The sequence below is a fragment of the Dendrobates tinctorius genome, unplaced genomic scaffold (genome assembly GCF_039654945.1).
Source record: "Dendrobates tinctorius isolate UK_male_01 unplaced genomic scaffold, ASM3965494v1 ptg000084l, whole genome shotgun sequence".
Lineage (NCBI taxonomy): Eukaryota > Metazoa > Chordata > Amphibia > Anura > Dendrobatidae > Dendrobates > Dendrobates tinctorius.
In genome coordinates, this window is record NW_027361752.1 from 49,250,918 (window position 1) to 49,395,096 (window position 144,179).

General features: G+C 46.4%; 1 long non-coding RNA gene across 5 annotated transcripts; it reads left to right on the forward strand.

The window, feature by feature from the left end:
- Positions 1-668: 668 nt before the first annotated feature.
- On the forward strand, positions 669-63,325 carry LOC141097530 (uncharacterized). Of its 5 annotated transcripts, none has more exons than XR_012233983.1 (4): positions 669-803; positions 61,016-61,106; positions 62,065-62,169; positions 62,491-63,325. It is a non-coding gene; the product is annotated as an uncharacterized lncRNA (long non-coding RNA). The 5 variants fall into 5 exon arrangements; XR_012233984.1 differs by lacking the exon at positions 669-803 and adding an exon at positions 1,311-1,437; XR_012233987.1 differs by lacking the exon at positions 669-803 and adding an exon at positions 3,310-3,414.
- The last annotated feature ends 80,854 nt before the right edge of the window (positions 63,326-144,179 follow it).

The window sequence follows — 144,179 nt, forward strand, 5'->3', positions numbered from 1 at the left end:
AGATACACGGCTTAGCAGTTATTATCACACAGGAGAGGATTAGATACACGGCTCAGCAGTCAGTATCACACAGGAGAGGATTAGACACATGGCTCAGCAGTCAGTATCACACAGGATAGGATTAGATACGCAGCTCAGCAGTCAGTATCACACAGGATAGGATTAGATGCACGGCTCAGCAGTCAGTATCACACAGGAGAGGATTAGATACGCAGCTCAGCAGTCAGTATCACACAGGATAGGATTAGATGCACGGCTCAGCAGTCAGTATCACACAGGAGAGGATTAGATACACGGCTCAGCAGTCAGTAACACAGAGGAGAGGATTAGATACAGGGCTCAGCAGTCAGTATCACACAGGAGAGGATTAGATACACGGCTTAGCAGTTAATATCACACAGGAGAGGATTAGATACACGGCTCAGCAGTCAGTATCACACAGGATAGGATTAGATACGCAGCTCAGCAGTCAGTATCACACAGGATAGGATTAGATGCACGGCTCAGCAGTCAGTATCACACAGGAGAGGATTAGATACGCAGCTCAGCAATCAGTATCACACAGGATAGGATTAGATGCACGGCTCAGCAGTCAGTATCACACAGGAGAGGATTAGATACACGGCTCAGCAGTCAGTATCACACAGGATAGGATTAGATGTCCAGCAGATGGCCAAGTGTTTTGCAAGAGCAGGGAGCAGCTCCTCCTATGTTTTGCAAGAGCAGGGGCAGCAGCTGGCCGTGTGTTTTGGAAAGAGCAGCTTGGTGTCCAGGAGCTCGTCCTGGTTCCTCTCCTGCAGCTGGTATGTGCAGATTGAAAATCCAAGCCCTGTTATGCTGGAACAGTACAGCATCCAGGGCTTGCAATAGAGTGTACATGGAGTTAAAAGGAAAGCACTGGGCTCTAAGGCTGTGTGCACACGCTGCAGATTTTGCTGCGGTTCTGGCCGCTGCGGACCCGCAGCAGTTTTTGCTGCGGTGTACAGTAGCATTATTCCCTATGGGAATCAAAAACCGCAATGCAGATGGTGTGGAATTTTCCGCGCGGATTATCTGCGGTTTTCAATCCACAGAAAGAATTGACATGTCAATTCTTTCTGCGGATTCCCCTGCGGTTTGCCATCTCCTCCATTGAGGAGATGAAAAACCGCAGAGCAATCCGCAGGTAAAACCGCAGGTCTTTTGACCTGCGGTTTCACCTGCAGATTTTACAAAATCCGCGCGGATGAATCCGCACCTAATCCGCAGCGTGTGCACACAGCCTAATAAGATGGCACCTGGCCACACCTACAGCTGTGAATTGAGCTGCCCAGAGGTGTGCCCAGTTCACAGCTGCTGCTGCAATGATACAGATAGGGGTCGGGAGCCGACTATTGTCTCTTATGCTTAGGGACTGCCTTAAATGAGCATGGAAAGTGTCGTTCAACAGCCAGAAAGGTAAGATGGCAGCCCCCAGTGGCTGAATTACTACAGAAAAAAAAAAAAAACCATACACACCACTGAGTGAAGCTTAGAGGACAATATTTTTTTATACTATTTTCTTTTTTATATTAAATTATGAAAAAACACGGCACCTTCCCTTTAAAGGCTCAGTAGGACACCGCTGCTTCCTGTTCCTTGGGAAAATTATTTGTGCATTTAAATTTGCATCTCAAAAATTTTAGGACAACATCATCACTCGGTTCTTGCAGGTCACCTAGGTAGCAAAGCAACTTTGGACCTTCTTTCTCGTAGTGTTTTTGTGGCCAAGGTTTTCATCAGGATGTTGTTGATTTTGTGTCTACCTGCAATATTTGTGCGTCTCTCCTACAGTTAGTTATTCCTGATACACCATGGACACTTCTGTCTATGGATTTTATTACTGACCTTCCTCCATCTGCTGGAATGACGGTGATCTTAGTGGTGGTGGACAGGTTTAGCAAGATAGCACACATTGCCTTATCAGATCTTCCGTATGCCAAAACCTTGGCTCACGTGTTTATCAGGGAGATTGTGAAGCTTCATGGGGTTCCCTCCGATGTGGTTTCAGATCGGGGGTCACAGTTTGTATCTGAATTTTGGAGGGCTTTTTGTCCCCTCCTGGAGGTGCATCTATCTTTTTCCTCGGATTTTCATCATCAATTGAGCGGTCAGACCGAACGGATGAATCAAAGCTTGGAGACCTACCTTAGGTGTTTCATTTCAGAGAACCAGGAAGTATCGTTTCTCCTTGCGGAGATTGACATGCTAAGCATGCCGAGATGAGGAGACTTAAAGCCGCAATGCTCCTCTGGGAAATATGCAAATTGTCTCTTCAGAGACGAAGTCAATGTCGACCCTTTAACGAGCCTTGTTACATGACTTAGGATAAAAGCTAGGATAGGGTCGACATTGACTTTTAGGATTGCTACTTCCAATAGCTGGCACTAGAGTTCTAGACCTCTTCCTCTCGGAAGAGACAATTTTCAGAGAACCAGGAAGAATGGTCATCTTATTTACCTTTGGGAGAATTTTCATTAAACAATCGTCGTCATTGGGAGGAACGTTTTTCGTTGTCGTTCTTTTCTGTATGGAAAGGGGTACAGAACAATCTGAAGGTTATAAGGGCAGATATAAACGTATGGCTGATGAAAAAAAAAAAAGGGTGCCAAGTCCAAACCTATGTGTTAATGACTGTGTGGTTGTCTACAAGAAATATTAAATTGAAAGTTCCTTCGTGGAAACTGGGTTCCAGGTTCATTGGTCCATATAAGGTGGTCGCCGTCATCAATCCTGTGGCTTTTCGCCTTGAGTTACCTCAAGCACTTAAAATCCATAATGTGTTTCATAGATCATTGCTCAAAAAATATGTTGCGTCATAGGAACCGTCACCCTTGCCGCCTCCTCCGGTCAGGGTGGATGGTAATTTGGAATTTCAAGTAGCATTTCATTTTGTTCGCTGTTCCCTTCAGTACCTGGTGCATTGTCAGGGTTATGGTTCAGAGGAGAGAATGTGGGTACCAGCATCAGAAGTAATTGCCATTAGCTTGGTTCATTCCTCCAAGCAGCTCATCAGGATAAACCTGGTCCAGATGGTCCGGAGGCGCCTCGTAGACGGGTGATGGGGTACTGTCACAAATGTGCAGCATCCTGCTGAGACATTAGGGGTATCTTGGATCAAAAATTTGCAGTGATTGGTGGATCGCAAATCATCTTTGGAGTCTGCTTGACGTTAAACTTGAGTTGTGCAGATTGATTTTCACTTGGTGTGGTAGGGGTTAAGAGTTCCAACTTGATCCTGTTGGGATTCCATATGGCTCTAATCTCAGCTGCTGCTGCTCCCTTCCATTATTTAAACTCTCTCCTCTGCCGGTTATAGGTTTCCTATGCTGACCTCCTTAGACAAGTTGTTGCTGTTTAAGCGGTGGAGTACCATTTGTTGTTTAATTTCTTCCGGTTTGTTTCCTTCCCTGTGCTTCCATATATTAGTAGTGAGACTAGAGTCTTATTGCCCTACTCACTAGTTAGGGCACGCTCAGGGCCAGCCAGGGCTTAGGCATGTGAAGGCAGATGGGGGGAAGGACACGTCTAAAGATGGTAGGGGTCGCATGTATCTTGTTTTACTATGAGCAGCCTGTGTGACCTAAACGTGCTACCATGACGTGCAGCTTCTCTGGACCTGTCACCCATTGAGCACATCGGGGACGTCATTGGACGGTGATTGCACAGGAGCTGCCAACAGTGGCTCTTGATGATTTTCATGCCTGAAAATGTTTAGAAGATATTGTTTCCATTTTAACATAATTTGCAGATTGTTATCATGTCTATTCCTCCTGTTATTTTCATCATTCCATGACTTTTCCTTCTAGGTGATGCAATTTCAATATTGAGGAGTGTAGATAGACAGAAAGATAATAGATGATATTATCTATTATATCTATCTATTGTCTATTATCTATCTACAGTATCTATCTACTGTATTATCTATTTATCTATTATATATCTATCTACTGTATTATCTTTTTATTATCTATCTACAGTATCTATTATCTTTCTATCTAATGTATTATCTATCTATTTATATATCTAATGTATTGTCTATCTATTATCTATTTGTCTATTATCTATCTATTATCTATCTATCTGGGTATCTGCACACGCTGCGGATTTGGGTGCAAATTTTGTAAAATGCGCAGGTAAATCTGCAGGTCAAAAGACCTGCAGTTTTACCTGCGGATTGCTCTGCGGTTTTGCCCTGCGGTTTTTCATCTCCACAATGGAGGAGATGGTAAACCGCATCGGAATCCGCAGAAAGAATTGACTTGTCAATTGACACTGAGGTTTTTAATATCCATAGGATATTATGGTACTGTACACCGCAGCAGAATCCGCAGCAGAATCCGCAGCGTGTGCACACACCCTCTATGTATTATCTATCTTACCTATTTATTTCTCTGTCTACACATATCTCAGTTCTATCTGTATAGCTGTTGCTGATTTTCTCTTTATCTATCTCACAGACAGATACAAATAACCTATGAGATCAGATGATAGATTAATGATATTGGACACTGTGGATAGCTGTTTTTTTTTTTATCTCATTCTTGTATACAGTGTTTTTCTCTCTCTCTTGCTGTCCATCTATCTACCATTGTTTCCCTGGGTGTCTCACCTCTACAGGACTTCAGCATTTACGGGGTTAACAACCTCACTACAGACATATTACAGTAACTCACAGTAAATGAGATTTGCCGCGCTCCGTCCCCCCTTTCAGCAGAACAATCAGCAAATTATTCTCCATTTAAACGATCGAGTCCGATAATTAGATTCTCGCATGTACAGATAATTCTCAGGACTCAATCTCTCATCAGACACAACGGCCCCGGAGGCAGAGACTGGAAACTTACAACCTGATCCCTGGTGAAGGGCAGCGCTATGGACGCCTCTGTGTTTGCAGTCCTGTGTAAATACAATGCCTGCAGTTACCAGTAGTGGCTGGATACAGGTAACATGGGGGTGAAGCCCGGAGGCTACACATATTGTATCTGCAGCTGCCCATTCCAATGTCTAAAAGGCCACGATGAAAATGGATGACATCGTTCCAATGGAGGACGCCCAAGAGATTAGAATCAGAAAGCAAAAACATCCATTTCCCCAGCATTGATGACCTTACTAAAGGCCCAGTCACACATAGCGACGCACCAGCGATCACGAGAAAGACATGACCTGGCAAAGATCGTTTGTGCGTCGCTACATGGTCGCTAGTAGCTGCCAAACAGGCAGATCTCCTAAACGACGCTTTAACGATCAGCGATCTGTATAACGACCTCGGCGGTCGTTGGGACCTTGTCACACAGCACGTAGTGTTAACAATTCAGACCTCGATAGGCGTGATTGAGCGTTACAAAAGACGACGCATTAGGCCAGTTTCACATTTGCGCTTTATAGCGCAGCGACGGCCTGCGCACAGCCGCCGCTAAGCCCCGCCCCCTACCGGCTCCCTGCCCGCCCCTTCCGGTCATCGCCGCCTACTAGCGCACATGGACGCTTGCGATCTGCGCACCCTATCTTTAGCATAGGGTGCGCAGATCGTGCACTGGCCTGCGCTAGCAGGATTTTGCCGTGCGCTGCACACTTTTGAAGGTGCGCCCGTGTGCACCGAACGCAGCATGTTACATTTCAGCGCGCACGGCGCACCTTCAACAGTGCGCAGCGCACGGCAAAATCCTGCTAGCGCACGGCCAGCGCTAAAGATAGGGTGCGCAGATCGCAAGTGTCCATGTGCGCTAGTAGGCGGCGATGACCGGAAGGGGCGGGCAGGGAGTCGGCAGGGGGCGGGGCTTAGCGGCGGCCGTGCGCTGGCCGTCGCTGCGCTATAAAGCGCAAAGGTGAAACCGGCCTTAGCGCTCCCATCCATTGTTCTCGAGCGCTGTGGTTATATCATACGACATTCCTGCAGCGTTCCAGTACGAGTCCATATTGCGTCCTACGAGCCTTCAACGCACTAAGGACTAGCACCGGAACGCTGAAGGAATGATGTATCCACAGAGCGCTCAGGAACAATGGATGGGAGCGCAGTTACGTTGTCTTTTATGCCGAGGTGCAGTAGTGGCCACCAATCGGAGCTGAGGGGCGTTGCAAAAGAAAACCTAAGTCCCGCCTGCGCCACAGAGATATGAGTCGCCGAGGTCGCTTGTCGTTTATAAAATGTGTCAAACTCAGCGATTCAGGCGGACCAGCGGGACGCCAACGATCAAAAAATGGCCCAGGACGCTCGAGCACGATCAGCGACATCGCTGCGGGGGCCTCATCGCCGCTGCATGTCACACATAGGGACATCGCTGTCACGTCATCAAATCGGTGACTCTTCAGCGATCTCGCTATGTGTGACGGGGCCTGAAGAGTGTCTCTTTCTCTGGAGGACCCGAAATTTCCCATTATCTTGATTGAGTAGAGTGTAATTCCTCATTTCTCCAGGGGTGGCACTGCAGGGGATTTGAACACTATCTACCATGTCCTAGTTGATCGTAGGAGGTCTCCAACATAGGACCATCACGATTTGGTTACGTAGCGGTTTTGCTGCTGTTAATTTTCACAACAATAGTGTAAGAAACGCAGAAAAAATTGCCGTAGCAAATCTGTACCAAATAATATGGATTTTTGTGTAGAATTGACTGCGCATTTACTGCTGCAAAAACCCCTGTACTTGTTCCCTGGCACTTCTGTTGTTTCCTCGCCTGTTCCTTCCACCAATTAAAAAGTTACACATTTTGTTTTATGCTTTCCGACTTTTTAAACCGTTTTGCTGACTTTTTTCAATAAGTCGGTCAGCTTAGACCAAAAAGGTAAATTACTTAAATTGTGACAAAATAAATAAAACTTTTGGAACAAAAGGTGGCGCAGAGCTAAGCCAAGGAACAGATAGTGTAAAGTTACACAAAAATGTCAGAAAATTCTCCAAATTTATCATCTAGCCTGAGCCAATGCGATGGAATCAGGAAATCTTCCCCTTTGTGTGTTATCTGTGGTTTTACATAGGACTGCAGGTAAACTATCCTCATTATTTGACCCCAATGCAAGGTATAGGCATGCAAAGGATTAAAGAGTAAATTCATTTCTGCTACATTGAGCAGTAACTGTAAGATCTTCAGCAGCACTGCACCAAAATGCTGCAGAACCAGCAGCCGAGGAGCAATCCCCTGTAGTGCGGGGTTTGCAATGTGTAACAGACCTCACAGAAAGGAACCTCCCGAGTCCTCCGACCTTACAGCATCGTCTCCTGTCCAGTGCTCTTACCGTCATGTCCGAGTCTTATGTGAACGGTAAGGCAGGTTACCGCAATTCGGCAGTGGCACGGCGAGGCACGAGGATACTACAGATCGGCAGTAGCACAGCGAGGAGCAAGGATACTGCAGATGGACAATGGCACAGCGAGGCACGAGGATACTGCAGATCGGCAGTGGCACGGCGAGGCGCGCGGATACTGCAGATCGGCAGTGGCACAGCAAGGAGCGAGGAAACTACAGATCGGCAGTGGCACAGCAAGGAGCGAGGAAACTACAGATCGACAGGGGCACGACAAAGCATGAGGATACTGCAGATCGGCAGTGGCACAGCGAGGCGCGAGGATACTGCAAATCGGCAGTGGTACGGTGAGGCACGAGGATACTGCAGATCGGCAGTGGCACGGCAAAGCATGAGGATACTGCAGATTGGCAGTGGCACGACAAGGCACAAGGATACTGCAGATCGGCAGTGGCACAGCAAGTCGTGAGGATACTCCAGCTCGGCAGTGGCACGACAAGGCGTGAGGATACTCCAGATCGGCAGTGGCACAGCAAGGCGCTGTTCCCCGTTGCAGGTGTTGAAGCCAGCTGTCATTCAGCGTGCGCCGTGATACCTGTTAATTTTTACAAAAAATAGAAAAACAAAATTGCGAGGGCTGATGTTATATTTCTGGGAAGGAGCCAATAGCCCTAAAGGTTTCCTGGCGATTATTATGAGCTCACAGCTGTTTGCTTTGCCTTCACTAGCTAGTTTACAGGGGGACCCCAGAAAAAAATTGACGTAGGGTCCCTCTATAAAATCTAACCAGCCAATTCTAGATAGACAGTTGCAGGCTGATATTAATTGCCTAGGAAGGGGCCCCTCCCAGACTAAAAACATCAGCTCTCAGCCACCTGAGCACTTAGCCTCGCTCTTCCCACTTGACCACCCCAAAAAAACAAAAAAAGACGTATGGTCCTCCTATATTTAATAACCAGGAAAGGCTAGGCTGACAATTGCGAGCTGGTATTAATAGCCTAGGAAGGGGACATTGATACTAGCTCCTCCCAGACTAAAAAGATCAGCTTAGCCACCCCAGAAATGGCCAAATCTGGTACTTAGCCTCACTCTTCCCACTTGCCCTGTTGCGGTGGTAAGTGAGGTGATATTGGGGGGTTGATGTCACCTTTGTATTGTCAGGTGACATCAACCCCAGAGGTTAGTAATGGAGAGATGCCCCAATTACTAACCCCAGAGTGATTGTTTAAAAAACCCCAGAATAGAGTCCTTTATTTGAAAGAATGACACAGACTCCTTTATTGAATCTAAATTAAACCAAACTCACGTCATTGCCCAATCCTCTGAAGCCATGGTCTCCTGTAACAGAAATAAAATAATAAGCAACAATATTCCTCACCTGTCCACTGAGGAGATAATAATCCATAATCTCCAACAATGATCCATATGGACAGCCGGCTACACAATGACTCAGAAGATAATCACTCCTGCAGCGTATAGCTTTGACCTGCAGTGAGAAAGGTCATCATCTGATGAGCTCAGGTGATTTCATTTACTGCACAACTGCTGCGTGAGAAAGTTCTCAAGCAGCAGTGGTGCTGTAAAAGAAATCACTGGAGCTCATCAGCTGATGATCTCATGTGACCTCTCTCACGGCAGCCCATTCCCGTACACTGCGTGAGCGATGACGCTCCTGTCAGAATATTGTCGACGGCCATTAGAGAAGTCACATCTCCAGATATGACTGTTCTACAAGTGAGATCGCCGTGGGATGCTAAAAAGACACACAAAGAAATGACTTGCTGCAGAAAAAAATGCACTGCAAATACTCTAAGGCTACGTGCACACGCTGCAGATTGGGGTGCGGATTTGGCAGCACGGATTTTGTAAAATCCGCAGGAAAATCTCCAGGTCAAAAGACCTGTGGATTGGCCTGCGGTTTTGCCCTGCGGTTTTTCAACTCCTCAATGGAGGAGATGGCAAATCTAAGCGGAATCCGCAGAAAAGAATTGACATGTCAATTCTTCCTGCGGTTTCAAAACCACAGGAAAACCGCGCGGAAAAATCCGCACCGTCTGCACTGCGGTTTTTTATTCCCATAGAGAATAATAGTACTGTACACCGCAGCAAAAACTGCTGCGGACCCGCAGCGGATTTGGCCGCAGCGTGTGCACACACCCTTAGGAAAATTACTGATCATGTGCACAGCACTTATGGATTCTCATTGAATATGCTGGCATAAGGATTCCCTAGCGTTTTTGGCCCATTTCAGCTTGGAAAAAACGCTGTGAAAACGTATCAAAAACGCACTGTGTGCACACAGACTTACACTACATCTATCATCACACATAGTGTTATACCGCACATAATACATTTAATACTGCACCTACATACATAGCGTAATACTGCACATAATACAAAATATAATACATCTCACATCACACATAGTGTAATACCGCACATAATACGACATAATACTACATCTACTATCACACATACTTTAATAATGCATATAATACGACATATAAAACAACATCTCATGTCACACATTCTGTAATACCGTACATAATACCACATATAATACTACATCTCACATCACACATAGCGTTACGCATATTATCACCCTGCTCGCTGCTCTCACTCCCACAGCCCTATAATCACAGTAATTGTGAAGAAAACCTGCCAGTCAGGCAAAGACAGAAATTCTTGTAATTTTCATTTTGCGGTGACACATGATGGGGGTTATACCTGCGGAATTATTATGAAGTCGCCATTTATTCTGTATATGTCACCCAGGGACTAAATTTGCTTCCTAATAAAATAAACCATCTCCAGAGGCTGCGAGAAGCAGACGGACCACGGACTGCCGGAGTGTAATCACAAATCGGATTAGCTGTATATAATTGTATGGGGAAGCTCTGGCGTTTGTCAGAGATGTTTCCCGTGGATATTTGTCAAGCATCCGATTTACTTATAGTAGATTTTACTTTATTAATTAGTAGGATCCTGTCTCAAAGGGGTTTTCTCATCATCTTAAATGGGTAAAATTACAAATGCTTGGAAAAAACAAAAATTTAAATTTACTTCTTATTAACCCCTTAACCCCCAAGGGTGGTTTGCACGTTCATGACCGGGCCAATTTTTACAATTCTGACCACTGTCCCTTTATGAGGTAATAACTCTGGAACGCTTCCATGGATCCTGGTGATTTTGACATTGTTTTCTCGTGACATATTGTACTTCATGGTAGTGGTAAAATTTCATTCATATAACTTGCTTTTATTTGTGAAAAAATGGAAATTTGGCAAAAATTTTGCAATTTTCCAACTTTGAAATTTTATGCCCTTAAATCACAGAGATACGGCACACAAAAAACTTAATAAGTAACATTTCCCACATGTTTACTTTACATCAGCACAATTTTGGTACCCAAATTTTTTTTTCTTAGGAAGTTATAAGGGTTAAAAATTGACCAGCGATTTCTCATTTTTGCAACACCATTTTATTTTTACGGACCACATCACATTTGAAGCCACTTTGAAGGGTCTATATGATAGAAAATACCCAAAAGTTTCACCATTCTAAAAACTGCACCCCTTCAGGTGCTCAAAACCACATTCAAGAAGTTTATTTACCCTTCAGGTGCTTCACAGGAATTTTTTGAATATTTAAAAAAAAAATGAACATTTTACTTTTTTTCACAAAAAAAATAATTCAGTTTCAATTTTTTTTATTTTACCAAGGGTAACAGGAGAAGTTGGACTGGAAAAGTTATTGTGCAATTTGTCCTGAGTTCGCTGATACCTGATATGCGGGAGGAACCACTGTTTCGGCGCATGGCAGAGCTCAGAAGGGAAGGAGCGCCGTTTGACTTTTTCAATGCAAAATTGGCTAGAATTCAGATCGGACGCCATGTCACGTTTGGAGAGCCCCTGATGTACCTAAACAGTGGAAACCCCCCACAAGTGACCCCATTTTGGAAACTAGACCCCCCAAGGAACTTATCTAGATATGTGGTGAGAACTTTGAACCAACAAGGGCTTCACAGAAGTGTATAACGTACAGCGGTACAATTAAAAAATCATATTTTTTCCACAAACGTGATCTTTTCACCCTCAATTCTTATTTTCCCAAGGGTAACAGGACCCTAAAAGTTATTGTGCAATTTGTCCTGAGTACGCTGATACCCCATATGTGGGGGTAAACCACTATTTGGGTGCATGGCAGAGCTTGGAAGGGAAGCAGCGCCATTTGACGTTTTTGGCTGGAATTGAGATCGGACACCATGTTGAGTTTGGAAAGCCCCTGATGTACCAAAACAGTGAAAACCCCGCACAAATTACACCATTTTGGAAACTAGACCCCCCCCCAAGGACCTTATCTAGATGTGTGGTGAGCACTTTGAATCCCCCAGTGCTTCACAGAAGTTTATAACGCCCGGGCGTGAAAATAAAAAAATCGTATTTTTTCCACAAACATGATCATTTAGTCACCAATTTTTTTATTTTCCCAAGGGTACCAGGAGAAATTGGACCCCAAAAGCTGTTGTACAATTTGTCCTGAGTACGCTAATACCTCATATGTGGGAGAAAACTACTGTATGGGCACACGTCGGGGCTCGGAAGGGAAGTAGTGACGTTTTGGAATGCAGACTTTGATGGAATGGACTGCGGGTGTCATGTTGCCTTTGGAGAGCCCCGAATGTACCTAAACAGTGGAAACCCCCAATAAGTGACACCATTTTGGAAACTAGACTCCCTAAGGAACTTATCTAGATGTGTGGTGAGTAGAGTTGAGCGAAACGGGTCGAAAAATTTCAAAAGTCACCGACTTTTGGTAAAGTCGGGTTTCATGAATCGAAACCCGACCCTAGGGTGAGGTCGGCCACGAGCTCGGCGACTTTAGCGCCAAAGTTTCGTTTCAAAAGTTTGTTTTCCGCCCTTTTTCAGCCAATCAGGATCCACGGACACTGTGGGCAACGTGATGACATAGGCAGGGGTCACCACCATCTTTGAGAAGGGCATGCAAGTGATTGGCTTGCTTTGGGGGGCGTCACAGGGGGTATATAAGGGCGTGCACGCCGACCGCCATGTTACTCATGCTGATCTCAGAATAGGGAGAGCTGCTGCTGCTGCTGATTCTGTAGGAAGAGTGTTAGGCAGGGAAGAAGACACCAAAAACTGCTTCTGCTGCTAGCGATTTTGCCTGTACAGCACACCAGTCACTGTGTGTGCAGTACAAGTGGAGGCTATATTTTGCTGGATCAGCTGTGTTGGTTGTTAGGCTGCCTTATAAGACTTCCTGATAGCTGCATTGCTGTTTTCCCACTGCTCTGCAAACTGCTTTTTTAAAAGCAATCCAAATTTTTTTTTTTGTCCTGGTGAGGTACTGAGCGTGCATTTTTTCACACCATACAGCGGTGTACGCTAATCACACAGTACTGTATAATGGCTGTTATCACGGCCACAGTGAAGCTATCTGTGTGTGACTCTGTAAGGATAAGTCGAGGACTTGTTTCGTTCTTACAGACCTCCACCTTCTAGTTTTGTCTGGTTTTCAAACAGTTAAGCATATTTGCTGTTTGATCACATTCAAAACTATAGAGAGACAGCGTGTGTCAGTCCGTATACTTAAAAAACACGGAGCTTGACAATTTTACGGACACTGGACAGCGGTGTACGTGCACGCTCCTCTCTCAGTACCGTGTAAAGGCTGTTATCACAGCCACAGTGAAGCTATCTGTGTGTGACTCTGTAAGGATAAGTCGAGGACTTGTTTCGTTCTTACAGACCTACACTCTAGGGAGATTCCTATTCTGCCCAATTCTATATACACCTTGTAGTTTGTCATACACTAGCCAATTTCTGCCTGTGACATAGCGGTGTGATATTCACTGGGCCTCACACAATCCAACAGTGTCCACAAGTGTGTTCAGAAATTCTGCATCTCCCCTGTCCTATAGTGACATTTTTCACACCTGCGACATTGAGCCTGTGACATAGCGGTGTGATATTCACTGGGCCTCACACAGTCCAACAGTGTCCACAAGTGTGTTCAGAAGTTCTACATCTCCCATGTCCTATAGTGACATTTTTCACACCTACGACATTGAGCCTGTGACATAGCGGTGTGTGTTATGGATGAGTCACCGAAGGAGGAAAAAACAAAAATAATAGCCAAGTCCAGAAAACCAGAGAAGTTGGAAGCTATCGGATTGCAGACCCCTGAACCTATCCACAACAACTAGCAGTAGCCGTGGAGGGTTCCTACGGTGCCCTAGACCCCTCGATCACAGCTGGAGAACTAAATTAGCCTAAAGACAGAAAGGGGAAATCTAAACTGCCCCAGAGCAGACCCCAAAGCAATAGGCAGCCCCCAACATATAATGACTGTGAAGCAAGATGAAAAAACACTAACACAGATAGAAAGATAGGTTGAGCAAATGATGGGGCCCAAGCTAACTAAATAGGACAGGATAGAAAAGCTGCTGTCTGCAATCTGCAAAAACCCTATCCAAAAATGAACCAACAGACTGATAGGAAAAACAGGCCCTGAAGTCGCTAGGCTTCAAAAAGACTATATCAGCACTCAGGTATATTCTGAAGACAGAGCCAGAGATCAAAAGATCAGAGACAAAAATGGAATTCAGCTCACCCCGGCCGGGGATGGCTGAACTCCAAAAAAAACAAGGCAAACAAAACCAGAACTAAAGTGTACAAAAGGCAGAGCAAAACTTAGCTTTGAGAAGCAGAAATCAGACTGGTCTCCAAGAATCCAGCAGGAAAATCACCGGCAAGGCAGCAGGGCGTCGGCTGCCTTATATCCAGTCATCAGTTCCTGTGACCCAGTCATCATCTACCTGCTCAGCTGTTTGGTAATCAGCCTCACTCCCTTCCTTCGCCAGAAGAGGGAGTTCATCAGACCTCACTGGTGAAGGGAAAAATGAACTCACAACAGTACCTCCCCCTTGAGGAGGGGTCACCGAACCCTCATCCATGCCACCAGGGCGATCAGGGTGAGCCCGATGAAAGGCACGCACCAATCTTTCGGCATGAATATCAGAGGCAGAGACCCAGGAATTATCCTCCTGACCATAACCCTTCCACTTATCCAAATACTGGAGTCTCCGTCTAGCCACACGGGAATCCAGTATCTTCTCTACCTCACACTCCATGTTACCTTCAACCAATACAGGGTCAGGAGGTGCCACCCCAGGAACTACTGGTTCAACAAATCTCTTCAACAAGGACTTATGGAACACATTATGAATCTTAAAGGTGACAGGAAGAGCCAACTGAAAAGAGACCGATTAATAATCTCCAAAATCTTATAAGGTCCAATAAATCTAGGCTTAAACTTAGGAGAAGCCACCTTCATAGCGATATTTTTTGATGACAACCAAACCATATCACCCACCTTAAACTGGGGACCAATGGTCCTATGCCGGTTGGAAAACCGCTGGGCCTTTTCCTGGGAGAGAGACAACTTATCCACCACTTGGTCCCAGATCTGGTGCATTCTCTCCATCACAGTGTCAACACCTAGGCAGGCAGAAGGCTCCACCTGCCCTGAAGAGAATCGAGGATGAAACCCAAAGTTACAAAAAAAGGTGACATCAAAGTGGCAGAACTAGCTCTATTATTTAAAGCAAATTCGGCCAAGGGCAAAAATGAAACCCAATCATCCTGATCAGCAGAAATAAAACATCTCAAATACGACTCCAAAGTCTGGTTTGTTCTCTCCGTCTGCCCGTTGGTCTGAGGGTGAAACGCAGAGGAGAAGGACAACTGAATTCCCAGCTTGGAACAGAAAGTCCTCCAAAATCTAGACACAAACTGAACTCCTCTGTCAGACACAATGTTCTCAGGAATCCCGTGCAAGCGAACTACCTGTTGCAAAAACACGAGCACCAACTCAGAGGAAGATGGCAACTTAGGGAGTGGTACAAGATGGACCATCTTAGAGAATCTATCACAAATCACCCAAATAACAGTCATTCTCTGAGAGACAGGCATATCGGAGATAAAATCCATTGAAATATGGGTCCATGGCCTCTTGGGCACCGGCAAAGGCATCAACAACCCACTAGAGCGAGAACAAGGTTTAGACCGGGAGCAAGTCCCACAGGACTGCACAAAATTCCTGACATCACGAGACAAGGCGGGCCACAATAAAGACCGACTCGCCAGATCTCTAGTACCAAAAATATCTGCATGACCAGCCAATGCAGAGCAATGAACTTCAGACATCACTCTCTTCCTCCACTGGTCAGGAACATACAACTTTCCACTGGGACAACACTCAGGTTTGTCCTCCTGGAACCCTCCCAGAGCACATCTCAAATCGGGCGAGATGGCAGAAAGAACTACTCCCCTCGCCTAAGATGGTAGCAGGCTTGGTCACAACAGGAGAGTCAGCAAAGAAACTCCTAGAGAGGGCGTCTGCCTTGACATTCTTAGTGCCAGGAAGAAAAGAGACCACAAAATCAAAACATGTGAAAAACAAGGCCCACCTAGCCCTTCTAGGATTCAAGCGTTTGGCCGACTCCAGGTAAATCAAATTCTTGTGGTCAGTAAGGACCACGACCTGGTGTTTAGCTCCCTCCAACCAATGTCACCACTCCTCAAATGCCCATTTCATGGCCAACAGTTCCCGATTCCCCACATCATATTTACGTTCGGATGGGGAGAACTTTCGGGAAAAGAAAGCACAGGGATTCATTTTAGATGTCACAGGATCTTTTTGGGACAAAACAGCTCCTGCACCAATCTCAGAGGCGTCCACCTCTACCTGAAACGGGAGTGAGACATCAGGTTGCCGCAGAACCGGAGCAGAAGTGAATCTTCGCTTCAGCTCCTGAAAGGAAGAAACAGCTTCTGGAGACCAATTCAGCACATCAGGGTGATTAGTCAAATCAGTCAATGGTTTGGCAATACCAGAAAAATTAGCTATAAATTTCCGATAAAAATTAGCAAAACCCAAAAACTTCTGGAGGGCCTTCAAAGAAGTGGGCTGAACTCAATCATAAATGGCCTGTACCTTGGCCGGGTCCATTTCAATAGTTGACGGAGACAAAATGAATCCCAAAAATGAAATCCTCTGTACACCAAAAAGGCATTTCGATCCCTTGACATACAGGGAATTCTCCCTCAAAATCCGGAACACAGTCCGAACATGTTCCACATGAGAGTCCCAATCCTTGGAAAAGATCAAAATATCATCCAGATAGATAATCAAAAATTTATCCACAAAGTCTCGGAAAATATCGTTCATGAAGGATTGGAAGACAGAAGGGGCATTAGTGAGCCCAAAAGGCATCACCAGGTACTCAAAATGTCCGTCCGGAGTATTAAACGCCGTCTTCCATTCATCCCCATGCTTAATGCGAATAAGATTATATGCCCCCCTGAGGTCAAGCTTGGTAAAACAGCAAGCACCTTTAACTCTGGAGAATAGATCAGAAATCAGGGGTAACGGATACTGATATTTAACAGTAATTTTGTTGAGGGCACGATAGTCAATACAAGACCTTAATGAACCATCTTTTTTAGCCACGAAAAAAAACCCAGCACCTAAGGGTGAAGAGGATGGTCTAATATGACCCTTCTCCAACGACTCCTTAATATAGGATCGCATAGCCTCGTGCTCGGGTACAGATAAATTGAAAAGCCGACCCTTGGGAAATTTACACCCTGGGCTCAGCTCAACTGCACAGTCATAACTCCTATGAGGAGGCAAAGACGCAGACTCATTCTCACTAAATACATCATAAAAGTCAGCCAAATAGTCAGGAACATCATGCGACTGGGGAGAGGTGGAGAAAATAGGAGCATCACTAAGGGCACACCGACAACCCCAACTCACCACAGACACAGATTTCCAATCCAAAACTGGATTATGGATTTGCAACCAGGGAAACCCCAGAACAATGGTATCATGCAAATTATGCAACACCAAAAATCTGCAATTTTCTTGATGGTCTGGGGTGACCCGCATTACCACCTGGGTCCGAAACTGAGGTTTATTTTTCGCCAAAGGAGTCGCATCAATACCCCTCAAAGGGATAGGCGTTCGCAAAGGCGTCATAGGAAAGCCACAACGTTTAGCAAAATCCAAGTCCATCAGGTTCAGAGCTGCTCCCGAATCCACAAAAGCCTTTGCGGAAAATGTGGACAGGGAGCAGATCAGAGTAATTGCCAGAAGAAACTTAGGTTGAACACCACCCACAGAAAACGTGTGAGCACAACGTTTCTCTCGTTTAGGGCAGACAGAAATAATATGCGAGGCATCTCCACAAAAAAAACACAGCTTATTACGCCTTCTGAACTCCTGACGTTGCGCCCTGGACAAAACTCTATCACATTGCATAGGTTCAGACATTTGTTCAACAGGTGGCAACACCTCTCATGCGGTCTTGCGTTCACGTAAATGCCGATCAACCTGAATGGCTAATGACATAGAATCGTCAAGACCAGAGGGAACAGGAAATCCCACCATAGTATCTTTTACGGTTTCTGACAAACCTTTCCGAAAGAGAGCTGCCAAGGCATCATCATTCCAGGTAGTAAGGACCGCCCACTTTCGGAATTTTTGACAGTACAACTCTGCAGAATCTCGACCCTGGCTCAATGCCAACAGGGCCTTTTCAGCCTGATCAATAGCATTAGGTTCATCATACAACAACCCCAAGGTTTGAAAAAATGCATCCACATTATTTAGAATAGGATCATCAGGTTTCAAAGAAAACGCCCAATCCTGGGGATCGCCACGCAGCAAAGAGATGACAATTTTAACCCGCTGTGCGGAGCTCCCCGACGAGTTAGGCTTCAAGGCAAAAAATAATTTACAATTATTCTTGAAATTCAAAAATTTAGACCGATCCCCAAAAAACACATCAGGAGTGGGGATCTTTGGTTCAGCAGCATGTGAATGAGTAAGATAGGCGGAAATTCCCCACACTTCCGCAGCGAGCTGCTCCACACGATCAGACAATTGCTTCATCCCCATTGAGAGAAAAAAAAAATTCCCCCTACGGCCTCAGAGACATAGAGGAAAAAATATACACAAAGAAATTCTGACACTTTTTTTTTTTGCAACTCTTTCCTGCTATTGAGTACCCTAGGATCTGCGGTATGGCCGGTGATTCTGTTATGGATGAGTCACCGAAGGAGGAAAAAACAAAAATAATAGCTAAGTCCAGAAAACCAGAGAAGTTGGAAGCTATCGGATTGCAGACCCCTGAACCTATCCACAACAACTAGCAGTAGCCGTGGGGGGTTCCTACGGTGCCCTATACCCCTCGATCACAGCCGGAGAACTAAATTAGCCTAAAGACAGGGGAAATCTAAACTGCCCCAGAGCAGACCACAAAGCAATAGGCAGCCCCCAACATATAATGACTGTGAAGCAAGATGAAAAAACACTAACACAGATAGAAAGATAGGTTGAGCAAATGATGGGGCCCAAGCTAACTAAATAGGACAGGATAGAAAAGCTGCTGTCTGCAATCCGCAAAAACCTTATCCAAAAATGAACCAACAGACTGATAGGAAAAACAGGCCCTGAAGTCGCTAGGCTTCAGAAAGACTATATCAGCACTCAGGTATATTCTGAAGACAGAGCCAGAGATCAAAAGATCAGAGACAAAAATGGAATTCAGTTCACCCCCGGCCGGGGATGGCTGAACTCCAAAAAACAAGGCAAACAAAACCAGAACTAAAGTGTACAAAAGGCAGAGCAAAACTTAGCTTTGAGAAGCAGAAATCAGACTGGTCTCCAAGAATCCAGCAGGAAAATCACCGGCAAGGCACCAGGGCGTCGGCTGCCTGTGACCCAGTCATCATCTACCTGCTCAGCTGTTTGGTAATCAGCCTCACTACCTTCCTTCCCCAGAAGAGAGAGTTCATCAGACCTCACTGGTGAAGGGAAAAATGAACTCACAACAGGTGTGATATTCACTGGGCCTCACACAATCCAACAGTGTCCACAAGTGTGTTCAGAAATTCTACACCTCCCCTGTCCTATAGTGACATTTTTCACACCTGCGACATTGAGACTGTGACATAGCGGTGTGATATTCACTGGGCCTCACACAATCCAACAGTGTCCACAAGTGTGTTCAGAAATTCTACATCTCCCCTGTCCTATATACACCTTGTACCTTGTTTTACATTACTATATAGTTTGTGGGATTTTGTGTACATTTTTACCAAAAATGAGGAAGGCTGGTGGAAGAGGCCGTGGAATCGGGTGGGGGTTGCCAGCTGGTAATGATGGTGTTGGTGGTGGATCTGATGGTAGTGGCAAGAGCAAAATAGGACCGAATGCAGGAGGTGTTGAGCCAGCATCATCGTCTGGCTCCACAAGGCCTCGAAGGCTTAATTTTCTAGGAGTTGGCAAACCGCTTTTAAAGCCAGAACTTCAGGAAAAAGTTTTGGCTTACATTGCTGACTCAGCCTCCAGCTCTATCGCCTCCTCTTCTGAAGTTGTAAAAAATAAAAGCACTGAGTCGTCATTGGAGGCTCATGTTCATGAACCACACCTTTCCTTGTGTCCTTCACCCCAACCAAGATTGAAGGATGACGCAGGCCATACAACTGATTACTCCAAGGAGCTGTTTTCACATACCATCCCTGGGTTATCAAGTAAAATGGTGAATTACCCAGGCCAAGATGAATCTGACATGGAGTGCACTGATGCACAGCCACTGATAGATGATTCTGCTGGTACATTCACTCAGAGCACTACATTGTCCTCGCAGTGTAATGAGCCAGATTCTGACCCTGATGAGACTCAGGTGCCCCTTCCCGCATAATATACCACCATACACGGTGACACAGAGGAAGGTGCACATGACATTGAAGAGGAGGTGATGGATGACCCAGTTGTTGACCCAGATTGGCATCCATTGGGGGTAGAGGGTGCTGCTTCCAATAGCTCAGATGAGGAGGAGGAGCATCCACAGCAGACATCGACATCGCAACAGCTGTTATCTGGCAGGCCCGGAGCACTCCAAAGACAGGTTCCAAAAATCAAAAGAGTTGCTGGACAGCTTGTCCAGACGGTCAAAATAGCACAGCGTGCTAGGCCGCAAAATGTCTTCCAAAGTAGGAAGAGTGCAGTGTGGTACTTTTTTGAACAAAATCCTCATGATCAGGCCAAGGTTATCTGTAAGAAGTGCGCAAAGACCTTTAGCCGAGGGAAAAATCTGAAAAATTTGAATACCAGTTGCATGCTTAGACATTTAACCAGCATGCACTTGCAAGCGTGGACACAACACCAAACCTCAAGTACCACATGTGCAACTGATCACAAAGAAGGTAGTCAGCAACGCTACATTGTTTCCCAAACTGTAAGCCCACCGGTTAGCACAGCAGCAAATGTTGAGGTGTCGTTGCAAGGCCAAAGCAGTCAGGGAATCCCACTGTTATATCAACAAAAGACTGAATCTAGGCCATCAGAAAGAACACCAACTCCATCACCATCATCAACCCTCTCTCAGTCCGCCCTGTCCACCGCTAGTTCCCCCATATGCAGCTCTCAAGTCCAGCTCACCCTCCCAGACACTGAGTAGGTCAAGAAAGTACTCAGTCTCTCATCCGCCTACACTGGGTTTGAACGCCCACATTGCCAAACTAATCTCGTTAGAGATGATGCCCTATCGGTTGGTGGAAAGCGCAGCTTTCCGCGAACTCATGGCCTATGCAGTACCACGCTATGACCTACCCAGTCGCCACTTCTTCTCTCGCAAAGCCATCCCAGCCCTCCACCATCATGTGAAAGACCGCATTGTCCATGCACTCAAGCAGTCAGTGAGTGGAAAGGTGCACCTCACAACAGATGCATGGTCCAGTCGGCATGGCCAGGGCCGCTACGTGTCCATCACTGCGCACTGGGTTAAGGTGGTGGATGCAGGGTCCACATGGGACAGCGGTGGTGGGACAGTGCTGCCTAGCCCACGGTATAGGAAACAGTTGGCTGTAGGCGTTCGACCCTCCTCCTCCTCCTCCAGAAGCGAAAGCTCGTCCACAGAGCGCAGTCGTACGAGCACTCCATCTTCAGCTGCCACTGTTGCACACGAGGTGTCCCCCTATCGAGCAGCTAGTGGAAACCATCAGCAGGCTGTGTTGCAGATGATGTGTTTGGGCGACAGACACACCGCGGAGGTGCTGGCCGAGTACTTTCAGCGACAAACTGAGTCATGGCTGGGCAGTATACATCTTGAGGCAGGCAAGGTAAATAGTGATAACGGCTGTAATTTTGTGGCAGCCATAGCCCTTTCAAAACTCAGCCACATACCTTGCTTGGCTCGCACCTTGAACCTGGTGATGCAGTGCTTCCTCAACATTTATCCGGAGTTAACAGCCCTGCTCCAGAAGGTACGAAGACTGTGCGCGCACATCCGCCGGTCGCCTGTACACTCCATTCCTATGCAGAAGCCGCAGCGATTGCTCCACCTTCCCAACCACCGCCTCATTATCGACATTGCAACAAGGTGGAACTCCACCCTGCACATGGTTGAGTGGCTGTGCGAACAGAGGCAGGCCATAATGCATTTGTGGGAGGATACACGGCCAGGCACTTTGAGTTGACAGGTGTGCAGTGGTCGAAGCTGAAAGACCTCTGTAAAGTCCTTCAGTGTTTTGAGGAATGCACACGGCTGGTAAGCGCAGACGACGCCATCCTAAGCATGAGCATCCCACTTATGCGTCTGCTCATGCAAACTTTGACGCACCTTAAGGAGCAGGCGTCTGCAGCCAATGTTGACGACGAGGAACAGGAGGAGGGAATCCTTGATGACATTCAGCCATTGTCTGCTCAGGGACCTCTCCTGGATGAGGTGGAGGAAGAAGAGGAGGAGGAGGATGATGATGGGGATGATTACTTAGGGGAGGAGGATGCATCTCATGGGGCAAGTGAAAATGTTGGCGTGGCAAGGTCTGGTACAGGGTTTGTGTGTGACTGGAGGGATGTGGATTTGCCAGAAAGTGCTCCTCCAACCAGCACTCACAGTGCATCATTGACACCGGGAACATTGGCCCACATGTCAGATTATGCCTTGCAGATCCTAAAAAGGGACCCCTGCATTGCCAAAATGATGAACGATGACGACTACTGGTTGGCCAGCATCCTGGATCCACGCTATAAAGGCAAATTACAAAACATCATGCCACAGGAGAACCTTGACCTAATATTGGCTAATAAACAAGCAACTCTGGTAAACCGGTTGGTTGAGGCATTCCCAGCACACAGCAGCGGTGATGGTTCTCACACGAGCCGTACGGGCTGGGGGCAGCTTGGCAGAGGTGTTTGTGGTGCATACAGCAGAAGTGGCATTGGAGACAGGGGTTTCGTGACAATGTTGTGGACTGATTTTTCAAGTACCGCTCACACAACTGGTAATACTGCATCGATGGAAAGTGACAGGAGACAGCAGTTGTCAACTATGGTTACAAACTACTTTTCCTCCCATATTGATGTTCTCCCGCACAGGTCATTCCCCTTTGACTATTGGGCCGCTAAACTGGACACCTGGCCTGAATTGGAACAATATGCCTTACAGGAGCTCGCTTGCCCAGCTGCAAGTGTTATGAAAGAGTCACCGAAGGAGGAAAAAGGAAAAATACAAGCTAAGTCCAGAAAACCGGAGAGGTTGGTAGCTATCAATTGCAGACCCCTGATCCTATCCACAACAACTAACAGTAGCCGTGGGGGGTTCCTACGATGCCCTAGACCCCTCAATCACAGCCGGAGAACTAAATAGGCCTAAAGAAAGAAAGGGGAAATCTAAACTGCCCCAGAGTAGACCCCAAAGCAAAAGGCAGCCCCCAACATATAATGACGGTGAAGCAAGATGAAAACACTAACACAGATAGAAAGAAAGGTTGAGCAAACGATGGGGCCCAAGCTAACTAAAAAGGACAGGATAGAAAAGCTGCTGTCTGCAATCCGCAAAAATCCCTACCAAAAAGTGTCCCAACCGTCTGATAGGAAAAACAGGCCTGAAGTCGCTAGGACTTCAAAATGACTATATCAGCACTCAGGTAAATTCTGAAGACAGAGCAAAGAGACAAACTGATCAGAGACAAAAATGGCACTCAGCACACCCCCGACCGGGGATAGCTGAACTCCAAAAAACAAGGAAAACAAAACAAAACTAATAAGATCAATAGCAGAGCAAAAACTTAACTTTGGGAAGCAGGAATCAGACTGGTCTCCAAGAATCCAGCAGAGAAATCACCAGCGACTCAGAAGGGCGTCGGCTGCCTTATATCCAGTCAGCAGTTCCTGTTACCCAGTCATCATCTACCAGATCAGGTGTTTGGTAATCAGCCTCACTACCTTCCTTCACCAGAAGAGGGAGTTTACCAGAAATCGACGGTGAAGGGGAAAATGAACTCACAACAGTACCTCCCCCTTGAGGAGGGGTCACTGAACCCTCATCCACGCCACCAGGGCGATCAGGATGGGCCCGATGAAGGGCACGAGCCAATCTTTCGACATGAATATCGGATGCAGGGACCCAAGAATTATCCTCCTGGCAGTAACCCTTCCATTTAACCAAATACTGGAGTCTCCTTCTAGCCAGGCGAGAATCCAGTATCTTCTCAACCTCATATTCCACATTACCTTCAACCAATACCGGGTCAGGAGGTGCCACCACAGGAACTACTGGCTAAACAAACCTCTTTAACAGAGACTTATGAAACACGTTATGGATCTTAAATGTAACAGGAAGAGCCAATCGAAAAGAGACTAGATTAAGAATCTCCAAATTCTTGTAAGGTCCAATAAATCTAGGTTTAAACTTTGGAGAAGCCACCTTCATAGCGATATTCTTTGATGACAACCAAACCATATCACCCACCTTAAACTGGGGACCAATGGTCCTATGCCGGTTGGAAAACCGCTGGGCCTTTTCCTGGGAGAGAGACAACTTATCCACCACTTGGTCCCAGATCTGGTGCATTCTCTCCATCACAGTGTCAACACCTAGGCAGGCAGAAGGCTCCACCTGCCCTGAAGAGAATCGAGGATGAAACCCAAAGTTACAAAAAAAGGTGACATCAAAGTGGCAGAACTAGCTCTATTATTTAAAGCAAATTCGGCCAAGGGCAAAAATGAAACCCAATCATCCTGATCAGCAGAAATAAAACGTCTCAAATACGACTCCAAAGTCTGGTTTGTTCTCTCCGTCTGCCCATTGGTCTGAGGGTGAAACGCAGAGGAGAAGGACAACTGAATTCCCAGCTTGGAACAGAAAGTCCTCCAAAATCTAGACACAAACTGAACTCCTCTGTCAGATACAATGCTCTCAGGAATCCCGTGCAAGCGAACCACCTGTTGCAAAAACAAGGGCACCAACTCTGAGGAAGATGGCAACTTAGGGAGTGGTACAAGATGGACCATCTTAGAGAATCTATCACAAATCACCCAAATAACAGTCATTCTCTGAGAGACAGGCATATCAGAGATAAAATCCATTGAAATATGGGTCCATGGCCTCCTGGGCACCGGCAAAGGCATCAACAACCCACTAGAGCGAGAACAAGGTTTAGACCGAGAGCAAGTCCCACAGGACTGCACAAAATTCCTGACATCACGAGACAAGGCGGGCCACCAAAAAGACCGACTCACCAAATCTCTAGTACCAAAAATACCTGGATGACCAGCCAATGCGGAGCAATGAACTTCAGACATCACTCTCTTCCTCCACTGGTCAGGAACATACAATTTTCCAATGGGACAATGCTCAGGTTTGTCCTCCTGAAACTCTTCCAGAGCCCATCTCAAATCGGGCGAGATGGCAGAAAGAACTACCCTCTCACCTAAGATGGTAGCAGGCTTGGTCACAACAGGAGAATCAGCAAAGAAACTCCTAGAGAGGGCGTCTGCCTTGACATTCTTAGTGCCCGGAAGAAAAGAGACCACAAAATCAAAACGTGTGAAAAACAAGGCCCACCTAGCCTGTCTAGGATTCAAGCGTTTGGCCGACTACAGGTAAATCAAATTCTTGTGGTCAGTAAGGACCACGACTTGATGATTAGCTCCCTCCAACCAATGTCTCCACTCCTCAAATGCCCATTTCATGGCTAACAGTTCCCAATTCCCCACATCATAGTTACGTTCGGATGGGGAGAACTTTCGGGAAAAGAAAGCACAGGGATTCATTTTAGATGTTACAGGATCTTTTTGGGACAAAACAGCTCCTGCACCAATCGCAGAAGCGTCCACCTCTATCTGAAACGGGAGTGAGACATCAGGTTGCCGCAAAACCGAAGCAGAAGTGAACCTTCGCTTCAGCTCCTGAAAGGAAGAAACAGCCTCCGGAGACCAATTCAGCACATCAGCACCCTTCTTAGTCAAATCAGTCAATGGTTTGGCAATACCAGAAAAATTAGCTATAAATTTACGATAAAAATTAGCAAAACCCAAAAACTTCTGGAGGACCTTCAAAGAAGTGGGCTGAACCCAATCATAAATGGCCTGTACCTTGACCGGGTCCATTTCAATAGTTGATGGAGACAAAATAAATCCCAAAAATGAAATCCTCTGTACACCAAAAAGGCATTTCGATCCCTTGACATACAGGGAATTCTCCCTCAAAATCCGGAACACAGTCTGAACATGTTCCACATGAGAGTCCCAATTCTTGGAAAAGATCAAAATATCATCCAGATAGATGATCAAAAATTTATCCACCAAGTCTCGGAAAATATCATTCATGAAGCACTGGAAGACAGAAGGGGCATTAGTGAGCCCAAAAGGCATCACCAGGTACTCAAAATGTCCCTCCGGAGTATTAAACGCCGTCTTCCATTCATCCCCATGCTTAATGCGAATAAGATTATACGCCCCCCTGAGGTCAAGCTTTGTAAACCAGCAAGCACCTTTAACTCTGGAGAATAGATCAGAAATCAGGGGTAACGGATACTGATATTTAACAGTAATTTTGTTGAGGGAACGATAGTCAATACAAGGCCTTAATGACACATCTTTCTTAGCCACGAAAAAAAACCCAGCACCTAAGGGTGAAGAGGATGGTCTAATATGACCCTTCTTCAATGACTCCTTAATATAGGATCGCATAGCCTCGTGCTCGGGTACAGATAAATTGAAAAGTCGACCCTTGGGAAATTTACACCCAGGGCTCAGCTCAGTTGCACAGTCATAACTCCTATGAGGAGGCAAAGACGCAGACTCATTCTCACTAAATACATCATAAAAATCAGCCAAACAGTCAGGAACATCATGCAACTGGGGAGAGGTGGAGAATTTTTGACAGTACAACTCTGCAGAATCCTGACCCTGGCTCAATGCCAACAGGGCCTTTTCAGCCTGATCAATAGCATTAGGTTCATCATACAACAACCCCAAGGCTTGAATAAATGCGTTCTTATTAGTAAGAATAGGATCATCAGGTTTCAAAGAAAACGCCCAATCCTGGGGATCGCCGCGCAGCAAAGAGATGACAATTTTAACCCGCTGCGCGGAGCTCCCTGACGAGTTAGACTTCAAGGCAAAAAATAATTTACAATTATTCTTAAAATTCAAAAATTTAGACCGATCCCCAAAAACACATCAGGAGTGGGGATCTTTGGTTCAGCAGCATGTGAATGAGCAAGATAGGCGGAAATTCCCCGCACTTCAGCAGTGAGCTGCTCTACACGATCAGACAATTGCTTCATCTCCATTGAGAAAGAAAAAAAAAATTCCCCCTGCGGCCTCAGAGACATAGAGGAAAATATATACACAAAAAAAAAATATTCTGACAAACTCATTTTTTTTTTTTACAATTCTTTCCTGCTATTGAGTACTCTAGGATCTGCGGTATGGCTGGTGATTCTGTTATGAAAGAGTCACCAAAGGAGGAAAAAACAAAAATACAAGCTAAGTCCAGAAAACCGGAGAGGTTGGTAGCTATCGATTGCAGACCCCTGATCCTATCCACAACAACTAACAGTAGCCGTGGGGGGTTCCTACGATGCCCTAGACCCCTCGATCACAGCCGGAGAACTAAATAGGCCTAAGGAAAGAAAGGGGAAATCTAAACTGCCCCAGAGCAGACCCCAAAGCAAAAGGCAGCCCCCAACATATAAAAATACTTATCTTTGGGAAGCAGGAATCAGACTGGCCTCCAAGAATCCAGTAGAGAAATCACCAGTGACTCCGAAGGGCATCAGCTGCCTTATATCCAGTCAGCAGTTCCTGTTACCCAGTCATCATCTACCAGATCAGGTGTTTGGTAATCAGCCTCACTACCTTCCTTCACCAGAAGAGGGAGTTCATCAGAAATCGACGGTGAAGGGGAAAATGAACTCACAACGTGCAAGTGTGCTATTGGAAAGAGTCTTCAGTGCAGCTGGATCAATACTGACAGAAAAAAGGACCCGTCTGTCAACCCAAAATGTGGATGATCTAACCTTCATTAAAATGAACCATGCATGGGTTTCCAAAGATTTCGTCCCACCTTCCCTTGATGACACATAGGCTGGCAGAAAAATGGCTTGCTTTGGTCCTCCTCCTATTCCGCAAACTTGACCTATTTTGCCTTTTGCAGCAACTGAATGTCCCACATCAACATATGCCACTTTGTAAACCGCCCTAACTGGGCTGCCCCCCCCATGGCCGGGGTCACCACCTAGCGCACGAAACCGTGCGAGTGCCATTGACCTGGACAGGTGGGTAGGCCGACTCTTCGGCGCGGGCACTGGCACAGGGTCCCTCATAGTGCAATCAAGTGTATCTGACGGTGGTGGTGCACACCCGCCGTCAGACACACCGCCGTACTATGAGGGGCCCAGTGCCAGTACCGACCCCCACGAGTGTGCCCCCCTTGCTTGGGCAGGGCCCCAGCATTTGCAATGTTTACCTCTCCCTGCTCCTCCGCTGTGTAGTCTGGGCTGTCAAATCCTTCACTGGGAGTGCCACTACAAATTGATTGAACTGAAAGATGATGGTTAAGATGTAGCTATGCCCTGTCCTGTAGGCTGGGCTCTAGCTCCAGATGATCAATGGCTTCCATTTCTTATGGACGTCGACTCACAATGACATGCAGTGGTGGTTTATCATCAGCTTTCACAGTTTTCCTACTCACAAACGTGTGACATTCCGGCGCACATTTTAAAATGTGCCCTCTCATGCCAATCAAATAGAATCGCCTACGGCCTGTGGCTTCTGTCTTTTGCACTCCAAAGTTACGTGACAGATCATGATAGCCAGTGAGCACCATGTTTACATCGCTCCCTGTGATAAAAATTTGATTGAGATGAGTAACAGTGATGGAATCAACGGAAGTGCGATACAGCAAGACTTTATTCACAAAAATATGTTTTCACTGTCTCAACACACAAATTAATTGAGGGTCAGTATCGCCTATGAGAATTGTGACGGAAGTTTTTCCCGTGAATAGTAATTCCTAGATTTCTGCAATCACTAGCCTTTATGTCAGTAATTGTATGCATCTCATTTCCTATTGCGGAGAGGTTGGACTGTATTGCTGAGACAGAAATATATATGAAGATTTAAAAATAACACCAAAAGTATATACTGTAGTTGTGTACGCCTCAAATGCATTTCCTTTTTTTGCACTTTTTAGATTGCTGTGTAATCCATACTGAGAACACGGAGATTTTACGTGTTTAAACTATGCTATATATACCTGCTATCCAGTGATAAAGTACCCTTTCTCAACTTTGTACAATCTGGTCAAATCCATACTGGGCCTGAGAACATCTGAGTCTGCTTCCTGATCTACAGACATATATTTTTAATGTGTAAACTAGGCTACATATATACGTGTTATCCGGTGAAACTGTACCCTTTATCAACTTTCTACAATGTTGTTGAATCCATACTGGGCCTGAGAACGGCTGCCGAGCTGTTAAGCAAGCTACAGCACCTGTGGTTTGGACACGTAATTTTTTCAGGAATGACGGTTAGGCCTAACTCCGGAATTGCGGCTGACCTGAACTTACTGGGAAATCATCGTTCGCTGGGAATAATCTGAATCCCAGATCCCCATCACTAGCGGAGTTCAGCAGGTTATCTGCACCTGTAAGCGACAAAAGCTGGTCCTTTCAGTGTAGAGTGCATGCAGCCCTGGACATGTACGGGAATGCTAGACCTGTTATTGCTCGATCTCACGTGCCAAAGCCTCACTTATCCCTCTAGTAAGCTTGACGCGTACTGCGGGGGCATGCCAGAGTCTCGGTTGTTAACGGAATAAAGCTGAGAAATCGCTAGCACAACTACAAACACACATACCACACCACACACAGAATCGACAAAGCTTTCAAAGTGTGTATCTTTTCTTTAGGTGGCATGGTTGTGGTTTCCCGGGTGGAGTCCAATTAAGCCACAGGCTCCACTCCTGGTGGTGCCCTTTTGGACATTCCTTTAAGGTTCAGCTTTGCAATCATACTGCCCCCGGAAACCAAAAACTTTGCCTTCATGGACGCTGTTTGGAGGTTCGTGGGAATAACGCCGCCCGATCAGCAGTCGGCATATGGGTCGTCATCCCAGGGCTGTGGGGTACTCGGTACCGGGCCGGTGTCAGTGGGATGTGTCACAGCAGCGGTGACCCGGACGGTGGCCCTGGGCACCCATGTAAATGGCGTGGTATAATGGTAAAGAGTTTATATAGATAGTTTAATCAAAAAATTTTTGGCACTCAACTCGTTGCAAAGATGAAGAATTTTTATTTGCAGTCACAAATATAGACGTTTCGGCTGTATCAACTAGCCTTCATCAGTAAACAAGACTGCTCCTATCTCTATAATTTTCTGGACATTATTAGATCTGTGACTTTGAAAAGCTCCAAAGGTTGCACCAACCAGAAGTTGGCATAAACATCCTATGGCTATGCCTGAAGGGAATTGTCCCAAAGGGGATTACTTGTGGGATTGTTAAATCCTGTGACTCATAGAAAACCCCAATTTCACGCTGTAAGAACAGCAGCTGGCTGTAGTTTCAAATGTTGTTGGTGGGTGGCAGCAGGACCTGTGTGAACACGGCATTCACCACTGGTGTGGCAGGTCATATATAGATAGTTTGACGCCACCTGTGGTGTTTGGCAACATAGATGTTAGGCCGACGCTGCATGCAGATCCTCTGGGACTGATGGTGTTGTGCAGCAAAGATGGTGAAGCTCCCCACAGGTGGAGCTGGAGTCCCAGGGAAGTGTAGATGTAGTGATGGGGGAAAGGCACAGGCGGTGTAGGTGCTGGTACCCAGATGTAGCGGTGCTGGAATAACTGTAGGACACCAGAGTGTGCAGTTCCAAAGCTTTACTCACAGTCTGCAGGTTACACAGGTGCCTGCCTCCGTGCTGTGTCCTCCGGGTCAGGACCTCAGCCAACCTCCGGGACCAAAATGGAAAGCTCCCTTCCAACACTCCGCCAACATGTACCTTCCTGAACGTCTCCTTTCTACTGCTTGTGGGGGAAGCACTCACAGGACCGTGGTTCACTGAAGCGCCTCCTGTCTAACAGATGTTCCTCAGACTTTACTTGTATGGCAGACAGCTGTAGCCTTTTCCTTCTGGCTCCCACACATCGATGCTGGGGCCTCCGAGCCTTAGTTGGGTACAGAGCATTTATAGCTGCTACTTCCCCCGGTTTCTGCTGCAGGAACGTCAGTGTCCCTACAAACTCGGAGACCCGGAATCGGGACCATGCGCTCCAGCTAGGAGTGAGCCTTAACTCTGCTCATCCTCCAGCTCCCCTTCTCACGTCCACACACTTTCCCTTCCCTGCACAAAGTGCCCTAACTTACCTCCTCCTGACCACAGAGAGCAGCTCCTCAGCAGTCAGGTTCAGAGGTCTCCCTGCTAGCCTGGAGTGGGAAATGTGTTGTGTGTTGGTTTCACTGCTAGAGAGATCCTTCGTTGCTCCCAAGCTTGACAACACACTCCCTAGGAGGAAGGTAATGCCACAGTGGCGACCGTACTCTTGGGGACGCCACAAGTGCACTGAGGCCCAGTCACTGCTGGATGATGCTGCTGGTACATTGACCCAGACCACTACATTCCCCTCGCACTCTACACTGCCAGAATCTGACCTAGAGGAAACTCAGGTTCCCCTTCCCACATACTATACCACCTTACACGGTGACAAAGAGGAAGGTGCAGATGAAAGTGCAGGTTCCTTGAGCAGGTGGGGGGGGCATACTCATGGGCGATGGCACTGGCACAGGGCACCGCATAGTACGCAAAAGTGTCTCTGCCGGTGGGAGGGCCTAAACAGCCAAGTGCAGTGAGATGGAAGATGGGGACGACAAGGAGTTCAGAGTAGTGCAGGGATTCCCTAGCAAGGAGACTTATGTAATTGTTTTCAATGTTAGGACAGCAATTTTTGGGGAGCACTATACTCTGGTGAATGATATATGGGGCCCACCATACACTGGAGCATTCCAAAGGTGGACATCAGACACTGGACTATACTCTGGTGAATGATATATGGGGGCCACCATACACTGGAGCATTCCAAAGGTGGACATCAGACACTGGACTATACTCTGGTGAATGATATATGGGGGCCACCATACACTGGAGCATTCCAAAGGTGGACATCAGACACTGGACTATACTCTGGTGAATGATATATGGGGGCCACCATACACTGGAGCATTCCAAAGGTGGACATCAGACACTGGAGCAGCATTTACAGGGCCCATTATACACTAGAGCAGTAGAAATGGGGCCCATTATATATGGAGCATTATTTGGGCCCATAAGACAGTGGAGCTTCATCCATTGGGACCAACATATACTGTAGCATTACGTGGAGCTCAACATATACGGTTTGAAACATTATATGGGATCAATGATTCCATATGGAGAAATATATGGGCCTCATTACTCTGTATAGCGCACTAAACGCTAGCCATAATACTGTATGGAGTTATATACTGTCCGTTTTTGGAGGTATTGGAGAATTTAAAATGGATATCAGTCATGAGATGTAAGAAGTGAAGTATTTTTCATTGTACTATACTGCTATTTCTCTGCCGTATCGGAGCATCATGAGTTGTGGTATGTGTTAAAGGGGCGCTCTTTGGCCCTGGGCCCACGAAAACCTGGAGCCAGCCCTACCCCCCACAACTGTAGCCAAATAACCCCCATTTTTCAGTGCGTAACTAGTATTATGAAGAAAATTAAGGTTGACAAGCTTAAGTAATAAGAATTGATGCTTTTGGCATTCAAATGGGCACTGTAGGTGTGTTTCCTGTCCTCCTCTCACTGCCGACTTTAATTCCCCATTGACTTACATTGGGTTTCGTGTTTCGGTCGGACCCCTGACTTTTCCCTATTGTCGGCCGATTTTGCTCGACCCGACTTTTGGAAACTCTAGTGGTGAGCACTTTGAACCCCCAAGGGCTTCACAGAAGTTTATAATGCCCGAGCATGAGAATAAAAAAATTGTATTTTTTCCACAAACATGATCTTTTAGTCCCCAATTTTTTTATTTTCCCAAGGGTAACAGGAGAAATTGGACCCCAAAAGTTGTTGTCCAATTTGTCCTGAGTACCCTGATACCTCATATGTGGGAAAAAACTACTGTATGGGGACACGTCGTGGCTCGGAAGGGAAGTAGTGACGTTTTGGAATGCAGACTTTGATGGAATGGTCTGCGGGTGTCATGTGCGTTTGGAGAGCCTCTGATGTGCCTAAACTATTGAAACTCCCCACAAGTGACCCCATTTTGGACACCAGACCCCCCACGGAACTTATCTAGATGTGTGGTGAGCACTTTGAACCCCCAAGTGCTTCACAGAAGTTTATAACGCCCGGGCGTGAAAATAAAAAAATCATTTTTTCCACAAAAATGAAATTTTTGCCCCCAATTATTTATTTTCCTAAGGGTAACAGGAGAAATTGGACCCCAAAAGTTGTTGTGCAATTTGTCCTGAGTAGGCTGATACCCCATATGTGGGGGTAAAACACTGTTTGGACGCATGGCAGAGCTTGGAAGGGAAGGAGCACCATTTGACTTTTTCAACGCAGAATTGGCTGGAATTGAGATCAGACGCCATGTTGCATTTGGAGAGCCCCTGATGTGCCCAAACAGTGGAAACCCCCAATTCTAACTCCAACCCTAACCCCAACACACCCCTAGCCCTAGTCTCAGCCCTAACCCTAGCCCTAACACTAGCCCTAATGGGAAAATGGAAATAAATATATTTTCTTTGAATTTTATTATTTTTCCCTAACTAAGGGGATGATAACGGGGGGGTTTGATTTACTATTTATGGCAGTTTTTATGTTTGGCGGCTGTCACACGCTAAAAGACGCTTTTTATTGTAAAAATAGTTTTTGCATCACCACATATTGAGAGCTATAATTTTTCCGTATTTTGACCCACTGAGTCATGTGAGGTCTTATTCTTTGCGTGACGAGTTGACGTTTTTATTGGTACCATTTTCGGGCATGTGACATCTTTTGATCGCTTTTTATTCCGATTTTTGGGACGCAGAATGAACAAAAACCAGCGTTTCATGAATTTCTTTTGGGGGGTGCGTTTACACCGTTCCGCGTGCGGTAAAATTGATAAAGCGGTTTTATTCTTTGGGTCAGTACGATTACAGCGATACCTCATTTATGTCTTTTTTTATGTTTTGGCGCTTTTATGCAATGAAAACAATTTTATATAAAAAATAATTATTTTTGCATCGCTTTATTCTGCGAGCTATAACTTTTTTACTTTTTCACTGATGCCGCTGTATGGTGGCTCGTTTTTTGTGGGACAAGATGACGTTTTTATCAGTACCATGGATATTTATATGCATCTTTTTGATCGCACGTTATTGTACTTTTTGTTCGGCGGTATGATAATAAATCATTATTTTTTGCTTCGTTTTTTATTTTTTAAGGGGTTCACTAAAGGGGTTAACTAATGGGACAGTTTTATAGGGCGGGTCTTTACGGACGCGGCGATACCAAATATGTGTACTTTTATTGTTTTTGGTTTTTTTATTTCCAAAAAATGAATTTATTAGGGAATATTTTTTATTTTTTTTAAAATTTATTTAGCGATTTTTTTTTTTTTTTTTTTTAAATTATTTATACACTTTTTTTTTTTAACTTTATTAAATAGTCCCAGGGGGGACATAGCTATCATGTGACAGATCGCTGATCTGTCACATCACAGATCACTGTGACAGATCAGCGATCTGTCACAGGCACTGCACAGGCTTTTCTCATGCCTGTGCTTTGCAGGCACTGAGGAAGCCAGCTCCCTGCAGGCCCCGAAGGTCCCCGTCGCCATCTTGGATCCGGGGACCTGCAGGGAAAGGAGCCCCCCGCAGCAGCGCTGCACATTGCGCTGCCGTGGGGGGCTCAGGGAAGCACGGAGGGAGCCCCCTCCCTGCCGATGCTTCCCTTTAACCCCCGGTACACCGCAATCGTGTTTGATCGCGGTGTGTAAGGGTTTAACGTTTCGGGGGTGGTCCATGACCGCCCCTGACACATTGTGCCGGGTGTCAGCTGTGATAATCAGCTGACACCCGGCCGCGATCAGCGACGCTAACCACGTGGGCGCCGCTGATTGCTGTGACGTACTATCGCGTCCCTGAGAATTAAGTCCCAGGGCACATGGACGGGATAGTACGTCACATGACAGAAAGGGTTTAAAAATGTACTCCTAGGTTACCGGCCACCTCTGCAATCTATCAGTGGTGGCTGGTCTCCTACTGGTCTCCTAGGCAAGGAGTGCAGCACTTACCAGCTCTTTGTTTACAGTTTGTAAGCGATTCCCTAAAGCTGGCTGGATCTGGGGAGCTTCAGTGTCCGAAAGCTCGTCTTGATGTCAGCAGGGTTGCAAGGGCTGTCAGTGACTAGAGTTGAGCGATACCGTCCGATACTTCAAAGTATCGTATCGGATGGTATCGGCCGATCTTTAAAAAAAGTATCGGTATCGCCGATTCCGATACCGGAAGTCCCATTCAAGTCTATGGGACTTCCGGTATCGGAATAAGAAAAACCCTTTCCTGCCCTTGTACAGCCTCTCTGGGGTCTGTACGGGCCTTTCGGGGGGCTGTGCCGGCCTGCCAGGGGGTCTGTGCAGGCTCCGCTGGACTGTGACGGCCTGCCGGGGGGCTGTGCCGGCCTGCCGGTGGTCTGTGCAGGCTCCGGTGGGCTGTGCCGGCCTGCCGGGGGGCTGTGCCGGCCTGCCGGGGGGCTGTGCAGGCTCCGGGGGGCTGTGCCGGCCTGCCGGGGGGCTGTGCCGGCCTGCCGGGGGGCTGTGCCGGCCTGCCGGTGGTCTGTGCAGGCTCCGGGGGGCTGTGCCGGCCTGCCGGGGGGCTGTGCCGGCCTGCCGGTGGTCTGTGCAGGCTTCGGGGGTCTGTGCAGGCATCGTCCGATGGGACTACAAGTCCCATCGGGCGATGCCTGCTACCATGACAGTGATTGACACATTAGCCAATGATGGGAGAGTAGTAGTCCCATCATCCGGCTAATGTGTTAAATGTAAAATAAAAATAAAAAAAAATTACATGCTACATACATACAACATGCATACTACATACATGCTACATTCATACTACATACTACATACATGCTACATTCATACTACATAAATACTACATGCAACATACATACTACATATATACTACATACATACTACATATATACTACATGCATGCTACATACATACTGCATGCTACATACATACTACATGCTACATACATACTACATACATACTACATGCATGCTACATGCATGCTACATGCTACATACATAACACATATATACTACATGCATGCTACATACATACTACATGCTACATACATACCACATACATACTACATGCATGCTACATACATACTACATGCATGCTACATACTACATATATACTACATGCATGCTACATACATACTACATGCTACATATATACTACATGCATGCTACATACATACTACATGCTACATACATACTACATATATACTACATGCATGCTACATACATACTACATGCTACATACATACTACATATATACTACATGCATGCTACATACATACTGCATGCTACATGCATACTACATACATACTACATACATACCACATATATACTACATACATACTACATACAATACATTCATACAATACATACATAGACATACAGTACATATAACATAGAGTAACATACTTACCAATACTTGTCACATTGTTCCCCGAAGCCATTGTCTTTTCCGGAATAAATATTAACATAACAAACCACAAAAATACTCACCCACGATCCGAAGCAGTCCACGAGTGTGTCCCACGACGATCTTGGGTAGAGAACTGCAGCATCAGCTGATGCTGCCGTTCTCTACGGGCTGCAGGAATCCAATGACGGAAGGTAGGTATCCTTCCGCACTGTATTCCTCCGCCACTTAAAAAAAAAAAAGTCCCTAGTCTCACTTTATGCCATTGCTGTGTGGGAATTTCCCACGCAGCAATGGCATAAAGTGAGACTAGGGACTTTTTTTTTTTTAAGTGGCGGAGGAATACAGTGCGGAAGGATACCTACCTTCCGTCATTGGATTCCTGCAGCCCGTAGAGAACGGCAGCATCATCTGATGCTGCAGTTCTCTACCCAAGATCGTCGTGGGACACACTCGTGGACTGCTTCAGATCGTGGGTGAGTATTTTTGTGGTTTGTTATGTTAATATTTATTCCGGAAAAGACAATGGCTTCGGGGAACAATGTGACAAGTATTGGTAAGTATGTTACTCTATGTTATATGTACTGTATGTCTATGTATGTATTGTATGAATGTATTGTATGTATGTAGTATATATGTGGTATGTATGTAGCATGTAGTATGTATGTAGTATGTATGTAGTATGTATGTGGTATGTATGTAGCATGTAGTATGTATGTACCATGCATGTGGTATGTATGTAGCATGCATGTAGTATGTATGTAGTATGTATGTAGCATGCATGTAGTATGTATGTAGTATGTATGTAGTATGTAGCATGTATGTAGTATGTATGTGGTATGTATGTAGCATGTAGTATGTATGTAGCATGCATGTAGTATATATGTAGTATGTATGTGGTATGTATGTAGCATGTAGTATGTATGTAGCATGCATGTAGTTTGTATGTAGCATGCATGTAGCATGCATGTAGTATGTATGTAGCATGCATGTAGTATGTATGTAGCATGCATGTAGTATGTATGTAGTATGTATGTAGTATGTATGTAGCATGCAGTATGTATGTAGCATGTATGTAGTATGTATGTAGTATATATGTAGTATGTATGTAGCATGTAGTATGTATGTAGCATGCACGTAGTATGTATGTAGTATTTTTTTTTTTTTTTTAACATTTAACACATTAGCCGGATGATGGGACTACTACTGTCCCATCATTGGCTAATGTGTCAATCACTGTCATGGTAGCAGGCATCGCCCGATGGGACTTGTAGTCCCATCGGACGATGCTTGCACAGACCCCCGGACATCAGCACAGCCCCCCGGCAGGCCGGCACAGCCCCCCGGCAGGCCGGTACAGACCCCCACAGGGTGCACAGACCACCGGCAGGCCGGCACAGCCCCCCGGCAGGCCGGTACAGACCCCCACAGGGTGCACAGACCACCGGCAGGCCAGCACAGCCCCCCGTCAGGCCGGTACAGACCCCCACAGGGTGCACAGACCACCGGCAGGCCGGCACAGCCCCCCGGCAGGCCGGTACAGACCCCGGGCAGTCCACGCAGCCCCCCGGCAGGCCGGCAGAGACCCCCGGAAGGCCCGAAATGACGGCGCATCATGATGCGCACACACCGCGCATCATGATGACGTCAGTCTGTCAATCAACTTTGAACTTCCGATTCCGATGCCGAATTCCGATATTGAAAAAATATCGGAAGTCGGTATCGGAATTCCGATACAGCAAGTATCGGCCGATACCCGATACTTGCGGTATCGGAATGCTCAACACTATCAGTGACGTAACTATAGTGATTGTAGAGGTTGCAGTTGTACCCGTTCCCTGGATCAGAGAAGGCCTAATAGATCCTTTTGGCCCATATGAGAAGCACAATTCTATAAACTCCTATACCTCTAGATACAAATTTCATATATATCCAAGTGCACCTCTATTGAGTAAAATTCTGACTATCAAATGAATGTAAAAAAAAAGACAGTGTATTTTTTAGTCCATACTTTACTTAAAGGGACCTTTCACTTGATTTTGTAAATGTAGCTAAGTACCACCTCTAATTGCCGCCCGTTTCACTGATTCTGGAACAGTCTTTATTTTTCTTCTGTGCTCTTCCGTTCCAAAGTTATTCCCCCCTGGAAATAAAGGTGCACATTTTCACTTCAACTAACTGGGCGTGTACATCACAATTTCTCCGTGTTTTCATTGGCCAGTGTCAGAGGAGAAAAAGCAAAAGCCCACAGAGTTTGGTTGAAGGGAAAATTTGCTTTTTTTTATTATCGGAGTGTAGGGGAAGTGGACTGACCTATGGACCTGTCTGCAGCAGGAGGGTCAATGTACAGTGTGCTTGACGTGGACTGCTGTATATGAAGGTGGGAGACAGCTGGAGATAGTAAGGAATGGTTAAATACCGGGTTTGGCCACTAGGGGGAGACCAAGGACAGCAGAAACAGAAGACGGTGTAATACTGTAGTTTGGCCACAAGATGGCAGCAGAGAGCAGTGAGGAAAGGGCTTAACATCAGCTTAAGGCTACGAAACTGCAGAGTCATGGGGGCGGAGTTACAGGAGCTCTAGAGGGCAATTCCCAGAGAGGGGATATATAAGAAGGGGTAGCGAGTTCCAGAAGTCAGTCCAGGGAGAGAAGCTCAGGAGAGGAGAATACCAAAGGGAGAGGTGGACAGAGAAGAAGCTCCTGAAGGAACTGATAACAGAGACGGTCAGGGGGTGGCCCTGACAGCAGAAGCCGCAGAACAGAGAATGCCCAGGGGTACTACAAACGGACGGAGGACGGGTGAAGTGCTGTGGTGGTAGGCCTAGGGCAGACACAGTGAAAGAGCCACGAGGGACATCAATCAGGAGAAGCAAGGAAGTGAAGGTACCCGGGCCTGTGTGCGGAAGGTGTCAAGCAGCTGCTGTGTGTTGCTGCGGTCGTCGAGAAGACGGCCAATAAAGAGGACCTGTTGGACACAACTCTGTCTCTGTCTCAAGTCTGTTCGCGGCGGAAAGTGGGCCACCCCCCAGTCGGCACACGTCCCTACAGGAGGACATAACTCTGGAATGGAGGGGCACAGAAGAAAAAGAAAAACTGTTCCAGAATAAGTGCAGTAGCGACAATTGGAGGAGATACTCTGTTTAAATAAAAAAAAGAAACACTTAGGTATATGATTAAACACTGTTGATTAGACCATGAAGTGCAATGAAATTTGGGAAAATAAAGAACCTCATCCACAACTACCACAAAAGACTTCAAGCTGTCTTTCATGTTATTGGGGGCAATACACTGCATTAAGAAATGGGATATGTGAACTTCTGATCAGGGTCATTTGGATGTTTTGGGTTGTTATTATGATTTAAAAAGAGAAAACACAGTAGTTTGACAATAAATGGCTTCACCCAACCACTAACCACGAGTGGAGAAAAAGTTTTGGTGTTATCATTCATATTCTCTGCAAAACGGCCAAGAAAGCATCTGAAGATAGATAGATAGATAATAGATATTGTAGATGGATATTAGATTTTAGATTTTTGCCACATAACACGGCCTCTATACCTTTCTTGATCTGACATCTCTCGCTTGTTACCTATCTCTGCTCTATACAGTGTTCGTATATCACAGTGCCTGCACATTAATTACAGCCATACAGCGCCTAAATAGAAAACCTTTTCTACACCCGGGTCAGAATCCTGCCTTTCTCCTGGACGATTGTGAGCTCCTATATATGTTGACTACTCCGCCTCTGTACAAAATTCACATAATACCACCATATACTATTAGCACATTGCAGAACTTGTTTCTTCGCCTGCTCTATATGGCTATCATATAATACTGCCAAATAGTCTCTCCATGCAGTAAGTGTCTCTGTCTATATAATAATCATATAGTGGCGCCATATAGGGTTCACATATTGTGGCAAATATATTTTGCACATTCTCTACAGTCCTCACACAATGTTGCCAAATACTGTGTGGATATTGCAGTTATGGTGCAGTGCTCATACAATACCGCCACATATAGTGTCACTGCATACATATCGCAGTAAATGTACGGTATATTTCCCAAATCCTATAGAGTGTGGTCATAATGTTGTCAGATAGTGCACAGGTATTACAGTAAATGTCTGTCCCAGTGTATCCTGTGCTGACTGCTGATATAATACCGCCATATATAGTTCCTTCCTACATATTGCAGTAAACATGCATTACCCACGTCCTAGCGAGTGGACCCATGTGCTGCTGCCCACTCATCTGTCATATCAGCATTACACACCACAGATTGATACGCAACACCTGAGCGCGGTGATTTAACCTACCAAGAAATCGGAAAAAAAGTGAAAAAAAAGCTCCATAATATATTATGTACTTAATGCAAATTAATGGGGAATATTACTGGTGCTCAGTGGCCCCCTAGTGGCAGATTTGTGTGCAGCAGTTTAAAACGGATTTGGGTGCGAAAAATCGACTGCGTTTATTATGCTATGCAGAAAATTTTTAGTACCCCATAAGTGATTAGAACTGCACGTGAGGGTGACTTTTCATATATAAGAGCATAAAACATTGAGAAGCTTTTCTTCCACGAGACCCCATCTAACAACCAGAGCTGAAATATGCAGCAAACAGCAACTCCGCTTCTGGAGAACTCTATGAGGCTGATTCATCATTTGTTTTTGTTTTTTTATGTTTCTTTTTGCACTGGCTAATTTTGCTGCTGGAGAACGTCTCCTTTTGTCCATTGAGAGCTCTTTGACCTGGAAGCCGAACACGTGCATACTCCATGCACCACACTCAGACCTCAGACTGTCCACCCTGGAAGTCTCCTGGAAAACTGATCTCTAACACTGGAGGGGTGAGATGAATTGACACCTTTTCCATTTTTTGTTTGCTTATTATATCCACAAAGAAAACTGGCAAAGAGCTTTAAAAAGGAGCAAAGCAAATAAAAAATAGTCAAAAAAACCAGCACAAAAGGAATATTCACTCCAAAAAACTGGCAGAAGCACGATGATGGATTGTCCTCGATGAATTACATGTCGGGAAATTTCCTTTGACTAAACACCATGTAATACCATAATTATGCTGTAGATGGTGCTACAGGAGGAATGTGGCTACAGTCTCCCTACATAATCATAATTGATTGTCAGGACTTTCGCTGCTAGTTGTGTCCCCTACATGGCATGTGGAGGAAGGTGATCTGGTCAGATGAGACCAAAGTAGAACTTTTTGGCCTAAATGCAAAACGCTATGTGTGGTGGAAAAATAATACTGCACATCACCCTGAAAACACCATACCCACCATCACACATGGAGGTGGCAGCATTATACAGTGGGGAGGGATTTCTGCAGCAAATACATGGAAACTGGTCAGAGTTGATGGGAAGATGGATGGAGCTAAATACTGATAATCCTTGAGGACAACCTGTTAGAGGCTGCAAAAGACGTGGAACTGGGGTGTAGATCCACCTTCCAGCTGTCACGGGTATCCAATGACAGAGAGGGGCCAGTCATGGTGTCTAGCTTCATGAACTTCTGCACTGGTTAGAAGTACGTCACCATTGTATTAAACAATGCAGATTTTTTCCTTGCTAGCAGGAGCGGTTCAGTTGAACTCCTGGAGCTTTCCTACTTGGATTGTCTCAGTTATTCAGTGTTGGCCACTCCCCTCTGCTATATATGTTCACATCGGACACTTGGGGATTGCCAGTGCTAGTTCTTACTGTCTGGTTCTGGACTTGGAGGTGAAATTTATAGTTGGAGGTAGAGTTAGGAGATTGTAGCTTGGAGTTTTGTCTGTGTCCATATCCTCTTTGTCTCTTATTTGTTTTCTCCTTCCTTTAACTCTCTGTCCCACTCTATTGTTTGGTGTGTGTATTTTGTATGGTTGGTATTTTCATTTATCCCTGTCCATCTTCCCTTGTTTGTCTGTTTAGTGTGTTTCTGTACACTTCAGCTTCCTACTACCATGGGTGGGGGAGTGGACAGATCTGGGTAGATGTAGGAGCATAGCAAGGAACAAGATCCCAGCATCTCCACCTCCAGGAGTAATCTGGGGAACAGGGATAGACTGCCTAACGCTCAAAGTTCCAACACCAACGTGACACCAGCAGGCCAATGATGACCCTAAACATCCTTCCAGAGCTACAATGGATGGTTTAGATCAAAGCATATTCATGTTTGTCAACGGCCCAGTCACAGTCCAGACCCAAATCCCAGTGAGAATCTGTGACAATTTGCTGATCACAGACGTCTCCATCCAATCTCACTGAGTGAGCGCACATGTGCATATAAGAAGGGGCAAAAATGTCACCTCTAGATGTGCAAAGCTGGAGAGACAGAACCCGAAAGACTTGTAGCATTAATTGAAGTAACAGGTGATCTTTTAAAGTATGACTACAGGGGGCTGAATACTTCATTTCACAATTTGCAGGTTTATTTTTTAAAAATATTTAGAAAACCATTTTTGAACCATGTTGTTTTTTCCCTCTTTGTTAGGCGTCAGATTACTGGTACTGCACAGCGGGAGTCCAGAGCCAGACATCCTGCGGTCTCCCATTCTTCCTCGACCGCTCCAGGTGTTGCTCAGCAAACACGGTGAGCCAGGCTTGCTGCTCAGACTCACTCTGACTGCCTGGATGTTGCTGCCACCTCTGCTGCAGCAATAGCAGCGCAACCTGCTCTGCAGGGAACTGCTCCTGAGGCTAAGTCCTCATGCCGTGCTACTGGGCATGCCCGCAACTTGACCTCTCACTGGAGAGCAGGGGTCACATGCTCAGGTCCTACGTCGGATCTGATTGGTCCTTCCCAAGCTAATGGAAGGTCCCGGAAGCGCATCGCTATAAAAAGCCCGCATGGCGGCTCGGCGATGCGCTAGTGTAGCATATTATGTTGTGTGTGCATGGTGACGGATGTGTGGACTGGTGACTGACGCATTATGAAACCCCTTCCCTCGGATATTACGAATGGTGACAGAAAGTTGGATAGTCAGTCTCAGCTTGTGGTAAGCTACACGCCACGTGATCCTCGCCTACACTAGCGTCCGTCGGCGCCTGTGTCTCAGCGCCGATGTCTGCGGCTTTACCTGCCGCTGCGCTGCACTAACCGCAGCTACTCTTGGTCGCTGTGACATTAACAGAGCCGCGTCTCGGCATCACATTGCCTCTTGCGACTCTGTGCCAGAACAGAGACGTTCTTAGCGTTTGGGTGATGTTAACCCGAGCGCAGTACCTCATTGATTAGGTGCATCTGCCATTGTTCAGCAGCGGTCTTGTCACCTACCGCACGGTGGACTCCGGGCGGCGAAAGCACCTCCTGTTATTTTATATTTGGTGCGTTCCGCCGTCCTAACACTCTTCTTCCAAGAGCCATAACTTTTCCATTTTTACATTGCCATTGTGGCGCCCCTGAGGCTCAGTCGCCACAGAGGTACTGCACCTTCTCCTAAGGTGTAGTGCCCCACCATCCAGGTAAGGTGGGAACTCCTTTCCACACTCCAACACTCGCACCCCACACAACAGGGTAGTTCTGCACAACCACATTGCGGCTTCAGTGCTTAGAGAGTAGCAGAGCACCTCTGTTGGTTCCCTGCTTGGAACACTGGATGTGCTGGGAGGTGGGTGGAGTTGAGATATATAAAAGAGTGGGAAAGTGTAGGATTAGAGGTTCAGTCTGGCAGAAGGTCAGGCGGGTAAAAAGTCACTCAGACAGGAGTGACGATCCCTCGAAGAAGGGATGGAGGAAGGAGTGCTGCAGCTGCCTCAGTGATCTGAGCCAGATGGCATGGGAAAGGGAAAGAAGGAGAAAGACGTAGTACTGCAACCTAAGCTTCCATAAGAGAGAGAAAGATCAGTACAGAACGAAGGAGTAAGGAGAACAGAGAGGACGTGGGTTGGAAGAGGAACCCTGCCTATAGGTTCTCAGCGCAAGGCCGGGGCCCGGTCCCCGAGGTTGTATGGACACTTATGGTTCTGCAGCAGACACCGGTGGAGTAGTTGGCTGTAAATGCATTACTCCCATCTAAGACTTGGGGCACAACAGCAACACGGATAGAGAGCCGGGACTTAGGAGTAGAGAGTCTCCGAAGCAGGCTACAGCTGTCTGCCATACGAGTGAAGTTCTTGGGAACATCTGACAAGAGGAACTCCAGAGTACCATGGTACTGGAGCTCTTCACACTTGAAGGCGCAATAGAGGAGTCGTTCAGGAAAGGTACATGTTGGCGGAGTGTTGGAGAGGAGCTTTCCATCTGGCCTGGAGGTTGGCTGAGTCTCTGACCCGGAGGACACGGCCCAGAGTCAGGCACCCTTGTGTACCGCAGACTGTGAGTAAAGCTTTGGAACTGCAAGCCTCGGTGTCCTCCATTCTTGCGCCAACCCGCTCAGCACCGCTACATCTGGGTACCATCTTTTATACTGCCTGCGCCTTTCCACAACCATTACAGCTACACTGCCCTGGGACATCAGCCCTGCCTGTGGAGGGCTATACCATCACTGCTGCACCATACCATATGTCCCAGAGGATCTATCTGCAGCGTCGGCTTAACACCTCCCTTGCCGAGCACCACAGGTGGCGTCACGAACTATTCCACTTAAACTACATTACATTCTCCCTTTGATTACTTGGCGCCCAGGGCCACCGCCGCTGTGACACATTCCCCTGACACCGGCCCGGTACCGAGTACCCCACAGCCCTGGGAAGGCGACCCACCATCACCTTATAGGATTTGTATTTTGCAGGATGTGATGTAGTTTTGAATGACACCATTCACTTTTTGAAAACATGAAAAATTGCAAGTGGGTTGAAAAGGTGAACAAAATGCAATTCTGCCATTGTTTTTTAGGTTTTCATTTTTATGGCATGCACTGTACGGAAGATATAACCTGACATTAAGATTCTCTTATCCATTTCGACTTTGTCGATAATTAGCTTGTATCGCTTTCTTTTTTAATATATTTTACTGACCCCCAGCAAAAAAATAATTTTGTAAAAAGTTGGGGATTTGTTTCGCCATTTTTTTTGAGACCCGTAATTTTAATTTTTTTTCCAGTGGATGGAGCTGGGTGAGGGCTTGTTTTAGCACGGTGAGCTGAAATTTCCTGAGACCACTCCTCACACCTGTAGGAACAGCAGGCACGTGGGATGCAGTGACGAGACACGAGACGGATGTAACTTTTGGTGGTGGCTTTTATATATCGGGATGCCGATAGGGCTATCCTGAGCAGCCAAACAAGATAACAACGATTGTCTTGCAGGGACCAAACACAAAGAAACACAAATAATGCGAATACAACTAACCCGGCAAAGGCTGGTCACTATAGGGCCGCGGTATGGCCAACTACGGGTCCTTAGTTACTATGTGTCACTTAGCTGTCCTGACGTCCCACGGCGTGCTGTACGGTGGTGCTTTGGCGTCGCAGCTGCTGGGCCCAGCCGCCGAGGGTGTGTCGAAGGCTTCGGGCATTCCTACGCCCAGGCGAGGAGGGGGCGCAACAGGCCCTGGGAGAGTCCTTTGGCGAGGTAGCTCCCCGCGGCAGTGGGTCGCCCTCCCAGGGCTGTGGGGTACTCAGTACCGGGCCGGTAACTCAGGGGGAAGGTGTCACAGCAGCGGTGACCCCGTCCGTGGCCCTGGGCCCCCAAGTAAAAATGATGGAATAAAGTTGAATGGTTCGTGACGCCACCTGTGGTGTTCGGCAAGGGAGATGTTAAGCTGACGCTGCATGCAGATCCTCTGGGACTGATGGTATGGCGCAGCAAAGATGTTATGGCTTTCCACAGGTGAAGCTGTAGTCCCAGGGCAGTGTAGATAAGCGTTGCAGGAATGGTGCAGTGTAGGCACAGGGATGTAGCGGTGCCAGGTGTGTGGCGCAGGAATGAGTGGAGGACACCAGGGCATGTAGTTCCAAAGCTTTACTCACAGTCTGTTGTACAAACAGGTGCCTGCCTCCGTGCCATGTCCTCCGGGTCAGGGACTCAGTCAACCTCCAGGCCAGATGGGATACTCCTTTCCAACACTCCGCCAACATGTGCCTTTTCTGAACATCTCCTCTTATAGCGCCTTTAAATGAAGTACTCCTAGTACTGAGTTACACTGGAGTTCCTCCTGTCCGATGTTCTTATGAACTCTACTTGTACGGCAGACAGCTGTAGCCTGCTTCGGGGACTCCTTGCTACTAAGTCCCGGCTCACTATCCAGTTGCCGTTATTCCCCCAAGTCTAGTGTGGGAATAAAGCGGTCACTACTTCTATTCCTCCAGTGTCTGCTGCAGGACCATTAGTATCCATACAACCTCAGTGACCGGGCCCCGGCCTTGCGCTTAGAACTTCTAGGAAGGGTTCTCTTCTAACCCACGTCCTCTGTTCTCTTTTACTCCTCACCTTCCTTACTAATCTTTCTTTCTATGGAAAATCAGGCTTTCAGTCTATGTCGCTCTCTCTCTTCCTTTCCTGTGCCAGCAGACCCAGGTCACTTGGATCTGCTGCAGCACTTCCATCCATCTATCCCTCTCTCTGGGGATCTTCTTCTCTCACTGCTTACTCACTAACCAACTGAACAACTGACCAACATCCTAAACTCTTCCCGCTCTCTTGAATGTAAACTAAACTCCACCCACCTCCCCCAGCACGTTTCGTGTTCCAAGCAGGGAGCCACCTTTGGGTGCTTTGCTACACTCCAAGAAGGGAGCCACCGAAGGTGCTTTGCTACACTACTTTGTGGTGTGGGGTGCAGGTGTTGGAGTGTGGTCAGGAGTCTCCACCTTACCTGGATGGTGGGGCACCACACCTCAGGAGGAGGTGCAGTACGTCTGTGGCGACTGAGCCTCAGGGGCACCACATACCCCCCATTAAACACAGCACGTCCGTGAGATGCAAGGAAAACAAAGTTGACAATACAGGAACATACAAATTTTTATATTGCATAATGAACATGTCTTATACTAAACTTCCCAATGTGGGAGGCACTGTTTCTTGAACGTTTCAAACAATGTAACTGTCTATCTATATTTAAAGTTATGCTACCTAATTTAAAGTGCTATGGAAGCAAATTCACTATCAGCTTGAGTAACACATTTTCTAGCAACACATTTCTTTTCTGTTATCGTTCACATTTTCTACTCTCTTCTTTTCCTTTTGTCTTAGGAGTGACAACCGCTATTGCCTGGTTCGTCATCTGCATATTTTTATTCAATTCTCACATCTTTATTCAAACATTGTAAAACATTCACTATATTGCTTGCTCAATTGAACCCTATGAAATCTATCATTAATACTTTCACTACACACTGTCACTTTCTAGTTTCTTGTTCAAAAATACTAAGCATTATTAATAAGTGCAAAGAGTAGACATTGGACCGGCCATCATGTCTGGAAATGTCCCTATAACGAGGTAGTCCTTGTTCCAAGGGCAGGTTCCTATGTAAAACAAAGAGAAAGCACCTAAAGAGGTGCAAACTATGTACATTAGCAGTTCTGGATCACTCAGTGTCCATGATCTCCACAGTTCAAGTGTAAGGCTGCCAATCAAACTGGGCAACAACTGGAGCAAATGGGAAAAAACAAGAAAAACAAAAACAAGATAACCAAAATAGAAAAACAAGCACAAAGGTGCAAATACCCTCCTGGGTAACAAAAGTTAGTTTAAATCAACATTATGTCTAGTTATTCCCTCCTGGGGTTCTGGAAGCTGGTTGCTTGAGCTGCTTCCAAGGGAGATGCTCTGGGTGTCCACTAGATGCGATGGCAGTTGTTGAGGATGCTGCCTGAGGTACAGCTGGGGTAGGCATATCAGCTGTTGCTGGTGATGTCTCTGCCACCAGTAAGTCGGTAGGAGTGGCATCTAGTACCAATGGTTAAGGTTCTTCATCCTCAGGGGGTACTGCTGCTCTGGTCCTTAGTCTAACATCTAGGGATGCCGTGGCCTGTTGGCGTTGGTAGGAGGCTACACGGGGGTTTTGCAGCTGCGGCCAAGAGAACCCATGATGCGTTTCTATGTCCCAAAGCGACCTAGACTCTTCCAAGCCCTGAAGGTGTTGTATGGTGCACGCCTGTTCCAACCGCACCCTCCTCAGGGATTTCTTCCATCTCCCCATCTCCGTCAGCCTAGTGCCCCCGGATGACTCGTCCAACACCCCCATTTCAAGCTCCATCAGGCCAGCCTCCGACAATGAGAATTCGGGGGGTAGCCCGTTAGGAGGGCCAGCATCTATACCTGGTGCCTCCCGGTGGTGCAGTGTCGGCTCCGGTGCAGGCACGGTGCGGGTCCTGGTGACAGCGGTGGTAGTCGGGGCCGCCCGGGTAGATATGAGTGACGGCGGTCGAGCAGATGGCGGCTCCCGGTCCGCGGGGGCCTCCGGTGGGACCTGCGCGGCCGTGTCAGGTCCAGGCGGGAGCTCCTCTTCCTCCGCTTTGGCTCCCAATGCCTCACACAGCGGCAGTGTTATCGGAGAGATTGCAGGGGACGCTGCCGGTGGTATTGCAGCGGTCGCAGGCTCTACAGTGTTTGCCTGGGGGAGATGTAGGCCCCTCCAGGGCGGGCTGCCACTTTTTCCTCCAGAGCGCCTCCTGCTTCAGCCGCAGTTCGTGAGTCAACCAGGCAATCTCCTCCTCCAGTTGTTGACAGTTCATCCTGGAAGCCGGGTCAGAGCCTTCAGCCATTGCGGCAGGGAGATTCAGCTCAACCTCCTCGCGCTCCGCAGGCCTCCTCCCTTCTCCTTCCAATATGGCGTTCTGGCGTTCTTCTTCCTGCCTGGGCTCTTTTCCGACCACTGGCTCTCGCCCCTCCTTCTGAGGGCGGCATTTTCTTCCTACTTCTCCATACCAGGCCAGTATACGAACCCCTCGGGGGTGGGCCAAGTTGCTGTCGCATAGAAGTTCAGACAGGGGAGGCCCAGGACAGTTCGTGGTCTTTTCTTAAGACCACCCATGTTGTCACGCCCTTCTTCACCTCGCCGGCGGCCATTTTTAGCGTTCATTTTACAGTCTATTAAATTGGGTCTTCTGCACATTTTCAAAAGATTTGAGTCTTAGGCACACAGAACCCGATGGCATCGGGTCTCGTCATCCTGTTCGTGACGCCAAAGTTGGGTCGCCCTCCCAGGGCTGTGGGGTACTCGGTACCGGGCCGGTAACTCAGGGGGAAGGTGTCACAGCAGTGGTGACCCGGTCCGTGGCCCTGGGCGCCCAAGTAAAAGGGGGAAATGAATGATGGAATAAAGTTGAATGGTTCGTGACGCCACCTGTGGTGTTTGGCAAGGGAGATGTTAAGCCGACGCTGCATGCAGATCCTCTGGGACTGATGGTATGGCGCAGCAAAGATGTTATAGCTTCCCACAGGTGAAGCTGTAGTCCCAGGGCAGTGTAGATAAGCGTTGCAGGAATGGTGCAGTTTAGGCACAGGGATGTAGCGGTGCCAGGTGTGTGGCGCAGGAATGAGTGGAGGACACCAGGGCATGTAGTTCCAAAGCTTTACTCACAGTCTGTTGTACAAACAGGTGCCTGCCTCCGTGCCGTGTCCTCCGGGTCAGGGACTCGGTCAACCTCCAGGCCAGATGGGATACTCCTTTCCAACACTCCGCCAACATGTGCCTTTTCTGAATGTCTCCTCTTATAGCTCCTTTAAATGAAGTACTCCTAGTACTGAGTTACACTGGAGTTCCTCCTGTCCGATGCTCTTATGAACTCTACTTGTACGGCAGACAGCTGTAGCCTGCTTCGGGGACTCCTTTCTACTAAGTCCCGGCTCACTACCCAGTTGCTGTTGTGCCCCCAAGTCTTGTGTGGGAATAAAGCGGTCACTACTTCTATTCCTCCAGTGTCTGCTGCAGGACCATTAGTATCCATACAACCTCGGGGACCAGGCCCCGGCCTTGCGCTTAGAACGTCTAGGAAGGGTTCTCTTCTAACCCACGTCCTCTGTTCTCTTTTACTCCTCACGTTCCGCAGTAATCTTTTTTTCTATGGAAAATCAGGCTTTCAGTCTATGTCGCTCTCTCTCTTCCTTTCCTGTGCCAGCAGACCCAGGTCACTGGGATCTGCTGCAACACTTCCATCCATCTATCCCTCTCTCTGGGGATCTTCTTCTCTCACTGCTTACTCACTAACCAACTGAACAACTGACCGACATCCTAAACTCTTCCCGCTCTCTTGAATGTAAACTAAACTCCACCCACCTCCCAGCACGTTTTGTGTTCCAAGAAGGGAGCCACCAATGGGTGCATTGCTACACTCCAAGCAGGGAGCCGCCGAAGGTGCTTTGCTACACTACTTTGTGGTGTGGGGTGCAGGTGTTGGAGTGTGGTCAGGAGTCTCCACCTTACCTGGATGGTGGGGCACCACACCACAGGAGGAGGTGCAGTACCTCTGTGGCGACTGAGCCTCAGGGGCGCCACAGCATCAGCGGGATACCCCCTGTTAGCGGGAGAATGGAGGCCGCAGCCCCCAGGCAGGGATGGGCCACAGTGAAGAGGAGTGGTGGCTGGCAGGCCGCTGGCACAGCCTGGGGCTGTGCTAGGAGTCCCGCGGATGGCGAGGGGCAGGCCCCAACCGCAGACTGAAGTGGGGCGGTGGCGGCTGTGGGCGGCAACGGGCAGGCTGCAGCCGCGAGCTGGAGCGAAGCGGCAACGGCCGCGGGCGGCAGCGGACAGGCCACAGCCGTGGGCTGGAGTGAAGCGGCAATGGCCGCGGGAGGCAGCGGGCAGGCCGCATCCGCTGGCTGGAATGAAGCGGCAACGGCCGTGGGCTGGAGTGAAGCAGTGATCTTTCGTTGGTCGGCTCTGTGCCGTCTCCCTGTGGTCCACAGCGAGTCTGCCTCTTGTCTCTTCTGCCGCTCTTCCTTTCTGGTGGCTGCTGAAGGCTCTCGCTACCTGGCTCCCTTGAGGTCTCCTGCTCCTCCTCTGCCGATCTGCTGACTCACTCTCGCTAGCATCCTCCGCCCCTTTTATACTAGCTCCTCCCCCAACCGTTCTGGAAGTCTCTGCCGTCCGCCTGCTAATTCTGTCCCCCAGAAACAGGTCCCCTAGGAACATTGATGACGGCCCCCTTGGTTCCGGCCCGGACACGCGGCGGGGGCCCTTCTTCCTACACACCCATGCTCATACACTTTAGGACCACGTGCACATATTCAATATTTCATCAGTATTTTACATCAGTATTTGTAAGCCAAAACCAGGAGTGGAACAATCAGAGGAAAAGTATAATAGAAACACGTCACCATTTCTACATTTATCACCCACTCCTGATTTTGGCTTACAAATACTGATGTAAAATACTGATCAAATACTGAACACGTGAACGTGATCTAAGGGAGCTCCAGACCAATGATGTCAGGAGAAAGAAAGAAAAAACATGCTGAATTTCAACACCTATTCCTTTTATTTTTGGAAACCTATGCACGCACATTGGTAGTGCATAAATATTGGGCCAAGAAGAACAGCTGTCAGCCAAATGATAGGTCAACCGACAGCACTTTTAGGCTGTATGAAAACGTTCCTTAGCACACAGACGGGGTGCACATACTTTTGCATGTAGTATAGCCTTAAGATGTTGTAGAATATCATTGTTTATTGTCACATTATTCTTCTACCCTCTATTTTCCTTGAAAGTGCTGTCGGCGGTAACTCAACTAATCTAATCACAGCATGCAAGTACACAAATAATACATGTAATGTCAACCCAGCTGATAGCAGTAAGTGAGGTTAACAAAGGAAAAGATGGCAACCAGACAAAGCCTGCCCATTATACCGACCTTCAAAATAGCCCCCTTTCTGTAACCCCCCCAGGAACACGAGCTAATCAAATCCATCAACCTGGCATATCATATCATGAGTATTGGTTTGCACCTGAAATAAACCAAAAGGTACTTAATTACATCAAATTAAAGGGGTCGAAAACGTAAATGGTTCCTGTATTTTCTGATAACTGGTCTCATTGGATAGATATTGAGATAAATTAACAATCTGTAAATCATTTTCTTCCGTTGTCTTACCCCTGAAAAATCCCTCCAAAGGGCCGACCACTAGGTGTTTCTCCTCTGTAATCTTGTTGTGGAGCAGCAAGACTATTCTTTTTCTACAGGTTTTGTGAAAAGACACGAGCTTTAAATTGCTTTTTATCTCAGCAGTTGATAGTGTATTGCTCCTCTAATTGCATGCAATTTTTAGATCAGTTTTTATGTACATATTTAACAACCAATTATTCCATGAGCCCAAATCTGCATCCCCAACTGAGAGGAATCCAACCTGTCCATTCCATCTTTCTCCTGCATGTCTTCAAGGTAGAGATGGAGCAACCCCAAACAACATATAGTCAACCAATCCTTCCAACATCAAATGGTTTGACTAACCGACAACAAATTTGGTTGGTCAGCTTTATTAGAGAGGCCCAAACGAAGGATTTCGCTCTAATGATCTTTCTACACCTAGCCCTGCGACCGTGGCAAGGGACCATCCTCCATTTACTGTAAGAGCAGTGAGACTATTGCTCTCTCTTTCACGTGATATTGTAATGGTTGGTTTATTACAAAAGTACAAGAATGGTCCGGATGCTTTTTTTAAAAAAAATTAAGTATTACAGGTTACGAGCACTAGATTCCATCATGGGACACTTATCCAGGGAACTAGTCTAACTGCCGCATGTGTAGTCGGGAAGGAGTTATCAGGCTGTTAGCGTCTGCCACCTGGACTTTTAGCCTTCTACTGGATCAACATGTTAGACTATTGGTTCTACTCGATGGACTTACTGTATGTCTACCTTCAACCTAACAATCTATGGCAGTGGTCCCCAACCTTTCTTGCACCAGGGACTGGCTTCAAGCAAGACCATTCTTCTGTGGCGCCCCCCAGGAGTATGGCCGCCACATGGCATTGCCTTCCTCCAGGGAAGGTGATGTCATGCCTGGAAGCAAGGAAGGGTCTCTCTCGCAGTTAACCTATACATGCAACACAGTTCCACTCCAGGCCAGCAGGGGGACTCTGAACCGGAATTAAGGGGAGGAGTGCTCTCTGAGGGCCAAGAGGAAGGAGTGGTCAGTTAGTCTGAGGAGGGTGAAGTGTGCAGACGTGTGGAAGAAGCGCGGAGATCGAGCAGAGAGGAAAGGCTCATCTCCAGTGAGAGCGCATGAACTGGAGCCTGGTCTCCACGGTTGTATGGATGCTAATGATCCTGCAACAGACACCAGAGGAGTAGGAGGCTGTAAATGCTCTACCCCTATCTAAGACACGGAGGCACAACAGCATGGATTGAGCCAAGAGAGGAATAGCGGCTACAACTGTTTGCCATATGAGGAGTGAGAGTAGAAGAGAATTGAGAGGAACTTCAGTGTAACTCAGTACTAGGAGTACTTCACTCAAATAAGCGCTAGGAAGGAGACTGCACAGCCCATCTGCTGAGAGAGAATCCCTGAGTTGCTTCCAGGCTAGGCTGCTCCGTTACCATCTGTAATCAGGACCCTGGACTGCATTTGTGAAGTAAAGGTACAGAAACTGCACCCCGCTGTGTCTTGTCTGTTTCCTACCCTTCCGGCACCGCTACATCCCCGTGCCAACCACATCTACACTGCCCTGGGACTACAGCTTCACCTGTGGAGAGCTTTTACATCTTTGCTGCACCATACCATCAGTCCCAGCGGATCTGCAGGCAGCGTCGGCTTAACACCTCCCTTGCCGAACACCACAGGTGGCGTCACAAACTATTCATTTAGCCACATTCCACCATTCAATTTCCCTATTACTTGGGCACCCAGGGCCACGGACCGGGTCACCGCTGCTGTGACACATCCCGCTGACACCGCAAAAACCCCAAAGGCCCGGTCCTGGGCCGTGGACCGGTGGTTGGGGCCCCATGATCTATGGCATGAAACGCCTTTGAAAAGTCCAGATAGACTACATCCACAACGTTATCGTTGTCCAGTCTGGAAGTCACCGCCTCATAGAAGCTGATCAGATTAGTCTGTCAGGATCAATCCCTCATAAAACCATGCTGTTGCTGGGTCATAAGGCTATTCTTGTTGAGATACTCCACCAGGAAAGCATGTCTTAGGAAACACTCAAAGATATTACCTACAGTAGAGGGTAAACTTACTGACCTATAATTTCCAGGCTCACTTTTTGTCCCGTTTTCGAATATTAACACCACTTTTGCTATGTGCTAGTCCTCAGTGGGGGGGATTAATGCCATCTGGGCAAGGTGATTTGACTACGTTATTGATATTAAGGTGATTCCGTACTTCCTGACAGATTATCAGGTGACACTTGATTGAAAATTTCCGGTATCTCTGATCATGTTGTCTGTCATGGGATTTTCTTCCATATATCCTGTACAGAAGAAGGAGTTTAGAAACTGGCCAACTAAACATCTTGTTTCTTTCCACGGGAAAGTGGTAATTGGTTACAGTGGGTGTGGACTACAAATGGACAAATCTGGAAAAATTCAAATTCCACAGATTTGCTTGAATCTGGCTGGGAAATTTGATTTGATGAGAATGAAATGTGCCCGTAAAAGACAGTTATTATGTTCTGAGGTCTCTCCAGATCCCATAGTAGAATAAATCACATCACATCATGGCACTTCTGGCATATAGGTGCCCAATTAGGATCCAACCCCGTAATGCATTGAATGTAGAACTTGGCACTCAAAAAGGGTAACTGATTCAATCTTTATTTGTGATAGCAATCGAAAATCACAAAAATCATCAAACGTTTCGGTCCAAACAATAGGCCTTCATCAGTAACACTGATTGCCCAGAGAGAAAGAAGTAAGAAGTCGGCACAATAGCATGAGAATGGTATCCATCACTACCGGGGGCAGAGAAGTGCTTCAGTAATGTTTAACCCGAGTCATTTGATGATTTTGGCTTGCTATCACAAATAAAGATGTAATCAGTTACCCTTTTGAGTGCCAAGTTCAACATTTATTTCTCCAGATCACTGACCAGACCTGGGCAAAAAGTGGTCAGGTTGCCACATCCAGCCCTTTGGATGTTCTTGTCCCTGCTGACTAGGACAACCAAAGGTCTAGAAACGGTGGCATACTGTTTGGGAGACACCATTGTATACAATGGTAGAATAGACAGCCATCGACTCTCTACTGCACCATTCGCCTGTGTAACTAAAACTCAAAGCAACAAGAGCAAAGACGATACTAGATCGCACCAGGTGTAACACCTTGGCCCACATAATGCACACACCAGATAAGTGCATCAGTGAAACGGGAAAAGGTGAGTCCTTTTTTTAATTGTCATTCATTACTTGTGGGGGGAAACTAAAGGGGCATCATATTGTGTCTGGCTGTGGAGAAGTTATACTGTGTGGTGAGCTTCGGGAGCATCACACTATGTGAAAGTCTGTGGGGGCTAACATATTGTGTGTCACACAGTGGGTATATCATAAAACGTGGGTGTCTCTGGGGTTATCATACTTTGTAGTGGACTGTGAAGTATCATACTGTGTGGGGGAACTTAGAGGATCTTAAAGTTTGTGGTGCTTTGGCGGGAGCTGTGAGGCCATTATTTTCTGTGGGTGCATCATACTGTGTTGGGGCATGTGGGGGCATCATACTGTGTGGGTGAGGTCTAGGTGATAATACTATGTGTGAGAATGAAGGTCCTGCATAACATGTGTGGGACTGGGCAGGCATCATACTGTGTGAGTGTGGCGGGGGGGGGGACTGGAGGCATCATACTGTGTGCGGGGCTGTGTGGGAATCATATCTTGGGGCATTACAAAATGGTGAATGATTGGGGACATCATACTATGTGGGGGGTTCTTGGCTGAGCAGAATTAATTTCAGTTTATTGGTTCTCACATGATCTCTCGGAACAGTCTCGGTTTCTCACGTGATCTCTCGGAAAAGTTAATTGCGCTGAGGATCGATCTTACTGATTGATCATATTGTATGTTTGGGTTTGTGGTCCTCCCGCAGAATAAATTTGAAACCAATCAAATGCCTCCCTGATGGTACTGCCTTTTCATCTCATCATTGGTGTCACTATTAATGCTGTCCAAATCCTCATCTCTATTTTCAGAAATGCCACCCCGAACTTAAGAGGACCTTCCACCATTTTTCATTGTAGCGTGCAAACACTCATTGTTCCAGCCCTTTGTCAAAGAAACTTTGCCTTTTGTTACAACCAAATATTTCACAATTTGAGTCATCAGTCCAGATCACCTGCTGCCAATCTTCTGCACTCCAAAACCTATGTTTTTGTGTATAGTTGAGTTTCTTTGCCTTGTTTTGATTTTGAAGGTATGGATTTTGGCTGCAATCTTTCCATGAAGACCACTTCTCGCCAGACTGCACCTAACAATAGATGGCTGTAGCTGGATCCAATGACTTGCTGACATATCTTAGCTGATGGTGCAGCTTGACATCTTCTGATTTGTATGGGAAGAAGGATGTGTCTTTCATCTCTTTCAATACGTTTCCTTTTGGTCGACCAAAACCTCTATGGATCTCAGTATTAACCATTTCTTGGTGCTCCTTAAAAAAAAAGTTTGGACAGCACATTTTGAAATCCCAGATAAGTTTGATATCTTTGCCTGGGATAGACCTTGCCAATGCAGTATAACTACCTTGTGTCTAGTTGCTGTTCTCTCCATTGTCACAGTGTATGACCAATGTATGACCTGTAACATGAAACCGTCTTCCACATCCACACCCTTGTAGCGGTGTTTCTCACTCAGTTTTATTCATGTCACACAGCTGTTTCTGTTTGTTAATGAACGTGTGTCAACCTAAAAGGGTTGAAGTATCACTATCGTCTGTTTGGCATGATTGATTACTCATACACTTGTCTATAATCCTACATAATCCCTAACTTTGTGCATGTGTACCTAGAGGAATTTTTTTTGCCATTTTGAAGACAAAACGCGATCACTAAATATTGATTTTGATTTCTCTTTTGTTCATTCAGTTTAAATTTTGTTAACATTGCTCTACTTTTGACAGCATTCTTACTTTGCAGGGTTTTTTACGCACCAAAAAAAGGAAAAAAGAGGGAGGCCACATCCCAGCTTGCACAGAATGCAAAATACAAAGAAAAAACACAAAAATTGAGCTTGGTCTAAGTTGGTATACATGCAGCACATAAACGCATGTTCACATTGGCCACAAAACATGTAAAGTCTACAAGAGACAAAATTAGCAAAAACCCAGCTATAACTAAATAAGTAAAAAGCAATAGTGCATTTAAATAACACAGAGTTCTTATTAATACTGTTTTTGATCAAAAATAGCATAAAAGCCATCCCACCGTCGACAAGGTGACTCTGATCGGGACGGTCCTATACTGTCTAATATTAAAAACCTTACCATGTGGCAGAGTTGACCTCAGTGTGTGAATAAGGCAGACAAAAGGACTGGGTCCCAAACAGTATTACTAAGAACTCTGCTATTTAAATGCACTTTTGCTTTTTACTTATTTAGTTATAGCAGGGTTTTTGCTCATTTTGTCTCTTGTAGGTTTTGTATGTTTTATGGCCAATGTGAACATGCAAACGTTTATGTGCTGCATGAAGCTCAATTTTTTTGTTTTTTCTTTGTATTTTGCTTTCTGTGCAAGCCGGGGTGTGGCCTCCATCTTCTGAGCTGGAAATTGTATATAAAAGCTTCTTCAGACTGGTGTCCACTGGTCGGGACCCAGTCCTTTTGTCTGCCTTTATTCACACACTGAGGTCAACTCTGCCACATGGTAAGGTTTTTAATATTAGACAGTGTAGGACCGTCCCGATCAGAGTCACCTTGACAATGGTGGGACGGCTTTTATGCTATTTTTGATCAAATACAGTATTACTAAGAACTGTGTTATTTAAATGCACTTTTGCTTTTTAGCTATTTAGTTAGAGTAGGGTTTTTGCTCATTTTGTCTCTTGTAGGTTTTATATTTTTTCCACATCTGCCTAAAACCTTTTACATAGTATCCTCTTCACAGCTCTATAAAGAGTCAAGCACAATGGCAATGAGCTGTCCATTTTGCTGAAATGTATTTGCAAAAAAGTTCAATCAAGTCTGAATCTTTTGTGAAATTCACTTTCGCTCATCTGCAGATATTTCTAGTGCCAGTCTATTCTCTCACCAAAGCTCCATAGTTTCCACCAGATGACGCCTAAGGCAGCCGTCTTCTCCTGGCCCGGTCCCACCAGTTAAGCTCTTTTTTTATTGTATTAGATGGTATACATGTCCTTTTGTATTTTTATTTTGTTGCAAGAACAAGACATTACTCCAAAGTCCCCGGTAGGTGGCGCACTAGCTGTGTTTAAACAAGTGCGTATGAGTGGATTGAAGGTGACCTGTCTCCATATTTCATTCTCTGTTTACGTAATTGGTTGCATACAGCAACATTACAACAGATCTGTCACTTTCTCATTAAGTGGTATTTCAAGCTTTAAAAATGTCTCAAGTTGTGTTTTGATTTTCTCGGAGGAGAACGTTTACAGAGTCAACAGTGACTCCTGTCCTATACATGAGTCCTCCTGAACAGAAGCCAATGGAAAGTCCAGAAATGAACACAATAAAACTGGAATCCAATGAAATAAGTAACGTCACTTCTACCTGCTATCATAACGACGTGGTTGAGAAACTAACAAGGGCATCACTAGGATCAGGCAACTGACCATGAAGCCCCGCGACCGCTACTTGCAACTCAAGGCGTGAATTTAGGTAGCGCAGTTTTGGGACTTTATAACGTGGCCCCTGCACATAGGAATAAGCGATGTGGAAACAGAGTTAGGTTAAGTATTAGATTTTTTTTAATGCTCTAAAGCGTGTACCATTGTTGTGTATGAGACACTATTACTGGCACAAGGAAGATATTATGACTTTTTGGGGTACAAAGGGGGCAGTATTATTACTATGAAACACAAAAGAAGGAATTTTATTTTATGATGGGCACAGTGATGTAACTATTACTGTGTAGGACAACTAATACTGTATGGAACACACAAGGGGCACTAGTATGGTGTAGGCAGTAGCGTAGCTACCGGGGGGGGCAGAGAGGGCGGTCGCCCCGGGCCCCGAGCTCTGAGGGGGCCCACTGGAGCTATGCTACTGTTTAAACTGTATCGGCGTGCACGGTGTGCCCATACAGTTACATTCTGAGGCAGAGCAGTGAGAATCGATCTCCCTACTCTGCCGCCCAGCCGCTATGGGCCCCTAAGGAGGCGGTGGGGGGCCCCGGTGCCAGCAGTGCGCCCCTCACTCACAGCCAGCAATGTCATCCTGGGCTTAACCCAGTGGGCTATTCTGTGGGCACAGGACCTGTGATGAGGTCACGGGAGGGGCGGATTCAGGGGGTCACATGATCAGGGGCTTCAGCGGCTGCAGGGCTCTGCTGTGCTGGTTGTCATGGTGCTGGATGAGGTGAAGTAAGTTTCTGTGTGGGCTCAGGAGGGGTTTACAGGGTGGATGTAGCAGAGCTGTGTGTGTATGAGGTGTACAGAGCGGAGCCGTGTGTGTAGAAGGTGTACGGAGCAGAGATATGCATGTATGAGGTGTACAGAGGAGCGGAGCCGCGTGTGTATGGGGTGAGCAGAGCCGTTTATGTACGGAGCGGAGCCAAGTGTGTACGGGTCAGGGTGTACGGAGCAGAGCCGTGTGTGTACGGGGTGTACGGAGCAGAGCCGTGTGTGTGCAATGTGTACGGATTGGAGCCGTTTGTGTATGAGGTGTTTGGTGCGGAGCCGCGTGTGTACGGGGTGTGCGGAGCAGAGCCGCATGTGTACAGCTTGTACGGAGCAGAGCCGTGTGTGTACAAGGTGTACGGAGCGGAGCCGCATGTGTACAGCGTATACGGAGCAGAGCTGAGTGTGTACAGGGTGTAGGGAGCAGAGCTGCGTGTGTACAAGGTGTACGCAGCAGAGCCGCATGTGTACAAGTGCACGGAGCGGAGCCAGGTGTGTACAATGTGTACGGAGCAGAGGCACGTTTGTACAGCGTGTACGTAGCAGAGGTGCGTGTGTACAGCGTGTACGTAGCAGAGGTGCGTGTGTACAGCGTGTACGTAGCAGAGGTGCATGTGTACAGCGTGTACGTAGCAGAGGTGCGTGTGTACAAGGTGTACGGAACAGAGCTGCGTGTGTACAAGGTGTATGGAACAGAGCTTCGTGTGTACAAGGTGTATGGAACAGAGCTTCGTGTGTACAAGGTGTATGGAACAGAGCCATGTGTGTACAAGGTGTACGGAGCAGAGCTGTGTGTATAGGGGGGTGTGGAGCAGAGCCGTGTGTGTATAGGGGGTATCAGGTGCAGTAATAGGGACACATACGGCAGCAGCGGCTCAGCATTGGGGTATCAGGTGCAGTAATAGGGACACATACGGCAGCAGCGGCTCAGCATTGGGGTATCAGGTGCAGTAATAGGGACACATATGGCAGCAGCGGTTCAGCATTGGGGTATCAGGTGCAGTAATAGGGACACATATGGCAGCAGCGGCTCAGCATTGGGGTATCAGGTGCAGTAATAGGGACACATATGGCAGCAGCGGTTCAGCATTGGGGTATCAGGTGCAGTAATAGGGACACATATGGCAGCAGCGGCTCAGCATTGGGGTATCAGCAGGATGAGTGGTTTGTGCAGGTTGGGGATACATGGTGATGGGGCTGGAATATGAGAAGTGAAACGTGTCATTGTTGTATTCTCTGTAGCAGAGCCGTAGCTGGAGGAGTTGTCATGTCGGTCTGGGCCAGATGGAAAAGACGTGAAAAGTGACCGATTCCATCAGAAAGAACGTCAGCGGTAAGACACCAACTATACCTGTGCAGTAATCACATATGTTTTGTAGGACTGGTATTTACCACTGATCATATTGCGGTAATATTCATGTTGGTCTTTATATAGGGATTATTTTCAGTAACAGCGCAGTCATCTCCTACATCCACTATTAGGGTGCGTCACCGAGTTGTAATCACAGTTACCTAGTTAGGGGCCCACTCAGAAGTTTCGCCCCCCCTGAACCGAAACCCTAGCTACGCCTCTGGGTGTAGGGCACTATTAATGGAGGTAACATCACGATGGGGAGTTATATGAAGAGATGAGTATTGATTCAGATGGGTCTTCATGATGGGCCAGGCTGGATAGAAAAGAAAAATCAGGTGACCACAACCTGAGATGTCGCTTGTGACTCACAGGATTTCATTGTACTGTTTTCACTTTTCCATTGGTTGTCCTGTATATCTGAGATTGAATCCAGGTGTGGAAATGTTTAATTTATTTTGAAATAGCCTACCAGGATGTCTGACAGTGTAAGAGGGTCTCTTTTAAGGTGTTACCTACCTGTCCTGGCTGGGCCGGGCTCCACTCTCTTCTCCTTTTGCTGGCTCCCTTTGTTGTGCTCCACGTTCGGTTATACAGAATGACCGGCATGTCATAGTGATGTCTTCTCTCTAGGCCTCTTAAGACCCACTTAGACACACATCAGTGTTTTAGTACTGAGACTTACGTGTTCAGTTTGTTAGAAGTGCTACACCGTCCATTCACACTGCCGACATCTTTACAAGACTCCTATGTTCCCTGTATAGGCTGTTGGATAACCATTAGCTTGCTAACTCCTGGCGGCTAACCCATTGATGCCAATAATACTGTTATTGGACTCTGTTCATATTATGGATTCAACTTTGCAAAAACTCCTGAGGTTTCTCTTCTTCAGGATAGCCATGTCCCTCCTCACTTGCACTTATTGTTCTCTGTTTCCCAGTGTGTCCAAGTTCTCGAAGTTCCATATGCCTTCCAGATGCTTTCTCCAACACCCTGGGTCCATGTGTCCACCTTGACCTGCAGCATCATGAATCTACCTTACCAGGTGAGCCTAACATTTAGCCAGGAACTGGACACTTGCTGTCAGGATCACTCAGGATGTCCCACTCAGGGGCGGCCATATCATTGGGGCCACCCGCACAGGGACCCAGAGTTAAGGGGACCAATACCACCTCAATGACAAGTAAATTATGATGAGCCATTGGACTGCAAAGGGCCAAGAAAATGTTCTTATATTGGGGCCCTTTCTTTATCTTTTTTTCCCACTGCATCAGGAAACCCTAAAACCATGCTGTCTGAAGATGACAAAAATAGGAGCCTATCTTGTTGATAATTCAAATATTGCTCTTTCATCATTTATTTCTAGAAAAACTAAGGATGAAGAAGGAACATTATGGGTTACATTAATTACACTGGCAAAGAAAGTTCTCCTGTGTAATGAGTAGAGGGGCAGCCCTCCCCCTAGGAACGATCACCACCGACTGATTGTGAAATCAATCGGAGAGACCAAGACCCATACCTAGTAGTCACAGGACGTCTATGAAGATAACATCTTGTATAATAAACCTACTACATGAAAACATAGAATATCTGCCCTGCATCGAGATCTGGAGGCTTGAGATAGACTATTTACCAGCTGAGGTTATTTTTGGCTGGAAACTCATTTATTAAAAAAAAAGTTTTCTATTAATCTTCATTGTAATTATGGAAGAAAACACGGAACGAGCCAAGCATTCTGAGATTTATTCCAGTTTTATGGTTGGTTTTGAAGCTACAGTAATTAGTAAAATTTGGCTTGTAAATTGAACTCACTTTTTCCTTTAAACGTGTAACTTTTTGAACAACCTTTGAACTTCAAGAATTTCACTTTTCTAAAAATTCTAGACTGGAATAAATTACTTATATATTCTAAAAATGTGTTAAAAAATTTCAGGGAAACTCCTTTATTTATGTTTTTTTGTCCTGTTTTAATTGTTTTTTTTTTGTGTTGGGTTTGCTAGGCCAGTGACCTCTAATCTATGACCATTACGTGAATATTGGGATGAGCATAGGATGGTTTTATAGATAGATTTTGACAGCCTGTCAAGACATATTTATTGCTCGTGTTCTCAAGTTACCCATCATTGAAATTTTTGGCCTTGAGCCATGACCTTCCTGACCCCATCAAAAAATATCTTAAAATAAAACTGCTTTAAAGTGTGTGTTTCATAGGATTGTTTTAAATATATTGACTACAATGAAATATTTCAAAATATTTCAATATTTTTTATTTTTAATTCTTACATTTTGTATTTATGAAAGGTTAAACCAATTAACTACTTACCCAAACTAATTCTTTAAGCGATGACACATAGTTGACCCACCTGGTCATCCCTTTGGAATGTCAAGTTCCAGATTAGACAAGTCCTCTTATCGTAAAGCCATAAAACAATTTTTTAGATGTTTTTGTGAAGGTCCTTTTGTGCACACAGAAAGGTCATTAGTAGAGAGATGTTAGATCAGGCAAAATTCTAAATTATACTGTTTGCATGTTTTTTTTCCGAAAAAATTATGTATTTGGTCTGCAAAAGCTCCAAGGTATAATATGGGAACTTATGTCCACGGAGAATAATAAAGGTACCGTAATATCTAAAAAAGAAAAAAATCCTCATGCTTACCTCACCGCTCAACTTTCCGGACCCTCTGCTCCTTACCGTCATGTGGTCACCCGTCAAGTCTTCATGGAATCTTCTGATCCTCGCCGCTTGTGCTGAAATCCTCTGGCCTCTCACACTGAGCCGGGACTTCTACCTAAAATGATTGCAACATCGTGAAGTCATGACGGCCACCATTCCCTTGCGCATGCATATGGGTCTCATCATAGATGAAAGCCCCAGCTTTTAGGAAGGAAGGGGGATTTTCAGCGCGAATGGCTGTTGATCAGAAGATGCAATGAGGACTGGACAGGTGACGACGAAGAGATCGAAGAGGTAAGCATAAGTATATTTTATTTTTCCTTTTTATGGCTCTTAGGCTTGTTTCACACTAGCGTTACCAAGCGCAGTGCAGGGCCGCTGCTAAGCTCCACCCCCGGCCGTGCCCCCTCCGGTCAGCTCCTCCTCTGGGCGCATGACACTGCATGCGACCAGCGTACCCTATATTTAGCATTGGGTACGCTGGCCGTGCGCTGGTATGGTTGCGCCCTTTTTGCGCTGTGCCGACATGCGCCAAACGCACTCTGTTGCAATTGTGTGCACTCGGCGCAGTGCAAAAAGGGCGCACGCGCCAGTAAAACCATACCAGTGCACGGCCAGCGCACCCAACGCTAAATATAGGGTACGCTGGTCGCATGCAGCGTCTTGCACCTAGAGGAGGAGCTGACCGGAGGGGGCGCAGCCAGGGGCGGATCTTAGCAGCAGCCCTGCGCTTGGTAACGCTAGTGTGAAACTAGCCTTAACTAATCAGAAGAATGGTAGCCAGCGTATGCCATTTTGCTCAATCCGCCTGGAATCAAATAACTAAAGATTCACATTTTGGCAAATGCGGCATTTTGTAAAATTCGAGTAGAATTCAATTCCGCCTGAAATGAATCACTTATCTCAAATTTTTAGGAATATTTCAGATTTTACATAGAGTGATCTGTTCTCCACTCATGAGTTTATGTATGACCTTTTAGGGGAGAAAGGGATCAAAACATTTTCATGTTTTAGATTTACAATTTTGTTTTTATGCCAAAAAAAATGGAGTTTTCAGTGTTAAATTTTACATAAACAATAATTTTTGAATCCCCTCCAAAACAATTTTGAAACTCCATGAGGTTTGAGAAAGGATATATAACTTTTGGAGATAAGACTTTGGGTTTACGAGTTCATGTAGGAATAAGTCATTGTGCTGGGGCAATGTCAATGGTTGAGTTTTTTCAGTTATGTAGGAGGTCAAAGAGGAGGAGGACAGCATAGGTCTAACTTAAAACAAAAAGAGAATCTTAGCGAAAGGAGTAAGAATAAGGGAAAAATGAAGTTTGTGATTGTTTTAGTAAAAAAAAAAAAATTAGTGCCTGAAGGTAAACGATGAAGCCTTATCCAAGCCTTTGAGGCTTCCTCGTATTTATTGTTACATTGTTTTATACCGTAATGGTGCCGCTAAAAATGTACCGTCGGTTGAAATTGCCCATGAAATCAGCAAAGGTTTTATAAATATTTCCCATAGGCAATTTTTCTCTGTGAGTCATAGTAGTAAATATTCAACCTCTATCGCAACTCTACTCATACCACAAATATTCTACTGAAAAACAATATTTTTGTTAAACACAAACAGAAACATACCAGAAATCAGTTGACCTGCTGATCGCCGCTGCATGTGTCGCGGCTGTGTCGCCGTCACAGCACATGCATGGAGAACCCAACAAGCAGGCTGTCCATGCATGTACTGTGACTGTCTGTCACACAGCTGCGGCGGCGATCAACTGTTCAGCCGGCGCGATCCAGGAAGCCGGGTTCCCCTTTGCAGCTTAAAAAAGAACCTAGACATGTTTAATGTCTATGAACTCATAATGAGCTGGAGAATCATAAGGTCAGTTTTAGCATTTGGTGAACAAGGTAAAAAAAAAAATCCAAAACAACTTTGTGGAATTGCATTTTTTTTTTTTTTGCAATTTCACTACGCTTGGAATTTTTTGAGTATGTGATATGGCAAAACCAATAGTGCAGTAGTGTTGTTCAAAAGTACAACTTGTCCAGCAAAAAAAGAAGCCCTCACACGGCCATATTGACGGGAAAATAAAAAAGTCATGGCTCTGGGAAGAAGGGGAGCGAAAAACAGAAACACAAAACGAAAAAGTGCAAGGACTCTAAGGGGTTAAAGACTTATTTTTACATGAGGTTTTAGTGCTACATGTATTTTTTTAAAAACTTTTGGGAATTTTTAAATTTCATATCATTCACTGTGTTTATAAAAATAAATAAAATTAATAATCTAGTAATGTTCACAGTAACCTCTTGGGCTGTTTTTTTAGACTCATACTTCTTGTCCTTTCTGGGCAAAATTACAGCAGGCTCCTTATCATCAGAGGCATGATTGCAATGACAGGTAACACCTCTATATACAGTTGATAATACAGGATCCACCAATCCTAATAGGCCATGTCACCTGCTCCATCTTCTTTCCCAATGACCTTTGCACACGCTCATGAGATGCTTCAACACAAAAGATTGGGTCTATTCATTGCTGCTAAAGTGCGTGTGCATTAACTGAAACAATAGGATATTAGAGTCTAAAAAAGCCCCAGTGGCCTTTGTAAGAATTGCAAGCATTCTAATTTGCTTTCTAAATAAAAATTGTAATATGAAAATAAACATGTTGCCTAAAAGAAAAAAAAAGATGTAACGCAAAAACTTTTTTTTAAACAATAGGTCATTTTCTGGTGATGCATTTCTTTTAATGATTCTATTTAATGGAAACGTACTGAGTCCTATGTTGTGAAAAGAGGATACAAAGTTCACTCTTCTTAAATGCTCGTTCCATAAATTGTGCATGCTGGTACTCTATAAATTCTTACAAGTGGAGGGCACGTGGGGATGTTTACAGCTAAAAGGGATTTTATTTTTACCCTGTTTATTGGTGGTATTTGTATTTTAACTGCCGCCCGCCCCGAGCCCTGATATAATCACTCACCAAACATTTACTACAACACAGTTTAACTTTAATTTACAGGTAACCAAACCAAACCAGTTCAGGCTGAAGTCACAGAGCGTGCTGGGCCTTCTCATCAGGGAGAATGTTTCACATTAGACATAACTTGTCCGACAGGTTCTGTTTGATACTTGGGTTGTTCTGTTCTCATCAAACAGCCACCTTGAGTAATTGCCTCTCCTAACCTTGTGCGATCTGTGAAAACAAAAAGTTAAACTACCAAGTTTATCCATTCTTAAATATATATACAAAATCCATATGAATGATTTCACTTTCACAAGACAAGATCTGGTGTCCAAATTCCTCTCCAGCCCTGCTATAACAGTGTTCCGCTATCAGCCGCCATGACACCTCTACCGTGCGATCCAGGCAGCAGTTCCGGTCTCTTCCTATCCCATTATGCTCAGGCATCCCATAAGAAGGAATGGCCAGACGAGATCTTGTAGAATATATAGTTCTATAAATCATTCCAGACGGAGCATGCAATGCTTGTAAATGTAGGGAGGCGATTAGGTGGTGCTGATCCAACAGGACTGGGGGGTGACCCACTTCGTGGCGCCGGCAGACATGAGACTGAGACAAGGGTTGTGTCCAACAGTTCAGATTTTATTGGCCGTTTTTTGGACGACCACCGTACTTCATCACAGGATTTGTCCACAATTCACTTTTACACACGGACCCGGGAACCTTCTCTTCCTTATATTATCGTTCGTGGTGTCCTCTATGGCTCTTCCCCGCTGTGGCTGCGCTAAGCACTTTCACCACAGCGTTTCACCCTTTAGAGTACGTCGTCCACCTGATACTCACGGTCTGTCTCTGTCCGCAGCCACTGTCCTTTTGGGTCACCCCCCGTGACCGTCTCCACGGTCAGTAGCTCTCTGTAGGCCTTTTTTCGTCTTTCTACCTACATCTAACTCTCCTCTCTAGTGAGCGCCCTTGGCTGACTGGAACTTCCAGAACCTTCCCTGACCTCTTATACTCCCCAGTCCCAGTTGCTCCGCCCACTATCACCTGACAGTAACCCTTAACCAATGGCAGTGACCTTGACCCATGGCAGTTACATAACCACTCTCTCCTACGCTCCCCACTGCCCTCTAATGGTCAAACGGCCACATGTCGCCCCTGGCTCTATATCTCAGCCTACACTGCGCTGCTCCTCTGCCTCTCTCCTTAGGCAGATCCGTCCGTCAGACCAACCGCCCCACATAAGGTGTCAGAAATGGCACAGGAGAGGTGGCAGACTGTGCCCTGTGCATAGGCATGCATTTCATGAGCAGTGTTCAAACCACTGCAAGTATGGACGGGGATGATTGGTTGATAAAATAATAAATAATAATCTTTTTATTTATATATTCCGCAGCGCTTTACATTTTGCACACATTACCATCACTGTCCCCGATGGGGCTCACAATCTAAATTCCCGATCAGTATATCTGAAGTGTGGGAGGAAACTGGAGAACCCGGAGGAAACCCACACAAACACGGGGGGATGATATAATGTCTGTATTCACATTAGATTAATGTCGGTGGGATTGACCTGCAGGAAAAATGTATACGGTGACTCCTAAACTCTGCCCCAATAGATAATGTCGCAGGAGAGAACGATCCGGCCCATCAGATTTCCAATGAGCGATCCTTGTAAGAACCCCATAGCTCGGACGAGTACAGCACTGCTATGTATGGGTGATGTTGGAGTTCAGCAGACAGCTACTGTATCTTTTAGGGGATTTTTCTTCATTGCTGTAAAAAAAAAAAATTGCATATGAGTGGCTTCCAATCCCCTGCTTTTCCCCAGTCTATTCGCCTGCTTTCAGATGTACTGATATTAGAACTTTGGAGTACAGATAATGGCAGTGATGAGTCCGCACCTGTCTCCTCATCTGAGTTTTGGGCTTATCAGAATAATCTCCTGCAGCAGCTTATCCCGAGAGTTAGTGAGACACAGGAGCTGAGCTGATCTATCACTGCCATCATCTGTACTCCACATTAGTACTCTCTGACATCAATGCAGTTGAATGCAGGTGTAAGGTTGCAAGATGCAGTGACGCAAGGAAGGCAGAGCAAGGGTTAATAGTAACGCTACTCCTCGCAGGGAGATAAACAGTTAAACTGGGGATGGATAAAGGGTAATTGCACACAAAGCAAAAAAAATAGCAACAGTTCACTCAGCAAACTTATCATGTCGGGGGTTTCCTCAGCCGCAGATGTCCCGCTGAGGGTTGTAGTCCTTGGTGACAGCCGACGAAATGTCCTCAGATGGGGATCCGCAGTTTCCGGTCCAGCTTCTAGCGGCAACGGGCCATCTCTGGTCTCACCCGTTGGGCCCCTAGTCCATGAACTCCTGCAGCCAAATTCACAGGTGCTGCAACAATCCCGGTATCAGGTGAAGTCTCTGATGTGAAGGTCAGTAAGGGTGACCATAGTGCCGGGTCCCGTACACAGCCCACGCTTCTATGCACGCGCGCGGTCCTAAACTTAACGGAGCCCACGGGCCTGTCTCTGCTCACAGTTCCAATGCCGTGCCCGCGGGAGGTCAGCTGCAACCCGTTGCGACTCTGCTCCCCAGAGACCGGAGTACACAGCGCACACACCCCATCTGCCTCAGCCTCTGCTGGTGGGAAACTGCTTGCCGTTGCACTCGCTTTTGCTTTTAAAATGCCCCTCCTCCCTGGGTCATTGGGGCCCTACTCCTTCCCCCGGGCAACATGGGACTTGGGTAACATGGGGCTCAGTACAGGTATCCGCAGCCCCATATTCCTCACTACACGGGCAAACAGACTAGGGAAAATCAGGGGCATGGAAGCCACTTACATGCAATTTTATTTTTTTTTACAAAAATGAATATAAATCCCTGTCATAGAAAATATTATAATATCTAATGAGGGGGGAATCCCCCCCCCCCACTCTCCTTCCCTCTCACACAGATTTCCAGGTAAGGAAACAAATAGCTGACAGTCTGAACCTCTTGAAATAGACTGTACAATGGACATGAGAAGGAAATTAAGTATAGTTGTGAAGTGGCAATCTTAATTAAAATGCAGGCAGCTCCTTTTTGAAGAAAGGGCCCCCATGCAGTACCAAAGAGGATATCTTCTGTATGTAGACAAAGAGTTATAGATTAGACATGTAATTGAGACATAAAAGGTCTTTTCACAGGGCTGAATAACAAAGGTGCATGTGTTTACACATAGATAGCAAAGGAGACAAGGCTTGTCCATAGGAAATGCATCTTGATTTCAAGTGACACTATTGTTTTCTGCAAGGGAAATACTATACATTGACCCCCTAATTATGTCTTCGACATATGAATATTGAAGTTCTTATAGGCTCAATACGGATGGGACATACATTTTCAGCTTCAGGATAAATCAAGGAAGAAGATGCTTATTTTTTTTTAAAACTGTAACCCTGGCCTATAAGCCACAAATCAATAGTGGGCAGATAGCTGACAACAGCCATGTCATGTTTGGTCTCTAGGTAAGGGTAAAATCCGGATAAAAGATATGGCGGCAATCTTGAACTTCTGCAATCATCAGGAGTGAAGTTGTTGCATAAGTTGGGAATTTCATAAAATCCTGAACGGCTGAGGAGTGGACATCCCACAACCTGGCCCACGTGAGGCCATCACAGGGGTGTGTGGGTGTAACACAGGTGTAACTGGCCTATTAGTGGAAACAGCCGCAGCATCGTCCATTGATTGTCAGTCAATCGCGTAATTGCCCGGACGATAGAGGGCCGCAGAGAGCTGTTCACTGCAAAGATTAGTGTCGGTGGTTCTGCTCGACCTCCCTGGCTGCGATCTTTGACAATCCCCTAATAAAGTAATTAAAGTAATCTTTCCATGCTGGACAAAATTTAAAAAAATAAATAAAATGAAAGTTTAGTTATGCTATAAAATAGACATCAGGATATTTGAATCCTAAATAAAGGTATAAGTGTAAAGCTCCTTTAAGAACATTAATTAACCTTTCTAGTTGTTGGTGCATTAATGAGAAATCCATTTTTGAAGCTTTAGTCCCAACTCCCAAGTGCATCGGCGTGAGCACTTAACTTCTCAGCTCTGCCTCTGGTCATTGATTGACAGGTCACGCTTCCCTCAGTGACCTGTCTTGCCTGCGCAAGGGCCATCATTGCCTGGGTTATTTTCATCAGAAGGCAAGGCGCATGAGTAGTAAGATATTGATGATGTGGCGGGATATATGAAGGCATCATTACGAGCTCACTGTGTAGGCGCGGTCATTGGAACGAATGGTAAGAGGACACCTACGCAAGGGAGTCAGATCATTGAGGGAAGAGAGATCTGTCAACCAATGATCAATGATCAAAGCCAATGGTGAGCGGAGAAGTCCAAACTGAGCTTTTGGATTTGATTCTCCTGCCTGGCGTGACGTCATCTGTATGGCATGGCTAACTATAAGCTGAGCCTAAGCTTCCAGCGGATAAGGAAATTTGTGCAACTCTTGACCATGGCCGGAGCGCACCAACCTGGACCTTGGACCGAGGTTGCTCAAAGCAATCCGCTCATCTCTTTTCAGAAACTTATGAAAAATGGCAGCGGCTCAGACATCAATGATTACAAGTGAGAATTGACATGGCAAACCGGGGTTTCAGTAAGGTTTCAACACTTTTGATGCTTGCTATAGTGTGACAGTCATGAGTGGTTCATATCATTAATGGGCCGTAATGCTTGACAAAGTCACGAGTAGATTTTTTTCACTCACGTTTCATCATTGATAAATCAATATCAAGTGAGAATAAGAGCAGAATTGCTCCAGATTGACATAGATTGTGTGGTTTCACCATATTTACTTATTCTGCATGTAGAATGTGTAATTAAAAGAAAACCTGGAGGAACATGGTCCAGGATGAAATGGAAAAAAGAATAATTTTCACGGTGTGGAAGATATCACAAGACCCATTTATTTCAAATCAATTTGGGTCAAAAACGTAAACTCGACTTCTGAAGAGAAGTTTTATGTATAAAATGGAACAACCAACTGCTATAAGGATTACTGATTGCGGAGGTCTATTCTGACTGGGCAGTCCATGCTTAATCTTAGCCTTGAAGAAATTTCCTTGGAAGCATTGAAGCAAAAACATGAAAAGATGATCAACAAGAAGAAGAACCATGAGACCTGAAGATAAAAAAAAGGTCTGGATAAACCTTAGTCATTTGGTCACATCTAGAACAAGTTTAGATTCATGTCCCACCCCTGCTGAAGTATTATGGCCAATAGGACTGCAGATCGCAGAATTTACTGTGGAACTCCAACTCCCATAACATTGTAAAGGTCAGTTTTACAAAATTAAGACATCATTTCAGCATAGTCAAAAGACATTTCTGCATATGGGATGGGTGCAATTACTTTGCACTATGTCAATAGGTATCATTGCAGAAACAATGTAGGACTTGTTGAAACAAGTCCCAAAGGTTTCCAAATACTATTATGATATCTTTTAACAAATCAAAAGTTGAGTAAATAATCCATGGGGTGATCGTTTTCTTATAATTGTAGTGCGTTGCAGTTCGGTGTGGTTTTAGAACCACATAAGATGGAGATTACCTTCGATCATTGTCTTGGGTAATAGAAGACAAGTGCTATTTTCTTTATTTGGATCATGTCCACATCATAACATTTCATTATGTCTGAATGCAATAGCACATTTTATAGTTGATGTTTCATATAATGTGCCAAATCAAATATTTTGATACAGTAAAGATGTATATCTTTGTACTGTGTTAGCCAGTAGATAGAAAAATATTCAGAATTGAGAGTCCTCAGTGATTGATACCTTTTAATGGCTAACTGAAAAGATGGCAACACATTGCAAGCTTTCGAGACTACTCAGGTCTCTTCATCAGGCTAGACTAATACAAAATCTGAAGAATCACATATTTATGCACAACACAGCAAGAAAAAATGCAATAGATAAGACAAGTGACGCGAAGCAGAACTATCATTATGGGAGAGGGAGAAACATAAATATTGGACCAGTTCATAGATAAGGAGTCTGGATGTTTTATTGTTCTCTGATTGGGGTCTCCTAATGTGTTGTGATGCCCCCACAAGGTCTTAGGAGTAAATTCCTTAATTGATGTAAAATGACATAAATCCATGCGACACGTTCATTCCAGCATTGAGAGTGTCAAAGGTTATCATGAGCTTGAACTCCCAGAATCTTTCTCTCTCTGAGATGTGACGTTACTTTTCAATACCAGAAATTTCATATCCATGGTGTTGTGATCAGACATACAAAAATGTTTTGCCACAGGTAGATCCATTCTTTTTTCTCTTATTGTGTGACGATGAGAACATGGAAATCTTAATCATTAAAGGGGTTTTCCACTACTCGGACAACCCCTTCTTAAATGCTACATTTCCCCATTTTTAATAAAAATACTCACCTCCCACACTGGCACCGATCCAGCATTGTCAATGCCAAGACTCCCAGGGCTCATGTGAAATTATTCTGGGGTGAGGACTTCTTGTGAGATTAAGCCTTGGTGGACTTGGAGGCATACTTGGGATCATTGTCCGGTTGGAATGTCCAATGGTGAACAAGTTTCAGCTTCCTCAAAGAAGGCTTGACATTTTCTCTTAGTATTTTCTGATACTTATTTGAATCCATCTTGCCGTTCATTCACTGCACGTGTCTAGTGCCAAAGGAAACAAAGGATCCTCAGAGCATCAACAAGCCCTACCATGCTTCCTTGAAGGCATCACAGAGCCCCCACCATGCTTCAATGTATGTTTCAGCAAGCCATCACCATTCTTCACTGCAGGCATCTCTAAGACACTACAGTGCTTCATTGTAGGCATCACCAAGATTCCATAGTGCTTCATGGTACGCATCACTGAGCTACCCCTAAGTATCACTATAGGCATCACAGGGTCCATGCCATTCTTCACTGGTGGCATCAGCAAGCCTCCGAAATGCTTCACAGCATGCATCCCCAAGACTTCAAAGTGTTTAATTGTAGGCATCAGCAAGCCACAGCCATGCTTCACTGTACGCATCAGCAAGCCACAGCCATGCTTCACTGTAGGCATTACTTAGTCACTGCTATGCTTCACTGTAGGCATCACCGAGCATCTGCACTGTTTCACTGTAGGCATTACTCAGTCACCACCATGTTTCACTGTAAGCATAAATGATAAATAAACTGCTGACACCTTCCCTGGGAACAAAAGTTCAAGTATATTGAAGTCAAAAGTACCCTGTGGGCTAAAGGTGAGAGGCCCTAAAACATATGAGATTATTAGCCGATCAAATTGATCCTGGGGGGCTTCTAATTGTATGGCCAGAGTTAGTGTCACTTAATGCATCTTGAGTACGCTCTCTCACACTTCTCATTCTCTTCTCTCAGGTGTTTCTGATGCTGGATTTAAACATGAAAAATTTTAAGTGACCGATCAATGAGAAGTTGTTAACCTGATCTCCTCCACGAGTGAAATCATCTTCAATGCACCTGGTTATGCTGCTGTGAAATATCTGGATTTTTAGGGGCTGCTAATTCTTTGTAAACGTGGAATCCAATAGACCCTGAAACATGAGTTAAATCCTTATTCTCAATAGATTTTAATACCTGTGTAATGCAAGAGGTGTGAGAAAGTAGGAAAAGTTTTATTATATTGCATTTATACAAGTAGACCGATATAGCAGCAATACCCTAACATTGTGTTAGGGACACCATTACTCAAGTCTAAGGAATGATCAATGAATAGATCATATAGGTATAATAAATATAAAAGAAGCAAAAATATTACCCCATTATTATGTTTCATAAAAAAATGTATAATAATTAACAATATGAAATACAATATGTGCAAAGAAACCATAAATGTGTTGCCCCAAATTTATAAAAAGTGGTGTGAACAGAAACCTTTCATGAAATTATGTCAACGTTTATATATGGGGCTGCATCAGGATATTCGGGCAGAAATTAAATGGAGAGGACATGTGGCAGATCAGAGATTATGTGTGAGGGGGTGGTAGGAGAGAGATGAGGGAAGGAATCTATGTAGGGGGCTGGTTGTTGACTAGACATTATATATGGGGAGGTATCAAGTGATTAGGACAGAGATGTATGGTGGAGACAGGTTGTGGAATAAATAATATGTATGAGAAGGTTTCAGGATCTTAGAGCAGAGTTCAATCAAAAGGATGGGTTGTCGACCACAGTTCAAGACAATTACCTCTCTAAGTTGGTAGATGAACCAACCAGGGGAGATAATTTGCTGGATCTGGTTCTGTCAGATCTACAGGTCCGGGAACATTTAGGATGCATGGACCATAATATGGTAATATTCAATGTAATATTCAATAAAACATTTCAAAGGGGAAATGCAAAACTTTAGGAAAGCTGATTTCAACAAATTAAGGGAAGATCTTAATCGTGTAGACTGGGACCATGTTATGGTAACTGGGGATACCGAACATAAATGGGGAATGTTTAATGAAATACTACTAGAATCCTGTAGAAAACTTATACCCTCTGGCAGGGGTAGGGAACCTTAGGCCCTCGGGCCATATACAGCCCGCGATGACCTGTTCTCCAGCCCAGGAGCAGGTTCCTGTTGACTATAGTGCTTAGGTCAGCAGCTGTGTTTTGATGTCCACCGACCTTTTAAATTCTTCTTCTTTGTGAGCACAAGTATAAAGATCTTAATAACAGACATAAAAATGAAATCAAGCTGCAAAGTTATTTACAGAGAAACAAATCTCCAGTGACATTAAAATAAATCCTCAAAAATGATATACCGTATATACTCGTGTATAAGGCCTCTTTCACACATCAGGTTTTCGCTGTCAGGCGCGATCCGGCGCTTTTAACAGAAACCGGATCCGGCGAAATGCAATGCCGGATCCGGTTTCCCCCCCATTGACTTGCATTTGCGCCGGATCGCGCCGGATGGCCATGCGTTTCATCCGGTTTTCGCCGGATCCGGCAATGTGTCGCGATCCGGCGTCTGGAAAAAACGTCTACTGTAACGTTTTTTGTCTCCGGCGAAAAAGCCGGACACGCCGGATCCGGCGCGTCCGGCTTTTTCACACAATGAAAGCCTATGAGCGCCGCAATGCGCCGGATTTTGGTCTGAGCATGCTCAGTAGCTCTGCCCACAGGAGATATGTAAAAGCAAGACAATGGGACCCTCAGCCACACCCAACATGCCACCCAAGCCAAGAACCAGGAGCAGGAGAAGGCAGCAGACATCTGCAGCAGCAGCACCATCAGCACCACCCCAAATGGAGCAGCAAATGGAACATGCTGAGGAGGGGAGTCCAGCAGCAGATGAGAGACGGTAATTATCAAATCCCCCATTCCTCCAAACTAGGGCCATGGAATATCAAGATATTCATTGGCCCTTTGTTTCTCTTTATTCAACAGCCGCCAAAGAGATGCAGCAGCAGCAGCAGCAGCAGCAGAAATGGCATCACTGGCAGCAGCAACAGCAGCAGCAATACCAACAGCCATGGAGTCTGGCCATCAACAGGACAGCACATCTTCTTCTGGGAGCCCTCCCTCGCATCGTCAGCGTTTGACGGTAAGTTTTTATTTCCAAAATCCATCATCTCTGTAATATATGTCTATTCATTGACTTTTATTTCAAAACAGGAATCACAAGATGAAGAGGAGCTCCCAGAAGAAGAAGGAAGGGGTGGACAGACACCTGGAGTGGGCTCACAATTGGTAAGTTTTTTGCATCAAACGCAGAAACACAACATCACACTACACACAACACATAGAAAACAATGTTCTGCAGACCACACACAGCAAACAAATGTCTATATCCAAAGACATAACATTTTTTGTTTTCTTCTCTAGTCTTCCCAATCTGGTGCTCGGCCAAGAGGTCCTCGCAGTGCCTCCCAGGGTCGTTGGCGACAGCAACGCGGCGGTCACCAGCGTGTAAGTATAAATATTTTTGCTTTGTTTTTTTGCACTTTTTATTTCATTTCTTTTGTGGAGGCTAATTATGTTATTTTTGTCTTTTTCTTTAACAGCCTTCACAGCGTGCTCCCGACTCTGACGGTGAGGATGGAGGGATTGATGTGGACCGCCTCATCGATCTCGTCAGAGAAAGGGAGCCGCTCTGGAATATGGCTGACCGCCGCCACGCTGACCTGATCGTTACCCGACGACTCTGGGAGGAAATCTGTTCGCTCCTTGTGGACCGCTGGGAGGACCTCGATGTTCGGGCCCTGATTAAAGAGCGTAAGTATATACAGTACCGGTTGCTTGATGTAAACCAGTGTTTCCCGAACTCCAGTCCTCGTGGTCCCCACAGATCATGTGTTCAGGATTTCTATTTACTATGGAAATCCTGAAAACATGACCCCTGGGGACCATGAGGACTGGAGTTTGTGAAACACTGATGTTGTATACTAACCACTCCTTTCTCGTTTCAGGGAACAGAATTGTGAATCGGTGGCGGTCTGTGAGGGATCGTTTCAAGAAGGAGTTCAATAAAGAGATGCGGGCCCCGAGTGGATCTGGAGGACGCAGGAGCAAGTACAAGTACGCACAAGCCCTGTCGTTCCTCCGGGAAACAATGCTCACCAAAAGGTAAATATTACACACCACATGTGAAAAAAATGTTAGATGTAACTTTTTTTTTTCAGCCAGGGCCATACCATGTCAGTATTTTAATTGTTTTTTTTTCTCTTTATTACACAGCACGGTGAGCAGCACTCGGGAGCCTGCACGATTGGACCCTTCTGAGGCGATCCCTGAGGAGACCGGCACCGAGGGACACTTCGACCGCCCCGGTACATCTGCACCTTCCCAGCCTTCCCACACATTCAACCCATCTGTCCCATCCACCAGCACAGGAGCATCGTGGCCGCCTACATTACATGAAGCTGCTGGTGAGGAGATCGCTTTCCCTTTACCCCACCCTTCTGCCCCTGCCACCTCTAGTACACCTGCGGGTACTGGGCGGCAGCGGCAGAGGGGTCAGGAAAAGAGTTATGCGCCAGAGTTCTTGCATCTGAATGCATCTTTCCAGAACTGTCTCAAAGTCTTGTCAGAGCAAATCTCCGCAGGCTTTCAGCAGATCAACTCCAGCATTCTGGAGGTGAAGACACTTCTGCAAACCATGCATTCAGAAGCAAGATCTTCGCCAAACTACACCTTTTTCAGGTCTGTTGTGGAGCGCATGGCAACACTATCTCCTACCCAGCAGATGCATGTAATGCATTCGTGCCACGGTGCTCTACAGCAGGTTAACTCCCAACCTCCACCTCCCACCACTGTAGTTCCTCCACCTGCACCCCCTCCAGCCACTTTCCATCCTCCCCCTCCTATTACATCTGCACCCCCTCCAGCCACTTTCCATCCTCCCCCTCCTATTACATCTGCACCCCCTCCAGCCACTTTCCATCCTCCCCCTCCTATTACATACCAGCAACCTCACCAGTACCAGCAACCTCCCCAGTACCAGACATCTCCCCACTTCCAGCAACCTGCCCCGTACCAAACTCCTTCCCCGTACCAAACTCCTTCCCCGTACCAAACTCCTTCCCCATACAACTTTCCATCAACATCATCTGCTCCTACAGTCCCTGCCCAACCCTCCACTCCACCGCCCACCACCTCTTCTGCCTCCCACATGTCCACCCATTCTGTAGCTTTTTCCACACCTTCACCTCTAACTGTTCCTTCCCCACCACGATCCCAGTCCTCTCTCCACACACCCAGTGTCGAAGTGTCCCGCAGCCCCTCCAGCAGTATTTCCACCCCACAGTACACAGATTTGTAATGTGTGTTTTTTGTAATAAAAATGCCCATTGGGTTTAAAACCTTTATTAAAAAAGTTTTTTGCACTTTAAAAACATTTTACAAAAAAAAAAATTTAAATAAAAGTTAAATTATCGTTTCACAATGGTTGTCTGTCATTTCTTTCTGCGGCGAACTATGTTTAAAAAAAAGGTTAAATACAGGGTATTTCAAAGGTAAAAAGGTATTCAAAACCAGGTATATAACTGTGGGTAAATTTTAGCTTTTTGCCACAGTTGTGTTCCTGGTTGTGTTTGAAGCAAAGTATTTCACCTAAAAAGTTGTGTTTATTGTTGGTGATTTCCTACCAATGTACACAACTTTTGTTAAAAGGTGAAATACTTTGCATAAAACACAACCAGGTACACACCTGTGGCCTAAAGGTAAAAATAGTAAGACCATGACAAGATAGCCAACTTTGGTTGGCAAAGGTATATACTGTTGGTCCAGAAGGTACACAAGTTTAGGGCACAAATCTTTCACACTCTGTCATCCCAGTGTACTCTGCCTTGAGGTGACATAAAGTATAGTGGAAAATTGTCCCTGAAACCGTCACAGAACTTCTAGTGGTAATATTTCCAATGACAACATCCATCTTCGCCAGTAACTTGCTCTTCTCTCCAACCTGCACTTTCTTCTCTACAACCTGTCAAAGAAGGGCTGTAGGAACATGCTATATATAGTTTTCCAGTAGCCAATCCCGTTCGGAAGGCCACAAGGGTCAATTTTAAAAACCGGATCCGGCGTAATCCGTCGAAAAACGGATAGAAAAACGGATAGAAAAACGGATGAACCGGATGAGACGGATCCGGTTTTGTCTGTCAAGAACAAGACGGATCCGGCAGAAAACCGGATCCGGCACTTCAGGTTTTACAAAACATTTGCCGGATCCGGCATTCCGGCACGACGCCGGATCGCGCCTGACGCCGAAAACCTGATGTGTGAAAGTAGCCTAAGCCGAGATTTTCAGCTGAAAACGCTCCCCCTCGGCTTAAACACGAGTCAGACATCAATACTCACCTTCCATCGCTGGATCTCTATCCCTGCATCTCCATTGTCAGGCGCCGGCAGCGCCTTCCTGTGCAGAGCGGTAACATGGTACTGCTCATTAAAGTAATGAATATGCACGCGACTCCACTGCCATAGGCGTGGAGCGCATATTCATTACCTTAATGAGCAGTACCATGTGACCACTCTGCACAGGAAGAAATGTTGGCCCCAGGACAACAGAGAAGCAGGGAAGTGCAGAGACTGCGCTAGGAGGGATGAGTATGACGGAGGAGGACTGGGGAGCCGAGCATACATGTGGGGGAGTACAGGGGAACCATGCATACACAGGGGAGTACAAGGGAGCCATGCATATGCGGGGGAGTATGGGGGAGCCATGCATACATGGGGGAGTACAAGGGAGCCATGCATACATGAAGGAATGCGAGGGAGCTATGCATACATGGGGGAGCCATACATACAACAGGAGGAGTACAGGAGAGCCATGCATAGAACAGGGGGAGTAGTTTTGGGAGCCATGCATACAACAGGAGGAGTACAGCGGAGCCATGCATAGAACAGGGGGAGTATGGGGGAGCCAGGCATACAACAGGGGGAGTACAGGAGAGCCATGCATAGAACAGGGGGAGTATTTTTGGGAGCCATGCATACAACAGGGGGAGTACGGGGTAGCCATGCATACAACAGGGGGAGTATGAGGGAGCAATGCATACGCGGGGGAGTATGGGGAAGCCATACATACATGGGGGGAGTATGGGGGAGCCATGTATGCAACAGGGAGAGCCACACATAGCAGGACAGGGATGAGGGTACAATGCATACCCGGCTTATACTCAAGTCAATAAGCTTACCCAGTTTTCCGTGGCTTATACTTGGGTCAGCTTATACCCAAGTATATATGGAGCGCCCGCCAGGGCAGTGTGGATACTCAGTACCAGACTGCTTCTGAAGGGGATGTGTCACAGGAGCAGTGACCCGGTCCGTGGCCCTGGGCGTCCAATAAAAAGGGATATTTTTGCAAAGGGAAAATAAAGAGTTTGTAAAGTGTTCATGATGCCACCTGTGGTGTCTGATCAGAGGTGACCAGTGCTGCAGGGCAGACCCTCTGGGACTGATGGCGATGCAGCAGAGTTGGTATAGCTCTCCACAGGCAGAGCTTTGTCCCAGGGCAATTGTCGTAGAGAAGATGTTGTGTTTGAGGATGATAGATGTAGCAGAGTTGGATAGGTGATACAGGAATGACTAGAGGACACAACAGAGTGAAGTTTCCTTTACCTTTTACTGAGCTGTGTAGGTACAGTCCAGGGCTCAGCTTACAGATGGTTCTGGAGTCGATCAGCCTGGAAGCAATTTGGGAATCTCCTTATTCAGGTTGGTTGTGAGGCCTCCTCTCTATCGTTATTCTCTGAGGTACTTGCTGCTGTGAACTCAAGTTCCTCTCTCTGTCTGCTACTTAGGTAGAATTCCACTCGCATGACAGGCAGCTGTAGCCTGCTTCAGGGATCGCTGCTTATGGCGTCTCCGGCTCACACGTGCTGCTATGTCGTTGAGTCTCAGTTGGGGACAGAGGATCTGCTGCCTCCTGTCCTCCGGATTCTGCTGCGGGACTTTAGTACTCACACAGCCTTGGACTCCGGGGTCCGGTCTCTGGTGCTTAATCCTAGGGATGGGCTCAGCTATGGCTCCAGTCCCTAGCTTCTCTCTCTGCACGTCCTCTCTTCACCCTGCTCTGGCATCAACTGCTTACTAACTTCCTCTTTCTGACCAGAGAGAGCAGCTCCCCTGAAGTCTGGTTTAGAGCTCCCCCTGCTGGCTTGGAGCAGGAACTGTGTTGTATGCTGGAACTACCCGATAAAGGGATTCCTTCCTTCCAAGCATGACATCACTCCCCCCTGGAGGGAGGCAAGGCCATTGTGGTAACCGAACTCCTGGGGTGCCACATATACGGTAAATACTTCCATTCCAAAAAGAAAAGACGGATGGTATCGGCCCCTTAAAGGATTATAATAACAAGATAATTATAGAGAACAAAGAAAAGACTGAGATATTAAACAGGCACTTTTCATCTGTGTTCACCAATGAACTGTTCCAGGGATCATTTAACAAAGCAAAAATCAAATTTCACCAGCTGATATAACTAGTTTATCACAAAAAAAAGTATGCCTGGTTCTGAGCAAATTAAACATTGACAAATCCCCCTGCCCAGATGACATTCATCCACAAATATTGAGGGAATTGAGCTCAGCAATTGACAGACTGCTGTAACTCATATTCTTAGGCTATGTACCTGTAAGGGGGTGATATAGGATTGCCGCCTTGCTTTGCTTCCCTAATGGTTCTTAATGTGTAACTGTTTACATATGTTAGTTACTGTAATGTTAATATTCGGTGGTACTGCCACATGTAAAATATGTATTACTCTGCATAGTCAATGGTACTGCCACACTCTTTTCAGTGTTACCATTTTATGTACAATGTTGTATATGCATTATGTGCCTGTAATATAATACTGTGTAAGATAGGGAAAGTAAAGTGCACCCTTCGGACATTAGAGGGGGTACTGTAGTATTATAGTTCTCATAGCTAAGGGTAAGTGTAGTTTCTTTGGGAGCCACTAGATGGGGGCATACTAGTGTGCACGGTTAGAATAGGTCTTAGCTAGTTTGTAGGGTGTTAAAATAGGAAGGGCTGCCAGGTGGTAATACAGGAGTTTCTAGGAAGTTAAGTCAGACGGGGCTAGGATGCCCGAAGTGTCCACATGTGCTATAGGCCCCGGATGGCTCAGCAGTCACACAACGTTAGGTAGCTGCAACTCACGTTATCCACGGCCACTGAGCATCATCGCAGTGGGCCAATACAGGAGAAGGAAGATGTGGTGACTCATAGCCTGGGCGGATGCCTTTTCAGTTGGAGTGAGGAACTAAAGAAAGTTGGAGCTTCGAGGGGAACGGTACAGACGGATCGGATGCTTTTCCAGAGGCAACCAAACCTGGTGGCTGATGATTTCAAGTCTGGGGTGAAACAGAAGGAATTGTCATCATGGCGAGGTTAGGTCAGGAAGGATCTCGGGAGCAGTCTAAGACGGTCCGGTTCGGACGTGTGCCGCACAGAAGCATCAGCGAAGTAGGGTAAGATGAGGAAACAAGTGAATTCCATGATGTGCCAACTGTGGATGTAACCTGTGAAGTTCTAAGTAAAGAGAATGGTCAAGTTATCCTGGACTGTGTTTCCGTTACTGGGGGGCACCCGAAAGAGGGGGCCATCACCGCCTGGGAAGTGCCCGGGGGGACCTGAAACTGGAGACGCAGGTACGCTGAGAAGAGAAATTCAGTTTTTTGTGAGGGAAGGTCGGGACACAGATACTTCAGTGTCTCTGGCCATGACGACAGTCCTGGCCTCCCCTTACATACCCACGATCAGGAAATAGGGTTTTGGATGCAACGTATTTTCGCTGCATCCAAATGCTGTGTTCTAATCACGCAGTTAAATCCACATGTGTTCATTGAACCATGTAGATTTACTGCATCTAGTGAATGGCTATGGGTGAGACTAGTGTCTCCACTGCAGAAAATTTACAAAAAAAGCGTTGCACTCTATTGTGCTAAAGCATGTCAATGTGAAATATGAAATCTGAATAGCAATATGGCTTTTGAATAGTAGGAAAAAATGAATGAGACGCTTTGCACAAAATTTGGCCAACTAATGTCTGTCCATCAACCATCGTCAAGGTGGCCTCAGTCTGATGGGTCCCTGACCTGTGTGAACACCTCTCTTTGGCTGATGTCTGAATTTGCTGTAATTAAAATCACCACATGGTGAAGGGCGGAGTGCTCTGTCAGTAAGCTAACAAAGAAATAATGTCTGCCTATGTGATGCTTTTAATTACAGCAGGTCCCTACCAACCCATAAATGCAGGCTTTACTGAGAGAGGTGTCCACATTCACCAAGGAACTCAGACATCAGCCTAAGAGAGGTATTCACACAGGTCAAGGACCCATCAGTTTTGAGACCACCTTGACGATGGTTGATGGGCAAACATTATTTGGCCAAATTCATTTTTTCCTAATATTCAAAAGCCATATTGCTATTCATATTTCACATTGACATGCTTTAGCTCAATAGAGTGCAACCCTTTTTTGTATATTGTATATGGAGGTATCTGCTTCTGGTATTGCCCTATTCTATTGCCCTATTGCCCTACACTCGTCTGGATGCGCCAGTCAGTCTTTTGTTATTTCCTCTACAGATAATTGACATTCTGTGGCTTGTAAATCCGCACCATGGGTGGGCATGGGATTTCAAGACATCCCATCCACTGTACTTCTAATGTAGAACACAGCGCAGGTGAGCTGCATCCAAAACGCTACTCTTCCTGATCGTGGCACGTACCCTTAGACTCTCTTGTAACAGGGTCGGTGCCATGGGATTGGAGGATGGCTGATGTGGTACCGATATTTAAGAAAGGTAAGAAGGTGGAGCCAGGCAACTACTGTCCGGTAAGTCTGACATCAGTGGTGTGTGACACATATGAGGGCATTATAAGAGATGACCTGCAGAAATATATTGCAGATAATAATATATTAAATGACAACAAGCAAGGATTCATGAAGAATAGGTCGTGTCTAACCAGCGTGTTGGGTTTCTATGAGAAGGTGAGTGCAAATCTGGATGTTGGTAATGCGGCTGATGTGATTTATCTGGACTTTGCAAAGGCCTTTGATACTGTATCACATACCAGCTTATACTGACGCTCCAGAAGCAAGGACTGGGGGAAACTATATGCAGATGGGTAAGGAATTGGCTAAAATACAGGAAACAAAGAGTCGTCATGAATGGTACGTTCTCTAAATGGGATATAGTCGGCAGTGGGGACTGCAGGGATCTGTACTGGGAGCAGTGGGGACTGCAGGGATCTGTACTGGGAGCAGTGGGGACTGCAGGGATCTGTACTGGGAGCAGTGGGGACTGCAGGGATCTGTACTGGGAGCAGTGGGGACTGCAGGGATCTGTACTGGGAGCAGTGGGGACTGCAGGGATCTGTACTGGGAGCAATGGGGACTGCAGGGATCTGTACTGGGAGCAGTGGGGACTGCAGGGATCTGTACTGGGAGCAGTGGGGGCTGCAGGGATCTGTACTGGGAGCAGTGGGGACTGCAGGGATCTGTACTGGGAGCAGTGGGGACTGCAGGGATCTGTACTGGGAGCAGTGGGGGCTGCAGGGATCTGTACTGGGAGCAGTGGGGACCGCAGGAATCTGTACTGGGAGCAATGGGGACTGCAGGGATCTGTACTGGGAGCAGTGGGGACTGCAGGGATCTGTACTGGGAGCAGTGGGGACTGCAGGGATCTGTACTGGGATCAGTGGGGGCTGCAGGGATCTGTACTGGGAGCAGTGGGGACCGCAGGAATCTGTACTGGGAGCAATGGGGACTGCAGGGATCTGTACTGGGAGCAGTGGGGACTGCAGGGATTTGTACTGGGAGCAGTGGGGACTGCAGGGATCTGTACTGGGAGCAGTGGGGACTGCAGGGATCTGTACTGGGAGCAGTGGGGGCTGCAGGGATCTGTACTGGGAGCAGTGGGGACCTCAGAAATCTGTACTGGGAGCAATGGGGACTGCAGGGATCTGTACTGGGAGCAATGGGGACTGTAGGGATCTGTGCTAGGAGCAGTGGGGACTGCAGGGATCTGTGCTAGTGTCGTAGCGTGTACTAATACGTGAACCTGTCTGAGTGTATAGGACAAATGTATATGCTGCCCGTAACCATTACATGTATATGTGTAGATGTTGGAGGTAGAATGTATCAGCTAGGGAAAGGTGGAGTTTGGTAGTTGGCCACTAGGGGGAGACACAGGGCAGGGAAAAGAAAGGCCTTAACAACCGCTAATGCTAGGAAAAGCCAAGTCATGATGGGCGGATCAAGTGGAACAGGAGAAGGGGATTTCCAGGAGGAAAGGATAAAAGGTGGGGGATCCCCAGATTAGAGAGAGAACAGCAAAGGATAGAAGAGAGCTCAGGAAGAGACAGAGGAGAAAGACAGAGAAGAGAGAAGGAGAGAGAGCACAGAGAAGGGGGGTGTCCCTGGAAAGACAGCGGAAGGGAAGGACAGCCTGGGGGGTACTGAACTTCTGGAGAGCTGGGCACCGAAGAGAAGTAGGTGTGGCAGCGGGTGGACGGGCCGAGTAGGTGATTGCTGTGGCTGTGGACCTAAAGGGCCTGTCACACTAAGAGATATTGCTAGCGATATCGCTATGTGTGATACTTACCTCCGACCGGCTCTCCCACTGGTTATCGCTGATCGCGCGAGAACGTCCAGGACTGTTTCTCATCGTCAGCTTCCTGCGGCGCTTCCTGTGGAGAGACGAGCGACGCGTGGAGCCGGGCGGGAGGACGCAGGATCGCCTCGTCTGACAGGTAAGTAGCGACCCCTGACCCCTGCGATGTCGATGGTGAGATCTGCCTGTGTGGCAGCTCACTAGCGACCACTTAGCGATGCACCAGCAATCCTGACCGCGTCATATCGCTGGTTGGGATCGCTGGTGCATCGCTAAGTGTCACAGTACCTTAAAACCCTCCGTCAGGCGCAATAGATCTGACAGGCACACAGTAATTAGTTTCACTTCTCTCTCCTTGCCCACTTATCAGAAAACCCCACCCCTCCTAGTTATCTCCTGACTCTACAGGCTCTGTGAAACCTGATATCACAGTGACTCAGCAGACCTTCTAGTGAGCAGATATCAACACTTTGGCTTCTCAGGCACATTGCGCCTGATTTCAACACAAATTGAAAGGTTAGTATTTTCTTTTTTTATTCATCACGATTGTGTATTTAGCTTGTTTTATGAAGGATTAATGCTAAGTTAGTGTACATAAGTACTGTTTTCTTAGACAAAAGGAGGGTGGCTTCTAAGGCACATTGCGCCCTAACACATATTCTTTCTCTCTTGCTTCAGATTTTCTGCTGCAATGGCCAGAAAACAGTATGATTCATCTAAACCCCTTCATTTAGAAGAAATGAAGATTTTTTTGTTAGAAGATGATGAGGAAGAACCAGCAGTAACCAGTGGCGGATTATAATGAGGTCAATTTGGGCAGTTGCCCCGGGCCCAGTGGGGTTAAGGGGCCCACAGCCCAGGCCAGTAAATTGCCCCATTATAATCCGCCACTGCGCAGGGCTGGATTATAGGCAGGGCAGGCGGGGCTTCAGCCCCGGGGCCCCCACCACAAGAGCTTCTAAGGGGGCCCCCACCACATTCCTGCTGGCTGCTGCAATGGCACTCCATCTTCTCCCCACCTAAAAGTGAGTGACCGTGGGGGCGGCATTATGTGCTCTGCTACCAGCAGCATCTACAAGTAGCGTGAACGCTGATGCTGCTCGTAGCGTGCAAAGGCTTGTGATGAGATCACAGGAGGGAAGGTGTCAGGGCCCCCGATCATGTGACCCCTGTCTCCTCCCCTCCTGTGACCTCATCACAGGTCCTGTGCGCACAGCACTGAGAGCAGCCATGTATGTGGAGTGAGGTTCTGCGGGTGGAGGTCAGTGCTGGAGGCTCCATTATTCTCTATGTGGAGTGCGGCTCTGCGGGTGGAGGTCGGTGCTGGAGGCTCCATTATTCTCTATGTGGAGTGCGGCTCTGCGGGTGGAGGTCGGTACTGGAGGCTCCATTATTCTCCATGTGGAGTGCGGGTGGAGGTGGGTGCTGGAGGCTCCATTATTCTCTATGTGGAGTGCGGCTCTGCGGGTGGAGGTCTGTGCTGGAGGCTCCATTATTCTCTATGTGGAGTGGGGCTCTGCGGGTGGAGGTCGGTGCTGGAGGCTCCATTATTCTCTATGTGGAGTGGGGCTCTGCGGGTGGAGGTCGGTGCTGGAGGCTCCATTATTCTCTATGTGGAGTGGGGCTCTGCGGGTGGAGGTCGGTGCTGGAGGCTCCATTATTCTCTATGTGGAGTGTGGCTCTGCGGGTGGAGGTCGGTGCTGGAGGCTCCATTATTCTCTATGTGGAGTGGGGCTCTGCGGGTGGAGGTCGGTGCTGGAGGCTCCATTATTCTCTATGTGGAGTGGGGCTCTGCGGGTGGAGGTCGGTGCTGGAGGCTCCATTATTCTCTATGTGGAGTGGGGCTCTGCGGGTGGAGGTCGGTGCTGGAGGCCCCATTATTCTCTATGTGGAGTGCGGCTCTGCGGGTGGAGGTCGGTGCTGGAGGCTCCATTATTCTCTATGTGGAGTGTGGCTCTGCGGGTGGAGGTTGGTGCTGGAGGCTCCATTATTCTCTATGTGGAGTGGGGCTCTGCAGGTGGAGGTCGGTGCTGGAGGCTCCATTATTCTCTATGTGGAGTGCGGCTCTGCGGGTGGAGGTCGGTGCTGGAGGCCCCATTATTCTCTATGTAGAGTGTGGCTCTGCGGGTGGAGGTCGGTGCTGGAGGCCCCATTATTCTCTATGTAGAGTGTGGCTCTACGATTCTTGACCCCCGTCACGTGACGAGGGGGGCCCACAGAGTCTGAACTGCCCCGGGCCCTGGCTACCCTTAATCCACCCCTGGCAGTAACTGAGGATTTAGAGGAATCTAGTGACATTTCATCTGAAGATGAGGTAGCAGAATGTAACACTGATTCTGGAACAGAGCAGGATGGTGATGACACTGATACAGAGGAAACAGACACAGATCTAGCTTATTATTTGGGCAAAGATAAAAATACAAAGTGGAACAAAAAGGCACCCAAGAACAAACAGCGCAGAGAATCCCACAATATTATTACACACCTTCCTGGAGTTATTGGAAGTGCTAGAAAAGCTAAAACTGCAGTGGAATGTTGGAGTAATCTAATTACAGATAGCATGTTGGAAACTATTGTTCGGTTCACTAACCAGTATATTGACACAATCAAAGAGCAATTCTCCAGAGAGAGGGACATCAAAAACACTGATGTGATTGAACTCAAGGCATTTATTGGCTTGTTATACCTAGCTGGTGCTTTCAGAGCAAATAGGCAAAGTTTGGAGGAGCTGTGGGGGACAGACGGTGATGGCATCGAAAAATTCAGCCTTGTGATGAATCTGAAACGATTCAAAGTCCTGATCCGTTGCCTCCGTTTCGATGATCGAAGTACCCGGACAGAACGAAAAGGTTATGACCGGCTTGCACCAATTCGGGACATATTTCAACAATTTATTATGAATTGTCAAAAAAGCTATTGCCCGGGGCAAAACCTCACTATTGATGAGATGCTTCCAGGTTTCCGTGGAAGATGTGGTTTTCGGCAATATATACCATCAAAGCCAAACAAATATGGAATTAAAATTTTTGCCATGGTTGATGCAAGGATGATGTACACTATGAACATGGAAGGTTATTGTGGAAGACAGCCACCAGGTCCTTTCAATGTGAGCAACAAGCCTAGTGATGTGGTAAAGAGAATTGCTGAGCCAATGTTTGGATCTGGTCGAAATATCACTGCGGACAACTGGTTTACTGACTTTGATCTGATTGATTTTTTAAAAACGAAAAAGCTGTCATATGTGGGAACTGTTAGAAAAAACAAAAGGCAGTTGCCGCCAGATTTTCTATATACAAAAGGCGAACAACAGTATAGCACTATGTTTGGGTTCAGTAATGGAAAGATTTTAGTTTCTTACATCCCACGCGAGAGGAAAAATGTGATTTTGGTCTCTTCATTACATAATGATTACACCATTGATCCAGAGTCTGGGGAGCTAAGGAAACCAGAAATCATAACTTTTTATAATTTGACCAAAAGCGGCGTTGACACTGCTGACCAAATGTGTGGCAATTTCAATGTAAGTCGAAATAACAAGCGCTGGCCGATGGTAATCTTCTTTACAATGCTGAATGTGGGTGGCATCAACTCACAAGTAATTTACCTCGGTAATGAACTTAAACAAATGCGCAGAAGAATGTACCTAAAACAATTGGCTAATGAACTGGTGAGTGGAGAGCTAAGCCTAAGAAGTACAAAGACGGTTGGAATGCCCCTTGCCCTGCAACACCGGTTGAAGAGATATCGTCCCAAGGACGTTCCAGAACAAACACCGACTCTACCACCTTCTAAAAGACGCAGTTGTACTACCTGCTCATTTGTATCTGGTTTCAGAAGGCTTTCTAAATATGACTGCAAAATATGTAAAGAATCAGTCTGCCTTTCCCATGCAACTTTCGTCTGCCAGCCTTGCTTTTCTAAGTGTACCTGTGCTGCTTCTGCTGCAATTGAAACCACTGAAGATGAGCAGAAAATAATTAAGTAACATCTAAGTGCAATATCCTTTAAGTTTTTTTCCATAATTTTATATTTAAGCAATAGTTAAGTAAAGATAACTGGAGCCTATTTGGCGGTACTACCGAAAAGTGGTACTTTTAGTTTTAATAAGTTTATGGTTAATAAATGTTTTTTTTTGCATCTGATTTGGTGTAATCTCTTTTAATACATTCCTATGAAGGTCACTGACTACTTCTATAGTCCTGAAATTGAAATATGTAGCTACTATAGGTGGTTTTCTGACCTGTGCTTGTCAGGCACATTGCGCATGAACTGAGGAGAATCTATATTGCGCCTGACGGAGGGTTAAGGCAGCCACAGTGAGAGAGTCTAAAACGACGTCGCACCGGGGAAGCAGAGGAGTGAAGGAAGAAACGTGTTTACGAGTACCCAGCCAGGCGTGCAGGAGCTGTCTGGAACTGCTGATACTGGAAAAAGAACCAAATGAAGAAACTGTTTGAACGTTCACGGGCTCCGGTCTCCAGTCTTTGGGAACACACATCGGCCATTACATGGTGCGGGGTGTACAGAAGGGACCACCCCCCCCCAGTCGGCACACGTTCCTAGTGGGTACCGCGGGGATCTGTGCTAGGAGTAGTGAGGACTGCATGGATCTGTACTGAGATCAGTGGAGACCGTAGTGATATGTTCTGGAAGCAGTGAGAACCACATGGATCTGTGCTAGGAGCAGTGGGTACCGCAGGAATCTGTACTGGGAGCAGTGGGTACCGCAGGAATCTGTACTGGGAGCAGTGGGTACTGCAGGAATCTGTACTGGGAGCAGTGTGGACCATAGGGATCTGTGCTAGGAGCAGTGGGTACCGCAGGGATCTGTGCAAAGAGGGTGAGGACCACAGGGATCTGTGCTAAAAGCAGTGGGTACCACAGGGATCTGTGCTATGAGAAGTGGGTACCGCAGGGATCTGTGCTAGGAGCAGTGGGTACCGCAGGGATCTGTGCTAGGAGCAGTGGGTACCACAGGGATCTGTGCTAGGAGCAGTGAGGACCACAGGGATCTGTGCTAGGAGCAGTGGGTACCGCAGGGATCTGTGCAAAGAGGGTGAGGACCACAGGGATCTGTGCTAGGAGCAGTGGGTACCACTGGGATCTGTGCTAGGAGCAGTGGGTACCGCAGGGATCTGTGCTAGGAGCAGTGAGGAACACATGGATCTGTGCTAGAAGCAGTGGGTACCGCAGGGATCTGTGCTAGGAGCAGCGAGAAACACATGGATCTGTGCTAGGAGTAGTGGGTACCGCAGGGATCTGTGCTAAGAGCAGTGAGGACCGCATGGATCTGTACTGAGATCAGTGGGGACCATAGTGATATGTTCTGGAAGCAGTGAGAACCACATGGAGCTGTGCTAGGAGCAGTGGGTACCGCAGGAATCTGTACTGGGAGCAGTAGGGACTGTAGGGATCTGTGGTAGGAGCATTGGAGACCACCTGGATCTGTACTGGGAGCAGTGGGTACTGCAGGAATCTGTACTAGGAGCAGTGGGGACTGTAGGGATCTGTGCTAGGAGCATTGGAGAGCACATGGATCTGTGCTAGGAGCAGTGGGTACCGCTGGGATCTGTGCTAGGAGCAGTGGGTACTGAAGGGATCTGTGCTAGGAGCAGTGGGTACCGCAGGGATCTGTGCTAGGAGCAGTGGGTACCACAGGGATCTGTGCTAGGAGCAGTGGGTACCGCAGGGATCTGTGCTAAGAGCAGTGAGGACCACAGGGATCTGTGCTAGGAGCAGTGGGTACCGCAGGGATCTGTGCAAAGAGGGTGAGGACCACAGAGATCTGTGCTAGGAGCAGTGGGTACCGCTGGGATCTGTGCTAGGAGCAGTGGGTACCACAGGGATCTGTGCTAAGAGCAGTGAGGACCACAGGGATCTGTGCTAGGAGCAGTGGGTACCGCAGGGATCTGTGCTAAGAGCAATGGCGGATCTTAATAGGGGCGGTCACCCCGGGCCCAAGGTTTTTTGGGGGCCCAGGGGCAGTGGCAGGGGCGGGCTGGGCCGGGTGGCAGAGAGGCAAATGCCCCCCGGACCGCTCCCCCAGCACCTGTACAGGGCCGGCCGTGCCCTGTGCTGTGACGCCGCCGGCAGCAGACAGCCGCCCGCGTCACATTCTATGAGGGGCCGGGAGCTGTGCACGGCCGTCACCTTGACGGCTGCTCAGCTCCGGCTGTACTTCCGGGTCAGATGTCGGGCGTGCGCGATGACGTCATCGTGCACGCGCCGACATGTCCCGGAGGATGCTGAAAGCAGAGGCGCTGCTGGGGAGCGAGCCGGCTGTGAGGTAAGTATGGGGAACTTTTTTTATTTTTTTTTATTTATAAAATGAATTAAATGGGGGAGGGGGTGAGTGGGGGCTGTACACAATGAAGGGGGGGTGACTGGGGCCTGTATATGATGAAGGGGGGGTGACTGGGGCCTGTATATGATGAAGGGGGGGTGACTGGGGCCTGTATATGATGAAGGGGGGTGACTGGGGGCTGTATATGATGAAGGGGGGGTGAATGGGGGCTGTATATGATGAAGGGGGGTGACTGGGCTGTATATGATGAAGGGGGGTGACTGGGGGCTGTATATGATGAAGGGGGGGTGACTGGGGGCTGTATATGATGAAGGGGGGTGACTGGGGGCTGTATATGATGAAGGGGGGGTGACTGGGGGCTGTATATGATGAAGGGGGGGTGACTGGGGGCTGTATATGATGAAGGGGGGTGACTGGGGGCTGTATATGATGACGGGGGGTGACTGGGGGCTGTATATGATGATGGGGGGTGACTGGGGGCTGTATATGATGAAGGGGGTGACTGGGGGCTGTATATGATGACGGGGGGTGACTGGGGGCTGTATATGATGACGGGGGGTGACTGGGGGCTGTATATGATGAAGGGGGGTGACTGGGGTTGTACAGGATGAAGGGGGTGAGTGGGGGCTTCACAGGATGAAGGGGGGATGAGTGGGGGCTTCACATGATGAAGGGGGGTGAGTGGGGGCTTCACATGATGAAGGGGGGTGAGTGGGGCTGCACATGATGAAGGGGGGGTGAGTGGGGCTGCATATGATGAAGGGGGGGTGAGTGGGGCTGCACATGATGAAGTGGGGGATAAGTGGGGCTGCACATGATGAAGTGGGGGATAAGGGGGACTGCACATGATGAATTAAGGGGTAAGTGGGACTGCACATGATGAATTAAGGGGTAAGTGGGACTGCACATGATGAATTAAGGGGTAAGTGGGACTGAACATGATGAATTGGGGGTAAGAGGGACTGCACATGATGAATTGGGGGTAAGGGGGACTGCACATGATGAATTGGGGGTAAGGGGGACTGCACATGATGTGGGGGTAAAATTAACTGCACATGATGATGGGGGAGTGGGGCTGCACATGAAGTTGGGGGGGAAGGGGACTGCACATGATAAAATGGAAGGGGGGATAAGGGGCTGCAAATGATGAAGCGGCACTGCAGATGAAGTGAGTGGGTGATAGGGGACTGCAATGGATGAAGTAAGGGGACTTCAAATTAAAGTGGGGACATTAAAGTGGATCCCCTATGGCCAGGATCACGATGGGCGATTTTGTGCGTATTGGCCGTAGGCCTACAGCTTATGTGCAACGTCTTTTTAGGCCATGTCCACACGTGGTGGAATGGTGGCGGGTTTTCCGTATGGACCCACAGCAAACCAAGTGCTGCGGTCCGTACGGCTGTCAATTCCCGCACGGGGACCGCAGCGCTCAGGTGGGAAGGGGGGTACAGGGGCCCAGGTTTTATGAACAGCCCCGGGCCCATAGTCCACTTAATCCGCCACTGGCTAAGAGCAGTGAGGAACACATGGATCTGTGCTAGAAGCAGTGGGTACCGCAGGAATCTGTACTGGGAGCAGTGGGTACCGCAGGAATCTGTACTGGGAGCAGTGGGGACCATAGGTATCTGTGCTAGGAGCATTGGAGAGCACATGGATCTGTGCTAGGAGCAGTGGGTACCGCTGGGATCTGTGCTAGGAGCAGTGGGTACTGAAGGGATCTGTGCTAGGAGCAGTGGGTACCGCAGGGATCTGTGCAAAGAGGGTGAGGACCACAGGGATCTGTGCTAGGAGCAGTGGATACCGCAGGGATCTGTGCTAAGAGCAGTGAGGACCACAGGGATCTGTGCTAGGAGCAGTGGATACCACAGGGATCTGTGCTAAGAGCAGTGAGGAACACATGGATCTGTGCTAGAAGCAGTGGGTACCGCAGCGATCTGTGCTAGGAGCAGTGGGTACTGAAGGGATCTGTGCTAGGAGCAGTGGGTACCGCTGGAATCTGTGCTAGGAGCAGTGGGTACTGAAGGGATCTGTGCTAGGAGCAGTGGGTACCGCAGGGATCTGTGCTAGGAGCAGTGGGTACCACAGGGATCTGTGCTAGGAGCAGTGGGTACCACAGGGATCTGTGCTAAGAGCAGTGAGGACCACAGGGATCTGTGCTAGGAGCAGTGAGGACCACAGGGATCTGTGCTAGGAGCAGTGGGTACCGCAGCGATCTGTGCTAGGAGCAGTGGGTACTGAAGGGATCTGTGCTAGGAGCAGTGGGTACCGCTGGAATCTGTGCTAGGAGCAGTGGGTACTGAAGGGATCTGTGCTAGGAGCAGTGGGTACCACAGGGATCTGTGCTAGGAGCAGTGGGTACCACAGGGATCTGTGCTAGGAGCAGTGGGTACCACAGGGATCTGTGCTAAGAGCAGTGAGGACCACAGGGATCTGTGCTAGGAGCAGTGAGGACCACAGGGATCTGTGCTAGAAGCAGTGGGTACCGCAGCGATCTGTGCTAGGAGCAGTGGGTACTGAAGGGATCTGTGCTAGGAGCAGTGGGTACCGCTGGAATCTGTGCTAGGAGCAGTGGGTACTGAAGGGATCTGTGCTAGGAGCAGTGGGTACCACAGGGATCTGTGCTAGGAGCAGTGGGTACCGCAGGGATCTGTGCTAGGAGCAGTGGGTACCACAGGGATCTGTGCTAAGAGCAGTGAGGACCACAGGGATCTGTGCTAGGAGCAGTGAGGACCACAGGGATCTGTGCTAGGAGCAGTGGGTTCCGCAGGGATCTGTGCAAAGAGGGTGAGGACCACAGGGATCTGTGCTAGGAGCAGTGGATACCGCAGGGATCTGTGCTAAAAGCAGTGAGAAACACATGGATCTGTGCTAGGAGCAGTGAGGACCGCATGGATTTGTACTGAGAGCAGTGGGGACCGTAGGGATCTGTTCTGGAAGCAGTGAGGACCACATAGATCTGTGCTAGAAGCAGTGGGTACCACAGGGATCTGTATTGGGAGAATTTTAACCGAAAGTCTCAGTGGTGAACGACGTCAACAATAATGCTAACCACCATGCTAACATCATTTATTGATTGTGGAGGATCCAACATCAGCACCGTGCGCTGGGGGGGGTACTATAACAGCTTCACTGACTTCAATGAAATTGACTTTGGGCGTTCTTCATATTTCTTATGTGTAATAGCGAAAGCCCAATAATAATATAAAGCTTTGGACCCTCCACAATCAACAAATGATTGCATATCCTTGCAATATCCCATAACTATGGTGGGAATATCCGGACTCTTATAATAGTACGTTTTCCCCTTACTCCCTATACTACGAGACAACTTAGCCTGATACAACGTCCTCTCACTATTGCATAGCGTTATGTAGGACTCGATACTGCATTCCGTCATACCTCTCCAGTAGATCCAGAATACTATAATTTAGTAGCAATTACCTCTCCAGCGCACTTTTAGGAAACAGTCTATGTATTATAGTTATGTCATAATACATAATGTTATGGGAATTTATAACTCACTGTATAATCTCTCGCAAGGCACCTGCCTGTGAAGTCATTCCACTCCGGTCCATCCATCATCTTAATTCTACTATTTCCATGTCTGCCAAGTCTGAAGCTGATTACACATAGACTAAGTGCCCCACTCCTTATATCTGTGCAGTAAATCCATGTTGTAACAAGTCGTAATAAGATGTATATACATTTTTTACCGTAAACATTCCGATATCAGAAATACTAAAAACAAGAAATCTGTTTCTCTTGCTATATAATAATAAATTAATAATAATAATAATAATAATATTAATAAATTTTATTTCTATAGCGCCGACATATTCCGCAGCACTTTACATTTCAGAGGGGACTTGTACAGACAATAGACATTACAGCATAACAATAATCACATAGATCATAACAGATACCAAGAGGAATGAGGGCCCTGCTCGCAAGCTTACAGTCTATGAGGAAAAAAGGGGAGACACGAAAGGTGGGTGGTAACAATTGCCCTGATTGTATGGACCAGCCATAATGTTAAGTGTGTAACAGTACAGACACAGAGGGCTAATGGATGCATAAAGCATGTGGAAATATGATGCGGGGAACCTGGTTATGGTAAAACTTTTGACTGTGCCACACAGGGATAGTTAGGTTAATGTGTTGAGGCGATAGGCCAGTCTGAATAAATGCGTTTTCAGGGCACGCTTAAAATTGTAGGGATTGGGGACTAATCGTATTGACCTGGGAAGTGCATTCCAAAGAACTGGCGCAGCACGTGTATAGTCTTGGAGACTGGAATGGGAGGTTCTGATTATTGAGGATGCTAACCTCAGGTCATCAGCAGAACAGAGAGCGCGGGTAGGGTGGTAGACTGAAACGAGGGAGGAGATGTAGGGTGGTGCTGAGCCATGGAGGGCTTTGTGGGTGAGGGTAATAAGTTTATACTGAATTCTGAAGTGGATGGGTAGCCAGTGTAAGGACTGGCACAAGGTAGAGGCATCGGTGTAACGAATGGTGAGGAATATGATCCTGGCTGCAGCATTCAAGACAGATTGGAGAGGGGAGAGTTTGGTAAGAGGAAGACCAATTAGAAGAGAGTTACAATAGTCCAGACGAGAATGAATAAGAGAAACAGTAAGAGTTTTTGCGGAGTCAAAAGTAAGAAAAGGTCGAATTCTACAAATGTTTTTGAGGTGCAGATAACAAGAGCGAGCCAGTGATCGGATGTGGGGGGGTGAATGAAAGCTCGGAGTCAAGTATGACCCCAAGACAGCGGGCATGTTGCTGGGGAGTAATAGTGGAACCACAAACGGAAATGGCAATGTCGGGTATAGGTACATTAGTAGAGGGAGGAAACACAAGGAGTTCAGTCTTTGACAGGTTCAGTTTCAGATATAGTGAGGACGTGATGTTGGACACAGCGTTTAGACAATCGCTGGTGCTTTTCTAAAAAATACTTTGCTCTGCTATTTTCTCAAACTTGCTTTTTAGCTTCCACCACCTTAGCATCTCTCCACCACCGTCATTGTATTAAATAACAACTACAGGCTGTAGCTTTGGTAGCTACATGTCCCATGTTGCATTGCCTTGGCATCTTGTAACAAGAATTGTCTAAAATCACATCCCATAGGTGTATTTTATATAGATCATTGCAAGTTCTGAGAGGGACACAAGCCACAAGTGCAAATTCAAGGAAGAGGAAAAAGCACAGGAGAAGCGACGGACTGCACAAGACGCAGCAAGCATGTCACATGCAGCGTGCAAATGTTAGCTCACAGCCGGAAAGATGGAAGGTAGTAGTTTGTCAGTCACAGCCTGGTGGATATTCAGTGACAAGAATATATTACATAGTACATAGAATTACATTTTCACTTGCTCATGGCTGTAATCTTTTACTTGTGTGGGGAGGGTGACTTGACGGACCCACTCCAGATCGCGGCTTCGGCCAGGTCGCCGGGCTCCACCGCCTCTGCGAAGCTGTCTGCCATCTCCACTAGCAGGCCCCAGCTTCTCCGCTCCGCTTCTCGCCGGTCAACAACCCCGGTCCCCTGCCTGCGGTTGGAACTGCAGGAGCTTGGGGCCAGATGGAGCGAAGCCGTCGCATCACCGGAGATGGGAACGCCTACGCCACCACCGGTGGTGGACTGCTGGGCCCCTGCGCTGTCCCCCAGCGGGGACATGGGACCTAAGGCTCGTGCCACTGAACATCTGTGCAGGGTACCCCCAGGGGTCACTGGGCCCTGTGGAGAGGGTGCCAATCCCTGCGCAGAGGCGACTGAGGCCGGCTCTGCCTCTGAGACTTTTCTGCCAGTTAACGATGCTGTGGCGGCGGAGTTCCCAAAGGACCGTGCCAGGGCCTGGTTCCCAAGCAGAGAAATTGCGCGGAACGCGCACCGTGGAACTACCTTCGGCCCCTTCTACCCCTTTTGACGCATCACTCAGGAGGGAGATGACCCCTGAGCCCTGGGCAAAAAGAACAGTCGAGGCCCAGGAACAGTCGAGACAACCCGGGAGCTCCAAGGCTGTGGAGTTCCCTGCTGAATTGGCGGAACTTCGGCCGTCAGGAGATGGCCCGGACTATCGGGAATTCGGTGCACCGTTGTGCAGCCTGCAGGACAGTTTCACTTCCAAGATAAGAAAAAAAATGTTTTTTTGTTTTTGTTTTCTCCTCACACAGCAGGGATGCATACGGTAAAGTACTCATGTTAAAGGAAGGGGGAGTATTCACGTATTGTTTTTGAAATGTTTTGCTTAAAGAAAAGAAAAAAGGAGTTACTTATGCTATTGTTAAATTATGGTTAACGGTGTATACAGTATACAAAAGTTGGTTTGATATGTAGTATGTATAAGAATGTGCAACAGGTCCCGGGTACAGGGTACGATAAAAACGCTGACCATGACTTTCTAACTTGAGGGACAAAGAGACAGAAGACATTGAATCAGACAGTGGTCATTCAGTCAGGTCCCCGACACCACGGACACCCCAAAAGGATAGGCGGGCGCTAACGATGACCTGGTAGGCAAAAGGCCTCGGTTATAGCGTTCTGGACAGTTGAGGGTAACAGAAGGGGAGAGTAGTGGGAGGTACACACCGTAGAGTAGTCCAGGTGGACCTAGCCAACCTGAAAGAAGTTGTCACGTGGCGTGCGCGCCGGTGAGTAGCAGTAGGCTGCTTGAAGCATGGTGCTCCCGGTTTCGTTCGGCCCCCCCGCGTGTGGCGGGTTTGGCCCAACAACCGGTCCGACAACAGTCAGTGGGCAAGCTTTAGGACGACGAAGGTAAGGAGTACAATTGTCAGGGATGACAATAGACAAAGGAAGGGGGAGTGTGGGGAGGGTGACTTGACAGACGGACTTGGCTGAGGGGAGAAGGGACAGTTTGTGCACTGTAGACGTATGTTTGTAATGACAGAAGGGAAACAGCTGGGGAAGATGGAAAAGGAGTGCAGTACCTAGATTTGACCACAAGATGGCAAGGGGGAGCGTAGTTCAGGACTTGACAGCAGCTTAGGGCTTTAGAAACCGCTTAGTCATAGGGGGCCGGGAGATAGGAACCCAGGAGGGAAATTCCCGAGGAAGGGGATAAATAGGACAGGACAGGGTTCCAGGTGAGGCTAGTCCCGGGAGGAGCTCAGGAGGAGAAAACTCAGTACGGAGGACTGACAATGGTGGAGAGCTCGACCAGGGGACTGATAGGAAGAGACAGTCAGGGGGTGGCCCTGAGACAAAGAACCGCAGGACAGACGAGGTCTCGGAGGTACCGATTGGACGACGACCTCGGACTGGTGACGCGCTGGCGGTAGATAGGCCTAGGGCAGCCCCAGCGAAAGATCCGTGAGGAACATCACTACGACTGAAGGAAGGTGAAGGTACCCGGGACTGAATATGGAGAGCTGTAAAGGTGCTGTGGTGTATTGCTACGGTCGTCAGGAGGACGGCCAATAAACTCGGACCTGTTGTACCCGAAAATCTGCCTCCGTCTTGTCTCTGTGTCGTCTGTGCGCGGTAAGCAGTGGACCACCCCCCCAATCTGGGCCCTTGCTACACTTGCATACCTCCCAACTTTGAAAGACAGGAAACAGTGATTTCTTTTTTACACCTAACCCTAATGTAACCCAGTTCCTTTTGTGTGACCATACAGAAATAATTCTCTTAGTGAAGCACCTTGGTGTTTCAAAACAGTTTGAGACTGTTGATGATGGCCATCATAAAATATTATGCCCCTCCAATGCACATCACAGAGTATGAAACCACAAATATGCCCTCGCAGTGCCTCCCACAAATTATAATACCCCCCACAGTTCCCCTTCCTCAAAGTATAACAATGCTTCTCACGCACAACCCCACAATGTATCCACACACATAATAATGCCCACCACAGTATGATGCCCCCACATTGCCTCCTTTTTACATTAGGACCCCCACAGTTTGACACCCCTATGTATAATGCCCCCAAAGCATGATGCCTCTCCACACATCATAATGTCATCATCACATTCCCCACAGCCTTATGTTCCTACAGTGCCTACCTTACATATTATAATGTCCCAGTCTCCATACAGAATGATGTCCCACAGTGGTTCCCTCATACAGTAATGGTCTTAAGACAATATGATTGTCATGATCCCAGTGCAGGTTTTGACCTGCACATCAAGGGTTAATGTCTTGAGCCCAGTGCAGGCTTTGACCTGCACACCTGGGGTTAATTATTGTGGCCTCTCTTTGGTTCAGGGAGAGCTTCTTATAGCCCTGGGAAACTCCAATCCCCGTCAGTTATACGTTTGCCTTTGGCCAAGTGTGTTGACCCCTGTGTGCCTGTGCCTGTTCGTTGTCTTCTAGCTTGCTTATATGGTTCTGACCCGGTTCTGTCCCCTGTTGTGAGTTTGCCTGTTGATTCTGTACTGCGCTACCCTCTCTGTGTATGACTCCTTGCCTGTGACCTGACTATTTTGTGCTCGCCTCTCTTGTACTTTGCAGCTATCTCTGTGTATGACTCATTGGCTACGTCCTGACTCCCCGTTCTGTCTATCCTCTGGTTTTGTCATGCCATCTCGTGCTTTGACCCCAGCCTGTCTATGCCCCTTGGTAACTTTGTTCCATAGTTACCCTGCTAGGAGTTTTCCTGCAGCTCCTAGCTCTCTGAGGTTTAGGCCACGCCCCCAGCAGTCACGTGCTTTAGGTCCTGCTGGTCTGAAGCACGCACTTTCTCTGCTGCTGCCCGCCCCACTGGTATCGCTGAGCACAGTTTGTCTTGCTCAGGACACACGCACTGGTTCAGTGAGCAAGTGCAGTGCGGTGTTCCTGACAATGATGTTCCCATTTCTTCCCACACACAATGATTCCCACCACACAATGTGATTCCCCTACATAGGATTATACACAGTGCCCTCTACCCAACATCATTTTCCCTACACACAATATGATACCCCAGAGTGCCCCATTCCTGCCAGAATAATGCGTCTCCCACCCACTATAGAAAAAATTCTAACCATTTCTACAATGAGTAGAGCAAAGTAGATCCAGTGCACAAAGCAAAATGTAGTGATGTCATCACGCTTCCTGAGTCTCAGACAGCACAGTTGAATATATTAGTGGAGCAGACAGCCAATAGTGTCCTGCTCCACTATTCACTTGTGTTGTTTAGGTCTCAGTACATGAAGCGTGATAGCACTACACTTCGCCTGGTGCACTGGCACTCACAAAACAGAGCACAGGTGAATAGTGGAGCAGGGAGCTGATGGCTCCCTGCTCCACTAATATATTCAACTGTATCTGCGTCCTAAATTTGCAGATACAATCGAAAATGAAACATACTGTCGATGTCCTGGGATAACTTCCCATTCTCATGATGGATATGGGATTGGGAGGCATGTTAATTGCACACAATTACCTTGAAAGGAGCTTTGTTGATACATCAAGCACTTGAAAGCACCACTGAGAAGGGGGAAAAAAGCTAAAGGGCCATTATTTTGGATCGGAGAGGATCCACTGATGATAATATTATACTTTATGCCATAACATTATAAAATAGAAATTCCACTTTAAGATGAAGCTTTACTTTGATCATTCTCTCTGTTTTCTTACATCTTTTCCCGTATCCTTCCCACTAAGCAAATTGCTCGGTTTAATACAATGCTATAATTTTAGATATGTAATCTCTTTTTTTTATACTCAACAGATTCTTTTATTTTTTCTACACCATGGAAAATATTAGCTTTAAGGACAGCTGCGTCATGAGCTGTTATGCCTGCTGGTGCAAGCCGTGTAATATCACCACTTTGTATAAAAAAAATAAAATAAAAAAGTAACTTAAGAATTCACACACTGGAAACCTGGGAGTAGAAAAGAAAAGGAGTCTTTATCCAACAGCAAATATTGTAGTCCACACGTGTAGAATTACTTCCACAGAAATCCACAAGACAAATTTGAACAGCCTCCTGTGTAGATGAAGAAAACGGGGAGGATTTACCTCTACAGATTTTTCAGCGAATTTCCTTAGAAACAAAAAAACCCTTTAATTAATTTAAAACCCTTACTTTTGGATTTTGCTCAGGATCTGTGTACAATCTGCAGCACAACATTGCTTCCCGATTTAATTAAATGAGGAAAATGCACAGAAAACCCAGTTCTGTCCGTATCAGAACCCACATGGTGCACATTTAAAAACCCATACCCTTTCTGCAGTTTATGGGAGAAATTTTGTCAAATCTCATGTTTTTGACGACTACTGTAATTAGCTGCGGATTAGAAGAAAATCAACCGTGTGTCTGTCATGTGTAAAAAATTACTTTAACATGTGCAAATTGTCTCTTCAGAGAGTGCCATCTATTAGAAGAAGCAATCTTAAAAGTCAATATCGACCCTTTAACAAGACTTGTCACATGAATTAGGGTAAAAACCAAACCATAATCTCAATTTGCAGGCATGATGTTTCGGGGTGTTACCCCTCCTCAGTGCAAAGCATATCACTTTCTTGAAGTTGCTACTGATGGAATCTGCTGCAAACTAAGCACTAGAGATGAGCGAACCATTCAAGTTTTGGTTCGGCAAGCGTCCAGATATTTGTCGAACATGTTCACGGAACAGTTCACCAAACATACCCGAACCCCATTGAAATCAAACGCATAGACAGCACCTTAAGGGGGACCAAAAAGCTTCCCAAACAGCTCAATTACGGGCAGACACCAGGAATGGTGGCATCAATTGACCCAGACTACAAGTAGTATAATTGCGCAGCGAGGATGCATGGGACAGGGCCTAGGACAGGGCTTGGACCAGTATTTCTTGCTGAAACATTGATCAGTAATAGTTGGATGAGCGACTTGTGTAGGCAGGGCCGGTTTTAGGCAAAGTGGGGCCAAAGGCAAAAGTTTAAAATGGGACCCCAAATGTTAACATATTGCACATCACACAGAAGCATTTCTGTTGTAATTACGTGCGCTAAGTTCAGGCCACTAAACGAGTGTGATCAACAATATTGAAGTCATTCGCTGCTTGTTTCCCGGCCTCTTTACACCAACTGAGAAAGAATGATGGGACCAGAACAATCACTATTAGATCAATCTGTCCCCATACAGTATCATGTTATCAGCAGCACATCTACAGTTTACACCGGGCGATGTGCTGCTGAGAACAATGATTTTTGTTCCGGCATAAACAATCCAATCACTCGATGAATATACATCATTTTGCTTGTTTAGTATAATACACCCCCATAGTCCTCCATATATTATAATGTGCCCTACAGTCCTCCATATATTATAATACACTCCCCATAGTCCTCCATATAGTATAATACACTCCCCATGGTCCTCCATATAGTATAATACACTCCCTATAGTCCTTCATATAGTATAGTACACTCCCTATAGTCCCTCCATATATTAAATACACTCCTCAGTCCTCCATATATTATACACATCCCATATTCCTCTATATAGTTTAATACACTACTCAGTCCTCCATATAGAAGAGTAGTAGACATATGTGGAGGCCAAGTATCAATAGTATGTGTAATGGCCATAAAAAAGGATCAATAATATAAACCATATATCATGATCCACATAATTGAAACAGGACAAATGCAGGACAACTGCACATTTACTAGAAAGTACCAAACAAAAAAGCAGTCAAAAGATCCATAAAACTATGATATTTATTAAATATAATATTAAAACATTATTGAATATGGACACATAGTGTTTGGACAGGGAAAAGGAACAGCATATAAATGAACACGATGGTCATGAAGGGCCAACAAAGCTGCAAGCACCCCGCCAGGATAATAGAATGCAGAGCTAGATGATATAGCTAATACAAGTCAGGAGGTTATATAGAATGTAATATAACAAATCATACAGCAAGTGCTACAGTCCTTCATAGGGAGTATACCCTGACAAGGTGCAAATGCGCACACGCAAAATTAATGTATAGTACACGTCATGAGGTAACATAATAAACTGCATTACTATACCTGAAATACGGGGAAGAAAGCAGCAAGGTCGGTCCTATCCCCGACGCGCGTTTCGGAGTTAAAAGAACTCCTTCCTCAGGGCGCATGCTCATAAAAATGCTTGAAAAAAACGCAGCAGTTGTATGCTTTTGTATGCGTTTTTTCAATGCGTTTTTTTGCGGGAAAAACGCGCTGCAAAAAAAAGCAAGTGTGAAACTAGCCTTAGTCCTCCATATAGTATAATACACTCCTCATAGTGCTCCATATAGTATAATGCACTGCCATAGTCATCCATGTAGTACAATTCACTTCCCATAGTATAGTGCACCCCATAGTTCTTCATATAGTATAATGTATTCCCCATAGTCCTCGATACAGTACAATGCAGCCCACATATAGTATAATGCAGCCACCCCATAGAGCATAATGCAGCCAACCCACAGAGTATAATGCAGCCACCCCAGAGTATAATGCAGCCAACCCACAGAGTATAATACAGCCACCCCACAGAGTATATTGCAGCCCAGCTATACAATATAATGTAACCCCCATAGAATATAATGCAGCCCCCCTCATATAGTATAATGCAGCCCCTCCATAGAATATATGGTAGCCCCCTCATAGAGTATAATTCAGCCACTCCATAGAATATAATGCAGCCCCCTTATATAGTATAATGTAGCCCCTCCATAGAATACAATGTAGCTCTCCTAATAGAGTATAATGCAGCCCCCCATAGAATATAATGTAGCCCCCTCATAGAATATAATGAAGCCCCCTTACAATGTAATCTAGCCCCCATAGAATATAACACAGCCCCCTCATATAGTATAATGTAGCCCCCTCATAGAGTATGGTGCAATCACCCCTCATAGAATATAATAAATATAATACAACCCTGAACAGAATAGAATGTATCTCCCACAGAATATAATACAGCCCACCTCCCACAGAATATAATGTATCTCCATCAAAGAGTATGATGCAATCCTCCCTCATAGAATATAATACAGCCCCCATAGAATATAATACAGCCCACCACCTCATAGAATCATAGAATCATAGAATCCCTATAGAATATAATACATCCCCCATAGAATATAATGCAGCCCACCTCCCTATAGAATATAATACAGCCCACCTCCCTATAGAATATAATGTAGCACCCCATAGAATATAATACAGCTCACCTCCCTATAGAATATAATGTGCCCCCATAGTATATAACACAGCCCCCTCCCCCCATAGTATATAACACAGCCTCCTCCCCCCATAGTATATAACACAGCCTCCTCCTAGTATATAACACTGCCTCCTCCCCCATAGTATATAACACAGCCTCTTCACCCCCCATAGTATATAACACAGCCTCCTCCTCCCCCATAGTATATAACACAGCCTCCTCCTCCCTCCAGAGTATATAACACAGCCTCCTCTCCCCATAGTATATAACACAGCCTCCTCACCCCCCATAGTATATAACACAGCCTCCTCACCCCCATAGCATATAACACAGCCTCCCCCCACAAATAGCACCACAGTCCAGTACTCAGGGATATATTAAAAAAAACCCAAAATCCTCACCTCTCCTCGTCTGCCCGGCACACAGCGGATGCGCGATGATATGATGTAATCGTGCAACCACAGTGTCAGAGGGGACTGATGGGAAAGGGAGCGTCAGCTGACGCTCTCTCCTCCATCATGGCTTTGAACTCTACTTGCGTCACGCCGGTATAGTTCAATGCGGCGGCGGCGGTGGGGGGAGTTGGCGCTGGTGGCAGGTGGGCCCCCCTGCCTCACGGGCCCCATAGCGACTGCGTGATGTACCGCTAGCTGGGAGCCCCCTAGGCAGCTACCTGGTCTTCCTGCCGCTAATGCCGGCCCTGCGTGTAGGCCTGGTGCTCTGAGAGCCCTGACAAATTCAAGCAACATACATGAAGAAGACTCTACTTGGAGTCCAAACATTTCCAAAAATTAGGGGCAGACACCACTAAAGTGTCATCAATTTCCCGAGTAAAAATAGTATAATGGGGCTCTGACACCCCTTCCACTACAGGCAAGTCACCAGATGAAGACCCAACTTTAGAGTCTCCACATTTCCAAAAATTGTTAGTAACATCAGCAGCAGTAGCAACAACAGACATAGAAGACACCACAAAGGTGTCACAGACTGCAATAACGCAAGATCAATGCAGCACACTAAAAACTGCCAAATCACATAGTCTGCACAGTCTGTGACTGGGGTGCAAAAGTCATAGGAGATCCTCTTTATGAAAGTTAGGTGGTCTACACTTTCAGTAGACAGCTTGATGCGCTTATCTGTCAGAACACTACCAGCAGAGCTGAAGACACATTCTGAGGGAACACTGGCTGCCGGACATGACAAAACCTCCAAGGCATGACAGGCGAGTTCAGGTCACTCTTCCATTTTTGAAGACCAAAATGCAAAAGGGCACAAACCAACCCCTGAGGACATTGATACTGAGATAATGATACTCCTGCACCATCCTTTACAGTCATTCACGAGTCAGAATTGTACTTTGTTCTGCTGGTGCACGGGCTGGTGTAAAAAATGTGTGAAATTGCTTTGGCTGCTGCTGCTAATGTTTTTGCATTGACAGCATTCCAGGGTTGGAAGCCTATAACTGCGATGCACGCTGTGTGCCTGACTGCTGTCTTGAGGAAAACCACTCTCCAGATTGTCTACAAGTGTGTTTCGATACTCAAGCACACGCATCCTTTTCCAGAGCAGGAAGCATCTGTCAAAATTTACTCTTGTACAATGGACCTTACAGTGGCAACCCCGCAGTCAGCAGTATTTCTAAACCTAACAATCTGAGCATTATGTTGCAGATAGTGCAGAAAGAAGGTGTTCATGTGTCGGGTGCTAATATCAGGTACAAGTCCATGGTGTGTTGGCAGTGGGGTAACGTTCAAGCTTACTTTGTCCCTTCCCGCCAACCACGGACAACAGAGAGGAGATCATTATCCTCTTCATCCCCTGACTGTTGCCTGTGCATCACCTCTTCCTCCTCATCCTCCTCCATTTGTTCCTCGGCACCTGCACTAACAGTTTGTCTGGTACATTGACCCCCCTTGATTGCTGTAATCCACCCTCCCAGGGCACTCATTTGTGCGACGACAGTCCGGAATTTTGAGATATTGTTATCTGTTCTGCATCCTCCTCTGCTTTCTCCTCTTCTTTCTCTGGGACCACCAACTCCTCGCACAGACTATTGAAAGTGTGCCCCAACATGTAGATGACTGGAAGAGTGATGCTGATGATGACATCGTCAGCGCTAACATCTATGTAGCCATTTTGAAACTGTGCAGAAGGGTGCAGAGGTCCATCTATGTCCACTTCGCAAGCGTGATTTGTACCACATCTGTGGACATACTGCAGCAGGGCTTATCGCTGCTGCCACAGTCGCGGCAACCTGTGCAAAGTGAATTTCCAATGCGTTGGCACATTCCATATGCATCCATGCCGAGCAAATATACTATTTGTATTCAGGGTCAGTTGGGCGGTTGGAGATTTGCGACGTGAGGGGAAACAAGGGTAATTGTGGTGCCACATCTGAGGGCTGTACTGTGTGTGATGTTAAGGTTGAGGAAGAGGAGGAGAGGCCACTTGATGCAGTGCTTGCCATCCACTCGAGCACATGCTCTTTCTCGCCCTCATCTACAAGTCATACCGCTGTGTGGCTGCCAAAGAAAAGGAGTTAAGTAGCCTGTCCAGTAACATAAATTGTCAGTTGTATTTGCATAGGATGAGCTGCTGTTTGTTCAGTAGAGCTTTCAGTAACCTTACCACCTACTTCACGTACACCTCGAACACCAAGCCTATTGCCCCTTCCACCACAACCTTGCTTTTTCCCACTCATGTTGGAAGTACCCTTCCCCTCTTTTAACCAACTGTTTCACAACTCTAGGCCCAAACCTGTCAGTCACCTGTCACTAAATGAATAATCAGTATTTGTTGGCTGATATAGTGTGGCTGGACCACAGAATTAGCACAAAGGATTTATGTGCTGAAATGTGGACTGGTGGCTGGACCGCACAATTAGCACAAAGGATTTAAATGCTAAAATATGGATTGGTGGTGGGCCCTATGAAATAGGGCCTGGTGCCTGCAACACAGTATTAGCAAAAAGGAAGTATATTATGAAATGTGGGCTGATGCCTGCACCAGAGTATTAGCCCAAACGATTTTGATTATGAAATGAGGCCTGTTGTCAGCACCAGAATATTAGCCCAAACGATTTGGACTATGAAATGAGGCTGGTGCCTGCAACACACAATTAACACAATGGATTTATATTATGAAATGTGGGCTAATGCCTGTACCAGAGTATTTTCCCAAACAATTTGCATCATGAAATGAGACTTGGTGCCTGCACCAGATTATTAGGCAAAACGATTTTAATTAGGAAATGTGGCCTGGTGCCTGCACACCAATATTAGCCCAAACAATTTTTGATTAGTAAACGTGACCTCCTGACTGCAACACAGTATTAGCCCAAATGATTTGGATTAAAAAATGGGGCCTGGTGCCTGCCCAAAAATAGTAGCCCAAACTTTGGATACATTGAAATGGTTAAGAGTTCTTACCACATAAAGTAACATTGGTAAGAATTGTAAAATTTGGCCTGGTCAGGATGGTGAAAACAGGTTTGGAGGTGAAGGGGTTAAAGTAACTTTTCAGAATAAGTTTGTCCTGTGTGTCCTACATTAGTAATACATTTATTTCTGTCAATTGTATGACTTGTATCCTGAAGTCTCAACTCCTGCAGGACTCATGTCTCAATTTACAGTTGATTCTGAGCTGGTAGTAAAAGACTAGCTGCTGGTATGTCTCCCTTAGACATTTCAGCACACATCGAGGTAGTCCTGCTCTTCATTCTTTAGTCAGAACACGCGCAGAAGGAGCAGAGGCATGGATGAAATGACACTGCAGTATTGAGCCGTATAAATATGAATGCATCTCTGGGGGTGAGATAACAGAATTTTTAGAAAGCTCAGCATAATCTTTCTGTGTCTCCCTCTTGCTAGTTTTCTCTCTCTGCTCTTCAGTCCTCCTCCCCATTCCATCACTTCAATCAATATAAAAAAAACTGTGCAACCTTATATGCTGGCTGTAAGTCTTGTCTTCACCATGATGGAGTTGAGCTGATTTTTTTCAGAATGAATGATTATCTCAGGCAGGAAAGAAAGAAGCAGAGTTCTCTGATAAGTCATATTACAATGATTGTAATATTCGTCCGTACTTATTGATTTTTGCAAAGTTTGTTGAAAGTACACTTCTCATTTAATCACATACTCCCATGTTTTTTCTCAAGGCAAAATATATGTAAGTGTAATAATTAATTAGTGATTAGCGAGTATACTCGTTGCTCGGGTTTTTCCGAGCATGCTCGGGTGTCCTCCGAGTATTTTAGCATGCTCAGAGATTTAGTTTTCGTTGGTCTTATCTGCATGATTTGCGACTTGCAGACAGGCTGAATACATGTGTGGAATGCCTGTTTGTTAGGAAATTCCCACATGTATTCAGCCTGTCTACAAGTTGCAAATCATGCAGATAAGACCAACGAAAACTAAATCTCTGAGCACGCTAAAATACTCGGAAGACACCCAAGCATGCTCGGGAAAACGCGAGCAACGAGTATACTCGCTCATCACTAGTAATAATCTTTAGAGGTTTGTGGCTCTACTCTGCACTTTTTTCTAACTCCAGGACATCCTTTCTATGAACTGTTGTCTAGAACTGAACTGCACATTCCAGATGAAATCGCATTAATTCCTAGTAAAGCCCCCTTCTCACATAGCGAGATCGCTAGCGATATTGCTAAAGCGTCACCAATTTTGTGATGCAACAGTAGTCTAGAAAGCTTGCAATGTGTTACCATATTTTCAGTTAGCCTTTAAAAGGTATCAACCACTGAGGACTCTCAATTCTGAATATTTTTGTAGGAATGGAAAAATTTATGTCAAATATTAGAGCAATTGAATGTCAAAATCTCCTATTTTTTATGTTTATTTGTTTAATCAATTAGCACCGCTAGCGGGCGTTTAATCCCTCTGCTGCTGCTGCCAAAAGTGACAGCGACATGGTGGGGCATCACAGAGGGAGGGAGCTCCCTTTGTGCTCTCATCGGCATAACACAATTGAGTTGTGCCAATAGTCTCCATGATGACCCCAGGCTGAAAGATGACTATAGTGTCACCCAGGGATGGTGGCCTGTAAGGGGCCCGTTACACATTGCGATATCGCTAGCAATATCGCTGTAACGTCACCGATTTTGTGACATAGCAGCGATATTGCTAACGATATCGCTATGTCTGATACTTACCTCTGACCAGCTCCCCTGCTGCTCATCGCTGGTCGCGCGAGAACGTCCTGGACCATTTCTCGTCGGGCGCTTCCTGTGGCGACGCGTGGATGCGGGCGGGAGGACATCAGGATCGCCGCGTCTGACAGGTAAGTAGCGACCCCCGACCACTGCTATGTCGCTGGTGAGATCTGCCTGTGTGGCAGCTCACTAGCGACCACTTAGCGATGCACCAGCGATCCATATCGTTGTCGGGATCGCTGGTGCATCGCTAAGTGTAACGGTACCCTAAGCTCATGCTCAGAGCAAGAGCTGACATGCCTCCTCCCTGCCTGTGATGCACTGTTCTAATGTCCTGCAAAGCAGAAGCATTGCAGAGTGTTAGATCATTGATCAGGGCAGGAAAAATTGATGTCCCATATAGGGACAAGGTAAAAAAAGGAAAAAAAAAAGTTTAGAAAAAAAATCACAAACAAGAGAACAAAAAAAAGAAAAAATATTAATCCGACTCTGCTGCATCATTATGCTGATTGTATCCTTCGGGGGTTTCATATGAATCACGTCACTTGGAGATTAAGATGTAAACCTCGATATAAGTGCTCAACGTAGAGCGCAGGACAAATGCGATCCCAAACATTGTGCAAAATGTTCCAAACAAAAGCTTCAACTCAATCCACAAAGAAAGCAAGTCCCTGCTCAGGTCCGTCATCTGTTGACGGAAATATAGGGGGCTTCCACGTTACTCATAGTACAAAGACTGTGGAAAAGCGTTATGGCTACTGGGTTAATAAACTTCTTGAATGTGGTTTTGAGCACCTTGAGGGGTGCAGTTTTTAGAATGGTGTCACTTCTGGGTATCTTTTGTCATATAGAACCCTTCAAAGTCACTTCAAATAAAATGTGATTCCCAAAAAAATAGTTTGTAAATTTTGTTGCAAAAAATTAGAAATCACTGGTCAACTTTTAATCGTTATAACTTCCTAACAAAAATAAAAAATTACGTTCCAAAAAATGTGTTGATGTAAAGAAGTAGACATGTGGGAAATGTTATTTATTAACTATTTTGTGTGACATGACACTGGTTTAAGGGCATACAAATTTAAAAGTTTAAAAATTGCAAAAAGTTTCCAAGTTTTTGGCAAATTTTCGATATTTTCACAAATAAGTGCAAGTCATAGCAGACACATTTTACCACTATCAAAAACAATCTCAGAATCACCGGGATCCGTTGAAGTGTTCCAAAATTATTATCACATAAAGTGACACCAGTCAGAATTATAAAAATTGAAAGATGACAACAGGCTCAGGCATTAAATAAAAATCGAAAATTAATGTTGTATGTCCACGTGTTAAAAATTAAATATATTACACATAAAATTGCATTACAGTATTTACTTTTTCACAAGTTTCTGCACTTAGGCGTTGAAATTTTGACTCTGGAAATATAGTTGACACATTGCTCGTTCTCAGAGATAAATCCCTAATGCCTCCTTCTATACTGAAGTTAATGATCCCATTCTGCTTTCCCAGGAACAGATAGGCTCACCCATTTGGTAACTTTCTTGGGTTGCAAGGCTGATATGACCCACACTGTGAGGAAGGTGGACAGACATGGATGTCAAAGTGTCATCCCGGGCAGGCGTCCCAGGAGTAGATAAAACTAACATTTGTTCATATGAATAAAGAAAAAATATATTTAGCATCGCCGCACCCGTAAAAGCCCAGACTATCAAAATATAAAATGAATTCTCCTTGACAGGATATGCCATGAACAGAAAAATAATGAAATTGCCAGAATTGCATTTTTTTGGTCACCTCCAACTGCCCAAAGAAACGCAATAAAACACAAATGACGACAGAAACCAATTTTTTTTTCTCACCAGCAAAATGTCTCTGCAAGGAGATCCTAAACTTCATCCTCCCTTATCCGTTTGCAAACGCCCAGAAGGGAAGTAGTGATGTCAGACACATGGAGCAGATCCATGGCAAATTTCAGCCGATGATCCTCCTAGTATTTAAAAATTGAAAATTTCAAAACGTTTTAAATTATTTTTTATATTTTAATGAAATTTTCTTTTTTTTTAATAAATTCTGTATTTCAAGTATTTTTTAACAAACAAGGAAAACAAAAGAACATAACATTTTTTTTGTGACATAAAATAAAGGTTACTATTTGCATAATCAGTTATTTTCAGGGAATCACAAAGTCATCTAACTAATAACACTGGTCAACAGCATTTTTGGTGCCAAAGATATTTCATCGAATTTAGGGTATTTTTGGGGTGCTGATTCTGAATATGTCATCAGTTTTGCCAGATTGGCTCAAGTTTTTGAGATTTTTGGTATCTTATTTATAGCACTTGTTGGTAAATGCGACGCATCATCTCATTAATTTCTTTGGATTAGTACTTGAACTGAGCAGTTCTCAATATAGTTTTGTGTTAATTAGTGTTCTAAAAGTTTGTTCATAGCTTGATTTTTGCACTAACTTTATGTTGTTGTCTGTTTTCCAGTGAAAAGCATGAACTCATCATGAAGAAGTTGTCTTAACGATCCAGACTCATTCTGTTACATTTGTGGTGAATATACACTGCCAAAACATAGAAGAAACATAACACACTTCGTAAAAAAAGTGTATTTTGCCTATTTTGGGGTTATGCTTGGGGACCAAGACAAGTTTTGGGCACCACACATAGTGTGCAAAGCATGTATCGAATTATTACGAAAATGGAGCAAAGGACAAAGAAAAAGCTTCAAATTTGGTGTTCCAATGGTGTGGAGAGAGCCAAAAAATCATCATGATGACTGTTATTTATGGTAAACACAGGTACAGGCACATCTTCACAATGAGGGACAGGCCTTCTTGCAGATTCCATGTTACTCCCATTTTCGTTTCTTATGCTTATTGAATCCTTGCACTTGCACTGCACAGAAATAACAGTCATCATGATGATTTTTTGGCTCTCTCCACACCATTGGAACACCAAATTTGAAGCTTTTTCTTTGTCCTTTGCTCCATTTTCGTAATAATTCGATACATGCTTTGCACACTATGTGTGGTGCCCAAAACTTGTCTTGGTCCCCAAGCATAACCCCAAAATAGGCAAAATACACTTTTTTTACGAAGTGTGTTATGTTTCTTCTATGTTTTGGCAGTGTATATTCACCACAAATGTAACAGAATGAGTCTGGATCGTTAAGACAACTTCTTCATGATGAGTTCATGCTTTTCACTGGAAAACAGACAACAACATAAAGTTAGTGCAAAAATCAAGCTATGAACAAACTTTTAGAACACTAATTAACACAAAACTATATTGAGAACTGCTCAGTTCAAGTACTAATCCAAAGAAATTAATGAGATGATGCGTCGCATTTACCAACAAGTGCTATAAATAAGATACCAAAAATCTCAAAAACTTGAGCCAATCTGGCAAAACTGATGACATATTCAGAATCAGCACCCCAAAAATACCCCAAATTCATTAAAATATTTTGGACACCAGAAAAAAAAATTTTTTTCGTTGACCTGTGTAATAGGAAGTGGGAGGCTGCAGGGAGTTTAGCAAAAAAAAATAAAACAACAATATTTTTTTTTCAATTGTTATATTTTTGAATGGATCCTTCTTTTAAGTTTTTGGTCCATTGTTTTGTTACATTGCACCATTGTGCATGGCACAGGGTCCACTCTATCTCTGGTGTTAATTATGGAAATTACTATAGAGAATGAGGATAGATAGAGGTGTAGGATAGTATACTAAGTGCCCCCTGCGAGGAAGGACAAACAGATAGGAAACACCGATTACATCCTATCATATCTGCATGGAGTTAAAGAAGATAAAAGTGGCCAAAATATTCTTACCTACTAAAAAATACAGGGAAAGGTTGTTGAGGGGCACAAACAAATCTTTATATCAGTCTGCTGAATGGGGTCCTACAGCTACCTATGGCAGACATGATTACCCAATAAGATGTGAGCAGAGCCTTAAGCTGACCATGCACATTAGATGGCTGTTGGACGAACGACGCCGACAGCCATCTTAGCCGACTCTTCCGTACTCTGCCGAGCTCTCCTGTGTTCTCTATGAGAAAGCCAAAAGCTGACACACCGGTTATCCCTGGGAAAACAATGGGATCAGCGGTCCAAATCGGACATATGTAATAAACATCTCCCTCAACCATTCTAAACATTAAACTGTCGGATAAACCTGTCGATACTGGCGAGTTTGGAGGACATTAATCTAATGTGTATGGGGGCTTTTACATATAAGGGTTTTTTTCAGAAATCCCATTCCATCAGGAGATCACTGGTGACACTACCATGGCACTTCCAATCTCTGGTTTTCCCTCACTGTGGTCAAGATGGAATGAACTGGCATGGTGCACATGAACACTGACAGTTTGTTCATTTCTATTGAACTTGTACTTTGTTACCTCTGTAAGTCCCACCATGCTGCTCTATTTAATCGTGACCACAAAAAAAGAGGAACAAAGATCTGGGACCCCTATGAATATTAAATCCTACTAATTTCTTAATTTCTTTGAGTTGCACTGAGGTTCTGCTTTCATTCTGCCTACTAATCCAAACCAAGCCCCTCGAATAGTACAACTCCCTCAACCAATTGAAGCTCCTCGAATAGTACATCTCCCTCAACCAAGCCAAGCTCCTCATATTGTACATCTCTCTCAACCAAGTCATGCTCCGTGAATAGTATATCTCCCTCAACCAAGTCAAGCAAGCCAAGCTCCTTGAATAGTAGATCTCCCTCAACCAAGCCAAGTTCCTCATATAGTACATCTCTCTCAACCAAGTCATGCTCCTCGAATAGTACATCTCTCACAACCAAGCCAACCCCCTCGAATAGTACATCTCTCTCAACCAAGTCAAGCTTCTCGAATAGTACATCTCTCTCAACCAAGCCAAGCTCCTCAAATGGTACATCTCCCTCAACCAAGTCAAGCTTCTCGAATAGTACATCTCCCTCAACCAAGCCCAGTTCCTCAAATTGTACATCTCTCTCAACCAAGCCAAGCCCCTCGAATAGCCCATCTCTCTCAGTCAAGACAAGCTCCTCGAATAGTACATTACTCTCAACCAAGCCAAGCTTCTCGAATAGAACATCTCTCTCAACCAAGCCAAGCCCCTCGAATAGCACATCTTCCTCAACTGTGTAGTGGCTGCTGCCGTGTACTACAGAACTGCCTCTGGACTTGCAGTACCCAATGCCAATTACAGCTGATGGGTGGAGGTATCGGGTGTTGGAACCCCATCGATCTGATATTGATGACCTATCTTACGCATAGCTCATCAATGTAAAGGTAGTGCACAACAGGCTATGAAATAAAACTGTATTTTTAAAGAAATGTTAAGCTTTGAGGTCTGCTTAACTTTTTTGGGAAATTGTTGTATAGACCTAGTTACAGATTCTGGAGAACTCTATGGGGCCCTGTTCATCAAGACTGGCAAAATGTATACTAGCATTACCCGAATTCTTGCTGGATTACAAGGAGCCAAATTCATTAAGGGACGTATCTTCGTGGTGTAACACTTTGTGCCATAGAAAAGTTCACCTTGGTTCCGCCCTAGCTCCACTCATTTTTTTGGAGCTGATTAAATCTGGTGTAAGAATGCCAACAGTTGCAAAATTTTTGCACAACTCTGCATTGTGCAAGAATTTTGTAACTTTTCAAAGCTTTTATGATACTTTTTTGGAGTTAAAACATTTGATGATGGACCTACAGCATGTGCTCAAGTAACAGTCAATATTGGATGCTCATGAGCTCTCATGACGCACTGCATTAAAAACAGGCAAATCCCTGCATGGGCTCAGGAATTCTTTCAGAAATCATTGTCTGTGAGCACAGTCTGTTGTGCAAACCACAAATGCAAATGAAAGCTCCATCATGCAAAGAAGAAGCCAAATATCAACACTTTTCAGAAACGCTGCCGTCTTTCTGGGGTCATTGTTGCTTGTTATCAGCGCACAGTTCTGCATCTCTGATGGTCGGGGCTGCATTAGTCCCTATGGCAGCACACATGAAAGGTGCTATCAGTGCTGAGTGTTATATAGAGGTTTTTGAACAACATCTGCCCCATCCAGACAGTGTCTATTCAAGGGAAGTTCTTGCATATTTCATCAGGACAATGGCAAACCACCCTCCATCACAACATCACAGCTTCGCAGAAGATATGGGATGAGGAATTGGCCGCCTGCAGTCTGAACTTTTCATCAATGGAAAACATTTGGCCCATTATGAAATGAACAGTCCAGCACAGACCCCAAACTCTGAAGCAGTGAGAATCCGACATCAGACAAGTGTAAGGAGGAAGACTGGGCGGCGGGTACCTTCATCATGCTGGGTCCGGAACTGCTGAGGCTGTGTCCCATGTTGCCTGGGGGGAAAGTACAGTATAGGGGACCGGACAGGCCCCATGACCCGGGGAGAGGGGGTGTGGCTAAGCCATGCGGTGAGGAGAAAGCGTGCAAAGGAACAGTTAGTTTCCCGCCGTCAGGGAGAGTGCAACAGGGTGTGCAGCGCGCTTCGGACCCAGCGCAGCAGAGCCAAGATATTCCGTGACCAGGCTTACCCAAATGCTCCAGCGGGACAGTGATGGTGGAGAGCACCTTGCGCCCGGATAAACACCAGCCAGTGCTTGTACGGAGAAGTGTGGGCCGGCTACAGGACACTGAGGTGCGGTTCCCTCTGTTGACCAGCGCCCATCAGCCCACGCTTAGTACAGGGACTCGTGCAACTTCCTTCACTTTGGCTGCACAGGCTTATGGACTCGGGCCTCAGCAGGCCAAACCGGAGACAGCCCGTTTCTGCCAGAAGTTGGATCATTAACTACAACTTGCTGTAACCACTGATCCACCAAACCGCTGCACGACCAGCTCTGCCCTCGCCTACTGTATCATCACCCATCCCTTGTAGATTGTGAGCCCTCACGGGCAGGGTCCTCTCTCAACCTGTACCAGTCGTGACTTGTATTGTTTAAGATTACTGTACTTGTACTGTATGTATTATGTATACCCCTCCTCACATGTAAAGAGCCATGGAATAAATGGCGCTATAATATTAATAATTAATAGAGGACCCTATGCTGGCACTACAACCCTCATCGAATTGTTTATCAAAGAGGACTAGCAGGAGTCACGATAATAATAATCTTTATTTTTTATACAGTGCTAACATATTCCGCAGCTCTTTACAGTTTGCACACATTATCATCGCTGTCCCCGATGGGCTCACAATCTAAATTCCCTATCAGTATGTCTTTGAAATGTGGGAGGAAACCGGAGAACCCGGAGGAAACCCACACAAACACGGGGAGAACATACAAACTCCTGGCAGATGTTGTCCTTGGTGGGATTTGAACCCAGGACTCCAGCGCTGCAATGCTACCCACTGAGCCACCGTGCTGCCCAACATCAGATGACTGCTGTTTAAACTTCAGACTGTCGCATTAAGGCTATGTGCACACGTATGCAGAAAATTTCTGCGTGAAAACTGGACTCCTTCCCAGAAAACGCGCGTTTTTTTTCCGTGCGTTTTTTGCGCGGTTTTTGTGCAAAAAACGTGCGTTTATTATGCGTTTTTTTCGCGCATCCCGAGTCACATAGAAAATACCTAAAAATGCGGAACTTTCCGCGAAATGAATGAGCATGCAGCGTTTTTTACCGCAATATGTTTTTTTTGCAGAAAAAAACGCACCAATGTGCACAGAAAGTGCGGAATTCATTAAAATGAATAGGAAGCTTCTTTTAAGCTTTGACGCGGTTTATTTGGTAAAACCGCGAAAAAAACGCAACGTGTGAACACAGCCTTATTCTTATTCTTCCCTTAGGTCTTGTTTACTGTTTATTAACACCTTGAGAAGAGATTATTTGCATGTTTGCTATTAAATTAAATAATATTGCTCTGCAATCCCTTCGTACTGCATCTCAGCACCTGCTTACATTTGGCGTAGTCGGCAGGATGCAGTCTACGAGCACAGAGGCAGCAGACCAAACAGTCATGGATACCCCGAGGGCCAGCTTAACCCTAGGGGCCATGCTCAGCAATCTCCCAAAATTTACAGGGAGCAATTCACTGCTGTGGGATGGGACTGAGCGGGTTAAAGGCATGCTGAGGATGCAAGCAGAGATTGCTGTGATGGCCCTGGATGGGGAGACTAGATGTTCTATAGTGCTTCGGTCCCCGCATGAACGAAACACCTTCACCAAGGTGTTGCAAATTTTAGAAGAGATGCATGGGGATCCCACTGACGTCGGAGAATTCCGGATGCGATTGTTTAGCCGTGTTCAGAGAGAGGGAGAATCCGCGACTCAATATATGAATGCACTACAAGAGATGCACGTGGTGATCGCCAAGCGGGATGATGTGGGCGTGGGACTCCCTGATGTGATCTTGAAAGATTAACTTGTAGCGGGCCTAAGGCTACTTTCACACATCAGTTTTTTGCCGTCAGGCAGGATCCGGCTATTTTTAGAAAAAACAAATCCGGCATAAATTTTGGAGAACTGTAGAAACGGATCCGTTTTTCTGCCGGATCCGTCTAACAGGTTATATCTTTTTCCTGGGGGCTGGCCAATTGGATCTGAGCATGTGCAGACTTAAAAAAACGGATTCGGTGGCTGGATCCGTCTTTTTCTGGATTCGTCGCATTCCGGCGCCCATAGACTTTCATTGTGGCAAAAAGCCGGAAGCGTCGGATCCGGCGCTTCCGGCTTTTTCGCCGGAGACAAAAAACGTTGCAGTAGCCGTTTTTTCCAGACGCTGGAATGAGACAAGTAGCCTGATCCGGCAAAAAACGGATGAAACGCAATGCCATCCGGCGCGATCTGGCGCTAATGCAAGTCAATGGGGGAAAACTGGATCCGGCATTGCATTTTGCCGGATCCGGTTTTACAAAAAAAAGTCGGATCGCGCCTGACAGCGAAAAACTGATGTGTGAAAGAGGCCTAAGAGACACGTCGCTTAAACAAGCTTTGCAGAAGCACCTGCGTACCGATCCATGCATGACTTTCCTGGAGATCGGAGCGGAAGAGTGCGTGCTAGAGCAGAAGCATGGAACGGCAGCCTCGGTTCAGAGCAGTGGGTTACTCCCTCTCGTTATGAACAAGACAAAACCAGTCTATTTGGCAGCAAATTGTTCAAGAAATGGAAGAGTGTGAATGACTGATGAAGGAGCTCTCGTCCATGGAATGGCGAGCTAAAGGAGAGACCAGGCGGCGGGTACCTGCATCTTGCCGGGTCCGGAACTGCTGAGGTTGTTTCCCTTGTTGCCCGGTGGAAAGTATAGGGGACCGGACAGGCCCCATTTACTATTTATTAACTCTCTGCGAAGAGATTATTTGCATCTTTGCTGTTAAATTAAATAATATGTTATACCACATTGCGCTGCGATCCCTGCGCACTGCATCTCAGCACCTGTTTACACAAGAATGGGACAACCCAAAAGTCCTGCAATTGTCTCCTCAATTCCAAAACATTTGCAGACTGTTGTAAATAGAAGAGGGGACAGTACACAATGCTGAACATGGACCAAGTACAACTTTTGCTGCCATCATTTTCTAAATTAGTTAATTTTTTTCAATGAAATGGAAAATTGTCCAACGTTCACCTTCTGATTTGTCTTCTATGTTCTGCTGTGAATAAGATATGCCTATAAGAAATTTCCAAATCATTGCATTCTGGCTTTTCTTACATTTTACAAAGCTTCCTGAGTTTTTTGGAATTGGAGTTATAGATTTGACCTTTTGTTTTGTACAGTTTTTCTTTAAGTGTCCCTGTTTGTGGCATCTGAAACATGCTCTAATCTAGATGTAATCTTGCACTGTTACCTACTGTGGAGTCCTGTACACATTCCTTTCTTCTCTGGTGTTCATCTTTTAGTCTGGTCTATGCAAACTCTACTTTCAGGTCTGTCCCAGGTCGTGTCTCTAGTGCATTAATCAGTGCACTCTACGTGTCAGGTAAACTGCCTAACAATATGTGCAATGAATGGGTCACCGAGGAGGAACAACAAAAAGCTAAGTCCCAGAAAACCAGAGAGGTTGGTCACTATGCAGATTGCAGATCCCTGATCTTAGCCACACAACTAACAGTAGCAGTGGAGCGTTCCTACGTTGCTCCTAGATGCCTCGTCACCGCCGGAGGACTACATAAACCTAAAGTAGGAAAAGGGAACACTAACTGCCCCAGAGCAGACCCCAAAGGAAAAGACAGCCCCCACACATGTATTGACGGTGAAGCAAGATGAAAACACAAACAAAGGCAGAAAAATAGGCTGAGCAAACGATGGGGCCCGACTAACTAGAAAGGACAGGAAAGGAAAGGCACTGTCTGCAATCTGCCAAAAAACCCTACCAAAAATAATGTCCAACATATCTGATAGCAAAATTAACCCTGAAGTCACTAGACTTCTCCCACTATATCAGCACTCTGAAATATTCTGAAACAGAGCAAAAAGAGGCCAATCTAATAAGGGACAAAAAGGCAAATTGGCAAATACAGATAAATAGGAGTGGAAGTTCAGCATAGCCCCAGCAGGGGCAAGCTGACCACACAAGAAACTGAATTGACCAACAAGAGCAAGTATGAGCATTAGCAAAAAACAAACTTAACTTAAGAAGACTGGAAGAGAGCTGAAGTCCAAGACCTGAGAAGCAGACTGAATCACCAGCACTAGGATAGGGCGTCGGCTGTCTTATATCCAGTCTGATACTCCAGAGATCCAATCATTATCCTTCTCATCAGGTGGCAGATCACTACCACTTGAACCAACCTCACTACCTCCTGTCACCACCAGAGGGAGAACGGAAGGAGAACTCTCTACTGGTGGAGCAGAAAATGAACTCATAACAAATATGGCTGTTTTTTATATCCTCTCCCAGTGATCTCAGTTCGTGATCTCTTCAAGCATTACATTTACAGTATGTGCTCTTGCACCCGCTTTTCTTTGCAAAGACTCATTTTGTACAGTTTAATTTGCATATACATATATCTTACAGTTTGGACTGTATCTCTCATGCCTTTAGCAGTGTTCTCATGTCTTATGGGGGGGTCACTTGATCATCCTACACTCAGAGGCATAATGATCGCGGTCGCAGAGTGTCCTATTGTCACCGTGCCAAGAGGTGCAGGGGAGTCTCCCGATGCCAGCTCATATTTCCACTGAATTTGCGTCCGTCGCTTGCACACTGAAGTCAGCTGCTGGCTTCTGTGTTGGCTACAGAAGAGAACGCCGCGCTTTGTGGAAACCAAGGAAGGTGAGTCGAACTGTTTGTATTTTTTATGCGCTAAAGAACAGCTGCAGAATGGGGAACATGCAGTTGCTTCTCACAAAATTAGAATATCATCAAAAAGTTAATTTATTTCGGTTCTTCAATACAAAAAGTGAAACTCATATATTTTTGACAGTAGAGTCATTACACACAGAGGGATCTATTTAACGTGTTTATTTCTGTTAATGTTGATAATTTTGGCTTACAGCCAATGAAAACCCAAAAGTCATTATCTCAGTAAATTAGAATACTCCATAAGACTTTTTTTAAGTCTGTGTGCATCATGAGCATATTAAGGTGTGGCATGCCTTTTCTTTGAACTGGGCATTATATTGATGTGGTCTCCCATGCTGTGTGTCCACTAGCTGGGTCCAGTCCTTCTCAGCCGTTATCCACATGCTTGTCACTTGACAAACTGTAAGGATTTTAATATTAGTGTTAGGACTGTCCCAATTAGGGTCACCGTGAAGTGGTGGGATGGCTTTTGCATTAGGGTCACCATGAAGTGGTGGGATGGCTTTTGCATTAGGGTCACCGTGAAGTGGTGGGATGGCTTTTGCATTTTTTTTAACCTCTTCCCGACCGCCCACAGTAGATAAACGTTGGCGCTTGCTGGGCTTTGTGCAGCGCCGACGTTTATCTACTGTCGGCGGTTTTGTGCCCCCCGGGACCCCCTCATACCTTATAACGCGGGGATCCCGGTGCACAATGCATGCTGGGACCCCCGACGTCATCGAGACCTGATTGGTTCAGGTCCTGATGACGTCGCGTCACAGCAGCCAATGAGAGAGCTCGCTGGGAAAGCTGCTTGTTTCAAGGCGATCTCCCTCATTATAACGCGACTTCTCCTCTGAGCTCATGCTGACAGATGAGCAGAGGTGAAGCAGCATTACAGTGTGACTAGATCGCTGCCTGGCACAGCTGATCGCTGCCTGGCACAGCTGTGTCAGGCAGCGATCTTGTCACACAGTAACGCTGCTTCTCCTCTGATCATCTGTCAGTGTGAGATCAGAGAAGTGGCGTTACTATGTGCCGGGCAGCGATCTTGTCACATAGTAACGCTGCTTCTCCTCTGATCATCTGCCAGTGTGAGATCAGAGGAGAAGTGGCGTTACTATGAGTCAAAAATACAAAAAATAAAAAACACAAAAATAAAAAAAAAGTAAAGAAAAAAAAAGCAGGTAGGCAGGCTAGGGCTATGTCTAGGGTTAGGGCTAGGGTTAGGGCTAGGGTTAGGGTTAGGGTTAGGGCTAGGGCTAGGGTTAGGGTTAGGGTTAGGGTTAGGGCTAGGGTTAGGGCTAGGGTTAGGGTTAGGGCTAGGGTTAGGGCTAGGGTTAGGGCTAGGGTTAGGGCTAGGGTTAGGGGTGTGTTGGGGTTAGGGTTGGAATTCGAATTGGGGGTTTCCACTGTTTAGGTACATCAGGGGCTCTGTAAATGCAATATGACGCCCGCAGACCATTCCATCAAAGTCTGCATTCCAGAACGTCACTACTTCCCTTCCGAGCCCCACCGTGTGCCCAAACAGTGGTCCCCCCCCCACATGTGGGGTACCAGCGTACTCAGGACAAATTGGACAACAACTCTTAGGGTCCAATTTCTCCTGTTACCCTTGTGAAAATAAAAATTGGGAGCTAAAAGATCATTTTTGTGGAAAAAAAATGATTTTTTTATTTTCACGGCTCTACATTATAAACTTTAGTGAAACACTTGGGGGTTCAAAGTGCTCACCACACATCTAGATAAGTTCCTTGGGGGGGTCTAGTTTCCAAAAAGGGGTCACTTGTGGAGGATTTCCACTGTTTAGGCACATCAGGGGATCTGCAAACGCGACATGACACCCGCAGACCATTCCATCAAAGTCTGCATTCCAGAACGTCACTACTTCCCTTCCGAGCCCCACCGTGTGCCCAAACAGTGGTCCCCCCCCACATGTGGGGTACCAGCGTACTCAGGACAAATTGGACAACAACTCTTAGGGTCCAATTTCTCCTGTTACCCTTGTGAAAATAAAAATTGGGAGCTAAAAGATCATTTTTGTGGAAAAAAAATGATTTTTTTATTTTCACGGCTCTACATTATAAACTTTAGTGAAACACTTGGGGGTTCAAAGTGCTCACCACACATCTAGATAAGTTCCTTGGGGGGGTCTAGTTTCCAAAAAGGGGTCACTTGTGGAGGATTTCCACTGTTTAGGCACATCAGGGGCTCTGCAAACGCGACATGACACCCGCAGACCATTCCATCAAAGTCTGCATTCCAAAACGTCACTACTTCCCTTCCGATCCCCACCGTGTGCCCAAACAGTAGTTTTCTTCCACATATGGGGTACCAGTGTACTCAGGACAAATTGGACAACAACTTTTGGGGTCCAATTTCTCCTGTTACCCTTGTGAAAATAAAAAATTGGGGGCTAAAAGATCATGTTTGTGGAACAAAAATGATTTTTTATTTTCATGGCTCTACGTTATAAACTTCTGTGAAGCACTTGGGGGTTCAAAGTGCTCACCACACATCTAGATAAGTTCTTTAAGGGGTCTAGTTTCCAAAATGGGGTCACTTGTGGGGGTTTCCACTGTTTAGGCACATTAGGGGCTCTCCAAATGCGACATGGCGTCCTATCTCAATTCCAGCCAATTCTGCATTGAAAAAGTCAAACGGCACTCCTTCCTTTCTGAGCTCTGCCGTGTGCTCAAACAGTGGTTTAGCCCCACATACGGGGTATCGGCGTATTTGGGAGAAATTGCACAAAAAATTTTGTGGTTCATTTTCTGTTTTTACACTTGTGAAAATAAAAAAAATGGTTCTGAAGTAAAATGTTTGTGAAAAAAAGTTAAATGTTTATTTTTTCCTTCCACATTCCATTCATTCATGTGAAGCACCTGAAGGGTTAATAAACTTCTTGAATGTGGTTTTGAGTACATTGAGAGGTGCAGTTTTTAGAATGGTGTCACTTTTGGGTATTTTCTGTCATATTGACCCCCCAAACTCACTTCAAATGTGAGGTGGTCCCTAAAAAAAATGGTGTTGTAAATTTTGTTGTAAAAATGAGAAATCGCTGGTCAACTTTTAACCCTTATAACTTCCAAAAAAAAATAAAATTATGTTTCCAAAATTGTGCAGATGTAAAGTAGACATGTGGGAAATGTTATTTATTAACTATTTTGTGCGATATCACTCTCTGATTTAAGGGCATAAAAATTAAAAGTTTGAAAATTGCAAAATTTTCAAAATTTTTGCTAAATTTCGATTTTTTTAACATATAAGCGCAGTTCATATCTAAGAAATTTTACCACTATCCTGAAGTACAATATGTCATGAGAAAACAATGTCAGAATCAGCAGGATCCGTTGAAGCGTTCTAGAGTTATGGCCTCATAAAGTGACACTGGTCAGAATTGAAAAAATTGGCCTGGTCACGAAGGCAAAAACAGGCTCAGGCGCGAAAGGGTTAAATAAAAAAACATGTTAACTAAGTACCCCATATTATTTTCATGCACTATGCTGCTTATTTATTTATTTACAGCAGGGTATTCAATCATTATGTTTCTGTCTTTGTTTTTTTTTTCTATCATACCTTGTGTACATGGATATACAGATATAACTACAACTAGATTTCGCTTCTGTATTAGATAAATAAATCGTGTCGGTTGCCTACCACTGAATACTCGTTGTCTGCATTATTCCTTCCCAGTGACTTTCTTACAATTCAGCACTCAGACATGGTGGGACAGAGAAAGAACAGTTTATTTGGAACATACAACTTTGCACAATAACCATGATCTGCATCATCAAAACATGGTGGCGGATTACACAAAAGAACTTTACACGTTAAGGCTCACCAGATGAGGTGGATCCTCTAAGCCCCAGGTTTGGGTGGGCACATGGACCCCAAGCATTGATGCAGTAAGCTGGAAGGTCTGTGAGCAGTGAAAACTTGGCACACTCAAGAATCTTAAGAGGAGCAGGAAAGAAGTGGAACCCAGAAGGGATGGAAACAAGTAAAGCAGAGACATAAACACTCAAGCACAGATGGTGGAGCACACCAAACATTGAGGTCTTAAAACTTAATCCCAAGACACTGGTGATCTATGACGGGCAAACTGCAAATCCTGACGTGGAGCACAACAGAGGGCAGCAGACCCAGGTGAAGGAAGCAAAGCCAGGGATGCACAGGACAGGTGTGTGTCACAACAAACAAATCTGATGGATCACAAATTAGAATCTAGAGAAAGTACATGCACAAAGCATAATATATTAGTCAACAGATCACTATCCACTGTGTGGTCAAGAGAATTTCTTAACAGCATAAGCCTGCAGCTGTTACATAAAAGGAAGAATTATAAGCGCATGGATCAATGCAGAATGCTGATCAGCAGATCACAAGATCAACTTCATTAAGGGGAGAAAACTCAAAATGGTAAAACAACTACTTATTTACTTAATAAATGCTGCAATAAGCAATGCTGCCACCTACAAGGCTGTGGGATAATTGCTGAATTATCTGTCTGTCGCATGCTGATCATACAACGTACACATTGGGATACTGGATGCATGTTCTGCAGAGCAGCGCTCGTCTAATACACCCGCTTGTCCTTTCTCCTTTGTGGCTCTAGCTGTCTGAGCTACTTGTGGTGGATAATCATGTTTTAGTATGGGAACCAGCAGACATGGCATCGCAAGGTATGTATTACAAGGTTACACAAACAGCGCCTTATCGCAGACAGTATCAGGCCACCATTGCATAAACACTGCCCGGCATTTGGTTACCAGATAAACACAGATTTTGGCATTATTTTGTTGTGTTCCTCCACTAACAATGTGACCGACAGCACTGGTTTACTTATTCCAGTCAGCTGGGATGCTGAGAAACTCTCATAACGCTGTCGCTACCTTATTATTCTTGAATGTTTCCCTTACTAACAACATGTGTGCACCATTTAAAGGGCTTCTACTCTGTGGTCAGCCACACTTTGTTAGATCGATGCTTCCTCGGCAATCAGTGGTAATCTGCTGAAGGAACCATTACAAAGTGTTAATTTTTCCTACAGTGCCACCTCTGGAGAAAAGAAGCATTACACATTTGTTATTGAAATCAATAGATGTGCACAGACAAGCTGGGTCCTCCAAACTAAGGGGGCGCTCTTCGTAGATGATGAAGCTTAATATTGCAGACTGCCTTTCTCTGAGATAAAAAGGGTATTTTTACAATGAGTTTCCATATATTTCACTTTTGATTCGGTGCAAATAAATTTAGTCCACATCGAAATAGCTCTTATTGCTGTGAGAAGACGGGAGAAGTTACAAATTAAAATAAAACTTTGTACTCCCCTTTTCTCACCTCATTACAAAAGATAGGGTCGGGGGTCTGCTCGCTGTGGAAAATGTACGGTGCATGTGTTGTTTCCTGAAACTACAGGAGGTTGGAGTTTTAAGAAAAACCTAGGGGACAGTGAGAAAATTGCAATATTTCTATTTTATTCCTTTTAATACTGATTGTGATATGTATAAAAAATAGCTAAAATATAAAAAAGTAAATTTAACAACCATCTGATTTAATCAATCATTTTCTCATGATGGCTTCCCTTTAAGCTTCTGAAATCTCTCTATAACATTGTAAATAGGTTCGAAGATGCAACAGCACGAAGGACATGGACTCAGTGGTTATAAAATAACAGGATATTATTTCTTAACTATTTACATAATTAAGTCAAAATGCAAGAAAATGACAATTTTACAGTAACAACAGTTCAGGATCTATCGCGTTCTGCGCTGGTTCTGTGGCTATCAGTCTGGCCCTAGTCTTGGCCCTGTACCCTAAACGCTGCTAAATGCAAATATCTGAGTCAATGTACATTAATGTGTGGTCATAAGGATGCGGTGAACAGTCTGATGACAATGTCCACTTTGAAACCAGAGGGCTTCTGTCAATCTGCCCCAAATTCTAGTGGCGGTCAACACACCTTAACCCCCACAGGAGTCCATTAACTTCATACGCTACTCGGCGGCATAACTTGGTCTGGTCTCTCACCGCAGACCGCAGGAAATACTAGTCATCGATAGACCTTCTCTTGTCATCTACAGTCTCATGTTCTCCACAGCTCACACGATCCATACCTCCATTAACATGATCTGCACCTCTGCTCACACGATCCATACCTCTGTTAACATGATCTGTACCTCTGATCACTCGATCGATACCTCCATTGACATGATTTGTACCTCTGCTCACACAATCGATACCTCCGCTAACATGATCTGCACCTCTGCTCACACGATCCATACCTCTTTTAACATGATCTGTACCTCTGCTCACACGATCGATACCTCCGCTAACATGATCTGTACCTCTGCTCACACGATCGATACCTCTGTTAACATGATATGTACCTCTGCTCACACGATCCATACCTCTGTTAACATGATCTGTACCTCTGCTCACACGATCCATACCTCTGTTAACATGATCTGTACCTCTGATCACTCGATCCATACCTCTGTTAACATGATCTGTACCTCTGCTCACACGATCGATACCTCTGTTAACATGATATGTACCTCTGCTCACACGATCCATACCTCTGTTAACATGATCTGTACCTCTGATCACTCGATCCATACCTCTGTTAACATGATCTGTACCTCTGATCACTCGATCGATACCTCCATTGACATGATTTGTACCTTTGCTCACACAATCGATACCTCCGCTAACATGATATGTACCTCTGCTCACACGATCCATACCTCTGTTAACATGATCTGTACCCCTGATCACTCGATCGATACCTCCATTGACATGATTTGTACCTCTGCTCACACAATCGATACCTCCGCTAACATGATATGTACCTCTGCTCACACGATCCATACCTCTGTTAACATGATCTGTACCTCTGATCACTCGATCGATACCTCCATTGACATGATTTGTACCTCTGCTCACACAATCGATACCTCCGCTAACATGATTTGTACCTCTGCTCACACAATCCATACCTCTTTTAACATGATCTGTACCTCTGCTCACACGATCGATACCTCTATTAACATGATCTGTACCTCTGCTCACACGATTGATACCTCTATTAACATGATATGTACCTCTGCTCACACGATCCATACCTCTGTTAACATGATCTGTACCTCTGATCACTCGATCGATACCTATATTAACTTGATCTGTACCTCTGCTCACACGATCGATAACTCCGCTAACATGATCTGCACCTCTGCTCACACGATCGATACCTCTATTAACATGATCTGTACCTCTGCTCACACGATTGATACCTCTATTAACATGATATGTACCTCTGCTCACACGATCCATACCTCTGTTAACATGATCTGTACCTCTGATCACTCGATCGATACCTCCATTAACATGATTTGTACCTCTGCTCACACGATCGATACCTCCGCTAACATGATCTGTACCTCTGCTCACACGATCCATACCTCTACTAACATGATCTGTTCCTCTGCTCATATGGTCGATACCTCTACTAAAATGATTTGTACCTCTGCTCACACGATCGATACCTCCGTTAACATGATTTGCACCTCTGCTCACACAATCGATACCTCAGCTAACATGATCTGCACCTATGCTCACAAGATCCATACCTCTACTAAAATGATCTGTACCTCCACTCACACGATCGAAACCTCTACCATCATGATCTGTATCTCCGCTCACACATCCCATTCCTCCGCTAACATGATCTGTACCTCTGCTCACATGATGGATACATCCACTAACATGATCAATACCTCTACTAACATGATCTGTACCTCTGATAACACGATTGATACCTCCGCTAACATGATCTGTACCTCTGTTCACATGATCGATACCTCCGCTAATATGATTGTACCTCTGTTCACATGATCGATACATCTGCTAACATGATCTGTACCTCTGCTCACATCATCAATACATCCGCTAACATGATCTGTACCTCTGCTCACATGATCGATACATCGTGTGTGGGGTCTGGCACGTGTCTCCCTGCAGCATAAGTATCACTGCAGCAAAAGTATCTTGAAGATGCAGTTATTACAATGGCCGATAATTAACATCCACCTCATCAAGCTTTTCTATTAACCCTCCTATTAATTCACCATATTTACATATGCCCTCACAGTGTTTGCTCTTTTAATCCTCACTCTCCCTCGCTATCCCCCAAACCCCAGCACCCTCTAACCAAATAATCATCTCCCCTTCCCTCTTCCCCTCTTTCTCTGATCAAACAATTAATAACTCTGCTCACACAGTCAAATCCTTTGCCTTCTTCCATCTTCACTATGTAAGGGTACCGTTGCACCTAGCGATGCACCAGCGATCCCGACTAGCGATATGACGCGGTCAGGATCGCTGGTGCATCGCTAGGTGGTCGCTAGTGAGCTGCCACACAGGCAGATCTCACCAGCGACATTGCTGGGGATGGGGATCGCTACTTACCTGTCAGACGCGGCGATCCTGCGTCCTCCCGCCCGGCTCCACGCGTCGCTCGTCGGCGCCACAGGAAGCCCCAGCAGGAAGTGGCCGACGAGGAATGGACCAGGAGCTTCTCGCGCGATCAGCGATAACCAGCGGGGGAGCCGGTCGGAGGTAAGTATCAGACACAGCAATATCGCTATAACGTCACAAAATCAGTGACTTTACAGCGATATTGCTAGCAATATCGCAGTGTGTAACGGGGGCTTTAGACAAGAGTCTCATCTTCTGGAAAGACTGCTTCCCAGAATTACTCCATTGCAGTACTAATCCTTTGTTCCCTGACAAATTCTCTTAACCCCTTCACCTTGAAGCCTGTTTTCATCTTTTTGACCAAGCCAATTATTTTCAATTCTGACCACTGTTGCTTTATGAGGTCAGAACTCTTGACCGCATATGGCGAATCCAGTTTTTCTCTCTTCTCCCAAAAACCACCCCGACTCCTCGTATCCCATACTCTTAAAATAACGCAGACTACCACTTTTCCTTTGGATAATTATGGCCACAGCGGCCAATTTATTAACAAACAATCAAATATTAACAATAAACATCCAAATATTAAATACAAATAATATGAGGGGAGGGTTCTTGGAGCTAAAAGATCTGGCTATAAAAAACCTTTTTGGCCCAAGACCAAAAACTAAACCACCATGTTACCCCCAGCCGTCCAACCCAGCTCAAGGGCACCGTAACTCCCGTTCCGGGAGACTCACCACCAGAGCTCCCGAGGTAAAAACCCCGTCCAGAGCCCATAACCAAAAAGCCAGATCCCCCATACCATTTTTAAACTGTCGGGAATATTACATCCAACTCCTTCCCCGACCAATCACCGTCAACTCCAAGAACCCCACCCCCCGCCCCTTAGCCACTGTGACGACAGCAACAAGCAGCGCCTCGCATAAATTCACACCAAAATGCCTCTGCTACTTTTTCCTCCTTTTTCTTTTTTTTTTAATTACAAAATTCCCCTAAACACCTTTAATTCAATCCTGCTGCCTAAAAAAGGGAGGGTGGGTGGGTCTTCTCTCCTTCAGATTCGTTGGTGAAGTGTGGCTTTCCCGCACTTTTCCCTGACCAGGCTGCCCCCCCACCCCAAACCCCTCCCCTGGCCCATCCCAGCCAACCATTATTGCCCGGCCAAAACAAATTCAAAAACCTACCCGCCCATTGCAGTCATGGGGGGCTTCCTTTAGGCTGTGCCCCCTCCAGCCCCCTTTTTGACCGCATATGGCGAATCCAGTTTTTCTCTCTTCTCCCAAAAACCACCCCGACTCCTCGTATCCCATACTCTTAAAATAACGCAGACTACCACTTTTCCTTTGGATAATTATGGCCACAGCGGCCAATTTATTAACAAACAATCAAATATTAACAATAAACATCCAAATATTAAATACAAATAATATGAGGGGAGGGTTCTTGGAGCTAAAAGATCTGGCTATAAAAAACCTTTTTGGCCCAAGACCAAAAACTAAACCACCATGTTACCCCCAGCCGTCCAACCCAGCTCAAGGGCACCGTAACTCCCGTTCCGGGAGACTCACCACCAGAGCTCCCGAGGTAAAAACCCCGTCCAGAGCCCATAACCAAAAAGCCAGATCCCCCATACCATTTTTAAACTGTCGGGAATATTACATCCAACTCCTTCCCCGACCAATCACCGTCAACTCCAAGAACCCCACCCCCCGCCAACCACGAACAGCCCTGACCACCTCAGGCTCGTGAGTGCCCCAAAACCACCAAGGCCCTCTCGATCCCCTCTTGTATTGCCAATGCCCACAGATCAGTGCCGATAGAATTTAAATGAACCCCATCACCCAACCAAAAATTACCGACACCTGCCTCCAACTCAAAGTGCCTGACACTAATGCCCCCATTCCTAGACACAAACCCCGACACTGCCCGATTCAATTTGACCCTTGCCCTGTTAATGCCCTTTAAAGACCTAGCCTGCCTCCACTTTTGCCTCGGAACAACATCCGACCATACAGTCAACACTTCCGGGAAAGATGCCCACAATCTTAAAAAATCGGAACGTATGTCCCTGATCAAGTCCCTCACCGGCCTGACCCCCAAATCGTTACCTCCAACATGTATGACGATAACGTCGGGGGCTCGGTCCAGGCGGACGGACCTGGCAAATTCCGGGAACACCCTGCTCCACACCATACCACGAAAACCCAACCACCGAACCAGAACCTGTCCCCTCCTAAAACCCAACTGCCTACCATCTGGCCTCGCATCAGCTCTCAGCGCACCCCAATACACATAGGAATGTCCAAATATCCAGGCAAGCAAGGGGTCGCCACCTGAAAAAACATAACAGATTATAAAAACAAATTACTTAACCGGAGCCACGACCACTGTTAACGTCGAACATATAGTAAGTAGCGATCCGACTGCCACCCGCCAATTCCCTTGATTGCCTCCGCCCCCAGACCAAGACCGTCCGCCTCAGTTGCCGCTCCGATCCTAAAAGAATGCGACCCGAACCTGTCCTGGGGAAGGCCCAACTCCAACAATCCCTTCTTCAAGACTGCAATGAACTGGAAGCGAGACAAATAGGTGCCATCCGCATGGCACAAAAGAGGCCCCGTCCTACCTGCCCACACATTCCAATATGATTCCAAACAACTACTTGGGCACATTAGTGCCCGACCAATGCGCCCCAAAACTACCCTTCTGCCCCTCCCCAGTTGATCCGTTTTCGAACGCCGGATCCAAAAAACGATGCCCCCTGACCAAAATTCCACATCTTCCGCCTGCAGCCCACCAGGTGAAACCTTGCTGCATGACACCACCTCGCCAATCCGCATTGCTCCAAAAAAGGCCAAAGAAAAAGCCAACCTAAACAGCATCAACTCGAATCCTGAAGTACAAATACCCTCCAGGACTCTGCCTAAGCTTTCCAACGTAGTAAACGAAATAGGCCTTCGTTTATCACAAACTTTCTTACCCCTACGAAAGCCTTTCAACGCCTGTCTCACCAAAAAATTTTTCGTCACGTCCGTCATCCCCTGTAACTTGAAACCGAAAGCCAAGCCTGACACAAATTTATTGACCTTAGCGGCGGACCAACCGCTGTCAGCCGCCTTCCCGACCAAAAACAATACCGCCAACATCCTATCCTCCTCGCTATCAACCCCATCCCATTCTGCCATCCACCGCTGCCATACTCGCCACGAGGATTCGTATGCCGACCAGGTTTGCTGAGATAACGATTCCCGGATTAGTCTTCCCGCTCTTCCAAAATCACCTTCCACAGCTGAGAAGGGCATTCCACGCCCACGACATCCGCTCCTGGTGCCAACTCTCGAAAACGCCCCCACTGAAAACGAGACAAAGAGTCTGCTATTGAGTTCGAAACACCGGGCACATGCACTGCTGAAATCCCTGCATTCAACTCCAGACAGCGAAGAACCAAAACTCTAACCAATCTGATCACTGGGGGAGAAGAGGCCGACAAGCTATTAATCACCGCCACTACACTGGCGTTGTCGCAATGAAAACGCACTTTCCGGTTCGCAAACATAGGACCCTACACGAACACCGCCACCACAATAGGAAACAGTTCCAACAATGCCAAGTTTTTTTGTATGGCCCAGCAACTGCCAGGCCTGAGGCCAACGCCCCACTCTCCACTTTCCTTTGCAGTAGGCGCCGTAACCAGAACCACCCGCTGCATCCGTATAAATCTCAAAATCAAAATTGCTCAACGCCTCCTCTTGCATCAGTGACCGACCATTGTAATTCTGCAAAAAACGCTGCCAAACCAACAAGTCCGCCCTATGCTCTTTATTTAAACGAACAAAATGGTGCGGAGCCTTTACTCCTGCCGTCGCACCTGCCAAGCGACGAGAAAAAATGCGGCCCATAGGCATGATCCTACAGGCAAAATTCAAACGCCCCAACACTGATTGCAACTCCTTCAGAGTCACTTTATGCAACTTCGCAATCCTATCCACCTCCTGCTTCAACAATGACAACTTGTCCTCTGGCAAACGACACTCCATCCTTTCCGAATCGATGATTATGCCCAAAAAACTTATAACGGTTTTCGGCCCTTCCGTCTTCTCTGACGCAAGCGGGACCCCAAAATGCTCTGCCGTCCAAACCATGGCTGCTAACGCATTCCTACACAACTGTGAATCCGGGGGACCAATAAAAAGAAAGTCATCCAGATAGTGAATGATCGATTCCACACCCGCGACATCCCTTACCACCCACTCCAAAAAAGTACTAAACATCTCAAACAACGAACACGAAATTGCACAACCCATCGGCAAACACCTATCAAGGTAAAAATTCCCGTCCCAAAAGCAACCCAACAGCGGAATGCTGTCTGCATGAACCGGCAATAACCGAAACGCGGACTTGATGTCCGTCTTTGCCAACAAGGCCCCTGACCCATAACGACGCACCCAATGCACCGCCGTATCAAAGGAGGTATACTCCACTGAGCACAACTCTCGGTCAATACCGTCATTGACTGACAAGCCCTTTGGGTACGACAAATGTTGAATCAAACGAAACTTGTTCGGCTCCTTCTTTGGCACCACCCCCAATGGGGAAACAACCAAACCCGCCACTGGAGCCGCGGGGAACGGACCCGCCATCCTGCCCAATTCCACTTCCTTATTCAATTTCGCATCAACCACCTCCGCATGCATTACTGCCGACCGCAAATTTTTAAACGAAAGCGGAACCACATGGCCGGGAGCCGGAATCCTAAAACCCTCCATAAAACCGTGCCAAAGAACACTAGCCTCTGCCCTAGATGGGTATCTATTTAGAAAGGGGGCCATCTTTTGAACTCTCACCGGGCTCTCCCCCTTGACCGGCACCCACGTTTGGCTTACCCTTCCCCTTCTTAAAACATTTTGAAGCCCCGTGGGAGCCACCGTTACAGTGGGAGCACGCATGCCTAAACTTGCAGTTGGTCCCATACTTGCACTGCCCATCATTAAATTGCCAGCACATCCCTGCCTTTTCTCTTCCTCCCTGGGTTCCCTGACCACCACTTCCGTGACCTGCCGGCTGACTACTACCGCCCCCGCTCCCGTGAAAGGACTGCCCATACCTCACTGGAGCCATCACCTTCAACCACAACCCGATATCTTTCTGGTCCCACTTTATCTCTGGCCTTACTGCCTTCCTCTGTCTAAACTGCTCGTCATATCGCAGCCACGCCTGCCCCCCGTAGATACGATGCGCCTCCCCAATAGCGTCTAAATAACAGAACAAGCCAGAACAATTATCCGGAGACTTTTCACCTATAACACTCGCCAAAATAGCGAATGCCTGCATCCAATTCACAAAAGTCTGTGGAATCAGACGCCACCTCCTCTTTTCCTCCTCTTCTTTCTTACTATCATCTTTTTTTCCCTTCTCCAGATTAAATTTTTCTAACGGAAGCAGGGAAAATATCTCAACATACTCGTCGCGCCAAATCTTTTCCTTCACCTCTTTTTTCAAATGGGCACCCAGAGGCCCCTCAAAACACACATAAACCTCCCCCTTTGCCCTATCGTCCAGTTTTATCTTATCCCCCTTATCTGTGTCCGTCTGCACCGAGACAGATACCCCCGCCGATGCTCCCTCGTCACCTTCCACAGTGCGAACCGCCTCACCTACTGACTGAGTGACGGAACCACGCCCCGCTAACCATACCCCCGCCGGGGATGGAGCTGCTTCTCCAATTACCCCCCCTTCCAATCTCCGCAATACTTTTGACATAGTATCTAAAATATCCCTGAGTCCTGGCACCTCAGCTCCGGTAGGACCCCTACGCCCCCCCTGCTCCCTAACATCTCCCATCCTATCTCCAATCTCATGTAATACAGCCCCTGCGGGCAACAAACAAGACATAGAGCCATACTCACCAAGCTGCGCGGGTGCTGTGTCCCCGCCAGCCGGATATCCAGAATCCTGACGCCTTCCGTCCTCCTGAAGCACGCTCGGCTGCTCAAGGCCCGCGCCCCTGGCCTCCTCGTCACCAGGGGGGACCCGAGCACGAGAATCCCGACGCTCCCTTGAACTCCCGCCTGAACGGGATCTGCGACGTTCTCTAGACCCGGACCAGCCTGACCGGTCCGTATGACACTCCAGCCGACTGCCGGGCATCCGGTCGGGGGCACCAGTCGCTCTCTCCACCCTCCATTCTGTGTTGGGGCCAGGTCGGGCGGTCTCCAACTGCCCTCTCCCGCCCGCCGCTCTCTCTGCCGTCCGCGCTGTGCTGGGGCCAGGCGGGGTGCCGTCCCACTGCCCCCTCCCGCCCGCTGCTCCCTCTGCTCTCCCTGCAGTGGTGAGGCCAAGCAGGGCGTCCCCTCGCTGCCCCCGCCCGCCCGTTGCGCCACTCCATCTGGCGCCCCGACTGCCAGGCACCCCGGAGCAGTCCGCATCACTGGGGGTACCTGCCGCCGCTCCACCAGGCGCCGTCCTTCCTGTCGCTGCCCGCTGCCGTCCCCCACGTGTGGCAGCAGACCTGCCGCGGCCTGCTCCGTCTCCCTGGGGCCGGCCGGACGCTGCTGGGCCCCGCGATGAGTCGTCTCCAGCCCGTGACGTCACTTCCGGTCTCACTTCCTGCTCCTGGCCGCCCTCCGCTCTCCGGCTATGAGCGCCCACAGGCCGGCTGGGCGGATTCCTGCCGGGACGGGCGCTAGGAGGGGAAGCGACCCCAGTGCCTGTGCCGCCCGCAGGGTCCCTGGAGGGGCTCCGCAGCCGTCGCCTGCTGCGCCGCGTCACCTCTGGCGACAGCCTTTCGGGGGGCCTGGTCCTTCTTCCTCGCCGGCTGGTCCCTGGAGGGTCCGTTGCGCTGAGGATGGTGGAAAGCTGCGTTTGAAGCCATCCTCCCCTCCTGGACGGGCGGCCTCTTGAAGTCTGGCCATCAGCTGCTCCACGGTCTCCATCTGGCTGCTGCGTTTTAGGTAAGGGTCTTCTCTCCTTCAGATTCGTTGGTGAAGTGTGGCTTTCCCGCACTTTTCCCTGACCAGGCTGCCCCCCCCACCCCAAACCCCTCCCCTGGCCCATCCCAGCCAACCATTATTGCCCGGCCAAAACAAATTCAAAAACCTACCCGCCCATTGCAGTCATGGGGGGCTTCCTTTAGGCTGTGCCCCCTCCAGCCCCCTTCTGGAACGCTTCAACGGATTCCAATGATTCTGAGATTTTTTTTTCATGACTTATTGTACTTCATGATAGTGGTAAACTTTCTTCAGTGTGACTTACATTTATTTGTGAAAAATCTGAAATTTGGCAAAAATGTAGCAATTTTCAAACTTTTAATTTTTATGCCCCTAAATCAGTCATATCACACAAATTATAGTTAATAATTAACATTTCCCACATGTCTACTTTACATCAGCACAATTTTTGATACATAATTTTTTGGTGTTAGGAATTCATAAGGGTTAAAAGTTGACCAGAGATGTCTCATTTTTAAGGTATGTGCATACGTTGCGGATTTGTATGCGGAATTTTCCGTGCGGAATCTGCTATTTTTGGCAGAATCCGCAGGTCAAAATCTGTGCGTTTTACCTGTGGATTTCCTGTGGATTTTGTGCGGATTTCACCTGCGTTTTTACACCTGCGGATTCCTATAATGGAATGGGATGGGATGTAAAAACGCTGCGGAATCCACACAAAGAATTGACATGCTGCGGAAAATAAACCACTGCGCTTCCGTGCGGATTTTTCCACAGCATGTGCACAGTGGGTTTTTTTCCATAGATTTACATTGTACTGTAAATCACTAGGAAAACTGCAGCGGATCCGTGGCAAATCTGCAACATTTGCACATACCCTTACAACAAAATTTACAAAACCATTTTTTTTAGGTGGTCCACCTGATATTTGAAGTGACTTTGAGGGGCCTATATGACAGAAAATACCCAAAAGTGACACCATTCTAAAAACTCAAGGTGCTCAAATTCACATTCAAGAAGTTTATTAACCCTTCAGGTGCTTCACAGGAATTAATGGAATGCGGAATGAAAAAAATAAACATTTAACTTTTTCTCTCCAAAATTTTCCATTAGACCTAATTGTTTCTTATTTTTGCAAGGATAACAGGAGAAAATGGACCATACAATTTGTTGTGCAATTTCATCTGAGCATGCCAATACCACACATGTGGGGAAAAACCAGAAAGAGCTCTTTCGTTTTCTGGTCCCCGCTGAGTCCCATGTCCTTCCGCTTGCAGAGCATGATAAACTCTCTCCCTGCCAGTGTGAGCCACCGGAAGAGTTTGTTCCGCCTTGTGTGGTTCCAATTGTTGAGACTTCTGAACCACTCATAGTCTCCAAGGCCATCTATGAGCAGCTCCTGGCCTATGAAGAGCACGACCCAGCAGACCAGGCTAGGTTCTATGGGGACCCCAAAGAGAGCCAAGGGTTCCTGAAAAAGTGCCTGCACTGCATCCTGCAGAATGCAGCTTGTTTCCCCTCTGACCGGGTCAAGGTGGGATACATCATGTCCTACCTCGCTGGTGATGCCTTGATGTGGATCTGTCCTCTTTGGGAAGCAGGGGACCCTGTCGTCATGAGCCTGGGGGCCTTCCTGGTGGCCTTCCGTAAAGTGTTCGACATGCCTCGTCCAGCTGCTCTTGAAAAGTCTTCCCCTCCAAGCTTCCAGAGACAAGAGGAACCTGTGGGTGAATCGTCTCAACCACCTATGACCGTCCAGTCATCACCTGTTCCACAGTCTGCCGATGCGGCCTCCCGTGCAAGATCCAAGAGGTCTAAAAAGAAGAAGCGGGCCAAGTTGCAGCCGGAATCTGGCCTCTGCCCTGTGAAGCCCGTACTCCAGAAACCAGGGCCAGTAGGAGAGGCTGTCCCTGGCGAGAGTCCTCCCTCTCCATTAAAGCCTATGACTGTTTCGTTGCCTTCTGGGAGCTTTGGGGTGTTCGAGCCACCAGCCATACAGAGTCGGTGTGTGATCTCCATTCTTCAGCTCCAGAACCCGGCATGGGCTTCGTCTAAAGGTGGCCGAGCCCTCTTTGAGAACAGTCTAGTCCTGCAAGGACAACTACAGCTCCAGGTCGGAGCTTTGTATACAAAGAAGTTCGTCTTCCATTGGCTGTCTGGTATGCCCACGGGTCATTCTGAGCCAGAGATCCTGATGCCCATTTATGTTTGGAGACCCAGCAAGGCACCACACTTGAAACAACCAAGTGACAAGAGGTGTCTGGTTCCCTTGCGTCGCATTCAGTCAGCAAGGTCGTCTTCTTCGCCTGGTTTGCTAGTCGCTGAGTCAAGGTGTGAGGATGCCTCTGAAGAGTGGGAGGTGGTCTCAGTCTCCTCACACATCCCCAGCGACTATACCAGTGTTCTGCTCCCAATAGCACCCCTGCCTCTTGATTGTCTTCCCCAGGATAAAGGGCTGAAGATGGATCCAGAGTGTATGCCTTCAGCTCCCCTGTGGCCTAGGGGTGAAGGTCCCAAGACAGAGCTTCACTCATCCTCTAACCAGGAAGATGTGGTCCAGTTTTTTCAGGGTAACAGGCTGAAGTGGCTCCCTGTATGTATGCCTCCAGCTTCCTTTTGGCAGGTGGGTGAAGAAGTTGGAACAGTGACCTACGTATCTCCGTTTCTCACCAACCGGGAGGAGGAGGTCCAATTTTTCTGGCATGTCGGGCTGAAGTTGGACTCAGTGAAGGTGTCTTCTGTTTCTAGCTGGCCGGCTGATGTAGGGGTCAAGTCTGAAGCTTCCAGGTCCCTGCCTTCTGCCAATCAGGAGGAAGAAATCCTTGTACCCTCTGTGTTGGAAGCTGTTGGGCACCAAGAAACTTGGCATTCGGGGATTCCAGATGGCACACCTACTTCGTCTCATCAGAAGGATGCCCTGTCAGCCTGGATTGTGTGTGGTCTCGTACTACTTCTTTTTGTCATTCTGGCAGGCTTAAGGAAGAGGGGCCGTAAAGGGGGGGTACTGTTATGAGTTCATTTCCCCCTTCACCATTGAGGTCTGATGAACTCCCTCTTCTGGTGAAGGAAGGTAGTGAGGCTGATTACCAAGCACCTGAGCTGGGAGAGGATGACTGGGCGACGGGGATCTCTGACTGGATATAAGGCAGCTGATGCCCTTCTGCCTAGCTGGTGATTTCTCTGTGGAATTCTAGGAGACCAGTCTGATTCCTGCTCCTCAAAAGCTAAGTTTTCTGCTTTGCCTTTTTGCATTTGTGTCTTGGTTTAAGTTTGCCTTGCTTTCCTGGATTCTGCCATTCCCTGCTGGGGTGAGCTGAATTCCTTTTTGTCGCTTTGCTCTGTCTTCAGAAAATACCTGAGTACTGACATAGTCTTTTTGAAGCCTAGCGTCTTCAGGGCCTTTTTCCCTGTCAGTCTGTTGGCTCTTATTTTGATAGGGTTTTTCGCGGATTGCAGACAGCAGCTTTCCTATCCTGTCCTATCTAGTTAGCTTGGGCCCCATCATTTGCTCAGTCTATCTTTCTATCTGTGTTAGTGTTTTTTCTTCTTGCTTCACCGTCATTATATGTTGGGGTCTGCTTATTGCTTTGGGGTCTGCTCTGGGGCAGTTTAGATTTCCCTTTCTGTCTTTAGGCTTGGCAGTTCTCCGGCTGTGATCGAGGGGTCTAGGGCATCATAGGAACCCCCCACGGCTACTGCTAGTTGTTGATAGGTGACTCATTCATAACAGGGTACTGTAACAACCCTGCTGGCATCACTGCATGGCCTCCCATCCCCCACACCAACTTACTTTCTGCTTCAAGCCATGCAGTGAATTCAGTCTGTTGCCAGTCCTGTGCTTCGTGCTTCTGCTCTCCATGTTTCCTGACTGTGTGTATAGGGGGGCGGCGCCAGAACTCTCTGGTTCTTATGCAGTCAGGGTGCACCTGCCTGATCTGTCCCTGACCAATCACCTAGAGCCCTTGACTATTTAGTTTTGCAACACCCACTGAAACATGGCCTGAGCAATGTCTAATCTCAGTTAGTATCTTGCTGCTGAGGAAGCCAGGCCCCGTTCTGTGTATTTCCACCTTCTCTGGAGGAATACTTCTTGTCTTTCCTTGTACCTTGTCTGCCTGCCAGGAGGCTGAATATCCTGGCCCTTTAGTCTTGGTTCCAGTACCTTTTCTGTACTCTGTCCTTCCTTAGTCTCCCTTTCTCCTTGTCCGTGGCTTCCTTCCTTGCTGTATCTTTCCTTGCAGCTCTGTCTGTGCATCTGCACCCTTGCAGCTCTGTCTGTGAATCTGCACCCTTGCAGCTCTGTCTGTGAATCTGCACCCTTGCAGCTCTGTCTGTGAATCTGCACCCTTGCAGCTCTATCTGTGCATCTGCACCCTTGCAGCTCTATCTGTGCATCTGCACCCTTGCAGCTCTATCTGTGCATCTGCACCCTAGCCGCTCTGCCTGCATGGCTCTCTAGCTGCTCTGCCTGCACGGCTCTCTAGCCGCTCTGCCTGCACGGCTCTCTAGCCGCTCTGCCTGCACGGCTCTCTAGCCGCTCTGCCTGCATGGCTCCCTAGCTGCTCTGCCTGCCCGGCTCCCTTGCTGCTCTGCCTGCCCGGCTCCCTTGCCGCTCTTTTTGCCCGGCTCCCTTGCCGCTCTGCCTACTCCGCACTCCTGCGGCTCTGCCTACTCCACACTCCTGCCTATATCCATACCTGCACCTCCTGTGTGAACAGGTCCAAATCCTGTTCCAACATACACCACTCCCTCCTGCCTGCACCTGCTGTGGGAACAGGTCCCTACCTGCCCCTTCTCATACCACACCAGTCTGTCCTGTGTCTCCAAGCCGTGCCCGCCTGTCCTGTGCCTCCAAGCCGTGCCCGCCTGTCCTGTGTCTCCAAGCCGTGCCCGCCTGTCCTGTATCTCCAAGCCGTGCCCGCCTGTCCTGTGTCTCCAAGCCATGCCCGCCTGTCCTGTGTCTCCAAGCCGTGCCTGCCTGTCCTGTGTCTCCAAGCCGTGCCGGCTTGCCCTGTGTCTCAGCCTGCTTGTCACTCGCACCTGTCCAGGTGTCCTGTTCCCGAGTGGGATAAGCAGCCACAGCCAGACACCACCCTGGAGTGGCACCCGGCAGCTACCTGCTGCACAAGCCTGACCTCACCATCAGAGGCTCCAGTGAAGACCGAGGTAGCTGCCGTAGTTACGCCCCTTCCAGGGTAGTCTGGGTTGTGGCACAGTGGGGCCACAACCCCCCGGCTCATGCCATTCAGCCAAGGCGTGAGCGTGACACTTTCTTACCCGGACAGACCTTTGCACTGGACTGTAGGGGGCGTGTCTGGGATAAAAGGGACGGCGCACGGGAGAGTGGGGGACTTGGCGGGAAGACAGAGTGTGCAGCAGGAGAATGTTGGCTCACTGTCCTGTCAGCGATGTGATTTCTCAGTTCTGTGCTTTATTTCCGTGGCCATTTGCGTGCACTGAATGTGATCAGACAGTAGCTGTGAGTCCGCTTACCCCTGATACCAGGAAGCCTCCTCTCACTGTCCCGCTGATTGCCACGGGCTCACAGCCTAAGACTGACCTGGTGCTTCACAAAGAGTAGGGCAGTTTCACCCCGGCTGCCACCGATAAACTAAGCCACGCTTCGGTGATTCCACAGACTGTGACACCACATGTTCGTTAACCCGCTAATGCAGGACCACGCTTAGGAGAGCCTGACTACGCCTTTGTCGGGAACCAACTCCTCAACTATCTTCAGGATCACGCCAGAGATTTTACCCGTCACCTACGTGGACGCCGCCATGGAATTGCAAGCCTTCATAGCCAGGACACCAGCAGACTGATAAGTTTACATGTTTCATGAACCATTGTTCCTATATAGACATAATATTCATGTTTACTCTCTATTAACCCATTACCTCCCTGTGTGAAGTATTCCCTGTAATTATGAAAAGTAAGCCAGCTCACCAGCCACCTGCGCAGATCCTCGGAACCCCGTGCAGACAAACTTGGAAACGAACAAGGCAAAGGAAGAATTGGTTTCAGCTGCGTATAAAATCCTTTTCTTCTTTATTGGAAAAACGTATTAAAATGCACAAATAGCTTATGCGCTCTCCACAGGTGCCAAAACAGACAGAGGCTACGCGTTTTGACCTTGTCGGTCTTTAACCAAGCCATGCTGGTACATATACAGCTTATCTCTATATAGAAAACTGTAACCAATCACAACACAATAGTATATCACATGACAGATAAGCAGGTCCTATACAAAATTTAAAAGCATTAACCATGATATTTAAGGTACAAAACAAACAGAAAAATGAATGAATAAAAAAATGAACAAAAAAAAAATTAAATTAAAAAATGATGAATGAATGAGAAAAAAAAAAAACATGGTAAATTAACAATAATGTAGCATTAAATCAATTCTTTTGTTGAGACCACCAGGGATTCTAGTGTTTAAGCGGTAGATCCAATAAGCTTCTCTGGTAAGGAGACGCCATCTGGCATCCCCTCCCCGAAAAGGTATGGTGACACGATCTATTCCCTGTACCCGAAAATGCGCTGTATTGCGAGCATGCTGGGATATGAAATGGTAAGAAGCTGCTGATACATGACGATCTGTATTGTTGGTATTATTAATATCACTAAGATGTTCTCTAATTTGTGTTTTTAGTGTCCTAGAAGTACAACCTATATATGATAAATTACAAGCTTTGCAGTCTATTTTGCATACAACATTGGTCGAATTGCAATTAATATAATTTTTTATTTTAAAATTGACCGTGTTGTCCGTATTTGAGAAATTTTTTGAAATAAATGCGTATTTGCACGTCTTATAATTACTTACTAAATGGGAAACTGCTGGGGAAATCAGACATGGAAAAAACTTAGGCATCTTAGTCAATAAGAAGCTAAATTGGAGTGCCCAGTGTCAGGCAGCTGCCACCAAAGCAAATAGGGTCATGGGATGCATTAGAAGAGGTCTGGGGACACGAGATGAAAACATAATTCTCCCTCTGTACAAATCACTCGTCAGACCACACTT